This window comes from Chiloscyllium plagiosum, unplaced genomic scaffold (assembly GCF_037043375.1).
Source record: "Chiloscyllium plagiosum isolate Xiang-an unplaced genomic scaffold, Cpla_swu_hap1 HiC_scaffold_6, whole genome shotgun sequence".
In the NCBI taxonomy this organism is placed as follows: Eukaryota; Metazoa; Chordata; class Chondrichthyes; order Orectolobiformes; family Hemiscylliidae; genus Chiloscyllium; species Chiloscyllium plagiosum.
Window position 1 is genome coordinate 72,282,977 of NW_028270144.1, and position 144,179 is coordinate 72,427,155.

Genomic DNA, 144,179 nt, shown 5'->3' on the forward strand with positions numbered 1-144,179 from the left:
GCTCAGTGGTTGAGGTGTCAATGTGGTGAATTTGGGTCAGGGGAAGTTGAGGTCAGAACATCAGGGTGGGGGAGCAGGCAAACTGAGGAGTTGGAATACAGGGTCAGAAAAAAAATCACAAGGGAGGGTTTGGAGGGTCAGGGGATATTGAAGACCCAGAGAAGAATTGGAGGGTTCAGGCTTAGAGGATTAGGGGTAGCTCAGAGAGGGTGGGGGTGGTCACAGAGTGTAAGAGGGTCATTGGAGTGTCCAGGTTTGAAGGTGCAAGTCAGAGGTTTAGGAGTTCAGAAAGTTGGGGTATTGGATTGTGCCCGTTAGAACGCAGAAGTGAAGCCGGCAGTGGGTTTCCTCAATAGGGTGTGGGGTGGGCAGTAACACATAGTTTTAACATATCTAACATTTCCTGTGTAACTATCTCAGTTTATATTTCATTTTTTTTTTCTTTTTTTTAGAGCACATTCCTGTTTAATTTTTTTCTTTTTTAATCCCTTGTTTCTTTTCAGTTTATATTTCATTCTCTCCCAAGCCCTGGAGACATTGGACAATTGCTCAACATGTTGCAACGGGTCTTCCCGTGGTTCTTTGGTGAAAGCGCCTGAAGAACTGGGAGTTCTGGGACACTGCAGAGAACCTCAGAACTTGCAGGAAGGTACAGCCCCGCTGAGTTTGGAGTTGTCCTTGATTTACATAAACCGTAGTACAGAGACCAGCGCTTCTCTGGGCAGTCACCTCTCTGTCTCCACTCCAAGTAGGCGCTCGGTTCACGGTTCGGTTCAATTCACTGTAAGTAAGCCATCCAGAAGAGCCGTGCTGTCTAGGGTTGGAATCATATTCTCCTTTAGATTTCTAAAAGCGACGGTCTTTGCAATCTTGCTTAGACAAGTTTTGAAAATCACTGGCTGCAGAAATTACTGACGCCAGTGAGTTTTCTCTGTTGAAATCTAGCTGCTTTTTCACCTTTTCAAAGATCGTATCATTGTGACAGATTTCACGCAGCTCCTATTTCCCAACAGCGAATTGCCAGCGATTTCAGGGTTTTTTTTTTGCTTTATTTAACATGGTACATACTGATTGTGGTGCAAAATTCATCGTTTCCTGAAGTCTTTGTTGTCTTTGGTGATAAAAGGCGGTTTTCGAACTTAGCTGTTGCGCGATTTTATGCTAAATATTCCAGAAATATCAATATTGAGAATGTTGATTTAGTTTTGCTTTCAATGTCAAACAGTTTGAGATAGTGGGATGACAATTGGGAAATGGTACAAGGGAGGCAGCGTCATTCTTCTTCACAAGGGACTTTCCTGCTGTGAGGGCTCACTGAAAGTCCCTGACCATTTTGCTTTAGGTATTACAGGTGGGAGGATGGAGAACGAGGCAGAAGTCAAAAAAAAAATTCACAGAAATTCGCTGTCGCAGAAAGATTTTCTGCACGAAGAGCAAAAAGGTAGTCAGGAAACATCCATCAATGAAAGGTGCTTAGGAGAGCAGTTTATGATGCTGAAAGGTCAGGGAATTGAGCAGAACAGAAGAGCAGATGAAATGAAGATTGAGTAAAGAAATTGTGATAATGTAACAGACTGTTTTCTGGGTTAAGTGGCTTTGTTTTAAGATTACTTCTTAATCCCATCAAAGACTGAAAGAGCTAACATCAGCCGAGGTGCTAAATAACAACAAAAAGTGCTGGTGAAACTCAGAGGTCTGACGGATATATGGACAGAGAAACAAAGTTAATGCTTTCAAGTCCATTATTTCAAACCTGCAGCATCTGTAGTATTTTGCTTTTACTGTCTGAGGTGTTATTTGGTTTAGTGCCAAAACTGCTGAATTCCGTCATAGAGATGTACAGGACGGAAACAATTCATTCTAACTCTTCCATGCCAACCAGACATCCTAAATTAATCTAGTCCCATTTGCCAGCATTTGGCCCATGCCCCTCTAAACCTATTTATTCATATAACCATCCACGTGCCTTTTAAATGTAAATATACCAACATCCACCACTTCCTCTTGAGGTATACAAGATAATGAGAGGCATAGATAGAGTTGATAGCCAGAGACTATTTCCCAGGGCAGAAATGACTAACACGAGGGGTCATAGTTTTAAGCTGGTTGGAGGAAAGTATAGAGGGGATGTCAGAGGCGGGTTCTTTACACAGAAAGTTGTGAGAGCATGGAATGCGTTGCCAGCAGCAGTTGTGGAGGCAGGGTCATTGGGGATATTTAAGAGACTCCTGGACATGCATATGGTCACAGAAATTTAAGGGTGCATACATGAGGATCAGTGGTCGGCACAACATCGTGGGCTGAAGGGCCTGTTCTGTGCTGTACTGTTCTATGTTCTATGTTCTAACACATTCCATACACAAACTACATTCTGCCCCTTTGGTCCCTTATAAATTTTTCCCCTCTCACCTTTAACCAGCAGCAAAAAATCAGAATGGTGTGTTGCCTTCCTGGTGCCAGAATAAAGGATGTCTCAGAGAGGGTGCAGAATGTTCTCAAAGGGAAGAGGGACCAGCAGGATGTCATTGTACACATTGGAACCAATGACATAGGAAGGGAAAAGGATGAGATTCTGAAGGGAGAATACAGAAAGTTAGGCGGAATTTAAAAAGGGGGCTTTCAAGAGTAGTAATATCTGGATTACTCCCAGTGCTATGTGCTAGTGAGGGCAGGAATAGGAGAATAGAGCAATGAATGCATGGCTGAGGTGCTGGTCCATGGGAGAAGGTTTCAGATTTTTGGATCATTGGAATCTCTATAGGAAGAGGCTGAATAGGCTGGGGGTGTTTCCCCTGGAGAGTCAGAGGCTGAGCGGGTGACCTTGTAGAAGTCGATAAAATCACGAGGGGCATGGATATGTTGAATAGACAAAATCTTTTCCCTGGGGTGGGAGAGTCCAGAACAAGAGAGCATAAGTTTATGGTGTGAGGGGAAAGATATAAAAGGGACCTAAGGGGCAAAGTTTTTACGCAGAGGCTGGTGTGTGTGTGGAATGAGCTGCCAGAGGAAATGGTGGAAGCTGGTACAATTGCAACATTTAAAAGGCATCTGATTGGGTATATTTTTTGGAAGGGTTTAGAGGGATATGGCCAAATGCTGGCAAATGGGACTTGATTAGGTTTGGATATCTGGTCGGCTTGGATGAGTTGGACCAAAGGGTCTGTTTCCATCCATGACCATCTCTATGACTGCGTGAGTCTATGCAGCCTTTCTCTCTATCTAAAACTCTCAACCCACCCAAAGCAATTACTATGTTGAAAATCAGCAGACACAAATCCATTCCAAATTTGTGTGTGTATTGTTTGCGTTTAGGGAGAATGGCCTTTACTTCACATTCAAACAATCTCTTTTTAACCCAAGACTGAAGTCTGATATTTTTAGCCAGATTGGTTAATTTTGGGGGATTGACTTCAAAGGTGGATTTTAACCACCTAAAAGGTTAAGTTTTGGACAGGAGGTCTGAAACTGTTAAAAATTAGATTTTAAACTCCAGTCCACTCACTTTACAGACTTTCAGCTTTTCTCCACATTGATTGCACTTCAATTGGCTTTGAAATGCTTTGGGCCGTTCTCACACCTTGAAAGAAACTACTTAAATACAAGTTTTTCATGTTTTTTTTCCCTTTATCAACCAAGGTGAGAAGGTGAACAGACACCCAACTCACGCCAAGCAAGTGGTTTGACACTTTAAATGAGGCTATAACTAAACTAATAAGAGGATGTCAGCTATTCAGTGTTTTGATTTTAATTGTGATTGATAATTAACAATGCATCCAAGTAGGAATTGGATACGTTAAGGAGGCAGTTGCCTTTATATCCATCTGCTCAGTGCACTGTGCCAGGCTAATGGCCGCCCACTCCAAACTTTCTCCATGTGGTCTCCAACACTGATCAACCAAACCCCAACTCAAGGTTCACACTAAATCCTTTTTCCAGAACTTTGACTACACCATCGGGTCTCCAACTGCACTATTCAGACATCCAGTTCCTTTCTCAGACTTCTGACCTCCCCTTTAGTCCTCCAATGCCCCCCCACCCCCAGATCTCCTCCTTCGCCCCTCTCAAGTTATTGTCCACCCTCCAGCCTCATTGTGATTCCCAGGATCTCCCAGCTTCCAGAGTTCCAAGAGTACTCTTCCACCCCATGGCTTAGGCCATAGCCCACCCAACTTCCCCAACAATTTGATCCTTTCCCCTGCAGATTAAAAACCACCTCCCAACCACAGGACCTGCTGATGGGGGGGCTCAAACCTCAAACCTACAGATAAACTTGACAAAAAAATATTTTCTTTACTGAACTCTGCTGTTCTATTTTCTATGGGAATTATTTTATGCAGAAGTGCAACAATTCAGCAGCAAATTGCACCACCCAGGGGGAAGTGTAAGCGTTGGTGGGATTTGTATTGGGACAGAACATTTTTAGTTAGAACTTGCACTTTTTGGTCCATTTTATATGACTCATTCAAGGTTTGTGTAAAGATTTGTAGCTGGGGTGCTGGTTGTCGTGGTTGTGGGTATGATCGCCGAGCTGGGAAGGTGATTTGCAGACATTTCACCCCCTGTCCATTTGACATCTTCAGTGCTTTGGAGCCTCCTGTGAAGCGCAGCTGTACTGTGTCTTCTGGAGTTTCATCCACGGACTCTATCAACAAGCACATTGACCTAGACCCAATATACCAGCTGCTACAATAAACAACTGGAACTGGCAACTGGATGCAGCAGAAACAGAACCAAATACATTTCAGAAGACACAGTACAGCAGCGCTTCACAGGAGGCTCCAAACCACTGAAGATGTCACCTAGACAGGGGGGGGGCGAAATGTCTGCAAATCAAATTCCCAGCTCAGTGAATATACCCATAACCACGATATTACTCATACATTGACCTATAAGCATGCAGAACTGTGTCATTGGAAAAGTTTGACAGTGGATGACCCCAAACCTGGACCTAGAACCGAAACCAAAACCACCAGAAATCTGTTAAGGGATGGAAAGAAACTTGCTGACATCACAGGTTCTCAGTTCACAGGCTCTTTTCATGGAACTGAGATCTGGAGGCACTACTTAAAAAAATAAATGCCTTTATAATCCTTCCCCTTGTGCCTTTTTGATTGTGAGGATTCCAGAATTGAAAATCAATCAGATCCTATCATAAATCTAATCAATTAATTGTCATTTCTAACAGATTTAATGTCTCATCCTTAGCTCCTCTCCAGTGACACTGTCAACACTTTTAATGATTCAGCACCCAGATGCTGTTGTGCTTTCTAACATTCTTTTCAGGGGAAGTGGGTGCCTCTGGCAGGCATGGCCAGTAATTGTCCCCAGTTGTTACAACTGAGTGGCCTGCTAGGCCATTGGAGAGACCAGTAAGAGTCTACCACCTTGCAGTTGGTTAGGAGTCACGTGACTTGGACTTGGAGGCAGATCTCCTTCCCTGAAAGGACTTTCATGAACTAGATAGTATTTCATGGTCCCCCTAACTGATGTCAAACATTTATTATTAATCAATTCAATTTAAATTTCATTAGCTGTCACAGTAGGATTTGAATACATTGTTATTATTGAGCATTACCTTCTGAATTACTATTCTTTTGACATTACCAATAACGCCACTTCCAGATAGAGTTGCTACGACCTTTCAATTCTGAATTTTACCATTAATAGCTCTCTTCCTCCAGCTAAGCTTCTTCGTAGCAAAGTTGTCTTAGGTGATTGAGCTCTGTATGAATTATCATTTGGATTCCAATACATTGTAGATTTTAATAATCGAAACAAGTCAAAATATAGATGGCTCATCCCCAGAAATGTCGTTTGTTCTGGGCAGTAGTACTGGGTAAGGGAGATTGTGTTTTTAAAGTAAGGCAACTTATTAGAGTTGACTGCCATAGTCATGTTCTTTAGTTTTGCATTGTACATGATTATATCACGTTCCTCATTAAATAATGTTCTATCTTGTGCAAAATACAACAGATATATTTTGTACTTAATAGGATTTTCCCATGTTATTAACTTCATTTGTCTTTAGTTTGAATGAAGGAGCGCCTCTCTAACACCCAGAGATCCAGTGGAGAGCAGAAATGGAATATACTTTTTAAACTCCGAGAGTTGTAATAGCTGCATGCTGAATTGGATTGTGGAGTCAGTTGAAATTATGTCAGGAAAACCAGTCTTTGTTTTCATTTGGGAATGTATAAGTGTTCAGTTTCAATTTCAGTCTGGTTAGAAAGATTTTGAAATCAAAGCTAAATCTGATTGATGTGGGAGGCAACTTTTGACTCGAGTAACCAAGATGATATTGTCATTTCTTGGCATCACCTTCACGATTTATCAGAACTCGTAGTTATGAAGTATGTTGTTGAGCAAAACATGCTGTGTGTGGGAAGACCAATTTAAAAACAGGAACAATTGAAGTAGTACATGCTGAGCTACTGAAGAAAAAATGAACAAAACTCATGGTTGAAGAATGGAGATGGGGCAAAGGTTTTCAGGAAGCAATTCCAGGGCTAAAAGCTGACAGGGAGGGATACACAAAAATGCCAAATTAGAGGACTACAGTGTGAAGTTAGGAATGGCAACATTTCCCTCCTACATTCCATCAAAATGGGTCAGAGCTTTCTGGGCTGCTGCTCGTGAAGCAGAGAGGGAAACAGGGGTTTGGGAGTTCACCTGTTGGAAAGAGAGGGAAACCCATTTTTTGCAGAGCTGGGAGCAGTAATTGCAGCAATGATTGTTGTGAGTGGGAGTGGTGAGCAAAAAGGGAATGAAGCTTCGGGCTTAATTATGTGTAAGTAGTGAAAAATTACTTCTACTGAATGGAGAATAAGAGGACGAAACTTTAAGATTTTGATAAGAAGAGGGGAAAAGTATAAGAAATGTTCACATAATGGCAAATTTATTTAACCCTAATCCTGACAAGACCAAAACCAATTGAGACTACAGATTTCTTCCATATGGAGATTGGGTGGGAGAGGCCTCCAAATCTCGAGTTTTGGCCTGAAGAAGGATTTTTTTTTATGTTTGAAATGTTATACTTCAAAAATAAATTATGCGAAGAAGGAGAGATTGTTTTCCATCCTGGTCTCGTCGTGAGGCCTACATCTGGCCAGTTCTGGAGAGAGTTTGTTTTGTTCGGAAATTAAAAGCTGACAGTTGGAGGAAGGGGACTGATTGTTTCAACAAAGAGTTTGATATTTTTTAAGATACGTACGCTTAATTTTTTTTATCTTTTGCATGATCAAGATTAATATCTGTGGGTAAGAAAGGGTAATTTATTTTTATCTATAAGGTGTTATTGAGAGCTTCTTTTTAGGCTTAATGCCACTGAAGGTATTCAGAGATACTGAGTGTGGTGACCAGTAGATTTACAGAAGTGATTACACAGCAGAATCAGTCACATTGATGGGTAACTGTTAGGAAGGGTACAAAGGTACTTCAGAAGTCTACTGTGACTATTTCTCTCTCAGTTTTGGATACTGTTGAAGGGTATAATCCTCAGAGGAAATTTGAAGTGGTAGTAGATCTCATCTCTTCCATGGAGTTTATCAAGATTGAAACGAATAATTGTTATAGGGGGCTCTCCTGACAGGGGCACAGATGGGAGATTCTGTGGCTGTAAGCGTGAATTTTGGATAGTATGTTGCTTTTTGGTGCCAGGGTTAAGGAGGTCTCAAAAGGTTTGAATCACATTGTCAAAAGGGAAAGTGAAAAGCCAGAAGTTCTACCTCCCGTGGCTTGTAGATGTTTTACCTTTTATAAATAAAATTAGGAGTAATTCTAATATTTAGACTATGCAGCCTAATCCTTGACTTGCCGCTCAGCAGAAAAGATTTCTTTTTCGATACTGTGTATGGCTACGCTATCTCTATGATCTCTATATAGAGTCATAGAGATGTACAGCATGGAAACAGATCCTTCGGTCCAACCTGTCCACGCTAACCAGATATCCCAGCACTCGGCCCATATTCCTCCAAACCCTTCCTATTCATATACCCATCCAAATGCCTCTTATATGTTGCAATTGTACCAGACTCCACCACATCCTTTGGCAGCTCATTCCATACACGTACCACCCTCTACGTGAAAAAGTTGCCCCTTAGGTCTCTTTTATATCTTTCCCCTCTCACCCTAAACCTATGCCCTCTAGTTCTGGACTTCCCAATCCCAGGGAAAAGACTTTGTCCATTTATCCTATCCATGCCCCTAATAATTTTGTAAACCTGTATAAGGTCACCCCTCAGCCTCCGACGCTCCAGGGAAAACAGCCCCAACCTGTTCAGCCTCTCCCTGTAGCTCAAATCCTCCAACCCTGGCAAAATCCTTGTAAATCTTTTCTGAAACCTTTCAAGTTTCACTATTTAACGATATCGTCCAAAGGTGCTCACAGTACTCTCATTGTGGCTGAGCTAGGACTTCAAATAGCTGAAGTGTAACTTGTATTTCCTTGTTCTTTAACCCTTTAGATATAAAGGCCAGAACTCACATTATTCTTATTAATAATTTCCGTAACTGTTTGTGACAATTTGAAAATATGAACTTCTGTCCCATTATTAAAGAGTTTTGGTGAATAGTTGGCCCTACACATACCCTTGCACTTATCCCTATTTCTGTCTTCTACTCAGCCAGTTTCCCAATTGGGTCATTACTTTGCTTTCAGTTTTAGCTAACTGTCTTTTATGGTAACATGAAGAGATCAGCATTCTCCTATCTATAGCTTTAATTGCCACTTCAATAAATGTAATCAGATTTGTTATGTCTGACCTACCTTTCTCAAATCCATGTTAGCAGACTCTAATCAACTGAGAATTCTCAAGGAGTTCGCTTGTCCAATTTTTAATTATAAACTGGAGCAAATTGGCAACCAGAAATGTGAAATTAGCTGCTCTGTAATTCCCTGATTTCCATTTTTCATCTTTTAGTTGTTTTGGTAATACAGAACTTAATGACGGAAAAAGACAAACATTGAAAAACTTATTGGCTTGCATTTGTAAGGATGGTACGCAAAAATCGGAATTTAAAAGGATAACTAATATTTGTACAATACAAGAGGAGAGTAATGATTGGTTGGCAAGTAGATTTTGGTAGTGACATTACCATGAAAATTGCACCAGTTATTGATTGACAGTTAACCAGCAAGCTTTGTTTCAGTTTTAATCTGGCATTACCCTGAGAAGACTAGAGGTTGGCTAATGTGGTGCCACAATTCAAGAAGGTTGGTAAGGACAAGCCAGGGAACGATAGACCAGTGAGCCTGACGTCGGTGGTGAGCAGTTTGTTGGAGGGAATCTGAGGCAGTTTGTTGGAGGGAATCTGAGGGATAGGGTGTACATGTATTTGGAAAGGCAAGGACTGATTAGTGATAGTCAACATGGCTTTGTGCATGGGAAATCATATCTCTCAAACGTGATCAAGTTTTTTGAAGAAGTAATAAAGAGGATTGATGAGGGCAGAGCGGTAGACGTGATCTCTGTGGACTTCAATAAGGTGTTCGACAAGGTTCCCCATGGGAGACTGGTTAGCAAGGTTAGATCTCACGGAATACAGGGAGAACTAGCTATTTGGATACAGAACTGGCTCGAAAGTAGAAGACATAGGGTGGTGGTGGAGGGTTGTTTTTCAGACTGGAGGCCTGTGACCAGTGGAGTGTCATGAGGATCGGTGCTGGGTCCACTACTTATCCTCATTTATATGAATGATTTGGATGTGAGCAGAAGAGGTATAGTTAGTAAGTTTGCAGATGACACCAAAATTGGAGGTGTAATGGACAGCGAAGAAGGTTACCTCAGATTACAATGGGATCTTGAACAGATTGGCTAATGGGCTGGGAAGTGGCAGATGGAGTTTAATTTAGATAAATGTGAGGTGCTGCATTTTGTGAAAGCAAATCTTAGCAGGACTTATACACTTAATGGTAAGGTCCTAGGGAGCTTTGCTGAACAAAGAGACCTTCGAGTGCAAGTTCATAGCTCCTTGAAAGTGGAGTTGAAGCTAGATAGGATAATGAAGAATGTGTTTGGTATGCTTTCCTTTATTGGTCAGAATGTTGAGTACAGGAGTTGGGAGGTCATGTTACGGCTGTACAGGATATTGGTTAGGCCACTTTGGAAAATTCCGTGCAATTCTGGTCTCCTTCCTATTGGAAAGATGTTGTGAAACTTGAAAGGGTTCAGAGAAGATCTACAAGGACGTTGCCAGAGTCGGAGGATTTGAGCTATAGGGAGAGGGTGAATAAGCTAGGGCTGTTTTCCCTGGAGTGTCAGAGGCTATTGGGTGACCTTATAGAGGTTTATAAAATCATGAGTGGCATGGATTAGGAAAATAGATAATGTCTTTTCCCTGGGGCAGGGGAGTCCAGAACAAGAGGGCATAGGTTTAGGGTGAGAGGGGAAAGATATAAAAGAAACCTAAGAGGCAACTTTTTCACGCAGAGGATGGTGCATGAGTGGAATGAGCTGCCAGAGGAAGTGGTGGAGGCTCGTACAATTGCAACATTTAAAAGGCATTTGGATGGGTATATGAATAGGAAGGGTTTGGAGGGATATGGACTGTGTGCTGGCTGGTGGGACGAGATTGGGTTGGGATATCTGGTTGGCATGGACGATTTGGACCGAAGGGTCTGTTTCCATGCTGTACATCTCTATGACTCTGTGATTCTAAGTTGTTGAACACATTGATAGGAATGACATAGGGTCATTAGGGTTAGGGTTTATTTGCAGCGTGAATATAAGAGGTTATGTAGAAGGATATAGAAAGAAACATGAAAAGTAGTAATCACTGGTTTACTTTCAGTGTCAAGTTGTAACAAGGGAAGGCAAAAAAGCATAACACAGATAAATTGATGGCTGAAGAGGTGGTGCAATGTGCAGGGATTCAGATTTGTGGATCATTGGGAGCTCTTCTGGGGTAGAAGAAAACTATTCAAAAGGAATGGGTTTCACCTGAACTGGAAAGAGACCAATATCCTGCTGGGGAGATTTGCTAGTTCTATTTCGGAGTCTGTAAACTATTGGAGAGGGCAGTGTAGCAGTGAAAATAGAAAGACAGATAAGGGTGGTTCTCAATTAGAAAAGAGCAAGTTAACTAGAAAGGAGAGACAAGAGCAAGTCAGAGAACAAGGTAACTCTGAAGAATTTATTTCAATGTAAGGAGTCTAACAAAGATGGCCGGTGAACTCAGGGCATGTATCAGACATGGGACTGGGACATCATAGCTATTACAGAGACTTGGCTGAGGGAAGGACAGGATTGTTCCAGGTTTTAGGAAGGAAGGAAAGAAAGAGGGGAGGTGGGGAGCGGCATTTTAAATGAAACAAAACCATTATAAATGTAGTCATGATTTGGAGATGCTGGTGTTGGACTGGGGTGTACAAAGTTAAAAATCACACAACACCAGGTTATAGTCCAGCAGGTTTGATTGGACCTGTTGGACTATAACCTGGTGTTGTGTGATTTTTAACTTTCTACACCCCAGTCCAACACTGGCACCTCCAAATCATGTTTAATTGGAAGCACACTAGCTTTCGGAGCGACGCTCCTTCATCAGGTGATAATGGAGGGCTCGATCATAGCACAGAATTTATAGCAAAAATTTACAGTGTGATGTAACTGAAATTATACATTGAAAAATTGATTGTCACCCGAAGGTCCAAGGCTGAATGTCCTGGACCACTGAAGTGTTCCCCAACTGGGAGGGAACCCTCCTGTCTGTTGATTGTTGTGCGGTGTCCATTCATCAGTTGTCGTAGCCTTTGCTCGGTTTCCCCAATGTACCATGCCTCCGGGCATCCTTGCCTGCAATGTATAAGATAGACAATGTTGGCTGAGTCACATGAGTACCTGCCATGTACAAGGTGGGAGTTGTTCCCACGCGTAATAGTGGTATCTATGTCCACAATCTGACACGTTTCAGCGTCCACCGTGACAGGGTTGTATGGAGTTGTCCTGAGAGCCGGGCAATTTGCTACGAACAATGATCTGTTTGAGGTTTCGCGGTTGTTTAAAGGCAAGTAGTGGAGATGTGGGCAAGGTCTTGGTGAGGTGATCATCCTCATTGATCATATGTTGCAGGTCACGAAGAGCATGGCGTAAATTTTCAGCTCCTGGGAAGTACTGAACAACGAAGGGAACCCTGTCAGTTGCAGCATGTGTCTGTCTCCTGAGGCGGTCATTACGGTTCCTTGCTGTGGCACGTTGGAACTGGCTGTCGATGAGTTGAACATCGTACCCCGTTCTTGTGAGGGCATCCTTGAGTACTACCAGGTGTCCTTCACATTCCTCCTCATCTGAGCAGATCCGGTGTATGCGTAGGGCTTGTCCATATGTTTTGGGTGGAAGCTGGAGAAGTGTAGCATTGTGAGGTTGTCTGTGGGTTTGCGGTAGAGTGTGGTGCTGAGGTGTCCATCCTTGATGGAGATGCATGTGTCCAAGAACGAGGCAGATAGTCGAGAGTAGTCCATGGTGAGTTTGATAGTGGGATGAAACTTGTTGATGTCACTATGTAGTTTTATCAGTGACTCCTTGCCATAGGTCCAGAGGAAGAAAATGTTGTCAGTGTACCTGGTGTACAATGTTGGTTGGAGATCCTGCATAAAGACGAAGTCTTGTTCGAATCTGTGCATAAAAATGTTGGCATATTGGGGTGCAAATTTGGTCCCCATAGCTGTTTCGTGTGTCTGGATGAAGAACTGGTTGTCAAAGGTGAAGATGTTGTGATCGAGGATAAAGCGGATGAGTTGTAGGATGGTGTTTGGAGACTGGCAGTTGTTGGTGTTGAGTACTGAGGCTGTTGCCGCGATGCCATCATTGTGGGGGATGCTGGTATAGAGTGCGGAAACGTCCATTGTGACGAGGAATGTTCCCGGTTCGACTGGTCCGTGGGTGCTGAGTTTCTGTAAGAAATCCGTAGAGTCGCGACAGAAACTGGAGATCCCCTGTACATTAGGTTTCAAGATACCTTTCACATAGTTGGAGAAATTCTCACATAGGGTCCCATTGCCTGACATGATGGGACGTCCCGGTGTGTTGGCTTTGTGTACCTTTGGAAGGCAGTAGAAGTCGCCTACACGAGAAGTACGTGGGATGAGAACGCGTAGGGAACTCTGAAGGACTGGATCCAAAGTTCTGATCAGTGTGTTTAATTCTCGGATGTGTTCTTTGGTTGGATCAGCTGATAGTTGTCTGTAGTGTTCCTGGTTGTTCAGTTTTCGGTACACTTCCTTGCAGTAATCTGTCCTATTCTGAATGACAATGGCTCCTCCTTTATCTGCTGGTTTGATGACAATGTTGTGATTGGTTTTGAGAGCCTGGATGGCATTGCGTTGTGAACGGGTGATGTTTTGCTCTACCTTGTGGGTACGGCTGATGAATCTGGCATTTATATATTTCCTGACAGTTTGAGCATACATGTCAAGCCCAGGGCAGCGGCCCTCCGGTGGGGTCCATGTTCTTTGGTTGCTCCTGTACAGATCCCTGTGATGACTGTTCCAGTTCATCAGTGGGCTCAGTGGGATCACTGCCGGCACCTTAAAAGAATTCCCGGAGTCTCATTCGTCTGATGAACTCCTCTGTGTCTGCTGCCAGAACCTACGGGTCCATTTTGGTGGTGGGGCAGAAGTTGAGACCCCTACTCAGGACTTCAATCTCTTCCGGTCGAAGGGTGTGGTCCGATAAGTTGACAATAGACTTCCCCGCAGTGATAATGTTGTCTACTGTGGTTCCAGGGCAGGCTTTGCTATTACTGGTGAGAATGCCAAGTTTCTCCAGTTTTTTGTTCTTGGCGTGCATGTATGTGGTGTAGTTTTGTCACCTTGTCTGTTTGGCAATGTCACATAATTGTACTGATGTATCCTGTGTGCAGGCTGTGAGTGTGGACTCCATCTGAATTTCAAGGTTGTGGCGCCTGCTGAAGAGTTGGTCCACAAGATGATTGAGGAGTTTACGAGAGGTCTCTCTGCGTGGCAACGTCTCTCTGCGTAGTCTGTGTTGTAGTTCAACCGAAGTGGGTTCATCATCCGTAATCCTTTCGGGATCTTTCCTGCTTGTCTGCATTCCTGTAGAAACATGATGTCTGTGTCAACCTGGTGTTGTTAGATTTTTAACTTTGTACACCCCAGTCCAACACCGCCATCTCCAAATCCCATGACTACTATCAACACCACTAACCGCCGGCTTAAAGTGGAGCGGATCTCCAAGAAGATTGCATATATCGACACAGACATCAAGTTCCGTAATCCTTTCGGGATCTTTCCTGCTTGCCTGCATTCCTGTAGAAACTTGAAGGGTAAGGCTGGTAAGATTAGGATCAATGGATGAAGACATTGAAGCCCTAGTCGAGAATGAAAAAGAATCATATATTAGATATAGACCACTGGGATCAAATGAAACTCTTGAAGAGTATAAAGAATCTAGGGGCATTCTTAAGAGAGAGATCAGGAAGACGTTCAGAGAATATGAGATAGCCTTGACAGATGAAGTTAAGAATAATCCAAAGAGATTTTACAAGTACATTAACAGAAAAAAGGGCAAGTAGAGAGTGAGGAGGGCTGCTTAAAGATCTATGCTGGAAATCTTAGAAAACATCAAAGTGATCAATCTCTGGGACCTGATCAAGTGTATACAAGGACATTGTGGGAACTTAGGGCGGAAATTCTGAGGCCTGAAGTAGAAATGATTGTATCATCTGTAACCATGGATGAGGTGCAGGAGGACTGGAGGAAGGCTATGTTGTGTCTTTACTTAACAAAGGCTGTAAGGGGAAGCCTGGAAACAATAGATCTGTGAATCTGATGTTGGTGGTGGGTAAGTTATTGGATGTGATTCTGAAAGATAGGAATTACATGCATTTGGAGAGGCAAAAACACTAGTTCCAAACTTCCAACTCGGAACACTTCAACCCCAGGACATCAATGTGGACTTCAACAGTTTCCTCATTTCCCCTTCCCCCACCTCACCCTCGTTCCAAACTTCCAGCTCAGCACTGTCCCCATGACTTGTCCTACCTGCCTATCTTCTTTTCCACCTATCCACTCCTCCCTCCTCCCTGACCTATCACCTTCATCCCCTCCCCCACTCACCTATTGTACTCTATGCTACTTTCTCCCCACCCCCACCCTCCTCTCACTTATCTCTCCACCCTTCAGGCTCTCTGCCTGTATTCCTGATGAAGGGCTTTTGCCCGAAACGTTGATTTTACTGCTCCTCGGATGCTGCCTGAACTGCTGTGCTCTTCCAGCACCACTAATCCAGAATCTGGTTTCCAGCATCTGCAGTCATTGTTTTTACCTAGTTGATTTTAACCCTACTGCGAATCCTCTTGCAAGGATGCCTGCCTTGAAGAAGTTTTCCTCCTCTCTCTACAAGAATCTCAGGGAGTCCGTCTCCCACTGCAACTCCCAGGTCATTTCCTCTGCCCTGAAGCTCTTCAACCATGTCCTGAAACAAACTCGCTACCACAGCCACATTTGCTTCCTCAGTGCCTGCCTCCGTAACCAACTCATCCCACACGGACTCCGGACCACCTTTAAACCAGCAGAGTTCGGACCCGAACAGGACAAACAGTATAGACTACAGATTCAAAAACACCAGCAACAGTTCTCCTTCAAGATCCTCCACTCCACGCTAGCAGCAATGTGCCGGCACCTAACCTCTCTACAGTCAGCCCTGCCTCAGCTGAGGGCCACACTCTCTCAGAATTGCAAAGGACCCACTCTGTACTACATCCTCAGGAGAATCCATACTCTCAATAAACAGTATTTCAAGTCCATCTCAAACATCAAAAACTGTAAGTACAACAAACTTTTATCTACCCATCTCCATAACCAGCGCTCCTCAAACATTCCAGAAGTTTCCCACGGCCTCTGGAACTGCTCAGACGCCATTAGCCATGCGGCTGGTGCAGCTGCCACCCCCCCGCTGATTGACGATGTCACTTCCGCCCCATCATGGCCACTCCCACAACCTCTTCCGCCCCTCACAATTCCTCATGCATCATACGTGACATCACTTCCGCCCCTCACATCATCGCTGATGTCACACGCTCAGTGACTTCCGCCACCGCTACTGCCATGTCTGCCACCACTTCCGCCCCCACCAATGCCACTCACCTGCATTCTGCTGACACGCCCCCCACAGATCCCACTGTCACCATTCCTGGCCCCCAGAACCCTGAGGGGAACACCACCCCTGCTCATGACTCCACCCCCATTCCCCCAACCATCACACCCACTCCAGTTACTGGCTCCACCCCCATTCCCAGCTCCACACCCACACCAGATCCCAGCTCCCAGCCCTGCCGAGTTTTCACCATCCTTCCAGACCTTCTCCTCACTGAGGACGAACGATCAGTCCTCAGCAAAGGACTCACCTTCATCCCCCTCCGTCCCCGCATCAATAAATTTAATACACGCCGTGACGTCGAACACTTCTTCCTCTGCCTCCGCCTCCGAGCTTACTTTCACAATCAGGACTCCCGCCCATCTTCCGAGGACTCCTTCGCCCACCTCCAACACACTGCATCCACCTGGACACCCTGCGCTGGCCTATTACCTGCCCTCGACCTCTTCATTTCCAACTGCCGCCGGGACATTAACCACCTCAACCTGTCTACCCCCCTCCCCCACTCCAACCTCTCACCCTCACAACGCGCAGCCCTCCAATCCGTCTGCTCCAATTCCAACCTCACCATCAACCAGCAGATAAAGGGGGCGCAGTGGTAGTCTGGCGCACTGACCTCTACACCGCTGAAGCCAAACGCTAACTCGAGGACACCTCTTCCTACTGCCCCCATGACCCCACCACCCCCCAATCACCAAACCATCATCTCCCAGACCATACAGAACCTCATCACCTCAGGAGATCTCCCACCGCTTCCAACCTCATAGTCCGGGAACCCCGCACTGGACGGTTCTACCTCCTTCCCAAGATCCACAAGCCTGACCACCCTGGCCGACCCATTGTCTCAGCATGGTCCTGCCCCACTGAACTCATCTCTACCTACCTCGACACTGTCCTATCCCCCCTAGTCCAGGAACTCCCACATACATTCGAGACACCACCCACGCCCTCCACCTCCTCCAAGACTTCCGTTTCCCCGGCCCCTAACGCTTCATCTTCACCATGGATATCCAATCCCTCTACACCTCCATCCGCCATGACCAGGGCCTCCAAGCCCTCCATGTTTTCCTCTCCCGACGTCCCCAACAGTACCCTTCCACCGACACTCTCATTCGTTTGGCTGAACTGGTCCTCACCCTTAACAATTTCTCCTACGACTCCTCCCACTTCCTCCAGACCAAAGGGGTAGCCATGGGCACACGTATGGGCCCCAGCTATGCCTGTCTCTTTGTTAGCTACGTAGAACAGTCAATCTTCCGTAATTACACCGGCACCACTCCCCACCTCTTCCTCCGCTACATTGATGACTGCATTGGCGCCACCTCGTGCTCCCACGAGGAGGTTGAGCAATTCATCAACTTCACCAACACATTCCATCCTAACCTTAAATTTACCTGGACCATCTCTGACACCTCCCTCCCCTTCCTGAACCTCTCCATCTCCATTAATGACGACCGACTTGACGCTGACATTTTTTACAAACCCACCGACTCCCACAGCTACCTGGATTACACCTCTTCCCACCCTACCTCTTGCAAAAATGCCATCCCGTATTCCCAATTCCTCCGCCTCCGCCGTATCTGCTTCCATAAGGACCAGTTCCACCACAGAACACACCAGATGGCCTCCTTCTTTAGAGACCGCAATTTCCCTTCCCACGTGGTTAAAGATGCCCTCCGACGCATCTTGTCCACATCCCGCACCTCCGCCCGCAGCTCCCACCCCTCCAACCGTAACAAGGACAGAACGCCCCTGCTTCTCACCTTCCACTCTACAAACCAAATCATCTGCCAACATTTCCGCCACCTCCAAAAAGACTCCACCACCAGGGATATATTTCCCTCCCCACCCCTTTCCGCCTTCCGCAAAGACCGTTCCCTCCGTGACTACCTGGTCAGGTCCATGGCCCCCTACAAACCACCCTCCCATCCTGGCACCTTCCCCTGCCACCGCAGGAACTGCAAAACCTGCACCCACACCTCTTCCCTCATTTCCATCCAAGACCCTAAAGGAGCCTTCCACATCCATCAAAGTTTTTCCTGCACATCCACTTATATCATTTATTGTATCCATTGCTCCCGATGCGGTCTCCTCTACATTGGGGAGACTGGAAGCCTCCTAGTAGAGCGCTTTAGGGAACATCTCCGGGACACCCGCACCAATCAACCACACCGCCCCGTGGCCCAACATTTCAACTCCCCCTCCCACTCTGCCGAGGACATGGAGGTCCTGGGCCTCCTTCACAGCTGCTCCCTCACCACCAGACGCCTGGAGGAAGAATGCCTCATCTTCCACCTCGGAACACTTCAACCCCAGGGCATCAATGTGGACTTCAACAGTTTCCTCATTTCCCCTTCCCCCACCTCACCCTCGTTCCAAACTTCCAGCTCAGCACTGTCCCCATGACTTGTCCTACCTGCCTATCTTCTTTTCCACCTATCCACTCCACCCTCCCCCCTGACCTATCACCTTCATCCCCTCCCCCCACTCACCTATTGTACTCTATGCTACTTTCTCCCCACCTCCACCCTCCCCTAGCTTATCTCTCCACCCTTCAGGCTCTCTGCCTTTATTCCTGATGAAGGGCTTTTGCCCGAAATGTCGATTTTACTGCTCCTCAGATGCTGCCTGAACTGCTGTGCTCTTTCAGCACCACCAATCCAGAATCTGGTTTCCAGCATCTGCAGTCATTGTTTTTACCTACCTTGATTAGGGATAGTCAGCATGGTTTTGTGTGAGGGAAATTGTATCTCACAAACTTGATTGAAGTTTTTGAGGAAGTAACCAAAACGATTGATGAGGGCAGAGTGGTAGATATTGTCTACTTGGACTTTAGTAAAGCCTTTGATAAGACTCTATGTGGTAGATTAATTAGTAAAGTTACAATACATGGGATTCAGGGTGTGCTTCCTCAATGTATAATTGAATTTAAATTGGCTTGACAGTAGGAGACAGAGGGTGGTGGTGGAGGGTTGTTTTTCAGACTGGAAGCCTGTGATCAGCGGTGTTTCATAGGGATTGGCACTGGGTCCACTTTTGTTTGTCATTTATATAAATGATTTGGATGAGAATATAGGAGGCATGATCAGTAGGTTTTCAGATTGCTGGTATAGTGGACAATGAAGAAGGTTATCAAAGATTACAAAGAGAACATGATCAATAGGGTCAATGGGCTGAAGAAGCCCTTTGGATAAATGTGAGGTATTGCATTTTAGAGTCATAAAGTCATAGAGTTGTACAGCATGGAAACAGATCCTTCCATCCAACCTGTCCATGCCGACGAGATATCCCAACCCAATCTAGTTCCACCTGCCCGCATCCGGCCCATATCCCTCCAAACCCTTCCTATTCATATACCTATCCAAATGCCTTTTCAATGTTGCAATTGTACTAGCTTTCACTATTTCCCCAGGCAGCTCATTCCATACACGTACCACCCTCTGTGTGAAAAAGTTGCCCCTTAGGTCCCTTTTATATCTTTCCCCTCTCACCCTAAACCTATGCCCTCTAGTTCTGGATTACCCCACCCAAGGGAAAAGACTTTGTCTCTTTATCCTGTCCATGCCCCTCATAATTTTGTAAACTTCTATAAGGTCACTTCTCAGCCTCCGACGCTCCAGGTAAAACAGCTCTCGCCTATTTAACCTCTCCCTATGGCTCAAATCCTCCAATCCTGGCAACATCCTTGTAAATTTTTTCTGAACCCTTTCAAGTTTCACAACATCTTTCCGATAGGAAGGAGACCAGAATTGCACACAATATTCCAACAGTGGCCTAACCAATGTCCTGTACAGTTGCAACATGACCTCCCAACTCCTGGACTCAATACGCTGACCAATAAAGGAAAGCATACCAAATGCTTTCTTCACTATCCTACCTGCCTACGACTCCACTTTCAAGGAGCTATGAATCTACAATCCAAGGTCTCTTTCTTCATCAACACTCACTAGGACCTTACCATTAAGTGTATACGTCCTGCTAAGATTTCCTTTCCCAAAATGCACACCTCACATTTATCTGAATTAAACTCCATCTGCCGCTTCTCAGCCCATTGGCCAATCTGGTCCAGATCCTGTTGTAATCTGAGGTAACCTTCTTCGCTGTCCTCCAATTTTGGTGTCATCTGCAAACTTACTAACTATACCTCTTATGCTCACACCCAAATCATTTATTTAAATGACGAAAAATAGTCATTTCTTACCATGTGAAGTGCCCAGGGGTGTTGAAGGTGATTTTCTCGAATTCCAGGAGCAGCAATTACTGTTTTATATGCTGTTGCATTGTTTTGGAACTGTGGAAAAAAAAAGTCAAAACAACAGCAGTTTTAAAAGGGAGAAGAACAGGAGTGGGTTCTTTCTTGATTGTATGTTTTATTGAGCTATGTCTCTTGATTAAACTTAAAATATAAGTCATAAGTATTTACTGGAGCAGTATTTGTAGAGGAATAAGACAGTGCTATTTTCTGGGTCTGTAGATTGGTAATACAAACAAGGACAGGACCTATACAGTTAATGGTAGGGCATTGGGTAGTGTTGTGGATCAGAGAGACCGAGGGGTTCAGGTACATAATTCTTTGAAGTTTGCATCACAAGTAGACAGGATGGTTAAGAAGGTGTTTAGCACATTTTCCTTCATTGCTCAGACCATTGTGTCGAGGAGTTGGGATGTCACATTGAGGTTGTACAGGATGCTGATGAGGCTTCCTCTGGACTATTGTGCGCAGTTCTGATTGCCCTGTTATGGGAAGGATATTATTAAACTGGAGAGGGTTCAGAAAATACTTAACAGAATGTTGCTGGGAATGGAGGGTTTGAGATATAAAAATAGGCTGGATAGACTCAGGCTTTTTTCACTGGAGTTAGGACATTGAGGGGTGACCTTATAGAGGTTTATAAAATCATGAGGGGCATAGAAAAGGTGAATAGCAAAGATCTTTTCCCTAGGATGGGGGAATGAAAAACAAAGAGGCATATTTTTAAGGTGAGAGGAAAAAGACTTAAAAAGGACACAAGGAGCAACGTTTTTACACAGAGTGGTTTATGTGTGGAAAGAACTGCCAGAGGAAATGGTGGATGCAGGTACAGTTACAATGTTTAGAAGACAGTCACCAGGCAGGACTGTTCCCTCCCAGTTCGGGAACACTTTGGCCTTGGACCTTCAGGTGACCATCCTTCAGGGTGGCCTTCAGGACAAGCAACAACATAGAGTGGCTGAGCAGAAGCTGATAGCAAAGTTTGGTACCCTTGGGAATGGCCTAAACTGGGACCTTGGGTTCATGTCACGCTACAGGTGACCCCACTGTACTATACGCTCTCTCTCTCTCTCTCTCTCTCTCTCTCACACACACACACACACACACACAGACACCTACATACTCGCACACCCACGCAGACCCTCTGTCATACACAAGCTCTCTCATACGCACACACATACACTCCCTGCACTCACACCCACGCATGCACCCTCTCACAAGCATACATCCCATCACACTCACATACATACTTAACCAAGGTTACACACATATACACACACACACTCTTTCATATGGACTCACACCCACATGCACACACTCACATGCACACATTCACTCTGTCTCTCCTACACGCGCACACATGTAAGTTTATGGGGTGAATTTGTTTTCACAGAATTACATTTTATTTTGCTCAAGAACTGCATGAATCCATGTAAGACTCTGTAAATTCCACTTTAGAATTAGAACCAGTTTGACTCAACATTGGGACGCAGAGAGACCTCCCACATTAATGCATTGTCTGAGGTGAGATGGTACCTATTGTTAGAAAAGCTAGAGATATCTTGAGAATGTAATTTAAAAGAAGTTCTGGGATTTACATATCAAAGAACAGAAACCAACACAGCCCATTCTAAAAGATGAAAGACTGAATCTAAAATTGTTTAATGTAAGATTACATCTCCCGGACAGTGTACTCCTTTGCTTATAAATTCTGTGTCTTATGGTCGTATTCTCCACACCACCTGATGAAGGAGCAGCGCTTCGAAAGCTAGTGCTTCCACATAAATCTGCAGGACTATAACCTGGTGTTGTGTGATTTTTAACAACATCCTTAATGATGGAAGAGCCCAGCATTTCAGTGCAAAAGGAAACGCTGAAGCATTAACAACAATCTTCAGCCAAAAATGCTGAGCAGATGATCCTTCTCAGCCTGCTCATGGATGCCAGTCTTCATCCCATTTGCTATTAAGAATCAGTTGGAGGCACTGGATAATGCAAAGGTTATGGACCCTTACAACATTCCAGCAACAGTACTGAAGACTTGTGCTTCAGAACTTGCTGCTCCCCTAGCCAAGCTGTTCCAGTACAATTACAACATTGGCATCTATCTGACAATGTGGAAAATTGCCCAGGTATGTCCTGTACATAAAAAGCAGGGCATATCCAACCAGGCCAATTACCACCCCATCAGTCTATTATTGATCGTCAGTAAAATGATGGAAGGTATCATCAACTGTGCTATCAAGCAGGACCTGCTCAGCAATAACCTGCTCAGTGATGCTCTATTTGGGTGCCGCCAGGACCATTCAGCTCCTGACCTCATACAGCCATGGTACAAACATGGACAAAAGAGCTGAATTCCAGAGGCAAGGTGAGAGTGACATCTCATGATATTAAACATAGAATGTAGAACATTACTGTGCAGTACAGGCCCTTTGGCCCTCAATGTTGAACCAAACCAATCTGATGCCTATCTATCCTACACTATTCCATTTTCATCCATATGTTTATCAAATAACCATTTAAATGCCCTTAATTTTGGCGAGTCTACTACTGTTGCAGGCAGGGCATTCAATGCTCCTACTACTCTTTGAGTAAAGAAACTACCTCTGATATCTGTCCTATATCTATCACCTCTCAACTTAAAGCTATGTCCCCTCATGCTAGCCATTAACTTCCGAGGAAAAAGGTTCTCATTGTCCACCCTATCTAACCCTCTGATTATCTTAGATGTCTCAATTAAGTCACCTCTCAATCTTCTTCTCTCTAATGAAAAGAGCTCAAGTCCCTCAGTCTTTCCTCATATGACCTTCCCTCCATACCAGACAACATCCCAGTAAATTGCCTCTGAACCCTTTCCAAAGCTTCTACGTCCTTCCTATAATGTAGTGACCAGAACTGTATGCAATACTCCAAGTGGGGCTGCACCAGAGATTTGTACAGCTGCAGTATGACCTCATGGCTCATCCCTCTACCAATAAAAGCTAACACACTGTATGCCTTCTCAACGACACTATCAACCTGGAACTTTCAGGATCTTTGTACATTGACACCGAGATTTCTTTGCTCATCTACACTGCCAAGAAACTTACCATTATCCCAGTACTCTTTATTCCTGTTGATTCTTCCAAAGTGAATCACCTCATACTTTTCCACATTAAACTCCATCTGCCATCTCTCAGCCCAGCTCTGCAGCTTATCTATGTCCCTCTGTAACCTTCAACAGCTTATGGCATTGTCCACAACTCCACCGACCTTAGTGTTATCCACAAATTTGCTAACCCATTCTTCAAAGATATAAAAGAGACCTAAAGAACAACTGTTTCACACAGAGGGTGGTACGTGTATGGAATGAGCTGCCAGAGGAAATAGTGGAGGCTGGTACAATTTCAACATTTAAAAGGCATTTGGATGGGTATATGAATAGGAAAGGTTTGGAGGGATGTGGGCCAGGTGCTGACAGGTGGGACTAGATTGGGTTGGAATATCTGGTCGGCATGGACGAGTTGGACCAAAGGGTCTGTTTCCATGCTGTACATCTCTATGACTCTATGAGTCTCCTAGGGCATTAATAAAAATGACAAACAGCAGTGGACTCAAAACAGATCCTTGTGGTTCACCACTAGTAACTGAACTCCAGGATGAACATTTCCCATCAACCACCACCCTCTGTCTTCTTTCAGCCAATTTCTGATCCAAACCGCTAAATCATCCTCAACCCTATGCCTCCATATTTTCCAATAGCCTGCTGTGGGGTACCTTATCAAATGCCTTACCGAAGTGCATTGATACCACATTAACCACTTTACACTTATGTACCTGTTTGGTCACCTTCTCAAAGAACTCAATAAGATTTGTGAAGCATGACCTACCCTTCACAAAGCCATGTTGACTATCCCTAATCAACGTATTCCTTTCTAGATGATTATAAATCTTATCTCTTATAACCTTTTCCAACACTTTACCCACAACTGAAGTAAGGCTTACTGGTCTATAATTACCAGGGTTGTCTACTCCCCTTCTTGAACAAGGGAACAACATTTGCTATCTTCCAGTCTTCTGGCGCTATTCCTGTAGACAATGATGACATAAAGATCAAAACCAAAGGCTCTGCAATCTCCTCCCTGGTTTCCCAGCGAATCCTAGGATAAAACCCATCTGGCCCAGGGGACTTACCTATTTTCACACATCCCAGAATTGCTAACACCTTCTCTTTGTGAACCTCAATCCTGTCTAGTCTAGTAGCTTGTATCTCAGTATTATCCTGGACAACATTGTCTTTTTTCAGTGTGAATACCGACAAAAAATATTCATTTAGCACTTCCTCTATCTCCTCAGATTCCACGCACAACTTCCCACTACTGTCTTTGATTGGCAAAATCTTTTTCTGGTCATTCTTTTATTCCTGATGTACCTACAGAAAGCTTTAGGGTTTGCTTTGATCCTATCTGCCAATGACTTCTCATGTCCCCTCCTGACTCTTCTTAGTTCTCTTTTTAGATCTTTCCTGGCTACCTTGTAACTCTTAAGCACCCTAATTGAGCCTTCATGTCTCATCTTAACATAAGCCTGCTTCTTCCTCTTGACAAGAGATTCAACATCCTTAGTAAACCACAGCTCCCTCACTCAACCACTTCCTCCCTGCCTGACAGATAACTACTTGTCATTAAGGTCACATATTAAGGTCACATTTGACTGAGTGTAGCATTGGAGCCTTAGTAAAACTGGAATCAATGGGAATTAAGGGGCAAATTCTCTGCTGGTTGGAATCATACCTGGAAAATAGAAAGATGGTTGTGGTTTTTGGATGTCAGCCACCTTTGCTGCAGGATATTTTTGCAGGAGTTCCTCAGGGTAGTGTACTAGGCATAATCATCTTCAGCTGCTTCATCAATAACCTTCCCTCCATCATAAAGTCAGAAGTGGGGATGTTCGCCGATTATTATACGCAATGTTCAGTTCCATTTGTGACCACTCAGATACTGGAGTAGTCCATGTGTAAATGCAATGGGATCTGAACAATATCCAGGGTTGAGCAGACCAGTTGCAAATAACATTTGCACCACAAAATTGCCAGGAAACAAACAACTCCAATAACAGACAATCTAACCACCATCCCTTGACATTCAATGGTGTCACCATTACTGAATCTCCCATTATCAAAATCCTGGATGTTACCATTGATCAGAAACTCAACTGGACTCACCACATAAGCACTGTGGCTACAAGACCAGGTCAGAGGCGAGGAATACTGTATTGTGTAACTCACTTCCTGACTCCCTAAAGCGTGTCCACTACCTACAGTGCACAAGTCAGGAGTGTGATAGAATACACCCCATTTGCCTGGATGAGTGCAGCTCTAACAGCACTCAAGAAGCTTAACACTCTCCAGGACAAAGCAGCTCGCTTGATTGGCACCACATCCACAAGCATCCACTTCATCCATCATTAATGTTCAGTAGCAACATTGTGCACTATTTATAAGATGCACTGTAGAAATTCGCCAAAAATCCTCATACAGTACCTTCCAAACCCATAACCACTTTCATCTAGGACAAGGGCAGCAGATACATGGGAACACCACCACTTGCACATTTCATTCAAGCCACTCACCATCCTGATTTGAAAATGCGTTGCTAGGTCTCAGTCCTGAACTTCCTTCCTCACAGACATTTTGGGTCGAGCGACAGCACAGGACAACAGTGGTCCAAGAAGGCAGCTTACCACCACCTTCTCAAGGACAACTGGCTACTGACAACAAATGCTGACCAGCCAGAGATGCCCATGTTCCACAAGCGAATTTTAAAAAAACAATGATCATGGATCTGAGTCACTTAAAATGGAAGTGCACATTCACCAACAACTCATACCTCCCACTGTATCCACGTGGTCACAAATCAAAAATAAAAGTGACCACAAAATAAGCATTTGAAGCCAAAGTTAGATTGAAAGAGAGGATTGGGAATGCTGTTATCTTCAAAAGTTTCAGCCTTGCCACAGCATGGCCACAACGATGGCTATTCCAATAATAGCTAATAAAAACTCTTCCCTAAGTGAGTTAGGACTTGTAACCATATCTGTCCTTGACAGTTCACTCTTGCTGTCTCTGTTTCGAGGTTACTTTAACCTGCAAGAGAGAGTCAGTAAGTGGTGTGATATTGTTGTCATGGTTCAATGACTAGCATTGTGTGCAGATTGAGAGATCAGGATGTGAGGTTTGTAGTAGGGTATGTGGGAATGAGCTGAAAATGTGTTGCTGGAAAAGCGCAGCAGGTCAGGCAGCATCCAAGGAACAGGAGAATCGACGTTTCGGGCATGAGCCCTTCTTCAGGAATGAGGAAAGTGTCCAGCAGGCTAAGATAAAAGATAGGGAGGAGGGACTTGGGGGAGGGGCATTGGAAATGCGATAGGTGGAAGGAGGTCAAGGTGAGGGTGATAGGCCGGAATGGGGGTGGGGGCGGAGAGGTCAGGAAGAAGATTGCGGGTTAGGAAGGCGGTGCTGAGTTCGAGGGATTTGACTGAGACAAGGTGGGGGGAGGGGAAATGAGGAAACTGGAGAAATCTGAGTTCATCCGTTGTGGTTGGAAGGTTCCTAGGTGGAAGATGAGGTGCTCTTCCTCCAACCGTCGTGTTGCTATGGTCTGGCACTGGAGGAGTCCAAGGACCTGCATGGCTTTGGTGGAGTGGGAGGGGGAGTTGAAGTGTTGAGCCACGGGGTGGTTGGGTTGGTTGCTCTAAGGCCCCCAGGGATCCTTCCATATCCGCCACAAATTCACCTGCACCTCCACACACATCATTTATTGCATCCGCTGCACCCGATGTGGCCTCCTCTATATTGGGGAGACAGGCCGCCTACTTGCGGAACGTTTCAGAGAACACCTCTGGGACACCCGGACCAACCAACCCAACCACACTGTGGCTCAACACTTCAACTCCCCCTCCCACTCCACCAAGGATATGCAGGTCCTCGGACTCCTCCATCGCCAGACCATAGCAACACTACAGTTGGAGGAAGAGCGCCTCATTTTCCGCATAGGAACCCTCCAACCACAAGGGATGAACTCAGATTTCTCCAGTTACCTCATTTCCCCTCCCCCCACCTTGTCTCAGTCAAATCCCTCAAACTCAGCACCACCTTCCTAACCTGCAATCTTCTTCCTGACCTCTCCGCCCCCAACCCCACTCCGGCCTATCACCCTCACCTTAACCTCCTTCCACCTATCGCATTTCCAATGCCCCACCCCAAGTCCCTCCTTCCTACCTTTTATCTTAGCCTGCTGGACACATTTTCCTCATTCCTGAGGAAGGGCTCATGCCCGAAACGTCGATTCTCCTGCTCCTTGGATGCTGCCTGACCTGCTGCACTTTTCCAGCAACACATTTTCAGCTCTGATCTCCAGCATCTGCAGTCCTCACTTTCTCCTATGTGGGAATTATTCTGGATTAGTGGTGCTGGAAGGGCACAGCAGTTCAGGCAGCATCCAAGGAGCAGCGAAATCGACATTTCGGGCAAAAGCCCTTCATCAGCAATAAAGGCCTCGGAACACTTCAACCCCAGTGGAACGTCTCATCTTGTGCCTCGGAACACTTCAACCCCAGGGCATCAATGTGGACTTCAACAGTTTCCTCATTTCCCCTTCCCCCACCTCACCTTAGTTTCAAACTTCCAGCTCAGCACTGTCCCCATGACTTGTTTGGACTTGTCCTACCTGCCTATCTCCTTTTACACCTATCCACTCCCTGACCTATCACCTTTATCCCCTCTCCCACTCACCTATTGTACACTATGCTACTTTCTCCCCACCCCCACCCTCCTCTAGCTTATCTCTCCACGCTTCAGGCTCTCTGCCTTTATTCCTGATGAAGGGCTTTTACCCGAAACGTCGATTTCGCTGCTCCTCGGATGCTGCCTGAACTGCTGTGCTCTTCCAGCACCACTAATCCAGAATCTGGTTTCCAGCATCTGCAGTCATAGTTTTTACCTATGTGGGAATGAGTTGTGTAGCTATAGATATAAGTGCTTATTGATAGAGATTGTTGCCAGGTAAGTGATTGAGTGAATTGAGCAGTGGTTATAGTTAGGGTGCAGTTGGTTGGACATGGAATTTAAAGATGCATTCATTCACCATGACCACTTGTGTCAGAGTTTTGAACCTCTTTCTGGTGCTGCATCTGAGATCCTTCGAGCATGGTCATTGGTATTAACCGCCATGACCACCTGCTCCCACTACCTTCAGGCCTCATGACTGGAGGCTCCCCTGACACATACAAGTTTCTAAATTAAGAGCAGGTGTAGGCCATTTAGCCCCAAAAGTCTGCTACTTAACAAGAGTTTGACTGATCTGATTATGTGCACGCTCCACATTCTGATCTGCGCTCAATAACTTTTGACTGCCATGTTAGTTAAGAATCTTTGTATTTCTGCCTTAAAAATATTCAATCATCCTGCCTCCACTGTTCTTTGAAGAAGAGAAGTCTAAAGACTCTCAACCTTCCTCTTCATCTCTGTCTTACACAAGTGCCCTGTGATTTTTAAACTATTTCCCTCCCATAAAAAGAGGCAATTTTTCAGCATTCATCCTGCCAAGTCCACTTCGGATCTGTCTGGTTCAATATGGTAGTTTCTGATTGTTCTAAACAGCAATGGATTCAGGCCTAAACTGTCCATAATTGTGAGATACAATTCAAGGAACAGCTGGATGAGCTTCCTTTGGACTGTTTCTTAAATATTTATATCCTTTCTTAACTAAGGAAACCAAACTGGACATAGTACTTCAGATGTGGTCTCAGCAACATGCTGCAACTGTAACAGAACATTTCTCCTTTTATGTTCTATTCCCTTTGCAATAAATGACAACATTCCTTTTGCCATGTTAATGACTTTGTGTACCTACATGTTAATTTTTTTTGTGGTTCATGTACCAGGAAACCCAGGTCCCTCTATTCTTTCTGCCAATGTGGATAAGGTCACATGTTCTACATTATATTGCAACTGCCATATTTTTGTTCACTCACAACGTATCTATATTCAACACTTCCTCTAATTTTCTGCCTCTTGGACCTCTTGAGGATCATATGCACAGCTTAGAGGCAATATTGATTATACCTTTTTGTGCTGCTGTGTCTCACTGTCAAGAAATATGCTCATGATATTATTGTATCATTACTATATCAAAGCATGCAACCTGAGGTTTAAACATCTCATACTCCGTCTTAATATGGGATCACTTGAAGGATGACACTGTCCTGAATGTATGCCAAACTCTGTTGTAATAAAATAGCCCAATGTGAGTCCAGGCACTTATGTGCCTGTGGATGTAATATTTTCACAGTTGACTGCAATAAATGTTTAAGGTAAAATCAATGACTGCAGATGCTGGAAACCAGATTCTGGATCAGTGGTGCTGGAAGAGCACAGCAATTCAGGCAGCATCCGAGGACAGGCAAAATCGACGTTTCGGGCAAAAGCCCTTCTGATGAAGGGCTTTTGCCCGAAACGTCGATTTTGCCTGTCCTCGGATGCTGCCTGAATTGCTGTGCTCTTCCAGCACCACTGATCCAGAATGCAATAAATGTTTGTTGAATTCTTCAATATTGCAATATCCACATCAGTTTCATTTGCTACAATCTTCAGTATAAGTATTGACACATCAGGGAAAACACCATGTTGGAGACAAACTCTTATAACTGTAATAGTTACTTTTCTTGAGCTACTTAATGGGCTAGATTTGGAGTTCAAAGGCAGAATTTGCAGAATTTACACAAAATTTGGAAACATTGAGGATATTAACAGATTTCAAGAGAAAATAAATAGGTCAGTGGAATGGATATACGTAGGGCAAATTAAATTTAATTTAGTATCGTGTGAAGTAATACATTTTGATAGGAAGAAAAATGAGACTAAATAGAAAATAAGCGATATTATTCCAGAGAAGGTGCAGGTACATAAGAAGCTGAGCATATGTGTACCTTTGCCACTAAAAAGGGCAGAACAGTTGGAGAAACTGGTTAGAAAACTCTACTTTATCCTGAATTTCAGTAATAGAAGCCAATTATGTGCAAACGCAAGCAAGGGATATGTGGAGGAGAAAGGAAAGTGGTGTTGAAATCTGAAATAATCCATGATCGTATTGTGTGGTGATCAGGAGCAGCAGACCTTATTGTCTACTCCTGCTCCTGTTATTTTTGTTCTTGTGATCTTGGTATTTTGATGACATTTTATAAAGTGTTGATACACCTTCAAATGAAGTATTATGACCAATTCAGAATTGTGACCAGGCAATGAGACATGGGTGTCTTTGTACATTGGTTGTTGAAAGTAAGCACGCAGGTTCAGATATGTTGGCCTTCATAAGGAGAGGATTTGAGTGCAGGAATAGGGATGTCTTGTTGCAGTTGTGCAGGGCTTACCACAGCTGGAGTACTGTGTGCAGTTTTGGTTCTTTATCTGAGGAAGGATGTTCTGGCAATGGAGGGAGTGCCACAAAGGTTTACCACACTGATTCCTGGGATTTCAGAACTGGCATATGAAAAGAGATTGGATTGTTTAGGACTCTATTCATTATAGTTTAGAAAAATGAGAGGGAATTTCACAGAAACGTAGAAAATTTTGACAGGATTAGAGAGAGTGAATGCAGTAAAGGATGTTCTCAATGACTGGGAGCCCAGAATAAGGAGTCACAGACTAAATAGATGGGATAGGTCTTTTAGGGCAGAGGTGGGAGAAATTTCTTCACCCAGAGAACAGTGAGCCTCTGGAATTCTCTGCAACAGAAAGTGGTTGATCGCAAATTATTGAATGCTTTTGAGAAGGAGTTAGATATAGTTCTTAGGGCTAAGGGGATCAAAGGGTCTCGGGAGAAATTAGGAATGGGGTTCTGAGTTGGATAATCAGCCATGAATGGATTGAATGGCTGTGCAAGCTCAGATAGCCTATTCTTGCTGCTATATTCTATGTTTCTGTGTAATTCTGTGACTAATTTAGGAAGGATGTGAAGGTTGGACACTCTGGAGGCAGGAAACATGTTTCCGCTGATGGGTGAGTGCCGAACCAGAGGACACAGCTTAAAAATACGGGGTAGACCATTTAGGACAGAGATGACGAGAAACTTCTTCACCCAGAGAGTGGTGGGTGTCTGGAATGCTCTGCCCCGGAGGGCAGTGGAGGCCGGATCTCTGGATTTATTTAAGAAAGAGTTGGATAGAGCTCTCAAGGATAGTGGAATCAAGGGTTATGGAGATAAGGCAGGAACAGGATACTGATTAAGGATGATCATATTGAATGGTGGTGCAGGTTCGAAGGGCAGAATGGCCTACTCCTGCACCTATTGTCTATTGTTTTAGAGAAGATTGATAGACATAGTTCCAAGGAAGGACTTCAGTTATATGGTGAAGCTGATAACATCATTGTTACTTTTAGAAAAGATTTCAGAAAGGTATTCAACACCATGAGGAATCTAGACAATATAAATGGAGAGGAACACTTCCTGTTGGCGGAAGGGTTGAGAACTAGAATACACTAATTTAAGGTGATTGGGAAAAGAGCCAACCGCTGTATAAGGAAAAACATTTTTATGCAGAATGTGCTAAGGGTGTGGGCTATACTTTCTGAGGGTGTGGTGGATGCTGATTTTGATTGTGGCTTTCAAAAGGAAATTGAAGCAACATCTAAAAATAATTGTGGGGCTATTGGAAAGGGTGGGGCATGAAGATAGCTAAGCTGGTCTTGGAGTGAGGCAGAACAGACTTGACAGACTGAATGGTCTCTTCCTGTGCTGTAACTATTCTATGATTCAAAGGTTCACTCTCTGAATGTGCAGGTTGTTAGGGATCATAGGTGCCAGTACCGGTCAGAATCTGGTTTGCAAGCAGTGATGCTGAGTCATCCATCCTGCACTCTGTGCTACCTTCATTGGAAACAAATCATTAGGTTGCAGGCTGGGCATTTGGTAGCGGTGGCAAATGTCTGCCAGGTATGACTCAACTCCAGTCCGGAAATCATTGTAGATCCGGGGCTGGTTTACAATGAGGGAATTAGAGACCTCATTAAGCAGACTAACCGCGTGTTCAGGCAACACTTGTACATTTGGATCTTTCTGGAAGATCACTGCAGTACATCTCTGACTGTATTTCCAGATTATTGGCTAAGTGCTGCATTGCATTGTTGTGACGAGATACTAATTTCAGCACTACACTAGAGTCTTCTTTTCTTGGTTATTTTCTTATTCTTTGCTACGATGAGCAGTATCTGCAACAGTTAATGTATAAGGGGATGGAGCTTTCTTTGAGGATACTTGGATGACAAGAGTGGTAGCCCTTAAGTGACTCATTCTTCAGGGTCAGCTACAGGCAGCAACGTCTCAGCCTGCATCATGTCAGTCTCGTTTAGTTCGCTGTGTGGAATTAATAAAGGCACAATTGGAGTTAGTGCTTGGGGGGAAGGCATGTTTTCACCCTGGGAGAGGACTGCAGATGCCTCTCCCATGGTATAAAGGTCATTCTCTTGAGTTAATAGTTCTGTGCAAAAATAGAGTGGTCCTATGGAAGTCCCTCTCAACACTGGAATCCAAAGCCAAGGTACCAGGTGACCTTCCATTCTCCTTCAAACCATGCACTTATCCTGACTCATACATTTGCTATCATGCCTTTATAATCATTGTTTTAAAATTCTTGAAGTTCAGACCAAACACTATTATGAGTACACCATCTGGTAGTTCAGGAAACCCTTCAGCATCTTTTTAGTGTAACCAGGGATGGATAATCAATTTGGTTTTCCAAGTGTTGTTCACAAACTGAAAACAAATTTTAAGAAGATCAGAGAGGAAATTTAAAGATAAAAAAAATGATGCCCAATAACAGTCCAAATGACCAGAAATGTTGATAAAGGTATTAGCTAACTGAAGAAATTCTGCTACTTAATAATCCAACATCATTCCCAGTAAAGCTGTAAAAAATGTGCAACCGATTTTTGATTTGATTTGATTTATTATTATTATTATTATCACACAGATCATATTATACAAAGTGCATTAGGGTAATAGCACAGAACGAAGAATACATTGTTACAATTTTAAAGCTTTTTGTATTTTTCTTCCAACAATAATCTGAACATGAAGAATGAGACAATTTTTAAAGGATGGCCTACAAATTGCAATTTGGGAAATCTAGTCTAGCTGTTTAGCCTATCAGTGTTTTGTACTACTACTAATGGTACAAGTGCTATTAAATAGGTCATTTACTTTTATTTATAGTACAGTCTTGTGGCCTTGGAACAGATACCTCTGTTGTTGACTGATCCTTGTAGTAACCACAGCCTCATGGTAACCTGGTACATGCTGCTTTCGGTTGAGGAGTATTTTGAGCAAAAAATTACATTTCTGCAGTACTCATCCTCCAAAATGTCTTACCTAGACTGACTTACAGAACATTTCCATTTCCAGATTATTGGCTGAGTGCTGAATTGCATTGCTGTACTGAGATACCAACTTTAGCACTACCCTGTTATCTCTGTTGCTCGATCATTTTCCTATTCTTTGCTCCGATGAGGAGCATCAGCAGCTGTTAAATAATGGGGTGTGTGGGAGGGGTGGGGGGGGGTGCAGCTTCCTTTTAGGATACTTAGATGACTACAGTGGACAATCTCAAATGACTTGGTCAACTGACTATCTTTATGTAGTCCTCCTTCTATGTCTTACCTTAGACTGACTTCTAGAAGACAGTAAAATCTGTTTAACTTTCAGTATTTTAGGATTAATAAAGAACAACAGTAATGTAAATGCAATAATCTAACTTCTTAATAGACCAGCATAATAAATTTGTTTTACATTTGTTTTTCCCTCAGTACTCAGGTTCCAGTCTCCCTCGAATAATAGGTTGAAAGATTCCCCTGTGTGCTCACTGACAATCTTATTAAATTTGAGTTTGAGCATCTTTAGCCCAGTTACCAATGGTTTCATGCCATTAACACAAAGCGACCTCTGGTGCGACATTGCTGGAGATGGGTACTTAGGTATAGAAAATGGATACAAACCCTGGCACAGGGGGACAGATTTTTGTACAGACGAAGGATCTTTGGAGAGGAAAGTGACTGGAGTTAACTCTGCGGTGACTATTTAAAAACTAGGGCATGTACAGTCAAAAATGTAGCCTGTTTAACAGCATTGATACAAATCATTCAGCTGAGGGATAAATTTACACCAGAATATATGCACCAAGATTTTCTGCCAATGCACAAATAGACTTGTTACAAAACACAAAGGAATGAGAGATTTCCTGAGCTGTTGTGCACAGTCTGCAATGCAATCAACAGGAATGGGTTTATTGTGCATTACATTCCTGTGCCAGTGTTTAAGGGTTAATCAAACCAATGTACTTCATGCTTTCTTATGTTTTGCTCTGAACTCTCTCACTATTCATTATACACCCAATTTTATGTCACTCACAAATTTTGATATTGTGGCCTATAATTTCCACTAGCTCATTGTTCCTGAAGCGTAGATGGAGCTTGTGTATAGGGGACTTTGCTGAATCTCTGACATGGTAGACTCTGAAGGAATTCCCAAGAAATTGAAGATTCCGCTAGACAATTCCCCTAAACTTGGAACCCTCAGAAAGTATCCATTAAGTAAACGGTTACTCAGGAAAAGTTAGACTGTTAAAAGCCTAGTCCAACACCTATTAGACCGACATGCACCCACCAACTTACACCAAATGCTCCCAACTTATCTGGGATCTGACTTTAACAGCCTCAATGTGAGACCCAGTCCTCTGCTGAACCACTGGACTCAACCTCACTTTTATGTGCTCTAGACCCGATTCCAACTTCACTTGCAATTGGGCTCAAACCCTCTGGGACACAACTCTCATACAACACACCCCTCCGTCCATCTGTCCACTTCCAACCACCCTAAACCGTCCATCATCTCTCTGGCTCCCTTGCACCAGGTCGCCTTACCTAGCCAACGGGCATTCTATCCTCACATGAGCCTTTCGTATTTCCTGTTCCACAGTGACTGCTCAAGATGGCTGTTTGTGATTCTGAATCTCTAAGTTAGTGCTGCAGTTGACTGCTGAATTTACAGATCGAGAATTTCTTTCCCCTGACTGTTCTTCAGTACAATGGACCTGTCAGATTGGAACCATGATCGAGCTATGATCTGAAGGAGCCATGATCAAAATCTCTTGTCAGAAATTCTTACTCTTATGTTGTGTAAAAAAGGAGAGTAGAAATCTGTGAGAAATTTTCACACCTTGGAACACCCTAGACTTCCAATTCCTCAATTCAATAATATTAGATCTGGCACTGATACCTGTGGAACACATTATCCCAGCTTCTGCTAAGCTGAGGAATGACCTTTAATCCCTAATGTCCATTTTCTGTTTTATTGCCTAACAACTACATTTTCTTGATGCAAAATATGACCACAAATAAAAAGTCATATGTACATCCTCACTACTTTTCTGACATTAACTTACCATCATTTATGTGACTTTTATAGAGTCATAGTCATAGAGATGTACAGCATGGAAACAGACCCTTCGGTCCAACCCAAAATTACTATTTTTATTTGTGGTGTTCTTATATTGTTTCCTGAATACAGAATTACCACTCTAATATGGATTGGTAAGTAATGTAGGTTCAGTTTACTTGAAAATCTCAAACAGTTTTACTTAACAGACAAACTGATGCACTGCATAAATTTGTCAAAGATCCTTAGGCAGCACCTTCCAGACCTAAGACCAATTCCAACTCAAAGGACAAAAGTAGAAGATATATGAGAACATCACCACAGCTTGCAAGCTTTTACCCTCCAAGTCAGTCATGACCCTGACTGGAAATATATTGCCATTCCTTCAGTATTGCTGGGTCAACATACAGGAATTCCCTATCTAATGGCATTGGGGCTCTACTTGCAGCAGTTCAAGAAGACAGATCGCCACCACCATCTCAAGGGCAAAAAGGGATGGGCAATAAATACTGGCCCAGCCAGAAACACCTATGTTGCATGAGTGAGTTATAAAAAAACCTGATAACTTACAACTATAGAGAAATTTATGCATACAACCAATTTCTAACATGGTGCTGCTTAGACTTTGCATGGCTGCAGGTCATGAGGTGTCATCCTGTCTCTTGGCAGTTGGCATGCTCAGCTTTTAAAGCAATAACACATTCTGTTTTGTCCCCTAGAATTACATACACCAAGAGTGAAACTATGCAAAACTATTTACAGAGAAACAAGAATTGTAACATCTATGCTTTCAGAGCCCTAGAGTCTGTATAATGCGCCTGTGATTTGACAATCCTTCTGGATTTTATGATGTTACAACCTTCCGGAGAAATGAACATCATGCTTGGATGTTCTCAACTCATGGATGTGCTGGAAACTTCCTTCTGATTAGCTGTTGGTTTTGGTTATGCTGGGTTTTCCATATCTCCATTATCTCTAAGTGTACCTTTAAATGTGTTCCATGCACAATTGCTGAACTGACTCCTGTTTCTTCTCAATGTTACTCCATGGAGAATGTTCAATGAACTCTTTTAAAGAAACCAGTCCAATTATTTCCATACAGCTTGCAACAAATCCCTTCTTTGCAATCCTTCAAAACTTAAGTCCTTAAGGCAATACTAAAACTGAAGCTTTTCATAGCACCAGAAGACTGTAAGGCTACTCCATGTAGTGATTGAGCTGCTGTACTGCTTTTGCTTTGCTTAAAAAAAAGTCCCTATTTCTCTTTTTGGCTCAAGCATTTTTGCTTTGTCTGAATTGTTTTTGTGCATGAAAATAACTCCTAAAGTTATTCTGATGCCACTGCAGCTTCCTGAGCTCAATTCAGAACTGACTCTTCACCTACCTCCACCAATCTGGCCAGCTCACAAGTCAATTTCTTCGTGTTTAGCCAGCCCTGTTTGTGTAGTGATTTTTGTGACCCTGATACCCATTTGTAGTTGTAACTACAGCACTGCTTTAAACCTTGTCTGAGGCTTTTTTCCATGGTTTTCAAGTTCCAATGCTGCCTGCATTTTTTCACGATATAACCTTGCTGATGATCATGTCATGTCCTTGTGTTCCTTAACACAGAATTGTCACTCTCTGACTGGAGTGGTAAGTAGAGTAGATTCAATTTACTTGAAATTCTCAAACAGGTTTATTTAACAGACAAACTGATAACCTGCATTTCCAGGGCAACATGATGTACACATCCTTAGGGTAGAATACTGCTGCTTTGAGTTCTCATAGCTGCTTGTCAGGTGGTCTCCTTCCAGTCCTTGACTCAGTTGCATGTTCAAGATATAAAGCAGTAACACAACACTATTTATTTCATGAGATGGAAGCAACTTCATACTGTCATAAAATATTACTGCCTCGAAACTGCTACAATGATCTCTTGTGTGTACTTACTGATTCCTTCCACTGAGCTTTCTCCTTGAGACCAGTATGCAACACGTAACGTATTGTACAAAAACAAGTGATGTATAGCCTTCCATGTGTAACTTATGAGCCATTTGTGATCAAGGATAACAGTATCATGTCAACACATGCCTTGTGTTTTACTTGTAGTTCAATGCAGCATGATCTAGTGATTGAATAGAGAACATGTCACTGTCTTCTATTTATTTTTATCTTGTGCTGGCCTGAGGCAAATCACACTGTAACATTTTACTCTGAATTGCAGGGTGATTGCAATGTTCTGGATGTTTTTATTAACATTTGCCATATCTGAAATGATGAATGGATGTAGTACCGAAGGTAAGATCTGTCCAGATTTTCTATTCATGAATTCATAAATTGCATGTGAGTTATGTCAGGTATTACTCACATTGCTTGCTAAACTAAATGTTTACTTCAGTCCTTTTCTTTAGCTTTTGTAGATTATGACTTTAAAAATTCCAAGTTCTATGTTTTGCAAAAAAAGTCTTAAAGTTTTGGTTTTAGTAATATAGAAATATGAGTAGACTGCCTATATTTGTTTCTACTCTTGCCCATCAAATCATAACCACAGAATCTCAGGTAATGGATCCTTTCCAAGCCATGTACTGTACTACTATAGCTATCAAGCATCTCGGTCCCCTTTTCTTCATCATCTACATCTTGCCTCTTCATCTGAAGGCATGGGCTTGGCTTCTACATATATACTGATAATATCTGATTTTTCCTCTTCACTACTTTCCATGGCCAATCTAGATTTCTCCAATTGTGTGTCAAACATCTAGTCTTGACTGAGTCACAGTTTCCTTCAGTTTAAGATTCAAAGAAGGCATTTTCAGCTTTGGTTACAAGCTCTATACCATTGCCACAGAATCCATTCCTTTCAATGGCAAGTATCTTCAGTTGAACAAATTTGTTTACAATGTCAGACTATGTTTGACCCTGAGCGGAACTTATGTCTCCTATTTTTTCCATCAAGCAGAAAATCTTTCAATTTTGTAGACTTGCCTGCCTTCGACCCTATCTTTTTCTCATCTTTGTCACCTCACAATAAACTGCTCCAATACTACCTTCTTTTTTCCCACCTTTCATTGATTCCAGCTCAACCTCAACTCTACTGCTCTTATCCTCTTCTACAGAACATCCTGAGATTTTCTCCTCCACAATCAAAGCCATCAATTTTGAATTCTCAACTTTGTCATCAAATCTGTTCGTGGACACAACTTTCCATATCTTATTATATTCCTCATAGCCTGAAGATATCGGAGAATGCTGTTTTTACCAGCTCTGGCCTTCTGTGCCTCCCCCATTACCTTTGCTCCATCATTATTTGCTGCCTTCAACCACCTTAACTTCAGAATTTTCTGTCTAAACTCTCCACTGTGTCCTCTATTTTAATACCACTTTTGGATACCCAGACTTTTGACTAAAATTTTAATTAATCCTCCTAATATCTTTATCTGAACTTTTGTATCATTCTGATTTTATGAAACATTACAACTTTTTTGACATACGTATGAATATAAATTTTATAAACTAAATTTCTACCTCTCAAAATAACATTTTTTATTGTTGTGTAAAGTGCTGCTGTATTCTAACAAAGCTTAAACACTTTATGATTATTTCTAGGAAATCAGATTGACAGATGTCCTCCAGATGTAACCAGAAATGTCTATGCCCTTGAAGGCGAGCATGTCCGTGTACATTGTAGATTGCGTATCCCATCAACTCCTCATACCATGGACCTTCAAACACATGGATCTGGAATTACTTGGTTTAAGGACCTACATGAAAATGGTAGTGTTGAAATAATAGGTGGAACAGACAGGCTAACTGTTGAAGGAGTCTTGCTCAGTTTTTGGCCTGCAACTGTGAATGACAGCGGAAGATACTTCTGTTCTTTCTTGTAAGTAGCAATAGCGATAGTTATCTAAACTGATAGGGAGGGGGGTGTGTGTTTGTGTGTGTGTAGGGGAGAGATCATTTTTTTCAATTGGATTCAATATTATAATGAAAATCAGGAATATGTTGACAAATCTCCTAAATCCCCTTACATAATAAGATCTAGCCATTAATTACCTGGTACTTTAAACTTAACCTCTTTGTGTATCTAACACTCCTTTATGAAAAGGAGAAAAAAGTCTGAAGGATAATGACAGATGTCAAAAATGCATTGCTAGGGCATTATGGAATATACCACAAAGTTGACTTTTGACATTTTAAGTGCTTTACTATAAGTCTTTCAATCCAAAAATTAATAAGTCCATTTATGGAATTTCAACAGGCCAACGGGACAATTAATTAATGAATTAGTTCATTTCAGTCTCAGATTGCAAATCACCCACATGGATTTGGCACCTATCCTTTTCACAGAGAGACTCTTTTCAAACTTTCCAATTCAATAGCACTCTTGACTCTTAGATGTTAGAGACAAGATTAGAATGGTGCTGGAAAAGCACAGCTGGTTAGGCAGCATCCGAGGTGCAGGAAAATCAACGTTTCAGTTCTGATGAAGGGCTCCTGCCCGAAATGTCGATTTTCCCGCTCCTCAGATGCTGCCTGACCTGCTGTGCTTTTCCAGCATCACTCTAAACTTGTCTCTGATCACCAGCATCTGCAGTCCTCATTTTCGCCTCTTACATGTTAGAGCTTAGAACTCCATGCCTCAACCAATATAACAAATCTAGTATTTTTCCTCCAGTCTGTTCATTCACAGTACAACGGTCTTTGAAGACCAGGAGACTATGGTCATGCTTTGCCTTCCATCATTTCATGTTGACCTGCTCCCTCCCCAGTCTCCTGCAGCTGATTTGCTTTTCTTTCCTGCTCAAAACACAACAGATAGCTTTTCCAGTTTTCTTTCAAAAGCATCAGCCCCATAGTTTGCCTCCTTCCCCCTTCTGTTACAGTTCAGGATCTTTTTGCAAGACACTATTTTGTGTGCTCTTTCCAGGCATTTGTTTCCGCTTACTCTGTGAACTACTCTCCCTTGCAATGTTATCCAATCCATATCATAGACACTTGTCTTCATTCCCCACTATCACTATTCACCACCTTCTTTTCGACTGTTCATCCATTTCCCCTCACTAACATCCATCCCACTTGAAGACAGACTGCTCATAGCACCCTGTGGTTTTTGATCTTTTGAAAATTATGAGAGAGGTCCACAGGCTGAGAATGCTCAATGTCCTGGTGTTTCATTCTTGGCTTTACCAGCAAGCACGAAACTTCTCCTTAAAACTTGCAGCTTTTGTTCTGGTTGGCAATTTTTAAAATCAATGATCTTGTATTTTGCCATCCAGAAGTACTCCAATCTTTCTCCAACCACGTTTCTTTGGATCTAACACTCTCTGGCTATTGCTGCTTCTCTACATTAACATGCATAACATTAGACCACATCCATTGCATTTGTTATGAAGCTTGAATGATATAGCTGTTATGGTGTTTGAAGTTGAACATTAATTAGTTCATCTTAATCAGTTTGGCCCAGATCTTCCCATAAGAAATTAATTGTTGGAACAGTATAGACAGACAGAGACAGTTGAGAGTTGGGATCTTGCAGAAGTTCTGACATAGCTGAATCCATGAAAATTACTTGCAAAGTTGAAAAGTCTGATGGGCAATTATCTGGTACCCAGAACACTCTGAAAATCTCCTCAAATTTGATTTAGTGTTTGAAACTTTGAGGGGTTACAACTGTTTTGCCTGAATAGTTAGTCAGAAACAGTTAGAGGAGGTGAAACTGACACAGCTACCATCACAGCCACCCCTCCACCCCAAACACACACATGCTCACACACCCATTCACTGCCATCCCCAACTCCACATCTATCTGCAGGTACCTGAACCCCACTCCAGATCTGGTTCCCATGACACCTGATGCCCCTCCTCCTGGAGGACTAACCTCATTATGCCCCCACCCCTTAGTATCCTGAACCCGACACTACCATTCTACCTCACATTGACCTAGATCCAACTCTACTTTTTCCCCAAACTCAGGAAGGCCACGGCCTCCTTAATTAATACTTATTTCCCCTACAGTCTTTGTTGAGTTATGTTTATTCATAGTTCTTACTTGCTGACATTAAAGGAACGTAAGTATGTCTTCAAGTTAGGCTGATCCGATTTGAAAGTAAGGAGGGTTTTTATGTTTCTGATCACTTGATTGGTAAGAATGATCCAGTTAGGACAGGCTTTTAACGCAAAGTTTATGTATTGCTACTGATGGAATATACTGCCAGAGCAGTGTGTTTGTGGTGGAGGGCATGGATAATGAGTCTATTGCTGTGGGTACCAAAGAAATGTATTGCTTTGTCCTGGCCCATGTCATGCATTTGGGATGTTTTGTGACTGGAGGTGGTGAGTATTCCATTGTAGCTCTGATTTAATCCTTGTAGATGATGGTTGTATTGTGACAGTGCTGCAGAAAACAGCTTTACATTGACTTATGAGTCAGATTAAGCATCTAATTAAATGTATTTTGAATTAATGATATCATTGGATTGTGAGTGCCTTTTGCTTAATTGCTATGAATGATCTTGAATCTTGCACAAGACATGAGAGTGAATAAAGCAGTCTAATTTGGAACTGAGTGCCTAATCTGTTCCTGTTATTTATTATCCCAAATTTGTGTTCAGCACCATTTGTTCTAACCTGCTTTGTGCTTAATAGCAATGGAACACACAATATCACGGGTGAAAATATGAGTTTGAATGTTGCATCAATTATTGAAGGTTGTTACACTGAAGAGCTAACATATGAACGAGATGCAGATATTGGAACATCGATTAAACTGCTTTGTCCAAAAATGGAAGATTATGAGAATAATAAAGAAGATCTGAAGTGGTACAAGGTAATTATGTTTAATTAAATCAATTAGATTATCAAGTCTGGAGCTCACACTTATATTTGAATTAATAAGTGGGACCTATGGGCAATGGTGGAGTCACTTGGTTAAATGTGGTGAAAATTGAAAAGGTAGTATTGATGTAGTATGCAAAAGATTTTTGATTTACCATCCAAGGTTTGAATGGTGAGGCAAGAATCCCACAAGTAAGTGGCAAGAGGCTTATTTAAATGCATTAAAATCTCATTATTACCTGATCTCATCTCATTTATCTGCAAGTATGTTTTTTTATTTCCCAGTCAATGGATTAAAATCAGAAATGAAAATCTGAGCAGGTACCTGGTAGATTCAACTCATCATTTGCTCGTCTGGGTTTCCATCTGGACAGCAGAACTCAGCATCACAGGGCACACTCCATAGGCACCACCACCTACATCCTTCATCCAAAGAGGTTGGCATCAGACTTGCACCAACACCTTGCATTGCCATGCTTCTACCAGTGTCTTTGTGCACAGGGGCACGTATCATCTCATACATCACAACTATGCACCTCATGGCTTTTAAATATTTAAATCAACCTGTTCAGAGATGCTATCGCACACCTCTGGAGCAGGTGGCAGACCTGGCAAAGACACTGGGTCTGCCAGGTACCTGCTCACATACAGTCATAGAGACGTACAGAACAGAAATAGACCATTTGGTCATCAATGCCAACCAGATATCCCACCCTAAACTAGTCCCACCTGCCAGCACCCGGCCCATATCCCTCCAAACCCTTCCTATTCAGATACCTATCCAGATGCCTTTTAAATGTTGCAATTGTACCAGCCTCCACTACTTCTTCTGGCAGCCCATTCCACACACACACCATCCTTTGCGTGAAAAAATTGCCCCTTAGGTTTCTTTTATATCTTCCCCTCTCACCCTAAACCTCTGACCTCTAGTTCTGGACTCCCCGATCCCAGGGAAAAAACATTGTCTATTTACCCTATCCATGCCCCTCATGATTTTATAAACCTCTATAAGGTCACCCCTCAGCCTCCGATGCTCCAGGGAAAGCAGCCCTAGCCTATTCAACTCTCCCTATAGCCCAAATCCTCCAACCCTGGCAACATCATTGTAAATCTTTTCTTAACCCTTTCAAGTTTCACAACATCTTTCCGATAGGAAGGAGACCAGAATTGCACACAATATTCCAAAAGTGGCCTAACCAATGTTCTGTACAGCCTCAAAATGACCTCCCAACTCTTGGACTCAATACTCTGACCAATAAAGGAAAGCATACCAAACACCTTCTTCACTATCATATCCACCTGCAACTCTACTTTCAAGGAGCTATGAACCTGCACTCCAAGGACTCTTTGTTCAGCAATTCTCCCTAGGACCTCTACCATTCAATGTATAAGTCCTGCCCTGATTTGTCTTTCCAAAATGCAGCACCTCGCATTTATCTAAATTAAACTCCATCTGTCACTTCTCAGCCCATTGGCCCATCTGATCAAGATCCCGTTGTAATCTGAGGTAACCTTCTTCGCTGTCCACTACACTTACAATTTTGGTGTCATCTGCAAACTTACTAACTATACCTCTTATGCCCACATCCAAATCATTTATATAAATGACGAAAAGTAGTGGACCCAGCATCGATCCCTGTGGCCCTCTCGCACTTTCATGTCAAGAACTGTTGCTGTCTGGTTTTTCTCCACTGACTGGGAAAATAGCACTCTGAATAGATGAGGTGAGATTAGGTAATAGTGAGATGTAAATGCATACCACTGGAGCAGGTAGGACTTAAACCCAGGTCTCCTGGCTCTAAGGTAAGGGCACTACCAATGCACCACAGGAAAGCTTGCTTTCTCTGTGTTCATTTGCTTGGCATTCCTTGGGTGCTCACAGTATCACTTTGCACGTGCCTTGCCTTTTTGTGTATTGTCCCTCATTCAGAAATTAAAGGCTGTCAGTAATTCTGTCTCACCTTGTCTTTTAATGCCAGACAGTTTATCATTGTTGTTGTAGTGATCAGTCAAGACGTAGACATTTAACTGTTCAACACCACACTACATGAGTGTCACATCTACAGCATGTGCCAGCAGCTTACACAGCAAGCACACTGAATGTGCTTCAACCTCATGTCACCATATCTAAGGGAAGTAGTTCTCAGTCAATTCAAGGGTGACTGCTGTCAGTCAAGGGGTTCCACCATCATCAGTCAAGGACATTGTGTTATCTTAGTCCAGGGGCTTGGCATAGGTATTTGACCACATCAGACATTCAGATTCAGATGTTCTGTATCATTAAAGACTAGAGAGTGGGCAGTGGTGACTCCTGCAGATTGAGGATTAGCAGTATATTGGCTGAGGAGCTGGACAGAGATTAGTCAGGACTCTGTTCCATCATCAGACAAGCCTGTCATTCCAAGTTAGTCAGGGGTTGGTCCATGATCTCCAAGATGCCTGTTCACTGAAAGACAGAAGGGCTTATCAGGGGCCACTGCTGTAGTGGGCAATTTGGGAAGTCAATTGTGGGGATTGAAGTCTGCATGCCGGGATGCTGAGGGGACTATAATTATTACAAGATGCGGAGGGGGGCAACCCAAAATGAAAAGGTGGGAGACCATAGTGCACTGGAAGGCACGGGTTACTGTGAGAGGGTGGTCACTGATAGTATGCATCACCTTGGATTTGATGGGGGATTGGTGCAGAGCAATAGGTGGCTTGACTAACTGTAGACCTGGGGCTCAGAAATAATGCAGGAAGATGGAGACTTCAATGACAGGTGGGTGGGGAAGTTCAGAATTGATGAGATAGATGTGCAAAGAAGACAGGAACGTGAAGGGATGGGCAGTCACCTCGATGTAACAGGCTGAGCCTGCGACTTACTCTGTGAAGCATGGCAAGTGCTGCCTTCCACCCTCACCAGAATTGCAAATGCAAAACAGAAACAGAAAATGGTTGCCAGCACACTGTAGTAGGTAAAGTGCGAAAGTGAGTTGCACATGTGAACAATGAGAGGACCATCTTAGGGTAGCTAACTTAATCAGACACTGACACAATACAGATTGAGGATATCTGTAGTCATAAAATCCTGTCTGTGAAACACTTACAGCGATTAACTGCATGGGAATCAAAACCTGGCCACTCGCAATTGTGACCAAATTATTGGTCGATACAGATTGATTATGGTCATCTCCATAAATCACAAGTACAGGGCAGCTTCCATATCCGTGGAATCGTTTTCCGCGATTTCAGTTACCCGTGGTTTACCGTGGCCCGAACCTATTATAGGCAACCTCCCAGAACCAGGGGTCGAGGGCTGCCGGGTAGGTAATGTCGTGGAAATTAAACCGACTTGACTCAATAATTAGCAAGAGCAAAGCAAGGGTCTTTATTAAAAATCTTGCAAGATTGATTCATTACACTAAGTCGATGCCTCAATGCAATGAGTACCGAAAAATTACACAGACGCCTGCCTTATAGCAGTCCTTATCACACTGTCAAGGGCAGAGACTGTGGAAACTCAAGTTGTTATCCTCTCATCCCCTGGTCCTAGACATACCAGTTATTCAGCTTTCACTGAGTTCGACTATTGCAAGATCAAGTTGCATGTTTACAGAATTCAAACAGAGATAAGCTAACTGCAAACCTTTATCAAAGCATCATTTACAAAGCTCAGCACAGCATTGATTTAAACAAGCATTGTCTTTAAATTTCACAGTAAATGGATAATTTTCCATTACATTTTCCCCCTATTTGTCATTTTATGACAACAAGGACAACTACAGCAACAATAAAAAAATACAGAGCCAGAATAGCTATATATCCTAAAATGTTGAGGAAACGCCAGGCCTTTTTCTCAAACGCCACTTACCCGAAACACAGCTTTGTGGTGGTATCGTCACTTGCTCTGGTGTGCTCTGTACACAGCCCATGTTCACACGTCACACTCGTCAACGCCATGGTAGGGTGGGGTCCACGCAATGCCCCTGCCCTTACGAATAGTCCTACCAGGGCGCTTGCTAAAGGTCTGAGCTGGGGCAGCCCCATATTCGTATGAGGCTTCTAATCACTACTTGCACTTAATTGGTTCCGGAGCTGTCCGATGTCTCCTCAGCACCAGCTACACACTTGCAAAGGCTGGCATGTATCCACGTGGCTCTTTCTGTGATCGTAACTGCTAACTGCTGTCTGTGTTGTAAGGAGCACTTGAAATGGCTCCAACTACCTCTTCGCCTTCCAGTTTTTCCTCCTGAAGTCTTTCACCACTATCCAGTCTCCAGGTAGAGGAATTGAGTTCCGGAGTACTGAGGTCATGTTGCAGTTGTATAAGACTCTGGTGCGGCCGCATCTGGAGTATTGTGTGCAGTTTTGGTCGCCATACTATAGGAAGGATGTGGAGGCACTGGAACGGGTGCAGAGGAGGTTTACCAGGATGTTGCCTGGTATGGTAGAAAGATCGTATGAGGAAAGGCTGAGGCACTTGGGGTTGTTTTCATTGGAGAAAAGAAGGTTTAGGGGTGACTTGATAGAGGTGTACAAGATGATTAGGGGTTTACATAGGGTCGACAGTGAGAATCTTTTTCCACGTATGGAGTCAGCTATTACAAGGGGGCATAGCTTTAAATTAAGGGGGGGTAGGTATAGGACAGATGTTAGGGGTAGGTTCTTTACTCAGCGAGTCGTGAGTTCATGGAATGCCCTGCCAGTAGCAGTGGTGGACTTTCCCTCATTATGGGCATTTAAGCGGGCATTGGATAGGCATATGGAGGATAGTGGGCTAATGTAGGTTAGGTGGGCTTGGATCGGCGCAACATCGAGGGCCGAAGGGCCTGTACTGCGCTGTATTCTTCTATGTTCTATGTTCTATGTTCTATGTTTTAGATCGTGTAGCTTCCCTTCTGCTGGTTGGGGTAGTGCTGTTTTCACTTGATTCTGTATTTGAGATAAAAGTGTCGAGAGTTTTATACAGTAACACAACATCTCCTCACAGTGGCCTGTTATCTGTCTTACCTTAGGTCTTGGGCTAATTCCTGTGTTGTGCAGCCTACCAAACAAAATTTCAAATGGGCTAAGATTAGCTCTTCCTCTCCTCCAAGATCTCATATATATTAGATCAATTGGAAGTGCCTTTGTCCATGTCACCCCTAGTTCCTCACAATATTTCGTCAATTTATTTTTTAGAGTAGCATTTTCTCTCTCTACTGCCCCACCGCTCGCTGGGTGGTAAGCACAGTGTTGTCTCATGTTTATTCCCAAGTAATCACTGATCTGCTGTAAGGCATTATTGACAAATGGGGTCCCATTATCACTACTGAGCCTTTCAGGGATTCCCCATCTTGGAATTATCTCAGTTAGCAAAGCCTTGGCTACTGCACTGGCATCCTGTTTAGACGCGGGGAATGCTTCCACCCATTTGGAAAACATATCAACTATTACCAGACAGTACCTTTTCCCTTCGCTGGGCGTTAATTCAGTGAAATCCATCTGTAAATGTTTAAAAGGTTTTTGGGGTTGGGGGTGTGCTGCCTGACTCTCTGTATTCCCCTCCCAACATTATTTGTGGCACAGATAAAACAACGCTCACAATATTTCTGGGATTAATGAGTAAATCCCTTAGTGTACCAGTGTGCTGAAATACTGTTGTACATCCCCCTTTTGACACATGGTCCTTACCGTGTATCAGTTTGGCATAGAATGGAAATAATGACGGTGGTAGACAGGGTTTACCATTGGGGCCACACCATACTCCTTCCCTCACACTGCATCCTGCTTTCATCCACTCACGCTTTTCTTCCTGTGTGGTCTGTGACTGTAACTCCCGTATATCTGCTGTTGGAGTACAAATTTTTATCAAATACATGTCAAATTGATCACTTATTAGCTGTTGGGCTGCTGTTTTCACTGCTGAGTGTGCCCTTGCATTGCCTTGAGAAATAAAATCATTATTTTTTGTGTGGGCTTCTCACTTACACACAGCGATTGATTTAGGCAACAGGACCACTTCCAGGAGGTCAGAAATCAGGCCACGGTGTGGGATGGGCTTTCCGGTGGAGGTCAAAAAGCCCATGCATTTCCACAGGGTTCCAAAATCATGTACAACCCCGAATGCGTATCTGCTATTGGTGTAAATATTCACTGTCTTTCCCTCAGCCAATTTATAGGCCTCAGTCAAGGCAATCAGCTCCGCTGCTTGTGCTGACAGATGAGAAGGGAGTGATCCCACTTTGACTATCTCGTAGGTAGTCACTACAGCATATCCAACACAATTCTGGCCTGTCTCCTTGCTCCTGAATGCTGACCCATCCACAAAAAACTCCATATCTGGATTGCTGAAGTGGTGAATCCTGCAAATCTTGTCTAGGGCTGCAAATTTCATTAGTTACAGCGACACAGTCATGTGGGTCTCCATCTCCTTCTGTGGGGAGAAGGCTAGCAGGGTTAAGGACGTTACATCGCTTTATTGTAATGTTAGGCATCGCCAAGAGCACAGTATTATATCTGAGCCAACACGCTGCTGACATGTGTGTGGTCCTTTGCTCGCTCAGCAGTAAGGATACTGTGGGACCAGTAGGGTTAATTCACTGTAGCCAACTATATCCCCAGACGCTACAACAGCTTTTTCAGCTGCAGCCATGGCTCGCAGACATTTAGGCAATCCTTCCACTACGGGGTCTAGTTTAGCTGAAAAATAAGCTACAAGCAGGCAGTCTTCCCTCATGATCCTGTAACAGCACAGATGTCATGCAGCCACACTTCTCATCCACCGTTTGTACAAAAGGCTTGTTTGGATTCAGAATCCACAGTGTAGGTGTAGTTTGGAGCGCCTTTTTCAATTCAACAAAGGCACTCTCAGCCTCTGGGGTCTAATGCAACAGACTCTGGTTCTGCAACCTTTGCCATGGGCTATGTCACTTAGGGGCACCTCAAGGGTTGCGTAATGTGGGATAAACATTCTACAGTAAGAGCACATGCCCAAAAAGGATAGCGTTTGTTTCTTCATGTGAGTCTTTGGAATTTGCTGGATTGCTTGAACTCTGTCTTGACCAATAGCACTCCCTTGTTCAGATATAGTATAGGAGTTAGGAACATTTGGGGCGCACGGGACAACAGTGCTATTGACTGCCTGCAGGTCTTGGACAAACCTCCATTCTTCCGGTTCATCGGGAACGTTTGCCTTTTTGACCGGAAAAATGGGAGTTCTCACCAATGAGTTTTCACAGGGGATTATCACTCTAGCCTTTAGGAGGGATTCAAAGACTGGAGTAATTCCTTCTATTTTTCGGGTTTTAATGGGTATTGTGCTCAGACTTCGGGGTTATCCTTATGGGCTCACAGCCTCATATGAGCCCCACATCATGTTTTCCCTTTGCCCACAACTCAGTAGGAACCATTTATAATCTTGGGTCTGAGACATCTATCTTAGGGAAACACCAGGCTATCCCCCTAGACTTCTCAGGGCTAGTGGGGGTTACCTGGACTGTCCTATCTGCCTGAGTTAGCCAATTTAGTTTCTTCTTATATGTTCGAATATCTGCATTGAACCAGATACCCACATCATCCCTGAAGACCCAACCTTTCGTTCTTTGTGCCTTTAGCACCCATGGTCCCAAATCCTGCCACTGTCACTAGACGCCTTTGCCAGTGACATGTGAGGAGTGGACCCTTCCACGTCAAAAATATAGGGTCTGTTTGCTGTTACTGATACATTAGATAAGTTCACACTGACTGCACATCTGCGATCACTCCAATAAAATTCGTACAATAACAACTGATCTGGTTTAACCAATCTCCTGAACCAATCCTTCTCATATGGTTTGTCAGGGCTGTCCCGGTGTATGTGTGCTGTGCAGTGCAACATAATCTCCAGCAAGAAAATCGGTGTTAATAGGATTAACATGGTTGCTTGTTTCCAGGGTGAGTGAATCGCTCACTGAACGTATCACTCTCTGGCCTAATCGCCACTCATAGACATACATCAAGGGTCATGGGTCATCTTATACAGCCTGCACTGGTAAATCTTCCCTTTGAATTACCTGCAAGCCTATCGGAGTACTGAGCAAGTCCAACCCCAGTCTCACTATGAGATCCCAAGCCATCAGATTTAAAGGACAAAATTCCAATAACAAGAAGGAGAATTGGAAAGTTTCCCCGTTTCGCACAATAGGGGCGTGGAAAATGTCTCCCGCACCATGACTCCTGATGCACCCATTGTGTTCAGGAACCTTTCACTCATCTTTATTTGTGTCGATTGTCTCAACTGGCTTAATGTAAGGACTGAATATGTTGCTCCTGTATCTACCAAAAAGGTAACTGATGTACCTTCCACATATAACATAGAGGTAGGCATTATATGCATCATTGTGTGATATTGGACATACTGTCCACACTTCGCAATCTCAGCACTCAACGTAGAGGTGTGACATGTTTCAGTGCCCGTAAGGTTAGTAGAAGAGATTAGCATAAGTGAGTCTTCATTGCCAAGCATAAAGGAAAGAGGCTTACCTGTACCTTGTGGGCTGCCCACCTCCACCTCAGCCTTCCCCTGTCAGACACCCTGTCACTCAGCCTCCAGGGCCGATTGGGACTGTCTGCGTGGGCACTGCCTCACCCAGTGGTCCATTGCTCCGCAAACAAAGCACCCGCCAGATCTACCTCTGGCAGTGCCTCTTCCGCGACCTGTTTTTCTGCAGCACCTTCCTCCAATGGCTGGGTGACCATCTTTTTCACTATTTCATCCTTCATTCCATTGAAGAAGCTGTTCCTCAGGCGTACTTCATACGGCGTGATTTCTGCTGCCGTTATTTCTTCAGGTGGTCTCAGTCCACTATGGACATTATGAACTTCAGTGAGGCGCGTAAGGTATTGGGACACTGTCTCATCTTTTTGTTGTTTACCCATTGCTATTTTGGTCAATTCCATTCACACTGGGAATGCAGCTCCATAGGCAGTTGCCAGCGCTGCAACAAAAGCCTTAACATCTCCGTTCCCTTCTAGCGGGTTGGCTACTCTGGCTTGGACACTTACGGCTGGCCAGTTATACTTCTCTTGGTCTTCTTGCTTCGATCTGTTGCGGGTACGAAGTGCTATCGGTGATCCAGCAGGCCCCGAGGCGGTGGCTGCTGACGTGGAACTTTCGCCAGGCAGATCGCGTAGGGGGGGCTGCAGGTCTCAGAGGGCAGTCATCAAACTCAGGATCTGAAACAGACCTAAGACACTGTACAGCTTCGTTAGGTTGTTTGCTGCGCGCGTCTGCATGTGCGCTGGTGTTTGTACTCGTATTTGATCTATCTTTTACTTGAGATTTCCTTTCTCTGATATCAGCCTCAGCCTTCCACAGGTTCTATTTTTTCCTTCCTTTTCTCCTTCTCTCTCTCTCCTCCAACCTCAGCCTCAATATTTCCAGCTGCCTTTTACTAAAACTTTCTCCCTCCAGAAAAACCACATTCCTTGATCCACAATTCTAACTGCTTTACAGATTCTGGGCCATAATTATTTAACATGTATTGTATTTTTGGTTGGCCATTCCAAGTCCTGTGTGGACTCTCCCTTTGTTTGCTCTTGCTGGAGCCCATTTTTAGTGTAACTGGAAAAGTGTTCAGCTCTCTCTCTCTCGCAGTACCATTACCTTTTCCCTTGTGATTTGCTTTTTACCTCTGGAGGTCCCCTCTCACATTGGGCGCGTCCGCCTCAATGCCTTGGTTTTCGTAAACCAAGAAACCATGTACCCGGTACATCTTAGGCGAGTCCAACTCAGCCAGTGGCGGTTCCAAGTCTAAAACCACCCTTAACCTTGCTGTCTCCTAAACACTCTTGAGATGGCAAGCCCCTTGTCTTGGGGTTTTACTCTAATACCACGCGAGAGTTCACTGAACCCTTTTCCTGCTGTATTTATTCTCTTACAATGAGTCTCTATGCAGGATTACTTAATCCATGACTCTTACCCCGACCTATTTGATTCGAAACCCCGGCGCTAGGGTGATCCACAGATTCCCAGTCCTCTCACGCAAAGGGGCCAATTCAGCGCTCGAGATGAAGTGAAAGACCTTCAAGGTGCTGGCGCCTGCGCATCCTGAGAATCTTCAGAATCTCACCCAGTCGCGGGGTCCCGGACCGAGCCCCCAAGTTTACTGTCATGGAAATTAAATCGACTTGACTCAATAATTAGCAAGAGCAAAGCAAGGGTCTTTATTAAAAATCTTGCAAGATTGACTCATTACACTAAGTCAGATGCCTCAATGAATGAGTACCGAAAAATTACACAGAGTCCTGCCTTATAGCATTCCTTATCACACTCTCAAGGGCAGAAACTGGGGAAACTCAAGTTGTTATCCTCTCACCTGGTCCTAGACATAACAGTTATTCAGCTTTCGCTGAGTTCGACTATTGCAAGGACGAGTTGAATGTTTACAGAATTCAAACAGAGGTAAGCTAACTGCAAACCTTCATCAAAGCATCATTTACAAAGCTCAGCACAGCATTGATTTAAACAAGCATTGTCTTTAAATTTCACAGTAAATGGATAATTAATTTCACAGTAAATGGATAATTTTCCATTACAGTAACTTCCCCATTTGAATGAATTGTGTCAGGCTTCCACAGTAGGTCTTGGAACGTATCCCCCGCGGGTACGGGGGGACTACTGTATCTCGATGGATGCATGAATAGGAAGGGTTTAGAGGGATATAGGCCAAATGCTGGCAAATGGGACTAAGTCAGATTGTGATGTCTGGTTGGTGTGGATGAGTTGGACCGAAGAGTCTATTTCTGTGCTGTGTGACTCTATGACTCTCTGTGCGATGGTGGCATCATGCTGAAAGTGGCATAAAAGGCAGCTAATGATCCTCTGGATGTTAATGCTGGTGGGATGGTAGGGGAAAATAATGGGGACCCTATTGATTTTGTGGGAGGGAAGAGAGGGAGTGAAGCCGAAGTGCAGGAGATGGGTCAGATCCGGCTGAGGGCCCTGTTAATTACGGTGTTGGGGAATCCTTGGTTGAGGAAGAACGTGGAATTTTGGAACACTCCTTGTCAAAGTTCGCATCATCAAAACAGATGCAACAGAGATGGCGGATCTGGGAGAATGGAATAGAGTCTTTATAGGAAGCAGGGTGTGTGGATGTATAGTCAAGGTAACTGTGGAGTCAGTAGGTTTGTAATGGATATTGGTGGCCAGCCTGGATTAATGGATAGGCAAACACATGTATTCCATTTCTGTCACCTCCACGGGATGCCCATTTATATCCTTCCTCCTCATTATCCAAAGACACAAACACACCTTGCAGGTGAAGCTGCGGTTTAGCTGCACTTCACTCAATCTGTATTCACTGTTCACAATGTGGTCTCCACTACAGTGGGGAAACGAAGCATAGATTGGGTGACCGCTTTGCAGAACACCCATGTTCTATCCACAAAAAAGACCCTGAGCTTCCAATTGGTGTGTGCCCAGGCCAAAATCTCTTTCTTAGGCTTGCTGCAGTGGTCCAGCGAAGATTAGCGCAAGCTGGAAGAACAGGGCTTCTTTTTCCACTTGGGGACTCTGCAGCCTTCAGGGACTTTTAGGGCTTGAGCAGCTTTTTCCCATTCTTCATTCTCCCAGACTGACTTTTACCTTTTCCTTTATGCAACTGTTTTTTTTTCTCTTTGGGTTCTAGCTCCACCTATCATTTTCTCCTCCCCCTTCCCTATCTTCTGATAAAAAGCTACCCTTTAGTGGGCGGCATGGTGGCACAGTGGTTAGCACTGCTGCCTCACAGCGCCAGAGACCTGGGTTCAATTCCCGACTCAGGTGACTGACTGTTGGAGTTTGCAAATTCTCCCCGTGTCTGCGTGGGTTTCCTCCGGGTGCTCCGGTTTCCTCCCGCAGTCCAAAGATGTGCAGGTCAGGTGAATTGGCCATGCTAAATTGCTCGTAGTGTTAGGTAAAGGGGCGAATGGGTGGGTTGCGGGTCGGTGTGGACTTGTTGGGCCGAAGGGCCTGTTTCCACACTGTAAGTAATCTAATCTAATCTTTTCATAGCTGCCATCTATTCTGAAGAAGGGTCACCGGACCCGAAACGTTAATTATGATTTCTCTCCACTGACTTGCTGAGCTTTTCCAGCAATTTCGATTTTTGTTTCTGACTTCCTGCATTGGCAGTTGTTTCAGTTTCTTTGCTCTGTTTTCAATGACATTGTTACAAGCTTTGTTCTTGTCTGAATATTAGCAACATCTGGTTGATTCATTCAACAGGATTGTCAGGAATACATTCACACAGGATCATCACTACAGTTTAATAAACTTAAAAAAGAAAATGCGGGATATTACACTTGTAAACTTACATTTGAACATTCTGGAGTACAATACAATACTACAAGGACGTTAACACTGACGTTGAAAGGTAATGTCTTTTACTAATTTCTTAATGGCAGGGCCAGAGGAATCCTTGACAAATTATATGCCTGTGGCAAAAAAGCACCAATAACTTTCTTAGGCCTATTCAAATATTTTTCTAAGTTGCTTGTGGGATATCTATCTTCTGTTCATTGCCAAGTTAACAAGCATTTAGTTAATTGATGGTCATAAGAATATCTACCACTAGAGGACACAGTTTTAAAATAAAGAGTCTCACAGATGGAGATGAGGAGAATTGTTTCTTACAGAGGGTCATGAGTCATGAATTGTCCGCTTAGAGAGTAGTGGAGGCCTAGCTCATTGTACATTCTTAAGACTGAGTTGAATAGATTTTTGAATGACAAGGGGTCAAAGTAAAGTTGAAGCCACAATCAGATGAGTGATGAACTTATTAAAGGGTGAAACAGGCACAGCGGCTGATTGAGTTGGTCCTAATTCACACCTTTGCATATTTGTATATTCTTATACCTTTTCTGGATATCTTCAAGAAGATATTCTGCAGAATAATAAATGTTGACCTAGGTCTAAAGATTATATCCAGCCTTGACATTTAAACAAAAAGTTATTTCAACACAATCCTAAAACATGCGGAGTGTTAGAAAATGAAGAGGTATAGCTACCTGTTTTCATATCCTACATGTGACACTCAATGATGTGGTCAAATCTTGACTGCAGTCTGAAATGACCCAGTGAGCCATTCAGTTGTATCAAACCAGGGAATCTCCAGAGAAAGTAGAAGAAGAATAAAACCCAGAACTGGATTCCTTCCCAACAGCTCTGTGAGTACCTACACCACATGGACAATAATGGGTCACCACTACCTTCTCAAGGGCAAATATGCATGGGCAATAATGCAGAAATTCCCATGTCCCATGAAAGATTGAATGTAAAAATGTAATGGGTTACAATCAAAGTACAATTCAAAATTTCAGAGTTTACATTTAGAGTCATAGAGATGCAAGCATGGAAACAGATAATTTTGGCCAACTCGTGCATCCGACCAGATGTCCTACCCTAATTTGGTCCCATTTGCCATTTAGTCCCACTTGGTCCATATCCCTCTAAACCCTTCCTATTCATGTACCCATCAAGATGCCTTTTAAATATTATAATTGTACCAACCTGTATCACTTCCTCTGGCAGCTCATTCCATACACGCACCACCCTTTGTGTCAAAAAGTTGCCCCTTAGGTCCCTTTTAAATCTTCCTCCTCTCACCCTAAATCTATGCCCTCTAATTCTGCACTTCCCCAACCAGGGAAAAGGCCTTGTCTATTTACCCTTTCCATGCCCAGAATGATTTTATAAACCTCGAAAAGGTCCCCCCTTAGCCTCCGATGCTCCAAGGAAAACAGCCCCAACCTATTCATCCTCCCCCATAGCACAAATCCTCCAAACCTAGCAACATCTTTGTAAATCATTTCTGAACTCTTTCAAGTTTCACAACATCCTTCCCTATTCTAGAGGGATATATGTTACAATTGAAAATACACTTACTGTAGGGTATGCAACAAATAGATTTTATACATAGAATGATGAATACAAATGGAGCTTTATGTAGAACCTTTGAAAGAAAGGGTTACATTTATGTTGCACCTTCCATGACTTCAGGACTTTCTAAAGTACTTACAGTCAATGGTTTTTTGAAGTATAGTCACTACTGCAATGTAAGATAGACCTTAAAAATGTTTGGAAGATATATACTTAAACTAGATACTATAGAATTTGTCAAGTTTGTGGAGGATGGCTTACTAAGAGTAACTTTGAAAATCTGGGTTTCTGTTGTGGTGCTCCAGCCTAATAAGATTTCACATCATGCACAGTGCTTTACAGTATACCCCTAGTGGTCGATTCTGAAAATGATTTATATTTTAACAGACCACATTTTAACAGGTTAACTCCTCTATAAATTGACCTTTTCGCCCCCAGATATCTACCTCAGCCTTCTTTCTCAAAACCTATCTATTTGATCATGCTTTGAATTATTATGCATGTCCTTGTAGCACAGGTTACTTTCACCTCTGAAAAATGCTTGGTAACTTTACATTACATTAAAGATCCATATAAATGAAGTTTATTGTGTAGTTACATTAAGGAGTGAACTTAAGAACTAACTTTCATTTACTTATTTAAAAATTTCTTTTTAAGAACCTCCTGCCAAACCAAATTTAATTTACCCAGTTGAAGAACGTATTGAAGTGGTTTTAGGTGAGTACAGTTTCTACTACTTTTTTTCCAATGTGACTTGTTACTTTTATTGATTGTCAGAATGTTTAGAATGTATGCAAACAGGTGAGATGAATTGTAATAGAAAAGAGCACATTACAAGGTCATGGAGTCATAGAGTCATACAGCTTGGAACTAGACCCTTTGGTCCAATCATATACTAACCATATTCCCAAACTAAAGTCGCCCCCCCTATCTGTGCTTGGCCCATACCTCTTCAACATTTTTTATTCATGTACTTATATAAATGTCTTTTAAATGTTGTAACTGTACCCACATCCACCACTTTCTTTGGATGTTTATTACACGAAAAGTTGAAGTTCTAAATTGGAGAAAGGCTAATTTTGACAGTATTAGGTAAGAACTTTCAAAAGCTGATTGGGGGCAGATGTTCGCAGGTAAAGGGACGACTGGAAAATTGGAAGCCTTCAGGAATGAGATAATGAGAATCCAGAGAAAGTATATTCCTGTTAGGGTGAAAGGGAAGGTAGGTATAGGGAATGCTGGATGACTAAAGAAATTGAGGGTTTGGTTAAGAAAAGGAAGGAAGCATTTGTAAGGTATAGACAGGATAGATCGAGTGAATCCTTAGAAGAGTATAAAGGCAGTAAGTGTATACTTAAGAGGGAAATCAGGAGGGTAAAAAGCGGACATGAGATAGCTTTGGCAAATAGAATAAAGGAGAATCCAAAGGGTTTTTACAAATACATTAAGGACAAAAGGGTAACTAGGAAGAGAATAGGGCCCCTCAAAGATCAGCAAGGCGGCTTTTGTGTGGAACCGCAGAAAATGGGGGAGATACTAAACAAGTATTTTCCATCAGTAATTATTGTGGAAATGGATATTGAAGATATTGAATGTATGGAAATAGATGGAAGCACCTTGCAAAATGTCAATATTACAAAGGAGGAAGTGCTGGATGTCTTGAAACAGTTAAAGGTGGATAAACACCCAGGACATGATCAGGCGTATCCTAGAACTCGATGGGAAGCTAGAGAAATGATTGCTGGGCCTCTTGCTGAGATATTTGTATCATCGATAGTCACAGTGAGGTGCCGGAAGACTGGAGGTTGGCTAACGTGGTGCCCCTGTTTAAGAAGGATGGTAAGGACAAGCTAGGGAACAATAGGCCAGTGAGCCTGACGTCAGTGGTGGGCAAGTTATTGGAGGGAATCCTGAGGGACAGGATGTACATGTATTTGGAAAGGCAAGGACTGATTAGGGATAGTCAACATGGCTTTGTGCGTGGGAAATCATGTCTCACAAACTTGATTGAGTTTTCTGAAGAAGTAACAAAGAGGATTGATGAGGGCAGAGCAGTAGATGTGATCTATATGGACTTCACTAAGGCATTCGACAAGGTTCCCCATGGGAAACTGGTTAGCAAGGTTAGATCTCATGGAATACAGGGAGAACTAGCCATTTGGATACAGAACTGGCTCAAAGGTAGAAATCAGAGGGTGGTGGTGGAGGGTTGTCTTTCAGACTGGAGGCTTGTGACCACAACGATCGGTGCTGGGTCCACTACTTTTTGTCATTTACATAAATGATTTGGATGTGAGCATAAGAGGTACAGTTAGTAAGTTTGCAGATGACACCAAATTGGTGGTGTAGTGGACAGCGGAGAAAGTGACCTCACAGTACAACAGGATCTTGATTGGATGGGCCAATGGGCTGAGGAGTGCCAGATGGAGTTTAACTTAGATAAATGTGAGATGCTGCATTTGAGAAAATCAAATCTGAGCAGGATTTATACATTTAGTGGTAAGGTCCTAGGGAGTGTTGCTGAACAAAAAGACCTTGGAGTGCAGGTTGATAGCTCCTTGAAAGTGGAGTCACAGGCAGATAGGATAATGAAGAAGGTGTTTGGTATGTTTTCCTTTATTGGTCAGAGTATTGAGTACAGAAGTTGGGAGGTCATGTTGCGGCTGTACAGGACATTGGTTAGGCTACTTTTGGAATATTGCATGCATTTCTGGTCTCCTTCTTATCGGAAAGATGTTGAAACTTGAAAGGGTTCAGAAAAGACTTACAAGGATGTTGCCAGGGTTGGAGGACTTGAGCTATAGGGAGAGGTTGAACAGGCTGGGGCTGTTTTCCTTGGAATATCGGAGACTGAGGGGTGACCATATAGCGGTTTACAAAATCATGAGGGGCATGGATAGGATAGATAGACAAAGTCTTTTCCCTGGCGTTGGGGAGTTCAGAACTAGAGGGCATAGGTTTAGAGTGAGAGGGGAAAGATATATAAGAGACCTAAGAGGCAACTTTTTCACACAGAGGGTGGTACGTGTATGGAATGAGCTGCCAGAGGAAGTGGTGGAGGCTGGTACAATTGCAACATTTAAGAGGCTTGGGATGGGTATATGAATAAGAAGGGTTTGGAGGGATATGGGCCAGGTGCTGGCAGGTGGGACTAGATTGGGTTGGGATATCTGGTCGGCATGGACTGGTTGGACCGAAGGGTCTGTTTCCATGCTGTACATCTCTATGTCTCTATGACTCTATGACACACACAAACTGAGTCTTATTTAAATCTTTCTTCTCTCACCCTAAATATATGTCCCCTAGTCTTGACATCCCTCTCACCCCCCCAGGGAAAAGACACCTGCTATTCACCTTATCTATAACCATTATTATTTTATAAACCTCTATAAGGTCACCTCTCAACTTTGTATGCTCTAGTGAAAGTCTCAACCTTTCTAGCCTCTCCTTATGAATCAAACATTCTATTCCTGGCAACATCCTAGTAAATCACTTCTGAACCTTCTCTAGTTTAGTAATAAGCTTCCTATGACAGGGTGAGCAGAATTGAATATAGTACTCCAGAAGAGGCCTCACCAATGTCTTGTACAACCTCCACATAATGTCCCAACTCCTATATTCAATGGTCTGAGCATTGAAGGTGAGCATGCTAGATGCCTTCTCAACCACCCTATCCATATGTGATGCAAACTTCAGAGAATTATGTACCTGAACCCCTAGGTCTCTGTTCTCCAACACTACCCAGGGCCTACTTTTAATTGTATACGTCTTGCCTTTATTTGTTTTACCAAAGTGCACTACCTCACATTTATTCAAATTTAATCCCATTTGCACTTTCCATCCCATTGACCCAATTGATCAAGATCTGTTTGTAATCTTAGTAAACCGTCTTCACTGTCCATTATACCACCAATCTTGATGTCATCCACAAATTTATTATCTATGCTTTCTATATTCTCATCTGAATAATTTATATAAGTGACAAACAAAAGTAGACCGAAGGTCTTGATTTCATCTTCAGTGCATAAGATTCTTAACTTTAAAACCTGTGGAAATATAGTCAGTTTCAAAATGGTTTCTGAGCTAGACACAGATAAATCAAACTGGGCTTGATTCAGGCATTTTTAACATATTTCTTGTGCACTACAGAAGAATAATAATTTTCAGGCAGGAACAAACCATTGTTTCATGTCACCTCGTAATCCAGTTTCTCAAAAATGCATTATACAAAGATATTGTATCCTAAAGCTAATCACCATGGTTTGGTGATGTGAATCTGTCTGATCCCTTTTTGAACATCATCATAAGTTTCTTTATCCATCAACTGATAATGTGTACCACATATTCACCCTTTTATTGGTTTTATTTTCTGTACTTTTTTTTCCTTCATTTGTCTCTCTTTCTTGAGTACAAGGCACAAAAATATCTTGTTCCACAATCTCTAAAGCAATTAATGTTTAACACTTTAATGACCCAAAGATTAAGGGGTGGCACGGTGGCACAGTGGTTAGCACTGCTGCCTCACAGCGCCAGAGACCCGGGTTCACTTCCCGCCTCGGGCAACTGTCTGTGTGGAGTTTGTACGTTCTCCCTGTGTCTGCATCGGTGTGCTCCAGTTTCCTTCCACAGTCCAAAGATGTGCAGGTTAGATGAATTGGCCATGCTAAATTGCCCGTAGTGTTAGGCGAAGGGGTAAATGTAGGGGAATGGGTCTGGGTGGGTTGCTCTTCGGAGGGTCGGTGTGGATCTGTTGGGCCAAAGGGCCTGTCTCCACACTGAAAGTAATCTAATCTACTGTCCATATAACAGTGAGGCTAATAGCATTCAGTATTAGCAATGGAGGAAGAATTCACTTTGATGCCTATGCAAGTTGTATAATCTAGCGCTTCATTCGAATCCCACTTTGCAGCACCTGGTCTTTAGCTTTGTAGGTCACAGAGCTTCAGGCACAGATCTAGATTCTTTTTAAATAAGTTGAGGGTTTCTGGCTCAAAGAGTGAACTAAGTAGTAAATTCTAGGCACGCACCACCCTCTGGGTGAAAATTCTTTTCCTCATATCCTGTCTTATCCCCTCTATCAATCACCTCAAGTGTGTCCCCTTGTAATTGCGTTCTCTGCTGGGGGGGGAGGGGGAAGGTCTTTAATGTCTACTCTATTCAAACCCCTCAAAATTTTATACACGTCATTAAATCACTCCTCAGACTCCTGTGTTCGAAGGAAAACAACTCTTGTCTCTACAATCTTTCCTAATAGCTGCAATTTTCAATCCTTGACAATATTCCTGTAAGTCTCTGTACTCTCTCCATAGCATTACATCTTTTCTATAATGTGGTGATCAAAAGTGTATACAAAACTTCAGAGTGGCCTAAATAGTGTCTAATGTCATTCCAGCATTACATTCCTACTTTTGTAGTCACAGCCTCAATCAATAAAGGAACATCTCCTCTATGTCAACTTTACTACCTATTTACCTGTTCTGCCTTCCCAGAGGGACCTGTGGACAAGCACTCTGAGATCTCTCACTTGTTTACTCCCCTCATTACCTTAAGTGTTTTGATTGCCCACCCAAACGCAGAACCTCAACTTCTCTCAATTCCATCTGCCACTTTTTGCCCATTCTGCCAGACCATTGATATAATCTTGCATTTGACAGCCATTCTCTACACTATCAGTTATCCATCCAATTTTTGTGGTGTCTGCAAATTTACCAATTATGCTTTCTACATTTAAGTCTGAATCATTAATATATACCATGATTAGCAAGGTACATAATATTGAGTCCTGTGGAACACCTCTAGAGACTGCTTTCCATTAGCAAAGACATCTGATGACCATAACCAGTTTTATGTCACTGAGCCAAAATTGGATCCAACTTGTCACAGTCCCCTGTATCCCAGAGGCTTTAACTTTTCTAATAGTCTGCCATGTAGGACCTTGCCAAATGCTTTACTAAAATCCGTGCTGACTATATCCACTACACTGCCCTTATTACTTCCTCAAAAAATTCAGTTGTTAGTAAGACAAAACTTTCTCTTAACAAAGCAGAATGATGCTGAATATCCATAATTAATGTGTCTTTCCAAGTAGCAATTACTCGTATCTCTCAACACATTCTAGTAATTTGTCACTAAAGTCAGACTAACAAGTTTATAATTATTTGACCTATCCCTTGATGCTTTTAAATTAATAATACAACATTGACAGATCTTCAGTCCTGTATATCCAGTGAAATTTGAAATATCCTCATCCATTATTTCCTTCCTTAAACAACCTAGAATACAATTCATCTGGCCCTGATGACTTAGCCACTTTCAAGGAAGTCTGTCCGTCCAGTATTTGCTTTCTTATTATATTTATTTTAGTTAATATTTCAGACTTCTCCCCTTTAACTACAATGTCTGCATCAGCTCCCTCCTTTGTGATGACAGAGAGAAGATATTCATTAATCCCCTGTATGCAGCTTCTACATTCATACACAAGCTGTCATGTACATCTCTGATAGGCTCAAACCTTTTCATAGTCATCTTCTTGCGCTTACAGTACTGATAAACGCTTTTGGATTTTCCTTATTTTTACTAGACAATTTTGTCATCTATGTGCAACTTCAGATGAGGAAAGAATGCGGTTACATGCAAAAATCTGAACATTACTATCTGAAATACATGATCACTTTGTGAAAATGTCTGTATCCACATTCAAATGCATTATGCAGCTTGATCTACTTTCAGAGTTGGTATGAACTAAACTTTGGATGCTCAGTCACTGAGCATAATCAATACTGAGATTAATAAATTCTGGGCACTAATTTTAGGAATTAAATGGATATAGTAAAAGGCGATAAAATGGAATTGATTGTAGAAGATCAGCCAAGATCTTATTCATTAACAGCACAGATTAAATTTGCCCCTAATGGTATTATCACTGGCCTTTTAATCCGGGCACCTGGGTTTGAATCCTGCCCTGGCAGATAGTGGAATTTGAATTGAATGATAATCTGGAATTAAGAGTCAGATGTTGATGAAACCATTGCTTATTGTCAAGGGAAAAACCCATCTGGTTCTCTAATGCCCTACAGGAAGGTAAATCTGCTGTCTTTGTCTGGTCTACATGTTACTGCAGACCCATAATAATTGGATGACTTTCAATTGCCCTCTGGGCAATTAACAATATACAATAAATGTGGGTACAGCCAGCAGTTTCCACATCTGATGAATGAAATAGTAAGGGCTCCAACAATATTCACTGCGTCACTATTCACACGAGCACTTTATTTTCAGAATTATTTTATCGTAATTATTAAGGCCTAAATGAAATGTAAAAACCTGCACTCCAAGTGCAAAATAAAATCTATTGTGGTTTCTTCAAATAGCTAATTCAAATCAGGATTTTTTAAGATTTATTCAAATGCTACTAATATCCATTGATATCTGATTATTTAAATGTTTAGGTGAAAATAGAACAATTAATTGCACAGCTTTTGCTAACAGCACAAGGAATCCACTGTTACGGCTAAATTGGTATTTTGACAACTCCCCTGTGGCTAGCTGTAATCGAGCAAAGTCTGTGTGTAAGGATTCGAGGAGGTAGGTGTTTAATGATTATTGGATTTATTACTTACTCTTGTGAAAGGATTCTGATACTCCAAAACACTTGGCCGATGAAGCACTTTGAAATGATTCTGAGATACAGTGCGGTGTATATTTTCTGTACACTATTTATGAGATTAATTTGCAATGAATCACTTTGAAATCAATAGAAAGTAGCTAAGGCACCAATAAAAGTGTCAAACTGAAGGTGTTGCAGGGATCGGTGTTGGAGTTTGCAATTCAATGTGTGACTTAGATGCAGAGACTGAGAGTCTAAAATATCCAAGTTTGCTGATGAATCAAAGCAAAATGGGAATGTAAGCTGCGAGGAGAACATAAGGAGATATAAACATGTTGAATGAAAGAGAAACAAGTTTGCAGATGTGGGCAAACATGAGGTTATTCACTTTGATAATAAAAATAGAACAACAGAATATTATTTAAAAGGTTGAAACTTTGAAATGTTGACTTTTGGAGGAACATAGGTAAAGTTGTATACGAAAACACAAACGCCAGCTAATCAGGAGGAGTTAGGTCATGCTGCAGTGTGAAGTTTGGGCAAGTCATCATCTAATAACTGGAACTCCCTGTGATAGGGTGTTCAATCTCTGCAAGCATGTTGAAAGCTGTGAGAAAGTTAAAATTTGTAGCATCACTAAGGAAGGGAAGTTGATACAACAAATAGTGGTGCAAAGCAAAAAACAGATATCATTAAGAAGATTTTTCAGTTTGTCAGTCATTCTGAAGTGCAAGATGACTATCTTGGTTTAGATGGACAAACAGGCATTCTCTCCCACAAGGGTAAGGATGAGAACGGCTGCCAATTCTAACATTGAAGAACCTCTGCAAATGTAGTTCAAAATAGTTCCAGCAGAGAACAGTTCCATCTGCAGTTTAATCCTGCAGAAAGGATGGGTCGCTCTACCAAAAATGATGAGCCACAAGGAATTCATATGGTAAGCGATGGGAGTGCAGCAGTTACTGCAGCAACAACAGATGGTTGACTGTAAAATGGTCTCGCTCATGTCCAGAATGACTCTGCACCCAGAGATATTTTCACTGCAGATTAAACCAGACTGTTTTACCAAATTCTGCCAGATCACTCTTTAATGTTTAATGATGCAACATGTCATTGTGGAAAGCGAGGCAAGCAATGTTGTCTGTGCCAACATGGGTGACATTGAAAAGTTGCCACTCCTTTTGATAGGAAAGTGCAATAGCCCTTACAAGGGTTGAGATGCTTCCTGTGCAATATGTGGTTCACAAACCCACCTGGATGAATGACCTCCAGCATTTTTGCGGTGTGTTTCGGGAAAGTGGGCAATGGGGAGAAACAATAATCATCACTACAGACAACTATCCCACAAGCCCTGACATTTCTGCCTGAAGAGCTGACATTCTTGCCTTTCAATACCATGGCAAAGCTCTAGCCAATGGATTGGAGGCGGATGGTTGGGAATCCACTAGTGATTGCAGCTGATCTCTTACATTATCGAGAAAAAGCAGGAGTTCAATCCAATTGTTCTACAGGCAATCTTTATGAGGAGGAAGATGTGATAGATGTTGAGGAAGCCACAATTGCCAACTGTTTCCAACATATTGAGTTCAAATGGGCTATGATAATGCCACAAGAGACCAACCAAGCTGCTGACAATTTGTTTGTCTGTGCGAGGCCAGCAGAGACAGCCGTGGAAATGTTCACTGAGATGGCTGACGCCTTATGCTGCCCAATGGAACTGATGGATGAGTGAAGCAAAGATGCAGTAGGTTGTGCAACAAGGGATCTTGAGGAGGTCAAGCATCCTAAAGTGTCCCAGGAATTACTGCCTGCTCACCAGCCTGTTTCCTGAGCTGATGATTCAGAGATTTCACACTGCAATGTGAAAATACAGAAGATATGTTTAAGTGCATTGATAGAATGGTGGACTGTATCACACTCATATGGAAACACTCCACCAAGCAGAAAAGGCTGTTTTCTGGATCTATCTTCCAACATTTTTCATTGTGTAAAGTTAGGCCATTGTAATGTAAGAACACATGGTAAATAATGATATATTTCACATATTTAATGATTTACAATGTTTTATTAAGGTTTATTTGTAATAGAGCATGTTTGGAGGCAAATAAAGGCTTTCATAACTATTTGAAACTTTGCTTAATGTGAATCATGAGCAGAAGCCTTGCAATTCAACTCATTGTGATTTCATTGTAGGTTTAACAATTGAATCTTTATTTTCCTAAATGAAAGTATTAAAATTTCCATTATGATACATTTGCATTAAGGAAGCTCATTGAAGGAATGAAAGTTTGAGTTAAGGGAATAGCTTACAACTTTGGTAGCCTGAGGATTAGGAATGGAAGCTGTGTGAACAGTTAATGGAAATGGGATTGAAGGTGCAGTTAGGTCTTGGAGATGGAATGAGCTTGATTTTTGTAGAGAAGGACAGTGGCAGTATTAGACCGGGTTCAGTACAGGTGGAGAAGGCGAGATTCAGGATGCTGGCCAATGAAGAGCAGCAGTGGCAACTAAATGGATGATGTCTAGTTGGGAGATTAAGTAATTTTATGAACTTCTCATTTATTTTAGGAGTGATAGTGAGGACAGGAAACATGGTTCAAAGGAGACAAATGAACATAGAGTAAAAAAGGAACTTTGGTTCATCTACACTTCTCCAAAGCACCCCAGCATATTGTGTAGTTTTGATAAAGACAAGTGTGTTCTGGTAAAGCTGGATCAGATCAAAATAGCTCTACCCATGCATGGAAGTTGATGCCCCTTGGACTTAAGGAGGTGAAGATGAGAGCTGAAATAGGAGAACTGGAATAGGAGATAGTGAAGGAAATGGGCACTTATATTCAAGATGAAGGAATAGTTAAGCTTCAAATGTATAATGGCCAATGGAGGATTGTAAGGAGGGTGACAGCTCAAAAGCGTAATACTTCTGATTTAGCTTTGAAAAACGAATGAAATAGGATCTGCATATGTGAGCAGGTTGCAGGCTAGAAATGGGCCCAGGACTCAGCAGTCTATGGAATGCTTCCCACTTGTAAGGCACAAGTCTGAAATTGGGCCTCAGCCACTTCTAACGTTTTGCATGAAAGCCACTGGTATGTTTATTGGCTACTTGACTATTCGAAAGGCCATGTGCCACATCAGAAATTGACTGCATTTAGGTCCCAGAAAAGCTTTAAGTGAACAGTGGTTGCTGGGGAGGAGGAGGAGGATTAGTTTGGTGGTCTTAACAACTGTAGAGTTGGGCTAGTATGTCTGCTGTTTTCTGCTTCACATGAAAAATCTTAACATTTTAAATTAACAAATATTTAAAATGGTGGCTATGGGCCTTCTTAGGGAAAATCTGACACTTACCACCCTCATTTATCAAAGGGCTCCTTCAACTGCTGCTGGACACCAGATTAACATTTAGTGCACAACCATTGGCATTTCATCTTCCTTTCCTAACATGTGCTGAGCTTTTCCAGCATTTTCTATTTGTTTGTTCCTTGGTCCTTGCCTACTATACTACGCCCATTTGACTTTCCCTCCCTCTTCGAAGTGGTTTTAACTGGTGTTCTGACTGACATTCTCTCTAAGTGTCACTGTGACAATTCTGCATTTTTTCTTCCTTGTCCTCCTTGATCTGGAGTCTTTAAAGTATGTAATCACTTCAACTTCCTACAGAATCTTGACACCTTTCCAATCCCATTATAGCTTTGCTTTTCGATACTGACATGGTCCCCTCCAGAAAACCCCAAAGATCCATCTTTGGACCCTTCTTCCTCTTGCTTTATGTTACCCCTTTACTTACTTTTTTGAATCACTCAATTTTTGCTTTGACCTTTTTAGTCATACCTTTAAAATTCATCCTGAAATGTCTTTCTATGTGTAAATAAATAAATGCAAGACTTGATTTAATTTTTATGTAATTATAATTGCTGTACAAAGGGAATTGTAGATGTAAAAACTGAAAAACAAACTTCATGTTTACAAATATCTGTAACGCTACAAATTTGGTATAAATTTGGTAGATTGCGATTGTTTTGTCAAAGTAAAATTCATTGTATATTTCAGAGATGTAATTATAAGCAACGGAAAGTATACTATACGTCCATTGGTATTTACTCAAATTAAAGAGGAGCATCTGAATCAAAACTTTAACTGTGTTTTAACAACTTACAACCAGAGGGTTTCTGGATACATTATTCTGCAAGAGAAAGGTACCATCCTTTATTTGTGGCTAACATGGGGAGGAAGTAGATGGGAAATGGCTGGCATTCTCTGGAAAATTGAGTGCCTCAATACTACTGATCCTCCTGGCCCTGCAAACAATGAAATTACTGAAAGAGCACTTCAGATTCTGGTCCCTTTCATGCTGACCTCCATCAATGTTACTACTCCAGCCAAAATTAAAACTGCAGGTGGGACGTGAATGGTGAAAACAGCCCCTAATTGGTATACACTATGTGAGTTAGAACTCCACTGGATTTGAATTACCGCCTGAAAATTTTTGATATTTATGTAAAATAAGGACTGCAGATTCAAAAGCTGGGCCAAATTTCTAAAATATAATAACAAAAACAAAGTCTCACACAATTGGTCAATGAAAACTAATGGACTTAACCACAACCTGTGAAATGTTTCTTTGAACATTACAATAAAACAATGCTTTGTAATATCTGAATCCACCTGTTGAATATTATGGTGCACATGTGACAGGGCTGGGAAACAAAACAGTATCTTGGAATTTTTTGCTTAAATAATCTTTTAAAATGTAAGTGCCTTACGTCGGATAAGAAAATGGTGTGAAAGATAATCTTGAGTTGAACGGGTTTAGATTAGATTACTTACAGTGTGGAACCAGGCCCTTCGGCCCAACAAGTACGCACCGACCCTCCGAAGAGCAAACCACCCAGACCCATTCCCCTACGTTTACCCCTTCACCTAACACTATGGGCAGTTTAGCATGGCCAATTCACCTAACTTGTACATCTTTGGACTGTGATAGGAAACCAGAGCACCCAGAGGAAACCCACACAGACATGGGCAGAACGTGCAAACTCCATACAGACAATTGCCCGAGGCTGGAATTGAATCCTGGTCCCTGGCACTATGAGGCAGCAGTGCTAACCACTGTGCCACCCGTACCTTTATGTCGCCTTTTTCTGATGTCATTGAGGATGTATTTGTTATGTAAAAAATATTGGTGACAGCAGCATTAATTATTCACAATTTTTTTTCTCCTATAGGCAAGAGCAATGTTCATGGAGTTGTTAAATTATTAACTTCCATTATTGTTGTGCTTGTCTTTGTGGCAATTGTATGTGTATACTTCCATGTACAAATTGTCCTTTGCTTCAGAGATCTCACTGGTAGAGATGATACTCTCGAAGGTAAGAATATTAAACAGTTAATTGTTTTGTTAAAAAAAACTCGCAATTCTTGTACTTTAAAGCAGTAATTCTGTGTGTCGCAGCGGTTGTGTGAAAGTCATTCATAGACATTTTGGGAAGACCTGAGAATGTGATCATTGTTGTACAAATGCAAGTTTATTGTATCTTCTTCCCGATGGGCATACTATCACCGACAGGTTGCCCTCCAAACACATACAATCATCATCTAGACAACACCATCAAGTCAACATTTTGCATTATTCAATCATACACTACACTGAGTACCACAAGAACTATAATAACACAGCAAAACAAACACTAGCTTATTCTAAGAACAAAGAGGGACAGCAATAAATGTACCCTGGCTTGCATTTCTTACATCCAGACACAAGTATGAAAAGTCATGGTTGTTTTAGTTGCCACTGTACTTGTAAATTGGTCAATATTGTTAAATTGGCATACTGTCCAGTCATAGGTCCTACCTCAACTCATATGGAACAAACCTATGAGTAATTTTCCAGAGATGAGTAAGTGGGGTGGTTTCCCAATACTTTCCTCTCGGTGTTTGTCTTTGAAGTACATTCTCCTCGATGGGATACAATCAAAGCTAACACTGTGTGAAATGCCTCAGCAGTACTTCAAAAGCATCAATGCATTGGCCTCTCCTTGGAGTATGAAAATGTGTTGCTGGAAAAGCGCAGCAGGTCAGGCAGCATCCAAGGAACAGGAGAATCGATGTTTCGGGCATAATCGACGTTTCTTCAGGCTTATGCCCGAAACGTCGATTCTCCTGTTCCTTGGATGCTGCCTGACCTGCTGCGCTTTTCTAGCAACACATTTTCAGCTCTGATCTCCAGCATCTGCAGCCCTCACTTTCTCCTCTCCTTGGAGTATGCCTAGGGTTAATCCTTCTGAGTGAACCAGTGACCACTCTATTTGTTGTATATTAATATTTATACAGCAACCATGGACTGGATTTTACAGTTTCCAAGATGGTGGATCTGAAGACATGGTGCTTGTTAAATCAAGGGGGCCTCTTCATTGCCTGCCCATTACCCCTGCCCCATTACTATTATACCAGCAGTGGAGAGGAGCTGGTTGGCCTCCCACCAATAGGTCAATTAAAGCTATAATCGGAATTAATTCCCCCTTCCCAGCCTCATCTCACCACTGCTGGGATTTAACCAGTGTGGGAAAAGGGTCAGGCCAAACAATCAACGTGGTGGGATTCCCTGCATGGTCTGGTGGGGACTGTCCTTTAAGGGGATTCCTGAACCCATCAGAGGTCCATCCTTAAAGTGCTGTAACATGTTTCTCTAACCGTCCCTTCTTGTCTGTCAATTCCCAGCTTCTCACTCCTCACTAGTCCTACTCTGTCGACCTGACACACAGCAAACTTTCCTACAATGACCTCGATCCTGATTCAATATCACCTTGATTCCGAAAAACTGATTGACTGATAGATCTCTGTAATGCGACTCCCTGTCCCTGAGGGCTGGTAGTGTCAGTCCAGTCTAGTAGGAGCCCATTTGTGCATTAAGTGGCTCCAGGACAGCTAGTGTTTCCCACCATTTCAGCTGTAGGTGTGGAAAATCCTACACCTCATATAATTCTAGGTTCCACTTGCTGCCTTGAACCTTCACTGTATGATTCAGAAACAGAAATGAAGCTAAACTGAACTCTCATCTCCAATAACAACTCTGATAGAAGTCCTAACATAATCTGAGGAGACCTTGTAGTGTAATACCCTGCTAGATTAAATTCATTGTCAAAGTCTTCCTGATCTAACAAAGTACACTCTGAGGTATGCACAGTGCAGATGGAAAACATTTCCCTTTTTTTAACTACATTTAAAACCATAAATTGTGCATAAGTAGTACTACTCAGGCATAGGACTTTCTTTGTTTTTGCAAAATTACGTGAGTTTTCAGAGCGTATAGTGGGGCTTCCACAAGATATATAGAAACTGGAATTTCCAGTTTTATTGTGGCTACGCATTAATTGGAAATCTTTTATTGTTTGTGGGATGTGAACATCATTGGAAAGGCCAGCATTTATTGCTCATCATAATTGCTAGTGGTCTTTATGCAAAAAAAGCTTTAATTACACTGATTGCTGCTAATGTTTTGGATTTAATTTTCAGATGATAAGGAATATGATGCATATGTGTTACTTCTTAAGAGTAAAGAGACTCTCCTTGATGCTAAGGAAGAGCAACAATTTGCATTTGAACTATTACCTGCAATTCTAGAAAAACAATTTGGATACCGACTGTGTATATTTGAACGTAATGTTCCTCCAGGAGGAAGTAAGATTTCTCGGTTTATTTTTTACTTTATTCTACTAAATCTAGAATGGAAAAGTGCCCTGCTTTATTACAAGTATGTTCAGTTAATTTGGAGGTGAAAGAAACACTTGCAAAATAAGGAAACTTAGACTTTTCATTATCAACAAAATTACTGAGCTATTAATCTATTTATATTTAGATTCATGTCTCCTATACTTAGAGAGATGCCATGAGGATCCTGAGAGGTTGGCAAATATCAGGTGCCACTGTTTGTGGTTGTGAGGTATATGTGGCTGGGGCCCAGAGATGGTGTCGTGTGGTGAGCACCATGAAAACTCTTTACAGCCAGCGGTGAGCTGAAGCCATCAGGAAGCCATTCTGATTTCTGGATCAAGAATTCTCAGAGTCTAGTTTGTCTGTGGTGTGTGATGCCAGAAGTCACATGACATCAAGTTATAGGTTTATTTGAAATCACATGCTTTCAGAGTGCTGCTCCTTCATCACTTCACCTGATGGAATATAACCTCGTGTCATGTGACTTCTGACTTTGTCCACCTCAGTCCAACACCGGCACCTCCACATCATGGTGAGCAATAGTTTAGGAAGCTGCAAATTCATAAGGTGAGATCTTCATTAACAAACAATATGACTTCAATAGGCAACTCAGTGCTGCCTACTGAGAATCTCGCTTCAATGCCTGGAACTTAGTTGAAAGATGCAGCAATTAGCTCCTCACATCGAGATCGGCCTAGTCAGACTTCTCATGTGATTTTGTCAAAGCCCCTACAACATTCTGCCCAATGTCTTAGTAACTACCAAACTGGCTCCTGTTGCCAACCACCATCTGCACTGAATGGAATGAATCTGCAATGAAAATCAGACTTGTTACTGAAGAAAGAATGGAAGATATTTTAAATCATTTTGTTTTTAACTCATTTGGGGGTGTGCGTGCGTTTCATTGACTGGACCATCATTTATTACCCTCCCCAACCACCAGATAATAAGATGATCATAGACCATAAGATGTCGGTGCAGAATTAGGCCATTCAGCCGATTGAGTATGCTCCATCATTAAATGACATCATGGCTGATCTGATAACCCTCAACTGAACGTTCCTGCTTCTTCCTCAAAATCCTTGATTTCATTATTGCTTAAAAATCTGTATCTCAGCCTTGAATATCCCACCTTCTGCAGCCCTCAATGTTATACATTCCACAAATGCTACCTTGTAAGAGAAGAAATTACTTCTCATCTCTGTCTTAAACGTATAGTCCCTTACTCTGAGATTATTTCCTCTGGTCCTAGACTCTCCCACAAGGGGAAATAACCTCTTGCATCTACCCTGTCAAGTTTCCTAAGAATCTCATGTTTCCATCAGGTCACTTTTCATTCTTCTAAACTCCAATGAGTACAATCTCAAATTAATCAACTTTTTCTCAGAAGAAAGTCCCTCCATACCCATGATCAATCTTTGTGAACCACCTCTGGACTGCCTCCAATGCCATTATATCTTTCCTCAGATAAGGAGACTAAAACTGCTCTTGGTATTCCAGCTGTGGCCTGACTAATGCCTTGCATAGTTTTAGCAAGATGTCACTCGTTTTATACTCCATTCTCTTTGAAATAAAGGCCAACATTTTATTTGTCTTTCCTATTACCCACTGAACTTAGATGGAAGGTTTTTGTGGTTTGTGTTGAACCATTGCAGTCCATTTAGTGTAGGGACACCCACAATGTTGTGAGGAAGGGCGTTTCAGGATTTCGTAACAGCGACACAGGCAGAGCCTCAATATATTTCAATTCAGGATGGACAGTGACTCAGAGAGGGTCTTGTAGTTGGTGGTGTTCCCACGTATCTGCAGCCTTTGTCCTTCTAGATGGCAGCAATTATAGTTTTGAAATGTGATACCTGAGGAGCTTTGGTGAATTTCTACAGTGCGTCTTATGGATAGTACACATACCACTGCTACTGAGCTTCAGTGATGGAGGGTGTGGGTGATTGAGGATGAGATGCGAAACAAATGGGCTGCTTTTGCCTAGATTGTATCAACCTTCTTTTGTGGGTTGTTGGAGCTGAACACATCCCTTGTTTCTCTTAAATGGTTGTCAGGCTTTGAGGAGTCAAGAGATGAGTTATCATTTGAAGGTTTCTTAGTCTTGACTTGCTGTTGTCAACTCATTATTTATATGTCAAGTCCAGTTCAGTTTCTGGTCAGTGGTATCCCCAAGGATGTTCATAGTGGGGGATTCATTGAATATCAAGAGATGATGGTTAGATTTTCTCTTGTTGGAGATGGTCTTTATCTGGCACTTGTATGGGTGAAGGTTAATTGTCTCTTGTCACGCAAAGTTTTTTTATATAGAATTGCTGCATCGTGTGAAAATTACTGATGCGCATATCAGTCAGCATTAGCATCACAGCTTGAAATAGTCCGAAAAAATAGAGAAAACATTTTCTCAAAATTATAGTTTTACACAATAACAAATACAGTGATTTAACATTACTCTTTGATTGACGTAAATACTGGAGGTTATTTCATTTTTGTCAATTTTAGCCTCAGTGGTCTCAAGCAATAAACATTCAATCAGGCAAAATAAGGTTTAGATTACTTACAGTGTGGAAACAGGCCCTTCGGCCCAACAAGTCCACACTGACCTGTCAAAGCGCAACCCACCCAGACCCATTCCCCTACATCTAACACTACGGGCAATTTAGAATGGCCAATTCACCTAACCTGCACATTTTTGGAGGTAACCGGAGCAAACCCACACAGACATGAGGAGAATGTGCAAACTCCACACAGAGAGTCACCTGAGGTGGGAATTGAACCCGGGTCTCTAACACTGTGAGGCAGCAGTGCTAGCCACCGTGCCACCCATAATTAAGTAGGTTAAATCAGTTATCATCACCATTTAACCTCCAACTAGAAGCTGAGCTATTTGTTGCAGTTATAAAACAATTCCATTTTCCTGCCTTCTCCCCAAATCCCTTGGTACCCTCAAAGATAAAAACATCTGTCTATAAAAGAACCTTACAGCACAAGTACAGGGCCTTTGGCCCTCCAGGCCTGCACCAATCCAGATCCGCTATCTAAATCTACCACCTATTTTCTAAAGATCTGTATCCCTTTTCTCCCTGCCCATTCATGTATCTGTCTAGATACATCTTAAATGATGCTATCATTCCCGCCCCTACCTCCTCCACTGGCAACAAGTTCCAGGCGCCTACCACCCTCTGCGTGCAGAACTTTACACATATTTCTCCCCTAAACTTTTTCCCTCTCACTTTGAACTTGTGATCCCTAGTAATTGAGTCCTCCACTCTGGGAGAAAGCTTCTTGCTATCCACCCTGTCTATACCTCTCATGATTTTTTAGGCCTCAATCAGCAACCCCCAACTCCTTCTTTCCAATGAAAATAATTCTAATCTACTCAACCTCTCCTCATAGCTAGCACCCTCCATATCAGGCAACATCCTGGTGAACCACCTCTGCACCCTCTCTAAAGCATCCACATCCTTTTGTTAATATGGTGACCAGAACTGTACACAGTATTCCAAATGTGGCAGAATTAAAGTCTTATACAACTGTAACATGACCTGCCAGCTCTTGAAGAAAGTGAGGACTGCAGCTGCTGGAGATCAGAGTCAAGATTGTGGTGCTGGAAAAGTACAGCAGGTTAGGCAGCATCTGAGGAGCTGGAGAATCGACATTTTGGACCTAAGCCCTTCATCAGGAATTAATCAGGAATTCCTTCATCAGGAATCGGGCATAAGCCCTTCATCTGCCTTGGAACCCTGCAACCACATGGGATCAATGTGGATTTCAACAGTTTTCTCATTTCTCCTCCCCCCACATTATCAGAGTCCCAAGCTTCCAACTCGGCACCACCATGCCAACACTTGTACTAAATGCCCTGTCCAATGAAGGAAAGCATCCCATACGCCTTCTTGACCACTCTACTGACCTGCGTTGCCACTATTAGGGAACAATGGACCTAAACACCCAGATATCTCTGTACATCAATTTTCCCTAAGACTTTTCCGTTTACTTTATAGTTTGCTCTTGAATTGCTTCTTCCAAAATGCATCACCTCGCATTTGTCAGAATTGAACTCCATCTGCCACATCTCTGCCCAACTCTCCAATCTATCTATATTCTGTTGTATTCTCTGACAGTCCCCTTCACTATCTGCTACTCCACCAATCTTGGTGTCATCTGCAAACTTGATAATGAGGCAACCTACACCTTCCTCCAAATCATTTATGCATATCACAAACAACAGTGGTACCAGCACAGATCTCTGTGGGACACCATTGGTCACAGGTCTCCATTTTAAGAAGCTCCCTTCTACTACCACTCTGTCTCCTGTTGCCCAGCCAGTTCTCTAACCATCTATCTAGAACACCCTGGACCCCTGTGACTTCACCTTCTTCATCAGCCTACCATGGGGAACCTTATCAAATTCATTACTGAAGTCCATGTATATAAAATCTACAGCCCTTTCCTCAACAATCAACTTAGTCACCTCTTCAAAGAATTCTATTAGGTTTGTAAGACATGACTTTCCCTGCACAAAGCCATGCTGCCTATCACTGTTAAGCCTATTTTCTTCTAAATGGGTATAGTACCTTCTCCAGTAGCTTCCCTACCACTGACATGGGAGGGAAGAAAATACCAGAAGAAAATAGATGGGAGCAAAAGATGGATACATGATTAGTGATCTTCTGCACTCGGCAAGTTACAGTGCCACTGTCTTCTCTATGCTTCCTCACACTTGCTTTACCTCTGCAGCAGCACAACATCACCAACGAGACTAATGGTGTACAGCGCTCGCAGTTGCAAGCTACATTTCCGCTTGATGGCACCTACCTGCTTCAACCTCCTAAACTGCCCTTGCTGCCTCTGCACTTCCCACTCACTCACTCAGACATCTCCCCACCTCTGCTGCTTTAGCACAACCACCAACAGTTCTTCCACACACTTTCATCTCCCTCAATCCTTTTGTCGCACGGAAGTCATGGAAACAGGAGGCAGTGTTGTAACAGACATTTGAAAAGCTATTGGAAGAGTCCACAGTTGAAAGAGTCCACCAATACCTTGCTGGGTCTGGCTCTCCCTGTGGAAAGGTTGGCATCTGCAGAACACTCAGTGGCTGCCAGAAATGCATGCAGACCTGAACTCCAAAGCTATTTGCCGGCAGCATCAGCAGCAGGGGAGAGTGGGATGAAGGACCTTGACCTCACTTCAGGTGCCTCTGCAAGTGCCCATGGAGACAGACTGGTGGCAGCAGGCACCCAGATGGAGGAGAGACCATACAGAGACCACCCATTCATTTCCTCCCAAGACACATCAGAGATGCCTAGCTCTTCCAGCTTCAACTTGTCTGCAATCCCCAACTCTATAGAAGGGGAGGGGTGCAATCGGGGAGGGGTGAGCATGCACATAGGATGGGCACTAAGCAGGTCATAGAGTCATAGAGATATACAGCATAGAAACAGACCCTTCGGTCCAACTTGTCCATGCCAACCAGATATCCCAACCCAATCTAGTCCCACCTGCCAGCACCCGGCCCATATCCCTCCAAACCCTTCCTCTTCATATATTCATCCAAATGCCTCTTAAGTGTTGCAACTGTACCAGCCTCTACCACATCCTCTGGCAGCTCATTCCATACACGTACCACCTTCTGTGTAAAAAAGTTGCCCCTTAGGTCTCTTTTATATCTTTCTCCTCTCACCCTAAACCTATGCCCTCTAGTTCTGGACTCCCTGGCCCCAGGGAAAAGACTTTGTCTATTTATCATATCCATGCCCCTAATAATAATTTTGTAAAGCTCTATAAGGTCACCCCTCAGCCTCCAACGCTCCAGGGAAAACAGCCCCAGCCTGTTCAGCCTCTCCCTATAGCTCAAATCCTCCAACCCTGGCAACATCCTTGTAAATCTTTTCTGAACCCTTTCAAGTTTCACAACATCTTTCCGATAGGAACGAGGGGCCTCGAGGCACAAATGGCCAGGGAGTGTCTGCCCAAATCATCTAGGCCAACAGGTTCCACCACAGAGTATATTTCCTCCACCACAGACCTCAGGGCTGCATCTCAACATAGTGGAAAAGGAAAAGAAAAATGCTGTGAGGGCACATAGGTGGCATGGGTGACAGACCTTTGCAAATACTTTGTAGTGATTATTACAACTGTGTGACTAGCTATGCTATTTCAGAGGGCAGCAAAGAGCTGTGGGTCTGGAATCACATGTAGGCTAGACCAAGTAAGGACAGCAGATTTCCTTCCTTAAAGAAAATGAGTGAATCACATCGGTTTTTCCAATAATCAACAATGATTTCATGGTCATCATTAGACTCTTAATTCCAGATTTTTATTGAATTCAAATTCCACCATGTGGCATGGTAGGATTTGAACCATGGTCACCTGAACATAAATCAGGATGAAGAGTCTAATCATAAAATCACTAGGCCATCGCCTCCTCTTCAAGCAAAGTAGTTTGCTTGATCAGGACCACGTCCCACAAGTATCTACTCCCTCTTTCATCGATTGACAGTGGAAGCAGCGTGTACTATCAACAAGATGCACTGCAGAACTTTACCAAAGCTCCTTAGACTGTATATTCCAAATTCATGACCACTCACACTAGAAGGACAAGGACTTGCACCAACTGCAAGTTCCCTCCAAGCCACTCACCATCTTGACTTGGAAATACATCAGCATTCCTCAACTGTTGCTGGGCCAAATTCCTGCAATTCCTTCTGTAGTGGCATTGTTAGTCTACTTAAACTTCAGTGGTCCAAGAAGGCAGTTCACCACCATCTTCTCAAGGGCAACTAGAGATGGCCAATAAATACTGACCCAGCTGTTGACACCCACATCGCATGAATCAATAAAAAAAACAACTTTCACATCTGAAAATTCGTATGTGCTTTCTATGATCTCATGTCTGGTTGGTTGGTATTTTGGCTATGTAGGGTCTGGTTTAATTGGTTGTTGTTTCATCGTTAAGCTGCCTCTTTATACATCCCAAGGAGGACAGAAGTTTTATTGGTGAAGCATTGGTCATCTGTAAAAAATTCCTGTGTTCCAGCAGATTTTGGGGATCTTTCATCCCTTATGTTCATGACTGCAGCCAAGGCTTATCACTGAGGCCAAAGGTAATGTGACTGCTTTGGACAGGTGTTTTCTCATGTTCCACACTTCCAACCACCTTGTGTATGTGTGAATGTGATCATTCATGAGCTTACATTTCTCTGGAGGCAAAGGTTCATTCTACCTTTTTGCCTAACAGAGGAACTTACACTCATTGAAGAATGGATGACTTAATTACTATGATTCAGATTCATTGTCCAAACATGTGCACCTCGCCCCACCTGATCAAACAAACGGCACTTGCTCCATCGACTGTGAATGTGTTGCATCTACCTTTCTTCCTTATGCATGTTGAGGTTCAGTTGAAAATGGAACGGCATGCAGATTGCACTCTGCTGAGTGAATTTCAACTCCACCTGACAAGAATCCCAATTCCAACTTCATGAATCCTTTTACACTGTTGACACTTCCAAACTCATTAGCTGTCAAGGTTCCCAGGGTTGTCACCCAATCTTCTTATTTACTGGTTAATATCCCCAATTTTCCCCTCTAGCCCTTTGCTTACCACATTGCCAGATCCACTGGCAATAGCTAACCACTGTCCTCCCATTGAAGCCAGGCGTGTGGTGACTTGTAAAATAAAAACAGTGTCCCCCCAGCTCCCAGCCTTATATTTAGAGTTTCCCCTTCACTGGCATTACTCCCTCAGCACCACAGTGTAATGCTTCCCATACTCAGACTTGGAATTCCTACTTTCCACTGCACTACATGGACTGTCCTTTAATAATCACCTCCCATTCCTATGATGTTTACTGTCCAAACCCCAGGCCTGACCGTGCAACACCCATATATGACAACATCCATGACTGAGCATGCCCCAATCCCAGTTCCTCAATTATGATCTTGGACTGATTGGACCTGACCTACAAGAATGCCAGCTGTGGTCCAGTCCCAGGACGGAAAGGGCACAGATCCTTGAAAGCTGGTTGACAGTGGAAGCAGCGTGTACTATGTTCAAGATGCACTGCAGAACTTCACCAAAGCTCCTTAGATTGTATATTCCAAATTCATGACCACTCACACTAGAAGGACAAGGACTTGCACCAACTGCAAGTTCCCTCCAAACCACTCACCATCTTGACTTGGAAATACATCAGCATTTGACTGTCCTTGGCCAACCCCATAGACTATATGTGGCAGTAACCCCACGCTGACTGTAGTTGTCTTCACTCCACTAACATCTATTCCCCTTTGGCTTTCTGACATGGGTATTTGATTGAAGCACATCTAATGTGCTTGCTCTATAAGCTGCTCACACATACTATAGATATTACACTGACATAGCATGGTGCTGTACGGCAATATGACCAGCTCTTGACCGATCATTGCTGGCAATCATGATAAACTGCTGAACTATCAACATCCTTTCTTCCCTCAGCATTAACATGCCCCCACTCCCCTCCCCCCACTGCCTTCTCCATGCATCACATCAGTTCTCAAGAAAAATCATCAAAACGTTAGCTTGCTCTCTCTCCATGGATGCTGCCTGACCCGCGGGGATCTCCAGCGTTGTTGTTTTCAGTGCCTGTCTTTGTATGAGCACATAAAAACAAGTCAAAACAGAGATGCTATGACCCTGTAAATTCTCATTGAAGTGACAATGCACAAAGAGAAAAGAAATGTCAGCTGCTGTGAGTGAGCACTAAGAGAGCAAGCTAACAGCCATAAAATGCGTCACTGTAAAGAGTAAGCTGACCGAACATTGCAATGTAAGGTGACCATAAACTCCAACATGTAGTGGTGAAGAACTGAAGCTGTACATGCAAGCCATGTGTGCTAGGTAATCACTTCTCCTTTCAACTTTCAAAGTGGTACCATCTAGTCTCTCACCATCCTGGAAGAATAGTGGATGGCATTGAAATGAGATGAGATTAGCTGATAATGAGATGCAAATACATTGGCAATGAATTGACTGCCACTTACTCATGAATTCAGAATTCACCATTTAAACTGTAAGGGGTAAATCGAACATTTTGTTTTCTGGATGTCAAGAAAGATTTTTTCATTCTCACCATATTTTCCCACAGTTCTCTCATGTCACTAAAGGGCTGCGTCAGCTCCCTCCATTGTGATCACATTTGACATATTGCTCAGCATTCTGGGAAATAATTTGAGTGAACAGCAAAGAAATAGACTATGTACAGGTTGAGATTTATGTGTGTGATATTCAAGATTTTTTTTGCCAAATGGTATTTTTAATGAATTGATATTTAATTTCTTTTACAGGCTCTGCAGATAATATACTTTCTTATGTAAACAAATGCCGAAGATTGATTATAATTCTCTGTGAAGAATATGTGGACAATGAATGCAGCTCTACATATGAACTAATGACTGGACTGTATCAAGTATTGGTTGAAAGAAAAATAAAACCAATACTTATTGAATTTAAACCTATAAGCAACCCTAAGTTACTACCAGAGTCACTTCAACTTGTTCTGAAGTCAAAAAGAATTGTGAAATGGAAGGGTAATAAGTTGGCCTTGAAAAATTCTTATTTCTGGAAGAAGGTGCGATACTTGATGCCAGCTAATGGTGGTCAGCGAGCAAAACATTCACAACGTAATGTGGCTTTATAAAATAATGACTGATTCAAATAAGTTACAGGTTTGCTATAATTTTGTTTCCCTAACATTGATTCAAAATATATTTATGCCAATTTTGCAAAATACGTTTCTGCGTCAGTGATAATGTGGACTTTGGATCCTAGCAACTTCCATTTCAGTGAGATTCAGATGAAAAACAGTTTAGAAGAAACACCATAATAGCAATTATTTGTGTGTTTATGTTATTCAAATTAAGTTAAAAATCACACAACACCAGGTTATAGTCCAACTGGTTTATTTGGAAGTACATGCTTTCGGAGCACTGCTCCTTCATCAGGTAGCTGTGGAGCAGGATCATAAGACACAGAATTTGTAGCAACATCTTTTGCTAGACATTCTGTGTCTTATGATCTTGCTCCATAGCTACCTGATGATGGAGCATTGCTCCAAACGCTAGTGCTTCCAAATAAACTTGTTGGACTATAACCTGGTGTTGTGTGATTTTTAAAAAAAATTTGTCCAGCCCAGTCCAACACCGGCACCTCCACATCATATTCAAATTAATCCACTGGTGTAAGTTTAGCAGGAAACAGTACAAATTTGGCTCACATTTAAAGCATCTTTAAAGAAACAATAACTGCAAGAAAGCTGATATAATTTTTCTGAAGCTACTAACCATTAAATGGCACTTGTTGAGTATAGCAAGTCCAGGTGTTGCCATTGTATTTTGATAGATACAGACAGAACTTGATGCACAGGCAAATATGAATTTGTACTTTGCACTCAGTTTCATTATGAATGTTAAGATTCACTGCAAGTGTCATTTGTTTTTGATATTTGTACAGTATTACAGAGAATAATTCATTTACACAGTGTCACTTTATAGAGTATTCAAATTCCCTGAGGGCATACAGGAGTACTGGCTGCCATTTACGCATTCACCATTGGTATCATTGAAGCAACATCCCTCAAGCACTTTTTGTTTTTCCATAATGTGCAACTTGAGCTATGTAGGCATTGATCAGATGTTTTAAAGAGAATATGCCCTGACAATTTGGAAATGAGAGTGAGGGCCAGATTCTTACCAAAGAGGCATAAAATTTGAGTCAGGAAATTTTTTAGTTCACCTGACCCTGCATGCACTGTTTTCGCTTTGTGGAGCTGGATCAGGATTAAGTCAAGCCATCCATGCCAGAAACAGTATGAATTCAGTCACAGAAATGCTGAGTGCTGAGACAGAATGGTTAGAGCTCCCTTCTCAGTTCTCTCAGATTTCATCCTATTAGCCCACACCACTCTCACCTCCTGAACATCGAGTGACTCCCCATGAAACCTCCTTGCCCTCAATATCTCTTCCACGACCCCATGCATACCCCATGCCCACTCACCCCATGCACACTATTGAAAAATGAATCATATAATAACAATGACAAGTCTTGATATGGATTCAAATTGTTTAAAATCTGTCCAGAAAATACAGCTGCACTTATAAACTTATAAATAGGTTCATCGTTGTGGTTCTGTTTGCCGAGCTGGGAATTTGTGTTGTAGACGTATCAAATCTTCTCACAAACTTTAAATAGATTCATCAAACAGAATCATTCTCAAAGTTTTACCTTATTCCATGGCTCTTACCCTTATCTAGATGAACACATTGGCTTTGAAAGAAGCACCTCAAAGCAATAATATCTTAAAACAACATCATAAACATGTTAATTAATCAAAATAAACACACTTCTTCAGTTTTTTGAAAAAAAGACCTCCCCACTGTGCTAATCCATTAGTCAACCTTAATGAAATGTTAACTATGTTTTTTCTCTATTGATGTTGCCAGACATTTTGAGTTTCTCCAGCACTCCCTGTTTTTATTTCAGATTTTCAGCATCTGCAGTTCTTTATGTTTATTTTAATGAACTTTGGAGCATTCAGCATTAATAATACAGCCATTTTGTTTCTGCTGTGATGATTTAATAGTTAATGGATCATTTTAACCTTTACCCTGAGAGAGATATGGAGACTGAGAAAGAGAGAAAGCACTGTTGCTCAGTTGAGTATCTGACATAGAAACTAATCATCATGTTTCAGTGTTTAAATTACCAAATCAAGGCATTGTGAAATCTATGCATCCACTTACCTCACAACGGGGCTTCTCCCTTCATCCCACATGAATATTTCAGAAATCTGAAGCACAGGTTAGCAGAATCAAGATCAGGGATTTTCGATTGGTCATTGAAGTACTGCAAGAGTGTGACTAACTTAAACCTTACATTTTACAATATTGGCTTCCTGTTACTTGTCTAATTGGGACTGCCCTACTTTTTGTCAAATTCCCTGTGAAGGTCACTTGCAGCCAAATGAGAAGACTCCCAACCTCAAGTCATTGATCTACTAAAACATACTCAGAGTTACAGTGGGATAGGTCAAAGGAAATACAAATCCACTTAATTATAGTGATATCAAGGACAATGGGATGCTGCTTTAAAATACCCAGAAATGTTACATGCTATTTTATATTTTTACTTTTATGTTCCAGAAGTTTTTTTTCTCTGTCAACTTTGGTGCTGAAGAGTTTTCTCTGACTTTTTTTTGTGTAGATTTGTGTCAGCACATGAAAAGGTGGACAAAATCTAAACTTATTCAGGATGGTACTAGTCTTTGATAAAGGTTTAGGATTCCATTTTTCCCTACTCCATTCTTCTAGCCAAAGAGTACACAACAGCCTTCTCCAGGAATGTGAAAACCATGTGATTCCTACATCATCTTCAAGTTTGGGTCTATTTTATTGTATTTTATGCCACCTTGTGATTACAATTGGAGAACCTTTGAGATATAAGTTGAAGAATTGGTGATTAAATAAGTCACAAGCCTAACAGTTTCATTCAGAACTTCACAGTTTACATCCTGTTTGAACAGGTTGAGTCATTGTTTTTCTAAATTACACCTTGACTCAAGTGTTTTAACATTTCACTTCAGACCCATGACCTTTCATGAGGAAATATTCAAAATGTTTCTAGTTCTGATGAAAGACCACAGACCTGAAACATTAACTGGTTCTTTCATTACAAAAATGCTGCCTAAACTGTTGGGTATTTTGCAGTATTTTCTGCTTTTAATTCAGTTTAGCAGCATGCATAGTAATCTGCTTTTTACTTGTTAGGAGAAAGTGAGGACTGCAGATGCTGGAGATCAGAGTCAAAAAGTGTGGTGCTGGAAAAGCACAGCTGGTCAGACAGCATCCGAGGAGCAGGAGAGTCGACATTTCAGGAATGACCTGATCGAGGTATATAAGATAATGAGTGGAATAGATAGAGTCAATAGCCAGAGACTTTTCCCCAGGGCAGGATTGACTGCTACGAGGAGTCATAGTTTGAAGATATTAGGAGGAAGGTATAAAGGAGACATCAGAGGTAGGTTCTTTATGCAGAGAGTTGTGAATGCATGGAATGTGTTGCCAGCTGTGGTGGTGGAAGCAGAGTGATTGGGGACATTTAAGCGACTGCTGGACATGCACATGGATAGCAGTGAGTTGAGGGGTGTGTAGGTTAAGTTATTATATTTTACATTAGGATTAAATCTCGGCACAACATCGTGGGCCAAAGGGCCTGTTCTGTAATGTACTTTTCTATGTTCTATGAAAGGCTTATGCTCGAACCATCGACTCTCATGCTGTTCAGATGCTGCCTGACTGGCTATACTTTTCCAGCACCAAACTTTCTGACTGATTTTTAATTGTTGTTTAGTGACTGTGCCTTTTTCCCACTAAGAAAGCATAAATAACGAGTTGAAAATGTTCTTTTGTTTTCAGGCTTCCATGTTGGCCATCAATCAACCACTGAAGATAGTATCAAATTGAAGAAGCCTTTCACTTATAATTCTGGCTAATGCCTGAGTAATCTTGGAGTATTGGCAGGAAGTATCTGCAATCTGATTATACATATAATTGCATCTAACTTGACATTTTCATTTGTTGTAACTTGTGAATCTCAAATGTCAATCCAAATACCAACCTCTTCTTTAAACAACAACGAGCACCCAAGCTACAAATCTTCATCTTCTTTAAAATGTTTTGATTGAATTCATTGCAAGAACAGATGTGTATCTTGGTTGCAATCAGGACTATTGCACGGTTGTCAAAATCAAACTCCTTTCAAAATGGCTTAGATTTTCAAAATAAAGAAAATAGTACAGTATTTTAATGGTCGCAGGATTGATAAAATGAAGCAAAATAAAGTTAGGTCCATGGGTTTAGAAGGTGGTCCTGCGTTGAGAGGCTGAGTGAAGTGGGACTGCATTCTCTAAGTAGAACAAGAAGTAAACTCATTGCAACATCAAGATTATGAAACAATACTAAGAGATTGGTTTGGGTAAAGCTATCTTATGGTTTAGTTGCAAGCTACTACAGGGCTATTATAGATATTTCTAATCAGTCTGCTCATGTGTGAAGCAGGTGCTAATTGAACACAGGCTTTCTAGACACGAGGTTGGGACATTACCATTGCACTACTCAACCTGTTCGGAAGTGCATTGACACACTCTGGAACAGGTGGAATTTGAATCCATATGTCTTGTCTCAGGGGTAAGGATACTGCTACTGTGCCACAATAATCTTTCCTGGGATTAGAATCTGTTCAGAGATGTTAATGTTCATCTCTAGAGCAGATTGGACTTGAACCCAGATCTCCTGGCTCAGAAGTAGGGACAGGGACAATACCACTGTACCACAAAACTCTCAGGGATATTATTCCAGCAATTAGTACTTATCAGTTGTACTTGTTACATAAGACAGATGTCGATTGTGGGATGTGAGGAGAACAGCTATAAGCCTTCAGCTCCATGCCCTAAATTAATTTAGACTTTTGACTTGCAGTGCCTCAAAGAGAAGCAGTCATTTTTAGGTTATAGAAGAGACTTCTATATTGAGGATTGGCTTTGGCTCTATAAGTTTAAGAATAATATTATTGTAGCTATATAGCTTTTCTTATTGCTTATGAACATGTATCAGTTGAATGTTTCCTGCAATAATTTGAAGTGAAACATGTTAACAGGTTTAGCACACTGATTGGCTTTATGCAATGATTGTATATACACTTTGTATAGGTTTTATGGTGAAGCAACTTTGTAATTGCTGTCCTAATTTTAAGGCTGTGTCACCATGCTCTTTTGCTAGTTCTAATTAACTTGTGCCAATCACCAGCAGCCTCTCCAGAAATCTACACCAGCAAGCAGTTCTCTCAATCAAAAGATTGATAAGTGCTTTTGTTAATGATGATTACACAGGACATACAGTATTGGTACAGATGTGTCTGTCTGTATAATGAGTTATTTAGGACAATCAGCCCAGATGTTAGACGTTGGGACCAGGCACCAACACACACTCTTATCTCAAATAAACAGGCACAAAAATTAGTTTCATCGCTCCCTATTATTAGGAATGCATATAAATGCATGAACAGTGAGAAGTTGGAATGTGGAACTGTTTGGATGTCCCTGGGTTGAAGAGGCTTTATCATGTAATTTCTTATATATGAAAAGTCAAAAGGTCAATAAGAACTGTAAATTAATTGGTGTTTAAGACAATAAGATGTAGGAGCACAAGTAAGCCATTTGGCCCATTGAGACCATTGTGATGTTCAATGAGCTCATATCTGATGTGATCCATTTGCCTACTTTATCACCATAATTTTTGATTCCCTTAAAGATAACAAATCTGTCTAATGATAATAAATCTGTCTTTCTATCTAATTATGGCCTAATTTGAACAGGCCTCTGCAGTTAAGAATCCCAAAGATTGATAACTGCCTGAAGGAAAATATTCCGTTCTCTGTCTTAAATGGGTGACTCATTATTCTGAGATTCTCTCAAATGAGGACACAACCTCGCAGTATCTACCTTGTCAAGAATCTTACATTTTCTGAATATATGTTTCATTCTTCCAAGACAAGCAACAACTATTGGGATAAAAAGCCTTTTTAGAAGAGATAAGAAATTAGTTTTATGGATTAATTGTAGAGCAAACAGACTCGGAAAAGTTTTGACTCTGTGATGCTCCTCATTTAACAACAACTTCAAGACTCCTGTATGTTTTCACAGAACTGGGATGGGTGTTATTATAGCAATTTGTAGTGAGTTCTCTCTCTGACTCTCAGCCAATAATAAAGAAACCTTAAAGAAAAACAAACACCTCTCTGCTATTTATTTGGTGTTATGAATACTTCAGTTTTAAAAAAAAACTATTTCCTGTCTGAATTGGAAGCTTGGCCTAAAGATCTTCTATCATTCCAAGACTGTCAGCAAGCAGAACTTGTCAACAGGCAACACCGAAAAACTGTAATCTTCATACATTACTCAGGCACCATGCAGGCACACAATAAATGTATCACCTCTGAATTCTAGTGGTCTCGAGAATATTTCTTTGGGCAGATGCTGCCTGAATGTTAACTGCTTCTTCAAAAAGGCCACGGGAATGATATATGGATGGGGAAGGGAACGATTTATGAATGTACGACCTATGAATGCTCACATTTACGAATACAATCCCATATAGGGGTATAATTTTAACGATTCAATACATGGCATTTCCATACTTATGAATGGCTGGCTATTTTATCTTGTTCTGCTTTGTGTTCTAATTTGCACACAAATCCACTTGCAATCAGACTCAAGAATGAAACCTGTTGCAACCTGGGGACTGCCAGGAAGGGATTCTGATGACCGCATGGGCACCAAATGTGGTTCTTTCCACTTGGAGATCCCTTCTCCCAAATGGAAGCTATGTGTTTGGATTATTGATGCCTCCTTTCCACAAGAGAAGTATTGAAGATGTGACTCTTTGCATGCATCATGGTTATCACTTCCTTGATTTCTGTTCAAAAGAATTGCACAGAGGTCGATATCCTGTCACCAAGTTACCCTTTATTTTTGTTTGGTTAGTACATGGGCTGTGCCCAGCCAGCTAACAGCCAGTCCTAGAATCAGGAAACTCTCCAAATCTCCTGTTTATGTATTCTATTCCATAATTAGATTAGATTCCCTACAGTGTGGAAATAGGCCCTTCGGCCCAACAAGTCCCACACCAACCCTCCGAAGAGTAACCCACCCAGTCCCGTTTTCCCTCTGACTAATGCACCTAACACTATGGGCAACTTAACTTGGCCAATTCACCTGATCTGCAAATCTTTGGACTGTGGGAGGAAACCGGAGCACCCGGAGGAAACCCACCCAGACACGGGGAGAATGTGCAAACTCCACACAGACAGTCGCCCGAGGCTGGAATCGAAGCTGGGACCCTGGTGCTGTGAGGCAGCAGTGATAACTACTGAGTCACCATGCCACAATCTCCTGTTTATTTATTTTTATTTTTTTTCTCCCCTACACTATCACTTAACTGCGGTATTCTTTTTAACAGAAATCAAGGAAGTGATAACCATGATGCTTGCAAAGGGTCACATCTTCATTACTTCTCTTGTGGAAAGGAGGCTTCAATACCACCTAACTGCGGTAGTGTTTATTTTTACCCAGCACCCATGTTGTGTGTGTGCAGGTGTGAGACACAGTGAAAGACACAGGTGCACAAATCTTTATTCAGTTTCCACCACCAGGAAGAAAACACCAAAGTGGCCAGTGACGAGCACTGCCCTTCACATCAACGGGCAATGCTGTGTGATCAAACAGTGAAGGGGAGGGTAGGGACTAAATCAAAATAGAGTTGGAGGGGGAAATAATGCACTCCACTCCCTGTGGCGCCCACCTCTCCCTGAACAGCTCAAGGGTGTTGGTGGACACCGCGTGCTCCTTCTCCAGAGACATCCGAATCTCCTGTTTATTTTTTTTCCAAAGTGAAGAAGGTGATACTCTTTTTTTCTTTTTTCTTTCTTTTTTTCTTTTTTTCTAAGCACTGCCGCCTAACTGCGGTATTCTTTTTAGCAGAAATCAAGGAAGTGATAACCATGATGCTTGCAAAGGGTCACATCTTCATTACTTCTCTTGTGGAAAAGAGGCATCAATACCGCCTAACTGTGGTAGTTTTAATTTTTTCCCCAGCACCCATGTTGTGTGTGTGCAGGTGTGAGACACAGTGAGAGACACAAGGTGCATGAATCTTTATTCAGTTTCCACCACCAGGAAGAAAAGAAACACCCAAGTGACCGTGACAAGCAGTGCCCTTCACATCAACGGGCAATGCTGTGTGATCAAACAGTGAAGGGGAGGGCAGGGATTAAATCAAAATAGAGTTGGAGGGGGAAATAATGCACTCCACACCCTGCAGTGCCCACCTCTCCCTGAACAACTCCAAGGTGTTGGTGGACACCGCGTGCTCCTTCTCCAGGGACACTCGAATCTCCTGTTTTTTTTTTATATAGAATTGACACTCCAGTTTATTTATTTATTTTTTAATTTTTTTTTTCTAAACCCCCACAATACCACCTCACTGAGGTAGTGCTACCCTCCTGTGTATTTTTTTTTCTTTTTTTTTGTGTGAACCTCCTGGTTATATATTTTTTTCTTTTTTAAACCCCCACAATTCCCTTTTTTTTTTAATTTAACCCCCACACTACAACCTAAGTGCGGTAGTGCTTATGTTTCCCCCAGCACCCATGGTGTGTGTGTGTAGGTGTGAGACACAGTGAAAGACACAAAGTTCATGAATCTTTATTCAAATTCCACAACCAGGAAGATAGGTAAACACCCGGGTGCATCTCCTGTTTATATTTTTTTTTCTAAATCAAAATAGAGTTGGAGCTGAACTGTGTTTATTTTTTTTTTAATTTTAACCCCCACACTACCACCTAAGTGCGGTAGTGCTTATTTTATCCCCAGCACCCATGGTGTGTGTGTGCAGGTGTGAGACACAGTGAAAGACACAAAGTGCACCAATCTTTATTCAATTTCCACCACCAGGAAGATAGGTAAACACCCGGGTGAATCTCCTGTTTATTTTTTTTTTTCTTTTTTTTATCAAAATAGAGTTGGAGGGAGAAATGATGCACTCCAACACTCCTGTCTATATTTTTTTTTCTTTTTTTTTTCTTTTTTAACCCCCACACTACCACCTAAGTGCGGTAGTGCTTATTTTATCCCCAGCACCCATGGTGTGTGTGTGCAGGTGTGAGACACAGTGAAAGACACAAAGTGCACCAATCTTTATTCAATTTCCACCACCAGGAAGATAGGTAAACACCCGGGTGAATCTCCTGTTTATATTTGTCAGCCAGGGTTCCTGATTGGTCCAGGTTAACAACCCTGATCAAGGATCTCATAGTCAATGAGATCCATCTAGCCATGGTACCAATCACTTCATCTGCATTGCAGATCATCTTATGTAACTGATACCACCTGGATTTCTGGAAACATATAGTGGTAGCTAATATCTACCAGTACAGTTGCCTCTTGTGTGTATGTGGTAACTGAAACAATTTGCAGTGACTTGTCTTGTGAAATCAAAGCAACGAAAACAGTACCAGATTTGTTGAGGGGTATGCTTACTACAGCAGACGCTGTTATACCTTCATTGGTTAGCACATTGTTTTAATTTGGAATGGAATCAGAACATCTAAAGGGATCTACCATTGCCACTTGTGTGATGTAATTGAATATCAGCAGCCACCAAGAATCATGAAGACAATCATTAGTCAGGAAATTAGATTCAGGTTTTAAATAAGATTGTGAACATTCTTAACCTGATGGCTGAAAATCAGGTTCTGCATATTTTATTTTCATACTGGTTCAATGCCAAGGGAGATACCCGAGTAAGTAAAAATAAAAATTGCATTGTCTTTCCTTTACCAAACAATTAATTAATATAGAATTAGTAGTCACATGGTAAAAGATAAGTTGATTAGGAACAGCATGATTTCTGACGAGGAAACTGGGCTTGACTAACTTGCTTGAATTTCTTAAAGAGGTTACAGGTAATAGAAAGTCTTGATGGTTGTTGATGTGGTTGGTACAGTGCCACATAACAGACCTTTTAGGAAAGTTGTAGACTATGAAAGAATAAAAGGACAGTAGCAACATACGTGCCAAATTAGCTCATGCAGACAAAACTGAGGGTAATGGTCAATGGATATTTTTCAGGCTGAAGGAGAGTTTATTCCAGAGGTCAGTACTGGGGCCCGTTCTTCTTCTGATATACATTAACAAGCTAGATCTTGGTGTGCAGGGAACAATTGCAATGTTTGTAGGTGACAAAAAATTTGGAAGAACCATAAACTGTGAGGACATAGACAAAAAGACATTGACATGTTGGTGGAGCAGGTGAATAGGTGGCAGATATGTAGTAATGCAGAGATGTGAGGTGGTGCACTTCAGTAGGAAAAACATTGAAAGACAATGTAAAATAGGGAGTACAATTGTGAAGGAGGTGCAGGAGCAGAGGGACCTGGGTGTAAATATGCACAGATCATTGAAAGCGGCAGGATAGCTGAAGACAGCAGAAATAAAGCAAACTGTATCCTCAGCTTCATTACTATTGCATAGAGTACAAGAGCAGGGAGGTGATGTTGAATTTGAACAAGACACTCGTTAGACCTCAACTGGAGTATTGTGTACATTTCTGGCACAGTTTAGAAAAAGTTATGAAGGGACTGCAGAAATGATTTACAAAACTTGATTTCAAGGATGAGAAACTTCAGGTATGAGAATACATTGTTTAAGTCGGACTGTTCCTCTTGTGAGCTGTAATTCCCTGATTTACACATTATGCCACTTATTAACTTCAGGATTTAATTGTCTCTCTGGTGAATATCACGTCATCTTTTCTAAAATTCTTAAGTATGAGAGACCCCACAAATATCATCTTCCTTAATGATGGAAAAGCCCAGCACATCAGTGTAAAAGATAAGGCAGGAACATTTGCATGCAATTTCAGCCAGAAGTGCCAAGTGGATGATCCATCTCCCCTTCCTCTAGACGTCCTCACCATCACAGATACCAGTGTTCAGCCAATTTGATTCTCTCCATAATGATTTCAAGAAGTATTGGAGATATTAGATGACACATTGCCTTTGCACTATGATAAGTACTATGGAAGTACTGGAAGACTTGTGCTCCAGAACTTGCTGCACCCCTAGCCAAGCTGGTCCAGTACAGCTGCAATGGCATGGACCTGACAATGTTGAAAATTGCTGAAGTATGTCCTGTACACAGAAAGAAAGGCAATTCCAACCCAACCAGTTTCCACCCCATCAGTCTGCTCTTGATCACCACGAAATGATGGAAGGCATCAAGCAGCATTCACTTCGCAATAACCTACTAACATATGCTGAGTTTAGGTTCTACGGGAGCCACTCAGCTCTAGGCCTTATTATAGAGTTATTTCAAATATGGACAAAAGAGCTGAATTTTAAAGGTGTGGTGAGAATAACTGTCTTTAACATCAAGGCGGCATTTGCTGGAATGTGATGGTAATGAGCCCTACCAAAACTGGAATCAATGAGAATTAGGGGAGAGCTTTGGGTTGGGGTCATGCCTGGCACAAAGGAAGATTGTTGTAGTTGTTGAGGTCAGCCATGTCAGCTACAGGAAATCCTGAGATACAGGTTTGGGCTGACGTGGCAAGTAACATTCAGGCCACACAAGTACCAGGCAAAGACTATCTCCAACAAAAAAGAATCTCCCATTGCCCCTTGAATTCAATGAGGACATTACAAACATTGAATCTCCCATTATCAAAAATCTGGGAATACACTTGTCCAGAAACTGAACTGGACTAGCCATATAGATAGCGTGATGACAAGACCGCATCAGAGACTAGGAATCTAGCATCAAGTAACTCGCCTCTTGACTCCTCAAAGCCTTTCAAGCATTTACAAGGCACAAGTCAGGAGTGTGATGGAATACTTTCCACTTGCCTGAATGGGTGCAGCTCCAGCAACACTCAAGAAGCTTGACAACATCCAGGGTAAAGCAGCTGCTAGTTTGGCACCATCATTGATACAATAGTTCCTCCCTCACCATTGACATTCAGTAGCTGCAGAATGTCCCATCTACAAGGATCCTTACACAGTACCTTCCAAACCAATTACCATTGATAATTAGAAGGACAAGAGCAGCAGAAACATCAGAACACCATCATCTGTAAGTTCCTTTCCAAGCCATTCACTATCCTGACTTGGAAATATATTTCTGTCAATTCACTGCTGCTGGGTCAGAATCCTGCAACTCCTTCCCAACAGCATTATGGATCTACCTACATTAAACAGACTGCAGTGGTTAAAAAATGCAGCCCCACTACCATCTTCTCCAGGGCAACTGGGGAAGGGAACAAATGCTGGCCCAGCTAGGGATGTCCATACCACACGATTCCATTTCTATGAAATAACCTTTCAGAAATAGGTGGCAGATGATATTAAAGACAGTCATAAGAAAGTAAGAATTAGGAGCAGGAATAGGCCATCTGGCCCATTGAGCCTGCTCCGCTATTCAATAAGATCATGGTTGATATTTGCATGGACTCAACTCCACCTACCCACCCACTCACCATAACTCTTAATTCTTTTACTGTTCAAAGATCTATCTTTGCCTTAAAACTATTCAATGAGGTAGCCTCAATTGCTTCACTAGGCAGGGAATTTCACAAATTCACAATCTTTTGGGTGCAGAAGTTTCTCCTCAACTCAGTCCTAAATCTGCTCCCCGCTATTTTGAGGCCATGGCCCGGAGTTCTACTTTTACTGCCACCAACATCGCTGGTTATATCCTATCTATTACCTTCATAATTTTATGTATGTCTATAAGATTCACCCCTCATTCTTCTAAATTCCAGTGAGTACAGTCCCAGTCCACCTCCTCCAGTGCCAGTACATCCTTTCTCAAGTAAGCAGACCAAACTCTACACAGTACTCCAGGTATGACCTCACCAGCATACTATACAGCTGCAGCATTACCTCCATATTTTCAAACTTCATCCCTCTAGCACTGAAGGACAATATTCCATTTGTCTTTTTCACTACCTGCTGTACTTGCAGCCCAATGTTTTGTGATTCATGCACAAGGTCACCTAGGTCCCTCTACATAGCAGTATGCTGCAATTTTTCACTATTTAAATAATACCCTATTTTGCTGTTATTCCTACCAAAATAGATGACCTCACATTTGCCAACATTGTATTCCATCTGCCAGACTCTTGCCCACTCACTTAAACTACCTATATCCCTCTGCAGACTTTCTGTGTCCTCTGCACACTTTGCTCTGCCACTCATTTCAGTGTCATCTGCCAACTTTGACACATTACCCTTGGTCCCCAACTCTAAATCCTCTATGTAAATTGTAAACAATTGCAGTCCCAACATTGACCCCAGAGGCGCACTACTAGCTACTGCTCGCCAACCAGAAAAACACCAATTTATCCCACTCTTTGTTTTCTGTTAGTTAATCAATCTTCTATCATAGTCCAAAGATATCAGGTCAGGTGAATTGGCCAGGTGAAGGGGTAAATGTAGGGGAATGGGTCTGGGAGGGTCAGTGTGGATTTGGTGGGCCGAAGGACTTGTTTCCACATTGTAGGGAATCTAATCTAATAAGTTTAGTGCTGTATTCCCACAATTCTGAAGGAAAATATTGAAATTTATGCAATTGTTCTTACTAACCATATCAGTAACTGCTTTATCTATGTTTTAGCAAGATCGTAGTCTAATAGTGACCTCGGATTGTGATGGCACTACTGTAGTATAATCTTCAGACTATTCTAATGCTGCAAATAACATGCAGAAGCTTTTCTCAGAAAGATGACCAGGAGCCCCGTAGTGATTGGAACAAGGTCAGCTAGGTGGACCTCAGAATATGAGTTCCTTGATGAACCTGGTCCAAGCAGGGAATCCTGGCTGACAGATTTAAACGGGAGTGTCAGGTTCTCTGTTCATTCTTGAAGCCAGCTCTAGCTGGGTCAGTGTCATGTGCTATGCACGAGTAAATAAAGGGTGACTTGGTGACAGGATACAGGCCTCTGTGGAGTCATTTCAAGCCCGCTATCAATTGTTGTAAGATCTATCTGGTTCACTAATCTCCTGGAGGGAAGGAAAACTGTTATTTATAGCTGGTCTGGCCTAAATGTGTGCCTGACCCATAGCAACATGGGTGACTTTTAAATGCCCGCTGAAATTGTCTAACTGCCATTCAGTTGTAACAAGGCAAGAGGTGTTGGAGTCTGCCTCCTACTGAACACCAGGTGGTGTTGCGACTTGCCACTTGCCAGGTAATGTTCAAATGTGGTGACCCTGATGAATTACCACACTCCAGTCCCAGAATACCTAACAGTGAAATGCCGTCCCTACCACCTGCATTGTGAGTTCATCTCTGCCATCCTGAAAACGGTCTATATACCAACCCAGGTAGAAATGAAGAATTCTATTGATGAAATTTACCCTGCTACAAATGCACTTGAGATGGAGTACCCCGAGACCTTATCCATCATAGCCTATGGCTTCAACCAGGCCAATGTCAAGAGGGTGCTATCAAAATACCATCAACACGTTTACTACCAGGGGGCTAAACATCCTTGACTGTTGCTACACAACCATCAAAGATGCCTACAGCTTGATAGCACTTCCCGCACTTTGGAAAATTGAATCACAACTCTGTGTTCCTCCTCACAGCTTACAAGCAGAAGTTGAAACATGAGGACCCAGTAAAGAATGTAGTAGAGTGCTAGTCTGAAGCAGCTGAGAGCTTCTGAGGGACTGCTTGGATTCAGTGGACTGGCCCATATTCAAAAATTCAGCAGCCAACCTAGATGGGTATGCCATCACCGCCATGGACTTCAATAGCAAGTGTGTAGAGGACTGCATGCCAAAGAGGTCAATCTGTATGTTCCCCAACTGGAAACCATGGATGAACTGGGAAATCCATTACCTACTGAAGACCAGGCATGCGGCATTCAAGTCAAACGACCCAGACCTTTACAAGAAATCCAGATATGATCTCTGCAAGGCCATTAGTGATGCCAAGATCAATACCGGAGTAAGTTAGAGACCTAAATGACCACATGGGCACCCGGTGTCTGTGGCAAGGTCTACACAACATAACGGGCTACAAAATGAAGCAGAAGAGAATAAAGGACAAAAATATATCCATCCCTGATGTGCTCAATTTATTTCATACTCCATTCAAACAGAAGATCAATGAAATGGTGTTGCCTGGTCCAGCAGCCTCGGATACACCTGTTCCCTCAAGTCACCATGGCAGCTTCCAGATTGGCCTTCTCGAGAATGAACTCATAGAAAGCAACTGGTCCAGATGGAGTCCCTGACTGTGCACGCAGATCCTGTGCAGACCAGCTGGCTGGAGAATTGGCTGAGATCTTTCACACCACCCTGCTACAATCTGAAGTCCCCACCATCATCACAGTACCAAAGAAAACATGCACCATACCTCAGTGACAACCGCTTGTGGCTCTGACCTCCAGCCTGTGGCTCTGACTTCCATAATTATGAAGTGCTTAGGTTAGTCATAACTCACATCATCTTTAGCCTCCCAGCCTGCCTTGATCCCTTGCAATTTGCCTACTGGTGCAACAGTTTCATCGCAAAAGCCATTTTCCTTGCCCTACATTCATCCCTGGAATATCTGAATAATAAGGATACCTACGTCAGGCATCTACATACTACTGCTGTGCTTTCAACACTATAATCCCAACCAAACCAATCTCCAAACTCCAAGATCTAGGTTCCTACTTTGCCCTCTGCAACTGGATCTTCAATTTCCTTATTCACAGACCGCAACCTTTATTGGTCAGAGTATTGAGTACAGGCATTGGGAGGTCATGTTGTGGCTGTACAGGACATTGGTTAGGCCACTGTTGGAATATTGTGTGCAATTCTGGTCTCCTTCCTATCAGAAAGATATTGTGAAACTTGAAAGGGTTCAGAAAAGATTTATAAGGATGTTGCCAGGGTTGGAGGATTTGCGCTATAGGGAGAGGTTGTATAGGCAGGGGCTGTTTTTCCTGCAGCATCGGAGGTTGAGGGGTGACCTTATAGACCTTTATAAAATCATGAGGAACATGGATAGGATGAATAGACAAAGTCTTTTCCCTAGGGTGGGGGAGCCCAAAACTAGAGGGCATAGATTTTGGATGAGAAGGGAAAGATATAGAAGAGACGCAAGGGGCAACTTTTTCACGCAGAGGGTGATACGTGTATGGAATGAGCTGCCAGAGAAAGTGGTGGAGGCTAATATGACATTTAAGAGGCATCTGGATGGGCATATGAATAGGAAGGGTTTGGAGGGATATGGGCCGGGTGCTGGCAGGTGGGACTAGATTGGGTTGGACCAAAGGGTCTGTTTCCGTGCTGTATGACTGTATGATGTTGCATTTTACTCCTTTAGTTTTCTTTGGCAATCAGTGTGCCCAGGTAAATTATTTGTTCATGTTTACATCCTTACATGTTCTTGTGGCTTAGTTAGCAACCCACCTTTTAGCCGGAAGCTCTGGGTTAAAGTCCTGCTCCATTCCTTGAATGGTAAAGAAAGGGTATAGTTGGAGTATCAGGTGGTAGATGTGGCAGAGATTCCGGGTCAACCATGTGATTGAAAGAAAATTGGAGCCTCTTCCATCACTGTCCAAAGGTCCAGGCTGTATCATTCTTATAAAGGTTTATATTGCCAGAACAGTTCCGAGACTTTGGTGAACTCAGTAAGCCAGAGAGCCAGTGTCCGTTCAATTGGCCCCAACAACTAGGGAGGTGCAATCCCTCTTTCGGGTGAAGAGAATTTGGGATCTGTCTCCCTGCCCTGCCCATACCAGGGATCTACAGCAAGGAGGAGCGGTAGTTTTTCGGGTTGTGTTTATTAGCTAAATGCCAGCTGGAAGCATTGGAAACAAATCGTTAAGAGTGTGAAATAGTAAAGGAGGCGATGCAGTGATAGCAGGATGTTGCTGGAAATGTCAGCGCTTAGTTTTAAAGCAAGTGGGAGGGTGTGAACCTGATGGAAACCGTGATAAGTGAGGCTTTCTAACGGGTTTTCTAATCAAGCTGTTCAATATATATATATATCTCCAGAGTCGGTGAGACTTGAACACATGCCCCCTGTTTCAGAGGTAAGTATTCTACTACTGTGGCACGAGAGCCCTTATAAATGAGTTTGTGGTAACGATAAAGATTGGATTAAGCGATGTTGTAAAAAAAAATGGCAGCAGATAGTGTAGCATAAATGACACGGTCGTTGGAGTTTCTTTATTTGGGCAGAGCCATACGGAGGGGTTAAAAAAGGACCGTGATTTTTTGCAGATTAAAAATGAAAGTTGACTTCTGTATTGTATATTCCTTTAAATACGGTCTCTCTTTACTGCTGGACAATAGCAAGAATAAAACGATTCCAATTCTCACTCCAACTCTGAACAGATGCTACAGTGTCCATGATTGGATCTGATTCCTGGAGATTGTTGAGGCATGTGGAGGTGGCTGTCATTGCTGGGGATTTCTACTCGAATCGCCGAAGCTGCAGCCTTGACTCATCAAAAGCCCTCCGATAACAACCGTCATCAAGACTTGCGTTTTAGGCAACTATCACCTTCTAACCTGAAGAGACAAATTTCTTGCTCTGGATCAGATTGCATTGGGCGCTCCTCAGTGAGTTCAGGTAAGTTGCACTGAAAAGTCAAGTTTAACTATGCAATCTGAGGGTTTCAGTTTATACTCAGCCAGGTATGGGAAATCCCTCTGGGGATGGAGACAAGTACTGTGGCCAGCAAGAAATTCTGGTCTTATTTCTGATTTGAAAGATGTATTGTGGAGAATCACTGAATTGTTGCGATGTTGAACGAGGACATTCGTCCCGTCAGGCCTATACTGGCTCTTCACGTTACCTTTAGAGTCATAGAGATGTACAGCATGGAAACAGACCCTTTGGTCCAACCCGTCCATGCCGACCAGATATCCCAACCCAATCTAGTCCCACCTGCCACCACCTGGCCCATGTCCCTCCAAACCCTTCCGATTCAAATGCCTCTTAAATGTTGCAATTGTACCAGCCTCCACCACTTCCTCTGGCAGCTCACCCTCTGTGTGAAAAAGTTGCCCCATAGGTCTCTTTTATATCTTTCCCCTTTCAACCTAAACCTATGCCCTCTAGTTCTGGACTCCCCGATCCCAGGGAAAAGACTTTGCCTATTTATCCTATCCATGTCCCTCATAATTTTGTAAACCTCGATAAGGTCACCCCTCAGCCTCCGACGCTCCAGGGAAAACAGCCCCAACCTGTTCAGCCTCTCCCTATAGCTCAAATCCTCCAACCCTGGCAATATCCTTGTAAATCTTTTCTGAACCCTTTCAAGTTTCACAACATCTTTCCAATAGGAAGGAGACCAGAATTACACGCAATATTCCAACAGTGGCCGAACCGATATCTTGCACAGCTGCAATATGACCTCCCAACTCCTGTACTCAATACTCTGACCAATAAAGGAAAGCATACTAAACACCTTCTTCACTGTACTATCTACCTGCGACTCCAGTTTCAAGGAGCTATGAACCTGCACTCCAAGGTCTCTTTGTTCAGCAACACTCCCTAGGACCTTACCATTAAGTGTATAAGTCCTGCTAAGATTTACTTTCCCAAAATGCAGCACCGCACATTTATCTGAATTAAACTCCATCTGCCACTTCTCAGCCCATTGGCCCATCTGGTCCAGATCCTGTTGTAATCTGAGGTAACCCTCTTAGCTTTCCACTACAGCTCTAATTTTGGTGTCACCTGCAAACTTACTAACTGTACCTCTTATGCTCACATGCAAATAATTTATGTAAATGATAAAAAGTAGAGGACCCAGCACCGATCCTTGTGGCACTCCACTAGTCACAGGCCTCCAGTCTGAAAAACAACCCTCCACCACCACCCTCTGACTTCTACCTTCGAGCCAGTTCTGTATCCAAATGGCTAGTTCTCCCTGTATTCCGTGAGATCTAATTTTGCTAATCAGTTTCCCATGGGGAACCTTGACGAATGCCTTACCTACACCCACACAATTCCGTACTGCTCATTCCATACCCTAACTACACACTGTGTGAAAATGTGTTTTTTTTCTCACAGCATTCTTGCTTTATTTGCCCATCACTGTAAATCTATTCCCCCCCCCCCCATTCTTGTTTCTTTTACAAGTGGAAACAGCTTCACCCTATCTATTCTGTATAGCCTGCTCATGATTTTGAGAACCTCAGTTAGATCTCCTCCCAGCCTTTTTTCTCCAAAGTGAACAGTTCCAATGTCTTCAATCTATCTTAAGTCCTAAGTTTTCCTTGCCTGGAACCATTTTAGCAAATTGCTTCTGCATTCTCTCAAATGCATTCTCATCTTTCCTGTGATTTGATGCTTACACTGTACATGATTCTTCAGCTGAGGTGTAACAAGTGTCTTGTACAAGTTCAAACTCACCTCCTCATTCTTGTACTCTCTGCCTCTATTAATAAAGTAGCGAACAATGTGTGCCTAGATGGCCAAGATTCTTCTCAAAAATAAAACTACACAGAATAAACTAAAATCATCATAAGTTTCATAAAACAATTCATAAAACAGATCCTTTAAGCTCAAAACGTACCCTACATTTGAGCTTCAACTCATTCACAAAACAAATTTTATCATTTAAAATATTTGTTTACAAAATATGCATTCAGCATTGTCAGTGCAATACAAGCCTCCATGTTTTATAAAGTTTGCAAACATCTGCGTTGAAAGCATAAAGTACAAGTGGTATATTTTAATCAAGAATCGGTCTGTATTGTGACCAAATATTTAAACAACAAAATTTGAGGATTTATATTTGCTTACCCATAAGTAAGGCATTACCTTGTTCCACTTACAGTATGAGTGCAAGGTTATTGTTGGCATTGCCCTTCACATACAATAGTGATGACTGGACACAATCAAGAGTCAGAGTCATACAGCAGGGAAACAGACCGTTCCATCTAACCAGTCCATGCTGAACATAATCCCGAACCTGGGGTGTGGGAGTCCAGAACTAGAAAGCACAGCTTTAGTGTGAGAGGGGCAAGATAAAAAAAAGGACCAAAGGGGCAACATTTTCACGCAGAGTGTGGTGCGGGTATGGAATGAGCTGCCAGAGGAAGTGGTGGAGGCTAGTACAACTGCAACATGTAAAAGGCATCTGGATGAATAGGTAGGGTTTAGAGGAATATGGGCTTCGTGCTGGCAAATGGGACTAGATTAGCTTAGAATATCTGGTCGGCATGGACGAGTTGGACTGAAGGGTCTGTTTCTGTGCTGTACAACTCTATGAATCAATTATTCTAAATGGAGGGCTATCTTCTACCCTAGCAGAAAGTGCAGTTAATTTTGTTTTCGGAATAGTTAAAAGCAAGATGATAAATCTTACTATGAATTGTAATTAATTTTTTTTTGTGCTATTCATATGATTGTATTCATTGAATTTTCAAACAAAAAGCATATAGTATCTTGACATATTTGGAAGTTTTGATCTATTTTTAAAATATTTACGTTAAACGACCAAAGAAGAAAGTTTGTTGGACCAGATTTTCTTTTGTTGGGTATCATGAAGTTGTCTGAAATAAAAATCAAGTATATTGCACTTCCATGTTGAATCATTTGCATCACTTTTGTGAATCTGACCAGTGTTTTAATATCCTTCATTAGAACAATGTCTACACTTCAAATGTATGTAATGGGCTACAAAGGACTTCAGAATTTTCTGAAGTTGTGAAAGATGCAATTGAGTTGAACTCTCTCCTAATTTCTATAGAATAGATTTCAGTTGAAGAAGTTTGACTATTTCCATCTAATCCCCTTCGTGGTTGGCTAGGTGAGAAACCCTGACACCTGGTGAATTAATAGAGAGTGGTTCCATGCTGACCACAACAAATCCACAGTCATTTTACATTGTAAGGAGAGGTGAAATGGCCGGACACTGGACATCCATTCCTTACTTGGAATGAAAGCCCCACATCAGAGAACTGCTGTCAGTCTGATTATTTGGCAGCTTTGGGTCCCAGCAGAGCTAGTAGCAGCAGTGGGTCAGCACTTGGGCAAGAAGTGGTGCCACGTCCCAGAGTCCAGGACCCAATAAGTACAGGAGGTGAAGTGAGGCCTGAGGTTTGGGGAGAGGGGGTGGTGGTGTTGATGAAGAAGCTGAAAGGGGAAGGAATTCTTGCAACAGGAAAGGTCGTGATGTGAGATAAGGATGGCAGGATGCAGTATCCAATGTGTAAAAGAAGCTCTGGATGCATGTGCCCCTCCTCCCCGAACTTTCCACCCAAGACAACCTGACAAGCTTTACCCCAGCTCCAGAACTCCAAACACAATGTTTAAAATTGAGGCGAAGTGGGAAGCAGCCTCTGCTTGGCCATTATTTGTGCAATTAAGGGCCTCAAATATGACCAGGGTGGGTACATGCTCTAGGATTCCCTGTGCCAAGTAGAATTGTGGACAGGGTGAGGGCAAGTAGGAGGGCATCAGGGAGTTTCAGACTGTCGCCCACTGGCAAACCTGCTGGAAGACATTACAAAATTCTGTCTGTTCATCTGTTGGTGCATGGCAAAATTGATTGGCAGATGACTGCGTTTTAATTTCTTTTCTTCTCACCTGACCCAAAGCCCCATTTTTAATATAATACCTCGATTGCTGGACAGTCGAGAAACTGTAAAACCAGTGGTTACAGAAGTGCTGACTGCTTGAAGCTTGCTTTGTTTGACTGTGTGTGCAAAAACAAGACTGCAGACATATTATGTCAGTGTAATTAGGTTGCTATTTACGTCAAATTACTGACAGTACAAAATTAAAGATTTCACATCATTGTATGAGATGTAGCCAAAATCGGAAGATGTAGGCAAGTAGTTCTGTTTCAGTGAATCCAAGCTTTATTTTGATCATCTGCAGATTATAGGCTATAAGATGGTAAGAAACAGGAACAGGAATAGAACTTTTGGTCTCTTGAGACTGCTCTGCCTTTCAATAAAATAATGGCTGATCTGACATTCCTCACACCCTGCATTTTCCCTGTAATCCTTGATTCCTCGACTGATCAAGAATCTATCTCAGCCTTATGTATTGCAGCTCTCTGTGGCAAGGAGTTCCAAACTCTCTCAATTCTCTGAAGAAAAAAATTCTTCCTTGTCTCAATATTAATTTTGCGCACCTTTTTTCTGAGATTATGCCCTTTGGTCCTAGATTCTGCCATGATGGGAAACATCCTTTCAGCATTTACCCGGTCAAGCCCTTTAAGAATCCCATATGTTTCAGTGAGATCACCTCTCATTTTTCCAAGCTCTGGTGAGTAGAGTCCCAACCCGTTTAGCCTTTGTTTGCAAGATAATCCCTCCATAGCAGGGATCATCCCAGTTTTCTGAACTGTCCCTACTGAAATGATTTCTTTCCTTAATGAGATGACCAAAACTTCTCACCGTACTCCAGATGTGGTCCCACCAACATCTTGTACAGTTGTAGTAAGATTTTCTTGCTTTTATATACCAAATAAAGGCCAACATTCCATTAGCCTCCCTGATAATCTGCTGTACCTGTGTGCTAGCCTTCTGCATTTCATACAGTAGTTCCTTTCTGTTACAGCTTCCTGTAGTTTTCTTCCATTTATATAATATCCTCTTCTTTTGTTCCCACTTCCAAAATGAACAGCTTTCAAGTTTTCCTCATCATACTCTGCCAATTTTTGCCCAGCTTTTTACTTAATATATCAATAGTTCTCTGTAACCTGTTTTGCATCCTTTTCACAACATGCATTTCTACTTATTTTTGTGTCATCTGCAAATTTGGCTGCATGCATTCACTTGCTTCCTCCAAGTCATTAATGTATATTGTAAACAGTTGTTGTGGGAGAAAGCGAGGACTGCAGATGCTGGAGATCAGAGTCGAGAGTATCGTGCTGGAAAAGCACAGCAGGTCAGGCAGGATTCGAGAAGCAGGAGAATCGATGTTTTGGGCCTAAGCCCTTCATCTGCCCTTTCCTGATGAAGGGCTTATGCCTGAAACATTGACTCTCCTGCTCCTTGAATGCTGCCCGACCTGCTGTGCTTTTCCAGCAGCACACTCTCAAAACAGTTGTTATGCCAGCACTCCTGAACTGCCCCTAATGAAATGATTTATTTTCTTAATGAGATGACCAAAACTTCTCACTGTAAATTACATTCAATGCATATTCTTTCCATTACCTCTAGGATGGACACTGAAGCTGTTACTTAAAAAAATATTGTTCACAGTTGTTCCTAATTGATGAATGTTGAATATCTTGGATAAAAATCTCAGTTAGATCATAAGACCATAAGTCATAGGAGCAGAAATTAGGCCATTTGGCCCGTCAAGTCTGCTCTGCCATTCAAGCATGACTGATAAGTTTCTCAACCCTATTCTCCTGCTTTCTCCCCTTTGATCCCTTTCACAGTCAAGAACCTATCTATCTCTGTCTTAAATATACTCAATAACAGTCTTCTGTGGCAATGAATTCAATAATTCACCACTCCCTGGCTGAAGAAGTTTCTCCTCATCTCTGTTCGGAAGTGTCTTCCCTTTACTCTAAAGCTGTGCCCTCGGCTCCCAGTATTTCCTGCCAATGGAAGCATCTTCTCAATGTCCACTCTGTCCAGGCCTTTCAATATTCTGTAAGTTTCAGTTGGATCCCTTTCATCTTTCCAAATTCCATTGAGTATAGATCCCGAGTCCTTAAACATTCCTCATACGTTAAACCTTTCATTCCTGGGATCATTCTCATGAACCTCCTCTGGACCTGGGCCAGGGCCAGTACATCCTTCCTGAGGTATGGAATTTTCATTAAAGATATGCATTCTGGAATTTTCAGTAAAGTTCTAGTATTTTCCTTATTAACTTCCTAATTCCGGTTTAGATCTGTCTGGCCATCAGTATTCAAGTGCTTTAAAGGACATTTTATTGCTTTCTGAAATTTTGAAAAAGGTTAGTTCCAAAATTGGTACATAATGACTTGGATTCAAATACAGATTACTGCTGGGTGGCATGGTGACTCAGTTGCTAACACCGCTGCCCTACCGTAGGAAAAAGACCTTGGCTATTCACCTTATCTATGCCCCTCATGATTTTTATACACCTCTACAAGCTTCAGGGAAAAAGGTCCCAGCCTACCAGCCTCTCCTTATAACTCAAACCTTCCAGTCTTGGTAACACCCTTGAAAATCATTTTTGCCCCCTTTCCAGTTCAATAACATCCTTCCTTTAGGAGGCCAATCAGAATTGTACACAGTACTCCAAAATTGGCCTCACCAATGTTCTGTACAGCTGCGACATAACATCCCAATTCCTGTACTCAGTACTCTGGCTGATGAAGACAAGTGTACCAAACACTTTCTTCACCACCCTATTTACCTGTGATACTACTTCAAGGAGCTATTTACCTGTACCCCCAGGTCTCCCTGTTTGACAACACTCCCCAGGGCCCTATCATTAACTGTGTAAGTCCTGCCCGTGTTGTCTTATTAAAATGCAACACCTCACAATATTCTGAATTGAAGTCCATCTGCCATTCCTTGGCCCACTAGCTTAGTTGATCAAGATCCCATTGTACTCTTAGATAACCTTCTTCACTTTCCACTATACCACCAATTCGTCTGCAAATGTACTAACCATGCCTCTCATATTTCCATCCAAATCGTTCATAAAAATGACGAGCAACAGTGGACCCAACACTGATCCTTGTGGCACACCGCTGGTCACAGGCCTTTAGTCTGAACAATAACCCTCGAGTACCATCGTGTCTCCCACTGTCAAGTCAATTTGGTATGCTATCGGTGAGCTGTCCCTGGATTCCATGTGATCTAACATTTCGTGTATGCTTTGTTCTGAAGTAAATATTTTCATAACTGTATGTCATCATCCCCAAACACAAGATTGGAAGATTGAAAAACTTGCTTCAAATTTTTTAAAAGGCACGACAGATGATTTCTGTCAGAAACAATTTCAGCTCTTCCGGTTTGTATCAGGAAGAAGAAAAGGAATAGAAAAACAGAAGTTTACAGAAGTAAAGAAAATAGTAGAGAAACATTTTTTTAAAATTTGGATAGTATTAAGACCCAAGCGTATTCGTGAGGCTAATATTGGAAAAACCTGTGTTCAGCAAAGATTGGCATCAAGGAAGAAAAAAATCATATTCAAAACCAGATCAGTCTTATTGGATAACAAGAGTATTTTACAATATTTACCAATGAGGGCTTGAATTTTTCAACCCTTGATTCAAGGGTTCCTATCTTGGTCTGGGAAGAAGGACAGTTGTGAGGGGTTGTTTGGAGGGGTTAATAAAAGGATCATCCAAAAGCGTCAACATAGTCCAATCCATGATCCCAGGTGCAGGGTTTAATAGCAAGTGTTGGGGTGGTAATTGGAGCCAGGGCTGTTGTGGGGTTTTTTTAGCTGTAAGTGTATGTGAGGAGATGGCGAGGAGATATTGATGTGTTTCTGAAGTTAGGGGCAGGGCTTTGATTTGGGAGCAAGCAGTTCAGCTCCAGTTGTCTCTGAGACTTGCCTTGCAGCTGCCACATTTCTTAAGGCCCAAGAAACTCAAACAACCAGATTGAATCCTGCAAATTGTGTTAAATCCAGGACTTTAAGGTTCATCACCAAAGTTAAAATGCCACCCGATTTTCTGTGAATGGATTGCCCACCACTTTTCCTGCCTGAGTAAAAGATGCAAAATACACATTGGATCCAGCTTCCCAAAACACTTCCTTGGTTTTAATCATTTAAAGATTCTGGACGTTTCGGGCATAAGCCCTTCGTCAGCCCTGATGAAGGGCTTATGCCTGAGACATCGATTCTCCTGCTCTTTGGATGCTGCCTGACCTGCTGAACTTTTCCAGCAACACACTCTCGATTCTGATCTCCAGCATCTGCAGTCCTCACTTTGTCCAACATTTAAAAAGCATCTGGATGGGTATGTGAATAGAAAGGGTTTGGAGGGATATGGGCCGGGTGCTGGCAGGTGGGATTAGATTGGGTTAGAATATCTGATTGGCTTGGACGGGTTGCACTGAAGGGTCTATTTCCATGCTGTACATCGCTATGACTCTATGACTCTAAGTGTTCCGGGAAGCTGGATCCAACCTGTGTTTTGCATCTTCTTTTACTCAGGCAGGAAAAGTGGTGGGCAATCCATTCACAATAAAGTCAGGGTAATTAGTTTTCCCCAGAGATTGTTTTGAAAATGAATATATTGAGTAGTTTAGGCAAATAGCACTAATATATTTAAGGAGAAGCAAAATAAGGATGAGGGAGAAAGCAATTGTAAAGTAAACTGATAACTGATAAACTGATTAGTCCTGAGTTGGTGGAAATAAAACTCGAGCAAAATGTTATCAAAGGTAAATGGCTGAATATAACATTTGTGTTGTTTTATTTTATAAGTAATAATTCTAGCGTTATAAACTTTCATTTTATTTAACAAATAGAATTTTCCTAACAGTAAATGCAATGTCATTACAGTTGTGAAGCAACTCAAACCCGGTGATGCCTGTGAAATATTTGACATTGGTGACCTTTATTTGGTGCCTGGGAGCAATTCAAGGTCAGTTAAGCAAAGAATTTCCAAATATCATGATTTCTGCTGCTATTCAAAATGTCAAATTTCCTCGTCACCCTAAACCTATGCCCTCTAGTTCTGGACTCCCTGGCCCCAGGGAAAAGACTTTGCCTATTTATCCTATCCATGCCCCTCATAATTTTGTAAACCTCTATAAGGTCACCCCTCAGCCTCCAACGCTCCAGGGAAAGTAGCCCCAGCCTGTTCAGCCTCTCCCTATAGCTCAAATCCTCCAACCCTGGCAACATTCTTGTAAACATTTTCTGAATCCTTTCAACTTGCACAACATCTTTCCAACAGTGCCTTAACCAATGTCCTGTACAGCTGCAACATGACATCTCAACTCCTGTACTCAATACTCTGACCAATAAAAGAAAGCATGCTAAACGCCTTCTTCTCTATCCTATCTATCTGCGACTCCCCTTTCAAGGAGCTATGAACCTGCACTCCAAGATCTCTTTCTTCAGCAACACTCCCTCGGACCTTTCCATTAAGTGTATAAGTCCTGCTAAGGTTTGCTTTCCCAAAATGCAGCACCTCGCATTTATCTGAATTAAACTCCATCTGCCACTTCTTAGCTCATTGGCCCATCTGGTCCAGATCCCGTTGTAATCTGAGGTAACCCTCTTAGCTGTCCACTACACCTCCAATTTTTGTGTCACCTGCAAACTTACTAACTGTACCTCTTATGCTTACATCCAAATCATTTATGTAAATGATAAAAAGTAGAGGACCCAGCACTGATCCTTGTGGCACTCCACTGGTCATAGGCCTCCAGTCTGAAAAACCACCACCACCACCCTCTGTCTTCTACCTTCGAGCCAGTTCTGTATCCAAATGGCTAGTTCTCTCTGTATTCTGTGAGATCTAACATTGCTAATCAGCCTCCCATGAGGAACCTTGTCAAACACCTTACTGAAGTCCATATCGATCACATTCACCGCATACCCTCATCAATCCTATTTATTACTTTTTTGAAAAACTCAATCAAGTTCGTGAGACATGATTTCCCACACACAAAGCCATGTTGACTCTCCCTAATCAGTTCTTGCCTTTCCAAATACATGTAAATCCTATCTCTCAGAATTCCCTCCAACAACTTGCCCACCCAACATTAGGCTCACAGGTACTACATTAGCCAACCTCCAGCCTTCTGGCACCTTACCTGTGACTATTGATGATACAAGTATCTCAACAAGGGACCTAGCAATCACTTCCATAGCTTCCCAGAGTTCTAATGTACGCCTGATCAGGTCCTGGGGATTTATCCACCTTTATGCGTTTCAAGACACGATCTATTTCCCCACCTTCTACATCTTCCATGTCCTTCTCCACAGGAAGCACTGATGCAAAATACTCATTTATTATCTTCTCTATCTCCAGCAGCTTCACACAAAGGCCACTTTGCTGATTGTTGAAGGGCCCTACTCTCTCCTTAGTTACCTATTGTCCTTAATGTATAATTTATCTCCCCAGCAGCCCCCTGGAATTATTTCTCGAATGTTCCATGTAGTATTTTCAGGCAGCAGTAAATCACGGATAACTGAAACCGCATAAACCTAATTTGGGGACAGGAGGGTTCTACTATACAAGGTTGTTATGGGGACTGGGGGGATTGCATTAGAAGGAAAGGCTGGAAATGATGGGACTTGTTCACTGGAGTGCAGAAGGTTGAGGGGTGATCTTCTAGAGGTTTAAAAGATCACGAGGGGTATAAATAAAGTGAAAAGCAAAGGTCTTTACCCTAGGGTTGCAAGTCCAAAACTAGAGGGCATAATGTTAAGGTGAGAGGAAGAAGATTTAAAAGGGTCCTGAGGGGAAACGTTTTCACAGAGGGTGGTTCATATGTGGAAGGAACTGCCAGAGGAAGTGGTAGATGTAGGTACAATTACAACATTTAAAAGCCATTTGGACAGGTGCATGAATAGGAAACGGTTTCAAGGGATATGGGCCAAACAGAGACACAAATGGGGCTATTTTATTTGGGAAACTTAGTCAGCATGGATGAGTTAGCCTGAAGTGTCTGTTTTCATGCTGTAAAACCCTTTGACTCAATAATGAGGTTGTAGAGGTCACGGTCTAGACTAGACACGATGCAGGTTGAACAATTTTCCACTTGTCCTGTCGAGTAACTCCAAACTGGGAGAAATTTCATTGATAGGAGGTGGAATATCATACAGGAAAGATGGAGAAGAGAAATGGTGAAGCCAGTGATGAAGCTCCCAGCATGCTACCCATCTCTATCTCAGCACTACCCGAGACGGGCATGAGGTTAAAAGACATCTGACAGCTGCGATCTATCAAGGCCACCAGTGCAGTTGGACTCCATATTCAAAATCGTACAATATGCCTGGGAAGTACTCTTGGCTCATATGTATCTTCATATTGAAGGAGGAGAGCATACCAGGGGATCTACAAGACCATGTAATTTTGATCCCCTAAAATACAGAAATGAGGTTGATCATGCAAGGTACAGAGGCATATCCTTTCTGTCTGCCATGAGGATGATCATTGTAAAAACCTCGCATCAGGAGACACAGTGAGCATGAACTTTGCAGCCACATAAATCCACCAAAAACGCAGAGAGCAAAATCAACCTCTGTACACATCCCTTCTGAATCTCACTGAGGTCTCCATCAACAGAGATTTATGATAAAGCAGAGAGATATGTTGAAAATTGATTGTCTGTAGAATTTCACCATTGTTCATCTGCTGCACAACAACGTGGGAGCCATGATCCTCATTAATGGATTGACACTGATCCAGTGAGTGTGCATATTGGGGTCCAGTGAGGATGTGCCATTGCACCAATACTCATCTCCATCTTCCTTGTCATGACAGTCAAACCCAGATCCATGAAGTGAGGTTCAGCTTGACAGCAGGTAACAGGGAAACATACAGGTTAAAGATAATAGCTGGAAGCAGTCCAGAAGGAATACAACTGATTGTTTGTCATGTCAGGGGATTTAGATATTGAGTTCAGAAGAACAGCTCTAGGAGTGTTCTGTGAATGAATGATTTCACTGATGTCATCATCTGGTAGCTGGAAAGAACCTGTTGCACTTTTGATTTGGATGATGGTGTCTTGGCCTGCGACCAGCAATCTAGACATTGATTGGGAGAGACAGGCAAACACCTCCCAGAAAGGGTGTGAATTTCTAGAGTGCATCTGGGATGGTTTCCTATGACAATATGTCTTGGATACAACAAGGGGGCAAGCAATATTTGATCTAGTAATGAGCCAAGAGTCTGGTTTAAATCGTGATCTAGTTGTTTATGAGCATTTATGAAATAGTGATCATAACATGATTGTGTTTCATATAGTATTTGGAGAGATGAACAAGTAATGTGGATTTTAATGGGATGAGGCAGAGACTGTCCACAGTAAATTGAGGAGTTCTGCTAATAATAGAACAACTAAGGAATAGAACATTTAAGGAGGAAAGAGACAGCATAAAATTAGAAGAAAGGGGTTATAAAAATGCAAAGAACAGTACAGATGCCACAGAATAGATCAAATACAAAGACCAATAAAGAGCCACAAAGTTGCTTATAAGGGTAGAGCAAAAGGATTATCGAAGGAAACATGGTGTGTGAGAGTTCAGAGACTATTTGGACTACGTGTCAATTTTAGGGAAAGATTAAATAAAGCAGGTGGACAGCATTTAAAAATAGCACAGCATGTGATGAAACAGGAAGCAACCATGAAATTGAAAAATGTGTAGTTTCACTAAAGGAGATAAAGTGTTACTATTACTACCAGTAATAGGTGAATCACTAAAGGCAATGTTTAGTGGACCTTATGAAATCAAAAGGAAATTGAGTGAGGTGAATTATTTGATAAAAACGCCAGATAGAAAGAAGTCTCATAGAGTGTGTCATGTGAATATGCTCAAAAGGTATTTTGACAGGGAAGGAAAGCAAAGGGAGAGTGTGTTAATGGTTATAACACAGAGTGAAGAACGAAGTTCAGATGATTCTGAATTGGACATTCCTCAAATTTGATTGGACAATGAGGAAGTTCTCAAAAAATGGATAAATTATTCAGTTATCTCTCAGAGGAAAATTGAAATGAACTGAAAGAGTTACTACAATCATGTAGGGAGATATGTGGAAATAAACTGGGAAGTACTAAACGAATTACCCATGATGTAGATATAGGAAATGCTGTTCCAATTAAACAGTATCCTTACTGAATTAACCCTCTAAAGTTGGCAATGGTTCAAAAAGAGATAGTACATATAATCAGAGTGAGTTGCAGCAAATGGTGCTCATCCATAGTCATGATACCAAAACCAGGTATACCCAATGATCTTGTGTGAACTATCGCAAGGTCAGTTACAGAATCTGATTCGTATCCTATTCTATGTTTGGAAGACGTATTGAGGAGGTTGGACAAGCAACTTATATTTCAAAGTTGGACTTACTTGGAGGATACTGGCAGATATCTTTATCCGAAAGAGTGAAGGAAAATTTGTTTTTTGTGATATGGAATGCACTGTACCAGTTTAAAGTCATGCCATTTGGTATGAAAAGGGTGCAGCCACATTTCATTTTGGGATATGTCATTTTGGAATTACACAATTGCATAGTGTTTCTTGAGGATCTGGTGATTTTTAGTCACACTTGGAAGGAGCATCTATAGGAATTGTTTGACTTTGGGAGGCAGGCTTGGTGATGTCTAAAAGTAAGTTTGCAAAAGCCCAAATCACTCCTGGGCCACGTCTTTGGACATGGACAAGTGGCCTCACGGGATGTGAACACAGAGGCTATTGGGGAGATTCCCATACCATCAATGAAGAAGGAAGTACTACAATTTCTGGGGCTGAGTGCTTTTTATTGGAAGTTCATATCGAATTTTAGAAGTGTGGTTGCAACAATGACTGAAATGTTGAAGAAATGCAGAAAATTTCACTGGACAGAGGAATGCCAGATGGCATTTGCCAGCCTGAAAGCTGGCAAGTATTTTTATCCAAAAGAGTGAAAGACAGTCTTGGTTAGTCTTTGAAATGTGGCTGGTGCATTTTTCATACCAAATGGCATGACTTTAAACTGGTATAGACTATTTGTGTTAACCAGTGCCTACGTGTTAGCCATGCGTATTAAGCAAGGTCATTCTAAGTGGCTAGCAGTGAGAGTGATGTGGGCATCAGTGCTGTACTCTTGCAAGAAGACAACGAGAAGATAGAAAGACCAGTCAGGCAATTTTTCAGAAAATTGAATAATCATCAATAGAAATATTCAACAGTTGAGAAGGAGACCTAGAGTTTGTTATTGGCATTGCAACATTTCAACATTTATTTTGCCAGTAATGTGTCTGAGACAATTGCATATATACTTCAGTTGGGGAGTGGGGGAGAGGAAGTAGAGATAATATGACTTTTAGAGATGCATTTTGTCCTGGCTTTTTTCTTAATGAAAAAAGGTTGAGACAGAAGTTACGAGCATCTGCTTCAAGCCAATAAAGTAAACAGCTTGTACGGCCTTGATTTCTTTTTAAAGTTGGAACAATAGAAGCAGCCTGAATGTGTGGGGTCAAGCTCCTACAGAACCAAGATTTTTAGCTTCGCCTTCAGTAGCAGTTGCTGGGCTCTTGAAGCTGGATGTGGAAGCTCTTCTCCCTCTTTCTATTACAGCTAAAAGCTGGGGTTCTCTTCCTGCTCCTAGAATTGCGTGTGAGACCATCTATTCAACTGGCTTTGCCTTTGCCGAAGGTGTGCTTTTTGGATGTTGTTATATTGGAACAATTAATGAGTAGTTTATTATTTTGTTATAGAAGTATTAAGTATTTTGTATATTGATAGAGTTACAGTTAAGCCAATTCTTTTAATTCTGTCTGTATTTTAACTATAATGTATGAATAAAACATGTTTTGCCTCAATTCTGATTGTTTGACCAGTCCAGTTGCATCTGGAATGCAACACCTACGACTTGCCTTTAATTAAGGAAGAGACTATCTCCTTGGCATTTGGAACTGTCTTCCTCATGAGCGATCATTAACCGTCAATACTAACTCAAATGTTAAATTTAAATTTGAGGTGGACTTTTTTTTTATTAAGCAAGGGTTTCATGGGATATGGGTCCAAGGCAGGCATTATGGAGTTAGGCCACAGATCAGCTATGGTCTTATTGGGTAGCAGAGGAGGCTCAAGGGCTGAAGGCGCTTCATTTTTCTATGTTCCTAAATTGGTACCTGTGCAGGATTATCTTCTGGAAAAAATTTATTACAAATGAAAATAAAATCTGTGCTTTACAAATTTTGCATTTAATTTGCTCAAGGCTGCGATTGAATGGAAAATCTTTGGACTGTCATAATCCCAAAATATAAAGTACAGAGATTAAATCTGTGTAAATGGAAGTCTAGATGCTGATCATAATGCTTTACTCTTGTTTCTAACAAAGATTTTCACTTCTGGTTTTAGGAGAGCTGACTAAATGCCCTTTTTCTGGGTCTACAACAGTATTTACTCGTGAAGGGGAGCACGCACGTTTAAGATGCAAATTGTGCAATTCATCCACTCCACTTGCCTTGCGTGACCTTCAAACACATGGATTTAACATTTCCTGGTTCCACAATGCAGCCAAAGTTGGTCGCGTGGAGTTTTCAGGGAATAGAAGCAGAATTACACTTGAAGGAACCTCATTAGGATTTTGGCCTACATTTGTGAATGACTCTGGAAATTATTTTTGTTCTGTCTCGTAAGTAGCAATAACCCACACCAGGGCGTGCATTTTTCAGCCAGGTGTCCATTGTAGCAGCATGTGTCAGATGACTCCAGCAGAATTCAGGAAGTGTTTGACCTCAATGGAGCACCAACTATTTTGCAGTACAATGTATTATCTTTAGCCTGGATATCATGTACCTTGAAATCATCAAACAGGCAGTTGCTTCATATACAGTCAGGTTATGGGTACTTTGAGGTCCACTTCTTATGCCAAGGATGTTGTTTTTAAAGGAAATCTGTGCACAACATTCCTAGGAAATGTAATGGCAAATTTGATGTAAAGGGCACAGTTAGGTATTTTCTGGACTGTCTGAATTAATTTCTGTGAGAAGGGGTTCTGTTGGCACTTAGACTCAAACTAGTAAGTGGTAAATTCAGCTCTGAAATCTCGAAGTATTTCTACACACAGAAATTGATGAATGCTTGGGCTCATCTTTGGTGGGATCAGAAGGTCTGGTGTTATTCCAGAGAGTTGGGAAAAGATTTTTCCTGCAAGCCTCAGAATCCTGCCATCAGATTCCAATGGGAATCAGACTCTGTCCGAGGAACAAACACTCTGTTTGTGTTTCTTTTCCCAAGTTAGTCAATTAGCCAGGCCTAACAGGAAGGCTCATAATGTTGAAGGGCCAACAGGAGGACCTCTGATTTGGAAACAGCACCTGCCATGGCAGGTAAATGAGCAAGGAGATCTGGTCCAAGGGGAAAGAATCCTGTCTCCAACTTTTTGATCTTTAACATATAAAAAAAACCTTGACGACTGGCCAACTCCTCCACAGGGTGACTTGTCACTGCAGCTGAACTCAGGCAGGCAGTGCTCCAGGCTTACAGGCCCTGATGCCCTGATCTGCTGCCAGGAAACCACATTCAGATGGCTGCATTGTTTCCCTCAGCATCCCCCCACCCCCAAACAATCTTATGCCCCACTCCCCCACTCGCAAGGGCCTGGAGGAGGCCAAATGGAAACCTCTAGCTGTTCTCCAATGGTAAGCCTTAAGAGGATGTTGCTTTTCTACTGATTTGGTCTTTGGCCTCCACCCATTTCTACCCCTTCAACTAGCCTCTCTGAAATAGTCTGGGAACAGATGGAGCCAGGGATTCGGCATGCTGACAGGCAGTAATACTGCACTTGCCTTGGGCTGAAAATCCCGATTTGGATTCCGTGGTAAGCAATTGTGCCTTTCAATGGAAAGGTTTATCATAAATGTTTGAGCCCTTATTCAAGCTGCCTCCAATGCACCCACATCTGCAATCAACAGGTCAGATGGACACTGTAAACCTTTAGGCTACAAACTTCCATTTTAACAACATTTCTCATTTTATTTTCTTAAGAAATGGAAGTTGGGATTCTTGGGCAGATAAAAGCTGAATGGCCAGATCCATGAGATAAGTACCTTTAGCACACTGTTTGAGGGCCAGGAAGGGCAAGAGTGTGTTTCCCGCAGGTGGTACCAATGTACTACTAGATGATTAGATACCACACTCCACCCCCAGCTCCCTATCCCCCACTCTCCCACACCCTCTGCTAATAGAAACATTCCTGATACTCGAACTGTGCTCTCCTCCCAAACCCAACATCTCAATGTCAGGGTCAGTTCTGAGTAAGGGTGACCTGACCCAGAATGTTAACTCTGATTTCTCTTCATAGATACTGCCAGACCTGCTGGATGTTTTCAGCAACTTCTGTTTTGTTTCTGATTTCCAACATCGGTGGTTCTTTCGGTTTTTACCTCAATGTCAAGCTGTATTTGTCAGATGAAAACCTGTTGAAATATAATTGAAAGATGGCCTATGGTTAGTCTTTGCCGGGCTTTCAGGGAGCCAGATGCATAAGGTTTCACATGCAGGAAGCTCCCAGCCACTGTAGTCATGCCTGCATCAACTTTTCCATCTTACCCTCCACTTCTGATCCAGGCTTGAACTTACTATTGTGGGCACTTTGCATGTGTTAAAGCTAATATCTAATGTTATAAAAACAAGCATGGGTAGAAAGGAATGATCAAAAATATTTTCAAACATTGAATTTTAAATGCTTGTTCCTTTATTGGTCATATATTAATATGAATACTCACTACCAAACATTTTCTGTTTACAGGAATGGAACTCATAAGATTGTGAGTGCAGTCACAACTTTGAATGTAAAAAAGAACAAAGGTTTGTGTCATGATGATGCGTACCCTTTCAGTCAACATATTGGAAGATCAATTATGTTGCCATGTCCAAAACTTGACGATTATAGTGACAAGAAAGAAAATATTATTTGGCTGAAGGTATTGTATAAACGTTTTTATATTTCTGAGTAGTTATTTGTATGGTGGGGGAGTTCAAAACTAAGGAGCATATTTTTAAAATGAAAGGAGAAAGATTTAAGAAGGACATGAGGGTCAACTTTTTCACACAGACAGTGGTTAGTATGTGGAATGAACTGCCAAGGAAGTGGTGGATGTGGGTACAATTACAACATTTAAAAGACACTTAGATACGTACATGTGTAGGAAAGGTTTGGAGGGATATAGGCCAAGTGCGGGAAGGTGGGACTAGTTTAATGTGGGATTATAGTTGTCATGGACTGATTGGGTCTGTTTCTATGCTGTATGACTCTATGACTGCATTTAAAGTTTTAAAAGTTTTGACAATGTACATATTGAAGTTTTGTAAAAAAGAATTATTAAAGGCTTTAAGTAACACCGAGTTAACCTTTTTAGTTATGTTAACAAATGTTTGAAATAATGCTCAAATGATCAAAATACTCAAATTGTAGAAGTACAGAGAGTCCCCAATTTATGAATGTCCAACTTATAAATACTTGTACTGACAAACGCAGTATGCAAAAGTCCATCATCTCTCAGTTCTCTGCGTTGAACCTCATCTGCCATCTGTCAGCCCACTCCACCAAATTGTCAATGTCCTTTTGGAGTTCGACAATATCCTCCTCACAGTTTGCAATTCTTCCAAGTTTTGTATCATCGACAAACTTTGAAATTGACTCCTGCATACCAAAACCCAGAACATTAATGTATGTTAGGAAAAGCAAGGGTCTCAATACTGATCCCGGGGTGCTCCAGACAAACTGTCCTCCAGCCCAAAAAATATCCATTGCCCATTTCTCTCAGTTTCCTATCACACAGCCAATTTTGTATCCATGTTGCTTCTGTTCCTTTGATACCATGATTGATGACTTTCCTGACCAGTCTGGTGTGTGGCATTAATTAGAACTCCTTCTGGAAATCCATGTATACCACACCCATGGTGTTAACCTCATTGAGCCTTCCTGTTAGCTCTTCAACAAACTGCAATGAATTAGTTAAACTGCAGTTTCCCCTTTAGATTTCCCCTTTAGAAATCCATTCTGGCTCTTCCTAATCAAATCAACTTTTTATTCATGACTAAAACTCCATCTGGAATAATCATTCTAGAAGCTTCCCCATACTGAAGTTAATTGTCTATAATTGCTGGTATTATACTTACAACCTTTCTTGAACAAAACCATAATGTTTGCACTTTTCCAGTCTTCTGGCATCTACCCCAATTCCAGGGTACACTGAAAGCTTATGGGTAGTGCACCGCAATTTCTAACCCAAATTTCTTCTGTGCATTTCAATATTACCCCTTTGGCCTGGCACTACTGCCTAGTCATGTTGACCATCATGCTGCCCTGTACCCCCACCATGGCCAGGGTGGCTGTGCCCACCAATGATCCCACCTACACTGACATCAATGTCGACCAATGCATTGGCATCTCCCCCCACTTAGGTTGCGTTGTCCCCCTTCATCAGTATTGTGCTCCCTCTACCTCCCAGCATGACTACGCTAATGTCCCTACTACAACAATGGGCCCTCACATGCCCTTCCTTGACTTTCATTGGGCTGACCACCCCAGACTGACAGTGGGCCCCCCTATCTTCTCACCCTGCACAGACAACCATGGCTGATAAGTGAGCAGACACTTGGCTGAGCTCCCCAGATGACTTAAGTCAATTCTTCAGACCAGTTGCACTGGACTTGAAGGACTAACCTTGGAGTGACCACCCAAAGTAAGTTAAATAAGTTGGGGTTGTACTCACTGGAGTTCAGAAGAATGAGAGGTGATTTCATTGAAATATGTAGCGTTCTTATGAGGCTTTCCAGGGTAAATGCTCAAAGGATATTTCCCTTCTTGGGAGAATTTAGGACCAGAGGGTATACTCTCAGAGTAAAGGCGTGTCAATTTAGGACTGAGATGAGGAGGAATTTCTCAGAGGGTTGAGAGGCTTTCAAAGACATTGTCATAGAAAGCTTTGGGGGCAGAGACCTTGTGTATATTTAAGGCTGAGATAGATTCCTGCCCAGTAGGGGAATCAAGGGTCACAGAAAAAATGCAGGACATGAGGAATGTCAGATCAGATATGATCTTATTGGACGGCAGAGCAGACTCAAGGGAACATAGAGTCATAGAGTCACATGACAGGGAAACAGAGCCTTCAGTCCAAATAGTCCATGCTGACCATAATCCCAAACTAACCTAGATCCTCCTGCCTGCGCTTGGCCCATATCTGTCCAAACCTTTCTTCTTCAGGGACTTATCCAAATGTAGTTTAAACATTATGGCTGTACGCGTAATCACTTGCTCTGAAGTTTAGTCCATATATGAACCACTCTCTGTTTAAAAAAGTTTCCCCTTGTGTCCTGTTAAATTTTTCTCCTCTAACCTTAAAAATATGCCCCACTTCTTGAAATCCCCCACCAGAGGGAAAAGGCACTTGCCACTCACCTTCTCTATATCCCTCAGAATTTTAAGGTCATCCCTGAACTCTCCTATTATCCAGTACAAAATGTCCCAGTTTTCCCAGCCACTCCCTATCACTCAAACCTTCCATTCCTGCCAACATCCTGATAAATCTTCTCTGAACCCTCTCCACCTTAATAATATACTTCCTTTAACAGAACTGCACTGTACAATCTCAACATGACTTTCCAACTCCTATACTCAAAGGTCTGAGAGATGAAGGCAAGCGTGCTAAATGCTTTCTTAACTATCCTCTCTCTATGTGATGCAAACGCCAAATAATTATATATCTGAACCCCTAGGTCTTTCTCTGTTCTACAATACCACCCAAATCCTACTTTTAATTCAGAAATCTCACGACACCAGGTTATAGTCCAACAGGTTTATTTGAAATCACAAGCTTTTGGAGGACTGCTCCTTCATCAGATGAAGGCACTATTTGTGTGGCTCCTAATGTTGCCCACCCCAGTCCAACACCAGCACAGTTGCAGCTAATGGAACATACCCTGAGATGTTAATGACACCAGTGAGTAGAATAACAAGCGGTGGGCTGAAGTTACCAGGTACCACATTTGACATTAATGTTGGAAATTTTCTTGTCTAGTTACTATGGGAGAATAGAAAACTGCAAACAAATGAGGTGCTAATTCATGCGAATGGATTTCTCACCATGCCCTAAGTGATATTCTCACCTCATCCAGCATTTAAAACTTGGTTGGAGAATCAAACCATTTTTACTTCTCAACATCGAGAATCTAATTTCTGCCAATGTCACCATTCTTCCCAACTGACTTTGACAATTCCTGCAACGTTTGGAGATTAAGACAATTCTGCCCTGTCGTCTCTGGTTATTTATTTTTGTCATGATCCACTGGGTTAGTGTGCTGGAAATCAAGTTCCATGATGTTTGAGTCATCACAAATGTGAAAAAATGTAGTGATAATATTCAAGTGCTCTGTTTACATGAAAAGAAAATGCTCAATAAGTTGCTGTAGTTATAATAAAACAGCTATTGATTGCAAGCAGATTGTTTTTAACCGATAGGGACATAGGAACAGAAGAAGGCTGTTCCCTCGAGCCTATTCCACTGCCATTCAATGGGATCATGACTGATCTGTGGCCTTACTCCATATATCGGCCTTTGGCCCATATCCCTTAATACTTCTGCTTAATGAAGTCTTATCTGTCTCATATTTAAAATTAACAATTGATCCATTTGTGGAAGAGAGTTCCAAACATCTACTACCCTTTGTGTGTAGAAGTGTTTCCTAACATCCCACCTGAACAGTCTGGCCCTAACTCGTAGACTGTGCTGCCTAGTTTTAGAATCCCCAACCAGTGAAATAGCTTATCCTTATCTACACTGTCTTTTCCTGTTAATATCTTCGGGAATTAAACTAGATCACCCCTTAACTTTCTAAATTCTAGAGAAAACAGGTTAATTTGTATAATCTCTCCTCATAACTTAACCAATGACAGAATAGAAACACGAGTAACTCTTTAACTTAAACTCTACCCCTTTAAACTTTCCTCCTTCACAAACAGACATACAGAGTTAGACAAGACATTGATATTAAAGGTGGAAGAAAACATTCGGCAAACATAGTTCAATAGCACCAATCTGGATCACTGGAGTTTTTGAGTTGTTCTCTTTCAGTTCCTTCTAATTCCTTTTAGTTCTTTGCTGTTGACACAAAGCTGTTTGCATACCAGTGTTTATTCTTTCACTTAGGGTTGAGAATCATGCTTTTATTTATTGTTTGAAGGCATTTAATTCATCCTGAAACAGGGAATTTTGTAAAGAAAAGTGAGTGGAAGCCAGCTAGCTGTTACTGGAGATTTTCTGGCATTTCCACACAGGAGAGAGACAGAGGAGGATGGTTTCTCTAGATGTTTCTGCTGTACTAGCCTCTTCCAAGCCATGGTCGTGTGATCAGGAGTCAATCAAAACCTCGCTGTCAAGCAATTATCCCTTAGTTCCGAGCCTGTATGCTGTTCTTTCTGTTTTAACTCTGTTTCAGGAAACATCAATATTGTAAACAACTCACAGTGTACTCCAGTGAACACAATTTTTAAAAGTTTGCAGTCTCTTTGGTCTAAAGCAGTGTCTTTTTTTGGTCCACAAGCTAAATGTAAAGGATCTAGGCTGTGCCATTCCTGAAAAACAATTGGTCTTAATTTTTTACTTTCACAGCTTGTATGATAATTTGGCAGAGCAGGTCACTCTCCTGTTTTAGAACCTGCTCAATTGGTATCACATTCACAGTGATGGGTTACACATCTGGTCTTAGAGTGTAGAATACCAGTTTCTTCAGATATCCACTGAATTACTCAAGTGAGAAAACACCGGTATGCTTTTGTATCTTTCAGAATTGCACAGAAAATGTCCATACTGGGGCCATGTACACTATTCAGAAAGTGCAAGAAGAAAGCGCTGGACTCTACATGTGTGTACTCCCTTTAGAAAATGGTAGAGTTCAGTATAATGTTACAAGAACACTGAACCTGAAAGCTAAAGGTACAGTTTAACATTATTACTTATCAATAATATGCTGTAAATCTAACTGAAAATTGATGGCTGTGCAGCATTGTATGGGGTGAGGAGCCTGACAAAGCTCGAATGCTGGGGTATATGGAAGCAATGATGTTTGTATGATGTTGACCATAAGGATGAGACTTCAGTGACAAGGAGTTGTGTTGGGTATATTAATGAATATGATGCATTGAGCAGTGTTGGAGGCTGCTGGAGCAATTGGTACAAGATGTCAAGTGTAGTTGCACTTTCTAATATTGGCTACCCATGAAAAGTCATTCGCCTTTTTGTGGCACTGTTGATCATTCTTGCGCCCAGACTCGAGGAGTTGACCTTCCTAGCCACCGGCTCTCACTCCCACTGAAAATCTTTTCCAGACAAGATCCACTATGATGTCCATACCAAATCTAAGATAGTTGATCAATAGATAATTGGTGACTTTGTCGTGGAGGCAGATTACTCTGCACAGAACCTTTCTCATGTTATCTTTTGACCTGGCAGGATATGTTGTGGCATGTTCAACTTAGAAGGGAAAAATAAACCCCAATTATACAAATTATTCGCTTTCTGCCATTGGGATAGGGTTTGCATCTCAGGTAGGAATGTAATGCCTCCCCAAGTGGCGGATTTTGCAGGGGGAGGCTTTAAATACGACATGGATTTGGTGGTTGGGATTCTGCCCCCTTCTCATGTGGGGAAGACTCGTGGGCTGCATTTCTGCACAGGCTAGAATGAAGGATATTAACTGGGTGATTGCCACAGGGGAAGCTCATAAAAGAAAACTCTTTCTCCTCATCAACTTTACTTTCCTGTTTGCTCTCCATAACCCTTCAACCATTACTCATTTACAATCTGTCCATTTTGGCCTTGACTGTACTCAATGACCCTTAACTATACTGCACTGCAGTTCTCCAAAGGTAGTGTTGCAGCAAGCTCTCCAGCTGCCAAATCCGACCCCTATCACCATTCTGCCCTTGGTGGATGCTTTTCTCCTGCAGCACAATTACAGCAGGACAGTTGATGCCTCAGTACTTTATTTTTGCCTTGGTGTTTTCTTTTTAAATGTACAATTACATAACAACATTCGTTATCTGAACTGAAAATGTGTTGCTGGAAAAGTGCAGCAGGTCAGGCAGCATCCAAGGAACAGGAGAATCGACGTTTCGGGCATGAGCCCTTCTTCAGGAATGAGGAAAGTGTGTCCAGCAGGCTAAGATAAAAGGTAGGGTGGAGGAACTTGGGGGAGGGGCGTTGGAAATGCGATAGGTGGTAGGAGGTCAAGGTGAGGGTGATAGGCCGGAGTGGGGTGAGGGCGGAGAGGTCAGGAAGAAGATTGCAGGTTAGGAAGGCGGTGCTGAGTTTGAGGGATTTGACTGAGACAAGGTGGGGTGAGGGGAAATGAGGAAACTGGAGAAATCTGAGTTCATCCCTTGTGGTTGGAGGGTTGCTAGGCGGAAGATGAGGCGCTCTTCCTCCAAGCGTCTCGTGTTGCTATGGTCTGGCGATGGAGGAGTCCAAAGACCTGCATGTCCTTGGTGGAGTGGGAGGGGGAGTTGAAGTGTTGAGCCACGGGGTGGTTGGGTTGGTTGGTCCGGGTGTCCCAGAGGTGTTCTCTGAAACGTTCCGCAAGCAGGCGGCCTGTCTCCCCAATATAGAGGAGGCCACATCGGGTGCAGCGGATGCAATAGATGATGTGTGTGGAGGTGCAGGTGAATTTGTGGCGGATATGGAAGTATCCCTTGGGGCCTTAGAGGGAAGTAAGGGGAGAGGTGTGGATGCATGTTTTGCATTTCTTGCGGTTGGGGAAGGTGCCGGGAGTGGAGGTTGGGTTGGTGGGAGGTGTGGACCTGACGAGGGAGTCACGGAGGGAGTGGTCTTTTCGGAACGCTGATAGGGGAGGGGAGGGAAATATATCCCTGGTGGTGGGGTCCGTTTGGAGGTGGCGGAAATGACGGCGGATGATACGTTGTATATGGAGGTTGGTGGGGTGGTAGGTGAGGACCAGTGGGGTTCTGTCCAGGTGGCGGTTGGAGGGGCAGGGCTCAAGGGCGGAGGAGCAGGAAGTGGACGAAATGTGATGGAGGGCATCGTCCACCACATCTGGGGGGAAATTGCGGTCTTTGAAGAAGGAGGCCATCTGGGTTGTACGGTATTGGAACTGGTCCTCCTGGGCGGAGACGAAGGAATTGGGAATATGGGATGGCGTTTTTACAGGGGGCAGGGTGGGTGGAGGTGTAGTCTCGGTAGCTGTGGGAGTTGTTCGGTTTATAGTAAATGTCCGTGTTGATTCGGTCGCCCGAGATAGAGATGGAAAGGTCTAGGAAGGGGAGGGAGGAGTCTGAGACGGTCTGGGTGAATTTGAGGTTGGGGTGGAAGGTGTTGGTAAAGTGGATGAACTGTTCAACCTCCTGGGGGGAGCACGAGGCAGCGCCGATATAGTCATCGATGTAGCGGAGGAAAAGGTGGGTGGTGGTGCCAGTGTAGCTGCGGAAGATGGACTGTTCCACATATCCTACGAAGAGGCAGGCATAACTGGGGCCCATGCGGGTGCCCATGGCTACTCCTTTGGTTTGGAGGAAGTGGGAGGATTGGAAAAAGACGTTGTTCAGGGTGAGACCAGTTCAGTCAGTCAAAGGAGGGTGTCAGTGGAAGGGTACTGGATGGTACGGCGGGAAAGGAAGAAGCGGAGGGCTTTGAGTCATTCGTGATGGGGGATGGAGGTGTACAGGGACTGGATGTCCATGGTGAAGATAAGGCATTGGGGACCGGGGAAGCGAAAATCATGGAGGAGGTGGAGGGCATGGGTGGTGTCCCGAAAGTAGGTGGGGAGTTCTTGGACTAAGGGGGACAGGACCATGTCGAGGTATGCAGAGATGAGTTCGGTGGGGCAGGAGCAGGCTGAGACAATGGGTCGGCCGGGGCAGTCAGGTTTGTGGATTTTGGGCAGGAGGTAGAAATTCCACAAACCTGACGGCCCCGGCCGACCCATTGTCTCAGCCTGCTCCTGCCCCACCGAACTCATCTCCACATACCGCTTCTTCCTTTCCTTTCCCTCAAATTCACCTGGACTGTCTCAGACTCCTCCCTCCCCTTCCTAGACCTTTCCATTTCTATCTCGGGCGACCGAATCAACACGGACATTTACTATAAACCGACCGACTCCCACAGCTACCTAGACTACACCTCCTCCCACCCTGGCCCCTGTAAAAATGCCATCCCATATTACCAATTCCTTTGTCACCGCCGCATCTGCTCCCAGGAGGACCAGTTCCAATACCGTGCAACCCAGATGGCCTCCTTCTTCAAAGACCGCAATTTCCCCCCAGACGTGTTCGACGATGCCCTCTACCGCATCTCCTCCACTTCCCGCTCCTCCGCCCTTGAGCCCTGCCCCTCCAACCGCCACCTGGACAGAACCCCACTGGTCCTCACCTACCACCCCACCAACCACCATATACAACGTATCATCCGCCGTCATTTCCGCCACCTCCAAACGGACCCCACCACCAGGGACATATTTCCCTCCCCTCCCCTATCAGCGTTCCGAAAAGACCACTCCCTCCGTGACTCCCTCGTCAGGTCCACAACCCCCACCAACCCAACCTCCACTCCCAGCACCTTCCCCTGCAACCGCAAGAAATGCAAAACTTGCATCCACACCTCCCCCCTTACTTCCCTCCAAGGCCCCAAGGGATACTTCCATATCCGCCACAAATTCACCTGCACCTCCACACACATCATCTATTGCATCCGCTGCACCCGATGTGGCCTCCTTTATATTGGGGAGACAGACCGCCTGCTTGTGGAACGTTTCAGAGAACACCTCTGGGACACCAGGACCAACCAACCCAACCACCCCGTGGCTCAACACTTCAACTCCCCCTCCCACTCTACCAAGGACATGAAGGTCCTTGGACTCCTCCATCGCCAGACCACAGCAACACGAGACGCTTGGAGGAAGAGCGCCTCATCTTCCGCCTACGAACCCTCCAACCACAAGGGATGAACTCAGATTTCTCCAGTTTCCTCATTTCCCCTCCCCCCACCTTGCCTCAGTCAAATCCCTCAAACTCAGCACCGCCTTCCTAACCTGCAATCTTCTTCCTGACCTCTCCGCCCCCACCCCACTCCGGCCTATCACCCTCACCTTGACCTCCTTCCACCTATCACATTTCCAATGCCCCTCCCCCACGTCCCTCCTCCCTACCTTTTATCTTAGCCTGCTGGACACACTTTCCTCATTCCTGAAGAAGGGCTTATGCCTGAAACGTCAATTCTCCTGTTCCTTGGATGCTGCCTGACCTGCTGCGCTTTTCCAGCAACACATTTTCAGCTCTGATCTCCAGCGTCTGCAGTCCTCACGTTCTCCTTGGTTATCTGAACATCAATTATCCAAATTTTGGATTATCCAAACAAGATTTCAAGGTCCCATAAAAACCTTCAATGAGGTGTTACCGACACTGGTGCAATGATCGCGTATTTTATTTACAGTTCTCTAATGTGATCTCAGTCAGATACTTTAAACAGTGTTAAAATAATTTCAACATATAAACGTGATGGACATGCTGAAGATTTAAAAGCATGGCAAAATCAATGGTGACTTCAATCACTCCATGACTTTGTTGGTACAATGGCTTGCATGTTGGTAGCCGTGACAGTGAAGAGGACACCAGTCAGACCAAAGGACAACCACTGACATCACCGAGAACTGCAGACTGCTGGCATTAGGAGATTTCATAGAGGCTGAGATCGGCGCTTGGGTAAACTGTGATGATTTGGAACAGAGACACTCAGTAATGATCAGATTATCAACATAAATCATGGAAGAACAGCGTGGAAGTACAGATGCCGTGGATGCTAAGAAAAATCCGATACTGTCACCTCCTCCAGTCTCCATTAAGAAGCTATTGACTTTCATGGAGTGGTATGAAGCACAAGACAAAGTCAATGCATCTGTGTCAAATTTATCGCTGGCAAAAACAAAATAACACAAGCACGTCAAGCAACAGCGACTGGATATTTTCTTCGAGAAATAATAACCGACCTCCACCTCAATGAATCTTATTTACACAAAAATTGATTTCATTTGTAAAGTATCATGAATTTTTAAGAAATATCTAATGTTTGTACACATTTTATTGATTAAATGAAATAAAAATTCTGTAAACATGCTTTTTTATGTAATTATGCTTCAGTATGGCTTCCTTTGTTTACAATCAGTTATCCGAACAACCAGTTATCCGAACCACCGGTTACCCACCTGTTTCAGTCCGATAATCGAGGTTGTTTTGTATTCGGTAAAAATGAAGTTCTTTAAATAAATTTCATGTTCCCCTTTCTTCACAGAATATGTTGAGCCGTTCAAACCGAAATTAATTTATCCCATTGATGAACAAATTGAACTTGGACTTGGTATGTATACTTTAGAGTAATTTTAGAACCTGAGGTCTCTGAAAATTTTCTTCCCAGTTCTACCAGTGATACAATTCATGCTGGGGGTACAGTTCCACGGGCTTCAAAAGCTTACTCAAGTAGCCATTCCTCCAATATAAGTCTGTTTTTCCCCAGTCTACTTGGGCGCATTTGACTCCAGGAATGACCAGAGAACAATCATTAGCAAGATCCCAAACTCTTCTTCCGATTCTATGGTATAAAATCCAACTGTACTATACTTAACAGTGCTGTAGCTGAGATCAGATATATGCATCACTGACTGAGATTCAAATTTTGGAAATTCTAGGCTTTATGGTTGAGTAACATTTGACCTAGATTTGCCGATCTATGTTTATTCATTAACAGTGATGTTGGTTCATTTATTTAGCCATTTATTTTAAATAGGTTTCACATTTGGATTAAAATTGAATCATTCAGAAGAATGGAGAATTATATATTTGTAAGAAGGAGAAATTTTCTACCACATATAAGAGAAATATAGCTAATTCAGGCCCTGAAAGTCTGCACTGTTGTTTATGTCTTTGTTATTCTTGCTGGTTGGAGCTGAAATCCATTGATGTTCAGTGCTAGAAATGTTAACTTTGTTTCTCTCACGACAGATGCAACAAGAATGGCTGAGCATTTCCATCATTTTTTGTTTTTGTTTCTGAAATCCACTAGTCTATGCACTGATGACCGCAGTGAACTTTGTAAAGCCTGTAGATTAAAGTCTAGCACAAACGACACCCACTGCTATTTAAAAAGGAAGGAGAAAATTTAATGATGGACAATTAGCCTAACATTAGTTGATAGGAAATTAGTGAAATGTATTACTCAGGAAGACCCCTAGTTCACATCTAGAATGTTAGGAAAGAGGTAACAAAAAGTGACAAACCAGAAGTTTAAAGATGCATTTTCTCCTCAACAGATGAGACATATCTGAGAAATGAGAGATCCTCTGGTAGGCATGCAAAGGAGGCAGTCACCCATATGAACTACCAGAGGCACGTGGAACACATGCCATTTCTATGATCTGCAGATAGTGGAACAATATTTCAAGGAGCTTAATGAATATTCAAGGTAGTCAAAGTGAGCAAAAGAGTCACCTCATCAATGTGCACCACAGAATCCCCTTCACTGATTACACTTCCTTCATTCAATAGAATTACATCCTTTCTTTCACATTGGCATCATGATGTCAATCTCTAATGATTCCAATTGGAATCATTGGACAATATCTTGTTTTTTGGAGACTAAGCGTACTGTTTTTGAGGGGAGGCTACAGGAGACTGTACCAGACTGTACCAAGTCAAAAAGGGGGTTTGCTGTGGAGGTCAGTGTGGCTTAAGAGAACTTGACTCCAGTGCCACAGAAAGATCAATGACCTATTGCTCTCCATGTCAAGTATGTGTCACCATCTACTTAATGCTAGCACACATTCATAAGGCTATGAAGGTTTGCCACTGTAGGGGACTTTCAAATACAAGATTGATTGCAAGGCATCTCCAATAGATATTGTATGTGCACTTCTGTGTGTCAACTAATTTTAGCTACCAATGTTTCACTACATACACCACAGGGCCAGTGTTCAGAATTAGAACATAGAAAAAGCTACAACATTCAGCAGCTCTTGCTCCATCAGCTCTTTGACCATGCAACTCAATTTGGAGAACCCATAAGTATGATGACTTCTTACCAAAGAGTTGTAAGGGACACAACTAAAAAAGATGGCTTCAGTCAAAACACCTTAGGAGATTTCTCAGTCACGCACATCATACAATGATTTATTACCTTTCACCTACTCTAACTCTTTGATGAAACAGAAACACCATTCATTGAGAACTCCATGCCACATTTTTCTTAGCAGTAACAAAAAAAAAAATCACTAACAGCTCTGGAGACTGGCATCTCAATTTGTATCTATGAATATAGAGAAAATGTTCATGTACTCATGCTAATGTCTCCTAATACCTGTGGTCATAAATGAGTTGGATGTTGAGCGGATTATCCTCTTAGCAATGTAAATGTCTTACTGATCCTTAGTGTCAGCAACAGATTCAGTCCCCAGATACATGTCACTACTATAGACTGTAAATAGCTTCTAGCTCTGAATCCTGGGGAATTCCATTAGCTGCAGCTCATTAAACTGAAAAAAAACACAAAATATCCTGCAGTGCTTCCTGTTAGTTAACCAATTCCTTTTCTACATTAAGATTGTACCCCTTACACTGCAAACTCTTATTTAGCATAATTTGGAGATGCCGGGTGTTGGACTGGGGTGTACAAAGTTAAAAATCACACAACACCAGGTTATAGTCCAACAGGTTTAATTGGAAGCACACTAGCTTTTGGAGCGACGCTCCTTGAGACATTAGCTCCTTCATCACAATCACCTGATGAAGGAGCGTCACTCCGAAAGCTAGTGTGCTTCCAATTAAACCTGTTGGACTATAACCTGGTGTTGTGTGATTTTTAACTTTATTTAGCATAGTAATTCTCAAATCCCTTTTGAAAATACAAGTATAGTATGCTAAATTCCCTTTTATACACCCTGCTAGTTATTTTCTCAAAAACTTTAATAAATTATTAATTTCTATTCACAAAACCATGTTGTGTCTGCCTGATCACATAGTGATTTTCTAAGTATCTTACTATAACTCCATTAAGAATGGATTCTAGCAATTTCTCTCTGATAGATGCTGGGCATCTGATCTATAGTTCCTTTCTTTGTGCCTTATTTTCAAGAAAAAGTGTGTTGAGATAACCCTTTCAGAATCTAAACAATTTTGAAAAATGATAACCTCCATTATCTCTACAGGTACCTCTTTTGAAACCTTAAATGCATAACATCTGGCCCTGGGACCTTGTCAGACTTTTGGTTTTCCAAGCTTTTTTTTTAGTTTTTCCCTCCTGTTTGCCGTTTGATTTTTACAGTGAAGCCAGCAACAAAATTCCTCCTTCATTTTTTCATTATCAATTTTCTCCATCTAGAAGCAATTCTAGCTCTTTCACAATTAAATACGTATAGAAACTCTATCTGTTTTTATATTATCAGCTAAGCTTCTCTTGTACTGTACTATCTCCTACTTTTTTCAGTTCTTTTTATTTAGCCATAGATAATGTATCCTTCTCTGCGTACTAACAGGGAAACATTTCAAGGCTATGCGAAAAAAACAGAGGAACTAAGACATGTGGATATCTTTTCAAAGAGCTAGCATATCCACAGTAGGCTGAGAAACCTATTTTTGTGATTTATGGTTCTAGCATTGAAATGTGAGTGATTTAATGATAGAAACAGGCCCCACTGAAAATTACTAACTGCATATTGTTTTTCCATTAAGATCTAAACACCGCTCCATAAATGTGAATTTTCAGTGCCATTTTCTTTACTTCTAACCATGATAATAACACACAATCATCCTATCAAAAGTAATTATTCCAAATAATAAGATGCATCCACAATTAAGAATAGTGCTCGTTGAATGAAATAATGTCTCAGAAATTGAGGTCTTGCTCCTGAGCTGACAGAAGAGAACTGCAGCTGGATTTTTGCCACTTATTGTCCTTCTTCTTAACTCTATCCCTAATTGTTGAATGGAGGCATTGGGTTGGGGGGAGTGGGGAAAGGTCGCCTGTCACAATAATGGCATTGTTAGCACTGGTTTTTATTCTGTAAGTAGCAATTTTTAATTTTCTGTTGCTAATTTTAATTCCCAGTGCAGCTAAAACTCAACAATGCAGTAACCCAGACACTCAAGCTGAGATCCCAAACATTGAAAATCACTGCTACTAATTGTGGCAGCTTGCAAACTCTGGAGCAAGGCTCTGACCCAATTTGTAGTCCTTCTGGAAGACCCACAGGATTTTATTCACAATATATATCGTTCATCAGTTTGACATGTGCAGGGATCCTGAAATATGTTTGGAACTGTTTAGGTTATAAGCAGAGTTTTTATTTTACTGTTACAAACAGCAACTGATTATTTTACTGGCCACACAGCCCTAAATATAGTAGTTGCGTTATTGAGTTTCCTCTTTTGTAATAGGTGAGAAAAGAGAAATTGAATGCAAAGCTATAGCGGACAATGAAGCGGTTGACTTTTGCATGCTATATTGGAATTTTAATCACAATTATTTAACCAGCGGTGGAAATGATGTCTATGAAAATTCTAGCAGGTAAGATATGTACTGATTTGTGCATTATATGTGCTGCATTGTTATTTTGCACGTAATTGCTTGCTTGAGAAGTATTATTGAAAATGGTCTTCTCACTCCACAGAGTTCAATAGCTGACAACAGTGGGCGGCACGGTGGCACAATGGTTAGCACTGCTGCCTCATAGTGCCAGAGACCCGGGTTCAATTCCCACCTCAGGCGACTGACTGTGTGGAGTTTGCACGTTCTCCCCATGTCTGCGTGGGTTTCCTCCGGGTGCTCTGGTTTCCTCCCACAGTCCAAAAGATGTGCAGGTCAGGTGAATTGGCCATGCTAAATTGCCCGTAGTGTTAGGTAAGGGGTAAATGTAGGGGTATGGATGGGTTGTGCTTCGGCGGGGCGGTGTGGACTTGTTGGGCCGGAGGGCCTGTTTCCACTCTGTAAGTAATCTAATCTTGTACTCCCTTTATTCCCGAACATTATTACAGCCTGTGGTCATTTTGTACTAAAAATAGATCTTCTCCCAGGTCACCACTACAGAGGATCCCCTCTGTAGGGCGGCCTTTGGTTTATCATGCACACATGCAGGGAAGACGTTTAGGCCTCACTGGAGAGCTGTATCTCCTTGTCTGGTTCCGGGAGGTCACCTCCGGGTGCATACGAAGATAAGGATTAGGAACAGGAGTGGGTTATATGGCCCTTTGAGACTATTCTGTTGTTTAATAAATCATAACCTGTAACCTCAAATCAACTTTCTTGTCTACGTCTGATAACTTTTCACCCCTTGCTTACAAAAATCTATCCATTAAAATAGTCTTAAACTATTATTTTTCTAAAAACTATTCAAAGATTTTACTTCCACTGCCTTTTCAGGGAGAGAGTTCCAAAAATTCTCAACCCTTTGAAAAGAAATTTTACCTATCTCTGCCTATATGGGTGTCTCCTTATTTTTAAACAGACTCTTGGTTCTAAAATCTTCCATAGGAGGAAACATCCTCTTCACATACATCCTCTCAAGACCCCTCATAATCTTTTGCGTTTCACTCAAGTTACTTCTTCTAAACTCCAGCAGATACAAGCGTAGCTTGTCCAATATTTCCTCATAAGGCAATCGATCCATTCAAAGAATTATTCCAGTACACCTTGCCTGAATTGCTTCCAGCACATTTAAATCCACCCTTAAATAGGGGAAATAATATTGTTCACAGCACTCCAGATGTGGTCTTATCAGTGCTCTGTATAATTGAAGCATAACCTCTTGATTTTTGTATTCAATTCCTCTGGTAGTAAATATTAACATTGCTTTAGCTTTCCTAATTCTTGATGTACCTGCACACTGCATATCAGGCCTCTGTAATATCTCACAATTTAGAACTTTTACTACTTTCTGCCAAAATGCACAACTTCACATTTTTCCACATTTCATTCCATTTGCCACAATTTTTCTCAATTCATTTAACTTATTTTATCCCAAGAAGCACCTTTATGTCCTTTTGTAGCCATAGAGCTGCACAGTATGGAAACAGACCCTTTGATCCAACTCATCCGTGCTGACCAGACATCCTAAAGTAATCTAGTCCCATTTGCCAGCATTTGGCCCATACCCCTCTAAACACTTCCTATTCATATACCCATCCATGTGCCTTTTAAATATTGTAATTGTACCAGATTCCACCACTTCTTCTGGCAGCTCATTCCATATACACACCGTCCTCTGATGGAAAAACATTCCCCCATTCAGTCCCTTTTAAATCTTTCCCCTTTCACCTTAAACCTATGCCCTCTAGTTTTGGACTACTATCCTAGGGAAAAGACCTTGGCCATCCACCCTATCCATGCCCCTTATGATTTTATAAACTTCTATTAGAGCTGAAAATGTGTTGCTGGAAAAGCGCAGCAGGTCAGCCAGCATCCAAGGAACAGGAGAATCGACGTTTCGGGCATAAGCCCTTCTTCAGCCCCTGAAGAAGGGCTTATGCCCGAAACATCGATTCTCCTGTTCCTTGGATGCTGCCTGACCTGCTGCGCTTTTCCAGCAACACATTTTCAGCTCCCAACTCAAATACTCAATGCACTGACCAAATGCCTTCTTCACTATCCTATTTACCTGCAACTCTACTTTCAAGAAGCTATGAATCTGCACTCCAAAGTCCCTTTGTTCAGCAACACTTCCCAGGACCTTTACCATTAAGTGTATAAGTCCTACTCTAATTTGCCTTTCCAAAGTGCAGCAACTCACATTTATCAATTAAACTCCATCTGCCACTCCTCGGTCCACCGGCTCTTCTGATCCAGGTCCCTTCACAATTTACTTTCCAACCTATCATTGTGTCATCAACAAATGTGACAATCTTACACTCAGCCCCTTTATCCAAGATTAGCTCAGTTGGCAGGACAGCTAGCTTGTGTTGCAGAGTGATATCAGCAGTTCAATTCCCATGCCTGATATTACCATGAACGATATTCCTTCTCAACCCCTTCCCCTTGCCTGAAGTGTGGTGACCCTCAGGTTAAAATCACCACAGTTATTTCTTTCTAATGAGAGAGCTTCCCTCCCATTTTGAATATGTGGACTATGGTGACTTTACCTTTATTATATAAACTGCTGATGTCATGGTATTGATCCCTGTTGCATCCCACACATTACATCTTGCCAACCAGAAAAAGGATCCATTTATATCGACTCCATGCTTCCTGTTATCCAGTCAACCTTCTGTCTATGCCAATACCCCAACACCATTCATTTTTATTTTCCTCAGTAACCATTGATGTAGCACTTAACAAGTGACATCTGAAATCTAAGTACAGTGAATCTAATGATTCCACCTATGCACAGCATATGTTACTTCCTCAAAAAAACTCCAATGGAATGGTTAAACACAATTTCCATTTCACAAATATCATGTTGAATCTGCCTTTTTGTCTTGAACTTATCTCAGTGCCCTGTTATAACTTTAAAAACTGTTTCTAAAATTTCCCTTATGCGAGATGGAAAGCCAACTGGGCTATAGTTTCCTGCTCTCTGCTTCCCTCCCGTTTTGAATATATGTATCATTTGCCATCTTGCAGTCCAGTGGGGCCTTCCCTGAATCTAGAACAGTGACACAGCATCAGCAGCATCACGTGCTGGAAACTGTGAGGAGGAGCTAAAGTAATCTGTGTAAGAAATGCACAAGATCGGTATTATATAAAATATTGTAAACAAAAAAGTTGTGAAAATCTTACAGAATCTGCCTGTAGTGTTCAGGAATGTATAGATTAGATGATGCATTAGTCAGGGGTAAATGTGGAGTAAAAGGGTAGGGGAATGGATCTGAGTGGGTTACTCTTTGGAGGGTTAGTGTGAGCTTGTTTGGCAAAACGTCCTGTTTCCACACTGTAGCAATTCCAATCTGGCAGCTGTAGGTGAGGGACAAATCATTAAGAAGAAGCCAAAGCAAGAGTTCAAAATAGCAACCTCTCCAAAGTGCAGGACACAACCTAGAGATCTGAACCTTATAGCAATGTAAGCCAAGATGATAGGCCAAGATTGCTCCTCTTGCATTTGTGCTTTTCATGTGATCTTATCTGGTCAAACATTTGCTACTGCTGCTGATGCTGAGTATTCTTAAAGTGGTAGTGCTCTTAAAGTGATAAATTCAATTGACTTCTGAATTTCTTTTTCTCCTGAGTCGAGTGGATTATTTTTCACAGTTGTTACCTTGAGGTATTTGAGTAATCAAACCACTGCTGATCACCATATAAGATCTTGCAGAACTGACCACTACCAGCTACTAGTTGAACAGACTGCTGCCACGAAACCTCTTCTTTATCAAATCTAACCATGGTAGAGGATGAGTCACTACTGAGTCTTAACAATAAGAGACACTTGGCTCAGCAACACTTGCAAGTAGCAATAAATAAAAGTTACATTGATTAGTTGGACATAATTGTTTAGACTATCAGCTGACACATATTGGGATCTGGAATTCAACTCCTCTGTATGAAATCAACCTATTGGGTTGAGCCTTGTTTAGTTTCCAACATTTAAACTTACAGAATCATTACCTTCCTTAAACAACAATGTGTTACATAATGGGGAAAGCCATTTGTCTATTCTATTTGAGTCTCGTTTCTATGGCAATAAAATATCCTTGTTATGAACATTCCTTGAGGGGGAATCGTCGGCAGTTCCTGGCGGTCCATCCCTCATGGTCGAGTGGTTAGGATTCGGTGATTTCACTGCCATGGTCTAGGTTCAACTCCCGGTCAGGGAATTGTCATCCCTATGTGGGGGTGGCACAGTGGCTCAGTGGTTAGCAATGCTGCCTCACATCGCCAGGTACCCGGGTTCAATTCCAGCTTCGGCCGACGGTCTGTGTGGAGTTTGCACATTCTCACTGTGTCTGCATGGGTTTCCCCCAGGTGCTCTGGTTTCCTCCCACAATCCAAAGATGTGTGGTCAGGTGAAATGGCCATGCTAAATTGCCTGTAGTGATCAAGAATGTGTAGGTTAGGTGCATTAGTCAGGGGTAAATGTGGAGTTAAAGGGTAGGGGAATGGGTCTGGGTGGGTTACTCTTTGGAGGGTTGGTGTGGGCTTGTTTGGCATTTGGCCTGTTTCCACACTGCATTGATTCCATTAAAAAAGTTGTAACATTGTCAGTAATTATTGGCTTTTCTCTTCTGTCCACTGTACTGTTTGCTAAAGTGGAAAGTATTTATTTTTAGAATTATTTATATGTTAACATAATTCATATTTTCCATTATAATTCCATCATGTTCACACATTCTTGAATTTTAGGATAGTTCCTGAAGATAACAGAGTATCTGTGATCGCACCACTTGTGTTCATGAAAATTAAAAAGGAACATTTGAATAAAACCTTTCAGTGTGTTTTAACTTGTCAAGACACACAGCAAATCGGTAACATCATTCTTCTCGAAAAAGGTATTCCATCCTCTAGTAATAAGATAGACTGCTCAGTCTTGGTTTCATGTTCTTTTATTCATTCTATTAACGGTCTGAAAGCTGGTTAATGCTAACTATGTAAGTCATAAAGTTCTAACTTCATATCCAAGTCCATGTGAAGATTTTGCCTGAAGCAACAGCTATGGTGATAGAAGACCATAAGATCATAAGAAATAGGAACTGGAGTAGGCCATTTAGCAGTTCAAACATGTTCTGTGTCATTCAGTAGGATCACTTCTGATCTGCCGTTCTTCAAGCCCACTTTCTTGGCCTTTCCCTAAAAATCCTTAGTTCCCCTACAGATCAAAAATATACCTCAGCCTTAAATAATGATGTGGAGGTGGCAGTGTTGGACTGGGATGGGCAAACTCAGAAGTCACATGACACCAGGTTATAGTCCAACAAGTTTATTTGAAATCACAAGCTTTCAGAATGTTGCTCCTTCATCAGGCAAAACACTCCGAAAGCTTGTGATTTCAAATTAACCTGTTGGATTATAACCTGGTGTTGTATGACTTCTAGCCTTAAATAAACACAAGGAATCTGACTACATAACTGTCTGTGGAAAGGAGTTTCAATTCTATAAATCCTCTAAGACAAAAAATTCCTCCTCACCTCAGTCTTAACATGACCATCCCTTTATTCTGAGACTATGCCCTCTGGTCCTAGACTCTCTCATAAGGGCAAACATCCTCTCAGCTTTTACCCTGTCAAGCCCCTTAAGAATCCTGTATATTAAATCACCTCTCATCCTTCCAAATTCCAGTGAATAGAATCCCAACTTGTTTACTAGAGAACAGTGCAGGCTGGGTGATTGAATATATTCAAGGCTGAGCTAATAGATTTTAGATCTGCAAAGGAGTTATGAGTTATGAGGGTAGGCAGGAATGTGAAGTTCAATAAATAAAAGGGTTCTGACCACATAGCTGTCTGTGGAAAGGGGTTTCAGTTCCATAAATCCTGTAAGAGAAGAAATTCCTCCTCACCTCAGTCTTAACTTGGTCATCCCTTAATTCTGAGAATACACCCTCTTGATCAGCCATGATCTTATTGAATGGCAAAGCAGGCTCAAAAGGTGAGGTGATCTATTCCTGTTCTTAGTATGATCTTGTGTGATTTATGATTCAGAATCCCTATACTGTGGAAACAAGCCCTTCAGTCCAACAAGTCCACACTGACCCTCTGAAGAGTATCCCACACAGAATCATTACCCTCCCCTAGTACTTTATATTTACACCTGACTAATGCAACTAACCTACACGTCCCTGAACACTATGGGCAATTGAGCATGGCCAATTCACCTAACCTGCACATCTTTGGATTGTGGGAGGAAACCCACGCAGACACAGGGAAAACTCCACACAAACAGCTGCCCAAGGCTGAAATCGAACGCGGGTCCCTGGTGCTGTGCGGCAGCAGTGCTAACCACTGAGCCACCATGCCACCCCTGATATTGACAGAGGGCATTAGGTGCCACAATGGAAGAAATAAAAGATGAGATGGCATGGTGGCTAGCACTGCTGCCTCACAGCAGCAGGGACTTGGGTTTGATTCCAGCCTAGGGTGACTGTCTGTGTGGCGTTTGCATGTTCTCACATGTCTACATGGGTTTCCATTGGTTGCACTGGTTTCCGCTCAAGGCCACAAGATGTGCCGGTTAGGTGGATTGGCCATACTAAATTGCCCATAGTGCCTGCGGATATGCAGCCTAAGTAGATTAGCCATGGGAAATGGGGCATGACAGGAATAGAGTGAGGGGCTAAGTCTGGGTTGTGCAGACTTAATGGGCTGAATGGCCCTTTCTGCATTGTAGGGATTCTATGAAAATATATTTAACTGTCTCCTGTTTTCCACAGAAGGACTCTAAAGGTTATTAAATTTCTCTTTCCACTATTTCTGATTAAATGCAATTTGAATTAAGGTTCACACCTGAAAAGTCCCATCTATATTTTGCACAGATATTATCTAGCATTTTTCTAGCGTTTCTGCCACTTCCAGCAGGGTACAACTAACATTGCCAACAAACACATCCCTCCCCTCCACTGTCAGCGTTCTGCTGGCATCTTTCCTTCCAAATCAGCCTAGTTCACTCCTCCATCACTCCCAAAACATCCTCACCACCTCACATCCCATGGTACCTTCCCATGCAATTGTAGAATTTACCTCCTCCTTCCTTAGTGACCAGGCCCCAAATACACCTTCCAAATGAAGCAGTATTTTACTTCTACTTCTTTCAAGGGCAGCACGGTGGCTCAGTGGTTAGCACTGCAGACTCACAATTCCAGCCTTGGGCAACTGTTTGTGTGGAGTTTGCACATTCTCTCTGTGTCTCTATGGGTGATTAGATTAGACCCCCTACAGTATGGATACAGGCCATTTGGCCCAACATATCCACACTGACCCTCTGAAGAGTAACCCACCCATTTCTCTTTTGGTCCAACAAGTCCACACCACCCTTCAAACAGCAACTCACCCAGACCCATTCCCCTACCCTTTATTAACCCCTGACTAATGCACCTAACACTATGGGCAATTTAGCATGGCCAATTCACCTGTACTGCACATCCTTGGATTGTGGGAGGAAACCGGAGCACCCGGAAGAAATCCAGGTTTCCTCCCACAATCCAAAGATGTGCAGTACAGGTGAATTGGCCGTGCTAAATTGCCCATAGTGTTAGATGCATTAGTCAGAGATTAATAAAGAGTAGGGGAATGGGTCTGGGAGAGTTGCTGTTTGAAGGATGGTGTGGACTTGTTGGGCCGAAGGGCCTGTTTCCATACTGTAGAGAATCTAAACTAATCTTGTTTACTGAATTCAGTGCTAGCAATGTGGTCTCCTTTAGATTAGTGAGACCAAATATTTACTGGGTGACCACACTGAGGATCATCTCCACTCTCTCTGTAGCAACGATCCCAAACTTCTAGTTGCTTGCCATTTCCACAAACCACCTTACTCCCATGCTTATATTTCCACCCTGGGCCTACTACAGTGTCCCAATGAAGCTGAATGCAAGCTGAGGAACAACACCTCATCTTCTGCTTTACAGCCTCTCAGACCCAACTTCTCAACTTCAGAGCATTACGTCTGTCCTCCATTTTTGTTACATTTCCTTCATTTTCTTCCATAAATAAGAGGATCTTACGCATACACCACGACTATTGTTTCTCCAGCACTTCTGGTGCCTGCTGTAGGTTATTCAGTCTCCAAAGCATATTGAATTGCAGTAACCATTGCTGCCCAGTACACTTTAGTCTTGGGTTTGACGTACTGGTCTTCAAATAATCATATATTCAGTCAACATCAGAAACCATAGTGTTTTGTAGTCTATTGGCTAATACAGGCTGCAACGTCTGATTGACATTCTGAAGTTTTGGTAACTGCAACAAATATTATTTAATTTACTTTCTCATAGGCAAAGGTGACACTGGTCCAGTCATCCTACCAATAATCATGGCAGTGGCTGTTTTCATCATTGTAGCAGTTGTATATGTCAAGTTCAAGATTTATTTTGTCCTTTGCTTCAGAGACTTCATTTCCAGAGATGAAACTTTAGAAGGTAAAACTTTAAAAATAAAGCCTGTATGTCGATTGTATTTTGATTCATGTCAAAGCAGACTTCCTAAATTCTCAGAAATAGGAATATCTCGACCAGGCTGTGATCAGGTCACCGCCTTTCTTTTTGTGAAAGATTAGATTATTAGATTACTTTACAGTGTGGAAACAGGCCCTTCGGCCCAACAAGTCCACACCGACCCGCCGAAGCGCACCCACCCAGACCCATTCCCCTACATTTATCCCTGCACCTAACACTACAGGCAATTTAGCACGGCCAATTCACCTAATGCTAATGTTACCAAATTATGTAAGCTAGAAACCCTGGGGCATGGGTTCAAATCCCACTGTGATATCTGGTGGAATTTAAAATTCAATTTGTGAAATCTGGAATTAAAAACTAGTCTCACTAATGGTGACTGTGAAACTAGCATTTGTTGTTGCAAAACCCAATCTGTTTCGTTATTGTTGTTTATAGAAGGAAATCTGCAGTCCTTACCTGGTCTGGCATTTGCCAGAGTCCAAATCTACAGGAAGCGATTATTTTTTACTTGGCCTCAGAAATAGCCGAGCAAGCTATTCAGTTCAAGGGCAGTTAGGAACAAGGGATAAATTGCTGGCGTTTCCAGTGATGCCCACTAACCACAAATTAATAAAATACCAACCTTAACTAATTAACAAAAACACAAAGTCCACATATATCCTAAAATGATTTTGAAAGTTGAAAAACACCAAAGTAATTTTAATAGGTCCATCAAGCTGACTGACTCTTTTCCTGATGACAGGTTGAAATAACTGCACAGAGGCTGCTATCCTATCAACAAGTCACCCTTTATTTACATGTGCACAGTACAGGGACTGTGGCCAGCCAGCTCAGAGTCAGTCCCTGAACTGAGGAGATTCTGAATCCTGGTTCATACTGGTCAGCCTGGGCTTTCCTGATTGGCCCAAGGTGAATAACTCCAGTCAAAGATCTCGTAATCTACAAGATCCACTTGATTCTAATCACTACACAGGTCATCAACCTAAAATAATGGGCTGAATTTTCTGTCACTTTAAATTGCAAGGATAATGTTTTGAAAGTTGTAAAAATATGGTGAAAATGGATTCTTGGTAGAGAAAAAGATATCTTTTAGGGTTTAAGGACATGAGCAGAATCTCACTAATCCAATGCAACTACCTTATGACCATGTACTTGCATTTAATTATTAGTCCAGTCTTTGTCCCAAGTGTTCCTGGTGTGATTCAAAAGGTGTGACTGACTATGATAGAAGTATATTGAAGAGAAGTTAGTTGTGATGCAAAAGCAGGAGAGGAGATGAAGGGGTGCCAGTGAGAGAGTAGGAAGTGCAAAGGACAAGAAATGGTAACCATTTGGGAGAATAAGGTGTGTGAGAGATATGGCGTGGACATCATGCACACAATATTGAGAGTTCATAAGAGGTGTGTGCAGTGGCACACTTAGTGTGAGCGATAGCCCTATGTGTATGAGGTAGCAGAAAGAAGATGGTAGCATCTACTCTTACAGAGCACAGGTCATTAACCTTCTTCTTGCATTGGTTTTGTGGAGCTTGAGGAGAAATTCCTGCTTTTCCTAGCCATACGTGGATGAGAAAAGTTCACCTTCGTCATCCCAGTCCTCTGGATAGCAAGCTGGTATGGTCAGAGAATATATCATGCATGCCCCCAAACCAAGAATGGCAAGTGGCATCCTACATATGTCATTCGACCCTATCAGCATTTTAAAGTATTCTTCCACATTACTCAGTTTGGTCGAGCAGTAGGCCTGGGACCGTAGTATCATGCACAGCGATGGTGAATATGAGTAGATTATTGTCCATTGTTGGTTGTCACTGATGAGTTTACTTGGGCAGGAAGCTTGAGCAACTGTTTACAGCATTCTAATTCTCGCAAGTAAAATTTCTGTCTCATGCCATATATTAATTCATAAAGAAATATTATTAACTGTTATCTTCTTGTTCTTTCCCTGTACTGTACTGATTAATGCTGATGTTTTGAACTTAATGTTCAGACAGTAAGGAATATGATGCATATGTGCTGCTCCTTAAGAGTAATGATGCTGTTCTCAGTGCTAAAGAAGAAACATTTGCATTGGAAGTATTACCTTCAATTCTTGAGGAAAAGTTTGGTTACCGATTATGCATTTTTGAACGCGATGTCCTTCCAGGAGGAGGTAGGATAGGTTTATTCCTGTCCATTTAATAACAGTACTGAATGAATATATATATAGAATGAAATGTATTTACAACTAATTTTTCTATTGCCAATCATCAATATCCCTCAGTTGTCCTTCAACCCCATTTTATATTTAATCTGCCCTTGGAAATAGCTGTCTTGAAGCTTGCTTTCAAACTCCCAGCTGTCTAACCTTTGGCCCTCTGCTTGATGTTTTTGTTTAACTATTTGGAAACATCTCTGTTTTCAAGGCCTTTCTCTAATCAAAAGCCTTCACTATTTCCCGCTGTTCCTGCTGTACTGACTCCCACTTTCATTCCTTCAAGAAAAAATGCAAGTTCACTCCAATCCAAATGTGAGCTCATACCTATATTCCTGTGCATTGAACCACAGAAAGAGATATACAACAAATCATGGCCGTCCTGTGATACCTTCATTCCATCAAAGCATAAAGTTAAAAATATAACCTCTATTTCTTGACATTATTTTCCATTTCCTTTTGTGCTCTCCAAGCTTATCATGATCATGAAACTCACCCAATTTCACTTCAGTGGTAGGTTTTGGAAATAATTCTGAGGGAGAGAATTAATCTTCATTTGGAGAGGCAAGGTTTGATCAGGAATAATCAGCATGGCTTTGTTGGAGGGAAGTGCGTCTAACAAATTTTATTGAACTGTTTGAAGAGATGACCAGCTATGTAGATGAGGCACTGCAGTTCATGTTTACGTGAATTACAGCAAAGCCTTTGTTAAGGTACCACATGGGAGACTGATAAAGAAGGTAAAAGCATTTGGGATCCAGGGTAACTTGCAAGGTGGAGATAGAGGGGTTGTGGTAAAAGGATTTTCATATGACTGGAGGCCAACGTGCAGTGGTGTACCACAGGGATCGGTGCTGAGCCCCTTATTGTTCATGATACACACACAAACATATATATATATATAAATATATATATATGTATATGATGACACCAAGATTGGCTGGGTAGTTGACAATGAGGAAGAAGGTGTTAGTTTACTGGAAGGTATTGATGGATTAGCCAGATGGACATATCAGTGACATGTGGAATTTAACCTTGAAAACTGTGAATTGATGCATTTTGGAAGAGTGAATAAGAAAAGGGAGTACTCAATGAATGACAGGACACTCAGAACTTCAGAGGAACAAAGAGACCTTGGCTGCTTGTCCTCAGATCCCTCAAAGCAGCTGGTCAGATTAATAGAATGGTTAAAAATGGTTAAAAATGCATACGGGACATGCCTATCAGTCATGGCATAGATAATACGAGCAGGACAGTTATGTTCGAGCTGTACAGGACTTTGGTTAGGCTACAACTGGAATACTGTGTGCTGTTCTGATCACCGTATTATAGGAAGTTAAAAATCACACAACACCAGGTTATAGTCCAACAGGTTTAATTGGAAGCACACTAGCTTTCGGAGCGACGCTCCTTCACCTGATGAAGGAGCGTTGCTCCGAAAGCTAGTGTGCTTCCAATTAAACCTGTTGGACTATAACCTGGTGTTGTGTGATTTTTAACTTTGTACACCCTAGTCCAACACTGGCATCTCCAAGGCATTATAGGAAGAATATGACTGCACTGGAGAGGGAGAGTGGTTAGCATTGCTGCCTCGCAGCGCCAGGGACCTGGGTTCGATTCCAGCCTCGGGCGACTGTCTGTGTGGAGTTTGCACCTTCTCCCTGTGTCTGCGTAGGTTTCCTCAGGGTGCTCCGGTTTCCTCCCACAGTCCAAAGATGTGCAGGTCAGGTGAATTGGCCATGCTAAATTGCCCAAAGTGATAAGTGCATTAGCAGGGAGTAGATGAGTGGGTCTGGGTGGGTTACTCTTCGGACGGTCATTGTGGACTTGTTGAGCCG

The 144,179-nt window shown here is 42.2% G+C and overlaps 2 protein-coding genes across 6 annotated transcripts in view; both read left to right on the top strand.

Annotated features, from left to right (window-relative positions):
- The first annotated feature begins 637 nt into the window (after positions 1–637).
- On the top strand, positions 638–87,655 carry LOC122550652 (interleukin-18 receptor 1-like). Of its 2 annotated transcripts, XM_087988118.1 has the most exons (12): positions 638–783; positions 38,035–38,108; positions 39,417–39,693; positions 42,459–42,639; positions 54,859–55,006; positions 57,169–57,228; positions 63,960–64,095; positions 68,168–68,313; positions 69,343–69,486; positions 71,630–71,794; positions 81,158–81,538; positions 85,283–87,655. In XM_087988118.1, exons 2-11 carry the CDS (start codon positions 38,045–38,047, stop codon positions 81,508–81,510), a joined length of 1,674 nt encoding a protein of 557 aa, XP_087844244.1. In that variant the 5' UTR covers positions 638–783; positions 38,035–38,044; the 3' UTR covers positions 81,511–81,538; positions 85,283–87,655. The 2 variants fall into 2 exon arrangements, with proteins under 2 accessions (XP_087844244.1, XP_087844245.1); XM_087988119.1 differs by lacking the exon at positions 71,630–71,794.
- A 10,722-nt stretch (positions 87,656–98,377) lies between these two features.
- The window catches only part of LOC122550653 (interleukin-18 receptor 1-like), a 53,504-nt gene continuing 7,702 nt past the window's right edge, over positions 98,378–144,179 (top strand). Inside the window, exons 1-10 of one of the 4 annotated variants that reach the window (XM_087988120.1) lie at positions 98,378–98,512; positions 98,817–99,054; positions 114,418–114,694; positions 116,813–116,987; positions 121,853–122,000; positions 127,362–127,427; positions 131,495–131,624; positions 136,386–136,531; positions 139,966–140,109; positions 142,138–142,299. In XM_087988120.1, the coding sequence (XP_087844246.1) occupies positions 98,865–99,054; positions 114,418–114,694; positions 116,813–116,987; positions 121,853–122,000; positions 127,362–127,427; positions 131,495–131,624; positions 136,386–136,531; positions 139,966–140,109; positions 142,138–142,299 (1,438 nt within the window). In that variant the 5' untranslated portion in view covers positions 98,378–98,512; positions 98,817–98,864. The remainder of the gene's footprint in view (positions 98,513–98,816; positions 99,055–114,417; positions 114,695–116,812; positions 116,988–121,852; positions 122,001–127,361; positions 127,428–131,494; positions 131,625–136,385; positions 136,532–139,965; positions 140,110–142,137; positions 142,300–144,179) is intronic. The other 3 variants (XM_087988122.1, XM_087988123.1, XM_087988121.1) reach the window with 3 other exon arrangements.

Excerpts from the sequence above, each read along its gene's own strand:
- LOC122550652 (XM_087988118.1), top strand. The coding sequence starts at position 38,045 with ATGTTCTGGATGTTTTTATTAACATTTGCCATATCTGAAATGATGAAT. Across the intron at positions 39,694-42,458 it reads AGATACTTCTGTTCTTTCTT|CAATGGAACACACAATATCA; the intron begins GTAAGTAGCAAT and ends TGTGCTTAATAG. Across the intron at positions 64,096-68,167 it reads GTGTGTAAGGATTCGAGGAG|AGATGTAATTATAAGCAACG; the intron begins GTAGGTGTTTAA and ends TGTATATTTCAG.